The following is a 144,179-nucleotide window of genomic DNA, read 5'->3' as shown; positions in this document are numbered from 1 at the left end:
ATCAAACTTAGGCTCTAGCAAAATTTTAGTTTTTTCCTCTTAAGTAGACCTTAACTCTAGACTGTAGGCCCTATAAATAAGTGTGGTAGATTTATGTCACAAATGAGCTTATGGCCTACTGGTGGTGGCGTGACTTGGCTATTGTGAGAGCTTGGGGAAATTTGAAAATGGGAGGTTAGTAGGGTGTTGTGGCTGATTGGGACTCTAAGGGTTAGTGAAATTCGGCTAAGGGGAAGGGATGGAGCATTTTCGACACAAGGCAATTCTTTGTTCGGTTTTGAGAGGGTTGAAAGGAAGGTGTCAAATGTTCATTGGGATTTTTCTACCATTCGGGGTTCCTTTCAGTTTGCATTTTAACTATTGAAGTGATCAAAATTTCCACTACTTTTCTCCTTCCTACAATTGCCGAATAGGTAACCTTCTTTTTGGGTTCTTTTTCTTTCTTTTCTTTGCCGAAACTCTTTTCCTTTTGAATCCTTCTCCTCTTGGCCTCCCTTCTAAACCGAACCTACTCTCCATCTTCTTTTTCTCTGCTTCCCTCTCTCTTCCAATCATAGCCGAATTCTTCTAAGGCTTTTTGTGTACGTTCAGTTTATCATCTTTCCCTATTGTGTTTGGCCGAATATACCTAAACTATTCTAACCGATCCCATCATTATCAATTTTGTGTTCTAAAATCTCTAGAAGGGAAATGAAGGTTTCCAATAATATGTTGCATAAAGAGATATCAGTGGTGGCGAGTAGTAGCCATTCTGAGGGAGAATCAGGAATGGTGCCAGCTGAGAATGGGCACGTAGCCTTTGCCCCCAAATTTAAGCAGTGTAAAGTGTTAGTTGTTCGGGATTTTCCACCGGGGTGTGGCAAGGTGGCTGCACCAATCTCTTGATCAAGTGGGTAACCACAACTGACTGATCTAGTCAAGGGAGAGGTAATCTGTTGGACAAGTATTTTTTGGTAGAGGCTATTTCGATAAGTTGATTGAGATTTGATTAACCCGATTGACAAGTGATTAATGGATTGCCTTGATTGATTGTAGGTTGGAGTTCTCGTAGGTCATTCACACTTTTCTCAATTAGGTGTTATCTGTACACCGTAAATCATTACTGTCATAAAGCCAAAAGAGTGTGTGTATTCACAGTGTCTCTTCTGTGAATTGGCAAAAGTTGAAAAATTGAAAAGCCAGAAATACAACGATTGAGGCCACATAAGTGTGCGAACGCTCGTATGGTGGACTGAGCCCATGAAACATGGTGTTAGATTGTAGAGGCCACCACAAATGTTCTCATGCTCTTGGGCCGTTATGTGCCTCGTTGGGATGAAATGGGTCGTGTGGGCCCAATAGGCTCGTAAGCCCCACATGGATAAAATCCACGCTAAGTGAAAAATACTGGACTGTGCTATGTAGTTCGCATAGTTGTGACTGAATTTGGGCTAAATGGGCCACATGAGCGTGTGGGCCCACTTAGGCCGAATATGGGACTTGGGCCTATTTACGCTGTTATGACCTTTTAGGTAATCTGTTTCGCATGAGGCGACTGTAGACCTTCGGAAAGGTTGTTAAATGACCGTAATGCCCTAGAGGGTAAATGACTATTTTGCTCCTCGAGGGTAAATGACTATTTTGCTCCTCGAGGGTAAATGATTGATTTGCGCTATGGTTTGATTGACTTAACTGTGAACGATATGACTGATTCTGAGCACGGCATACTGCATACACGACATATTGCATGGGGTTGGGATCTTGTTTTGGAGGAAGTGATTGATAAGTGAGGGTCGCACGGGTTGTATGAGACGACTGTGGACCCACCGATGGCTTTTAGCCAATTATGTGATTAGCAGCTCTGCTGCAATATTGGTTAGTGCCGCAACCGGTGCTACATATGGAGTGTAGGGATGGGTGGGTTGATTTAATCCCTATAGGAGTGTAGGGTTGGACAGGAGATAGAGTGCAGGGTTGGTATGGGTATTTATGCATTGCATATACTGATTCTGATATTGAGATGGGCTTAGGCCCAGATATATGTGATATGTGCCATTTGATATGAGCTCAGGCCCAACCGAGGCTAATGGGGGCTAAGGCCATTTGCCACCATTACTGTAATAGGCTAAGGCCCACACTGAACTATTTTTGTTAAGGGCTCAGGCCTAGACTGATTTTGTTTCTTTAATAAGGGGATTACACACTAAGTTTTCGTAAACTCACCTAGTTTTTAACCTTTCAGGTAATCCCCAGCATTAGATGGTTCAGAGCTGTGAGGGACTCGGAGAGGGCCACACAACTGCACATGTTTTATTCTATTTTGCTCATTTACTTAAGCAATTGGATTTCGATTCGGGTTGTAATAAGGCCTCTATAATTTTTAGATTTTAAATTTGGGATTTGATGTGATTGTGATTTATATCTGCTAGAAGTAGAACACGGTTTTCCAAATCAATAACTGTTTTCTAACATTACGTTTCCGCACCTGAATTTTTAAATATCACGTTTTCGTAAATCATTTGCTTTAAATTAATCTTCCACAACAATAAGGTTTTGAAGGTAATAAATTTTTAATAAACCTCGATTGAAAATAAACAAACGCAAACTGAGGTTTTATACAAATTTTAAATGGCAAGAAGTTTGAAATTTTCAAGAAGGGTTTTAATGAAAACATGGTTTTCGAAAAACACTTCAATATGACATGCTAGATTTGGGCCTAACTTCTAGGCTGGGTTTGGGGTGTTACATTAATGGACAAGTTTAATTAAGAAATTGAAGAGAGAAGAGACCTTACCCAAGCTAGTTGAGAGAAATAGCAATGACACTTTCTTGACAATGTTTGGGATCGATCTTGGAGTTCATGATTTCAGATTTGGGCCTGATTTTAATGAGGAAAAAATAATAGAAATATGGTGGAGAATATATTAAAAAATATTTTGGCAAAAAGAAAAAGAAGAAAGAGATGGTAAAATTAGGTGTAGGCGACGACAACAATGGGAGAAAGAAATAAAATTGAAGAGAAAAGAGGATAGGAAAAGGGTGAACAGATTGGGTAGGTAAATTTTGAATTAAAGGCTGAAAAATACAATAAAAAGTTATATTTATACTTAGGGTTCAAGGGTATGGATGACACACACATTAGAAAAATAAGGGATTTTTCAAAAAAATAATTATTTCACAGGGGAAGGGATTTGAACTTCAGACCTCATTTATTTTCCATGCTTTCTCATATTTCTTTTAACCATTAGGCTTGTTCCTCATTCTTGAAATAATTTTGCAATGTTTATTTTAAAAATAAGGCATGTCACATACTAGGGTTTAAGGTAAGATTTGCAAAATAATAAAAATGGTGAGAGAGAAGAGATTTGAACTTGGGTTTCAAGGAACGTTTCACTAACATTTAAGCAACAAACCAATACCTCATTTATTTCCTAAATATGCATAGATAATTTAAAAATTAAAGCATGATCACTCTCTCTCAATTCACCAACCCAATTCTACTCACCTCCGATTTTTGGTATGTTACAATTCTCCCCTCCTTAAGGAAATTTCGTCCTCGAAATTTTCTTGGTCACAAAATCTATTACCCCTTCTCCTTCAAATTAGGCCACCAAGCTTTTGCTGCGCAACTCTGGTTCCAACACAATTCTAGACAATGTGTCTCCTTAAATATCCAACATATATTTTGCATATCTAATTAAGGAAACATTACTAACAGATTCCTCTACCCCAATTCCTAATTTTAACAGAAATTCTACTGGATTATGCTTACCACAATATCTACAAAATGGAAACCTTAGCTAATCTAATAGTTTCTCTAATAATAACTACTACAACATTTCCTTGAGTTTTGGCCCCCCTGACCCACTTTAATGGTCGCAGATTTGGACCAGCGGAAATAGACTTTTTTTTCCCTATTTCAAACTTTATTCTTTTCCTTTCTTTTGCACTCTAAGTGTTTAGTCTCTCCCTCCATATTAGTCCTTTCAACCATAATCTTGAAAACCTTTTCTAAAACTCCTAATATCGCTTGGGACAAACAATGCATCATCTCTAACCTCTTGGTTTTTGCCTTCAGAAGTAGGCACAATTACGATGTCAGTCTTCATAGGGTTAGGCACAATTCCTTGAGAAGCAAATGACTCAAATTGGGTAGCACGACGCTGAGCCCCATGGTTCCTCATTTTACAGTTGTTAATTATGTATCCTATGGTCTTAATTTGATCTACAGTTTCAGAAAAAATAATCACTAGCTAACTTTAGTCAAATTTCAGTTTCCTATCTTACAGTTTCAAAGAAAAATTAAATACTAACTATTTCAGTTCTATGTCTACAGTAATACACTTGAAGTGTTTACCTATAACTTAACAACATCATTTCTATGGCAACCGACATCAGAGTCTCAGATCTGATTTTCTTTGTAGAGTATCATTTCCAAAAATTTTTGTGGCTTCTTTTCCCCCAATTTCCCCTTTTTCATGTATGCATGCGTGCAAACTTAAGTAGATTTAAAAACTCAGTTTGAAGTTTTGAACCAAGACTCTGATACCACTAAATGTAACCTCTCAAACACGGCCTAGACATTTTTTCTAGATTTAGAAGGCTACATTAGCCACCGAAATGGCTAAGCTAACTTACGTTACTTTTTGAGACTTTAAATAAACTCATTTTAGAGAAATCCGTAATTGTACTTTGAGTTAGCTTAATAGCATTCATTTATTAGGTTGTGTATGCTTAGGATAAATTTTATTATTGATAGTGTTGTTTTAGAAAAAACTTTTTGCTTGTCGCTCTTCTTTAAAAAAAATCGAAGTTAAACAAATGCAGCGGAAAAATCATTTTTCAAGTCATTTTGGAAAATTAGTTGCCTTATCGATTTTTTTTTCAAAAATAGTTCCTTTGCAATATAGTGGAACTTAGGGAAAAATATCAAATTTTACTTAAGCCTGATATCATGCATTATCTGGTTCTTATGTTTGAGTAATTCATGCATGCAAAAATCCCCAAAAGAAAAGTTACCAAGCCACAGACCAAAAATAACTAAAAATTATAAGCCAAAATCAAAAAGACTTAATAATGATTAATTAAAAAATAATAATCTGAGGCCGAAGTTGATTCTCCAAATGTTGAGTCTGGTCCTAATTTTAAGATTTACCTGAAAAGTTAAGCACTATTGGGGGGTGAGCTTATGAAAAGCTCAGTGTGAGTCGAATAATTATTTAAATGGGAAAAAACATTAAATACAGTGAAATATATTAGCATTAACAGAAGAAAACAGAACCATCATAGGAATTTCATGTCATTACATTGCCATTATCAAATTGATGTTAAACGGTGTATGAGCATAGGTCATCATTCATTCGAGTAACAATCATTAATTTCTATACCATTCAATACAACAAAATACAATACGTAGCATAAATCAATAACATTCAAATATGTCATGCACATGATGCAATGCAAAAAGATTCCTACCCATACCATCCGCTACACACCACGAGTTCCCTAGAACTTGTTTGCCAAACTCCAAAACATTATGAGCATAGCTTGATGTGGTAAAACCACCGAATAATTAATAATGCAGAAAATCTACCAGATATCAAATAGTGCGATACAATCACCAATAACATATATGCGATAAAATCACCAATCCCCTTGGTACTCTAGGTGCAGTACACTAACTACGAATAATACGGACTTAATTTGGCTCGAAACATACCTGGTTCGACCACTCACAAAATCAATAATTTGGCTATTAAGACAATCCAATCAACAATCTAATTTACCATATATAACATGATATATAACATTTTCAAACAATTTTATGAGTTTAGGACCCACACCTTATTTTTTGCTTCCTCGTAGCACACTAGTGAATCTTTCAATTTTCCTTAATAATTCCCTAAATGAACCTAAACCAAAGTTCAGTATAAATTCGATCAATTTACCATTAAACCATCCCCCAAACACCCACTTATGAATTCAAACCAATCGTTGAAATTATAACTATTTTAAGAATCCAAACTAGTTAGATTCCTTACACTGTATCGATGCAAACCATACGTACAATCGTTGTAATGCCCCAAAATTTGGGCCTAGAAGTATTGGGCCTTGAGCAAGGGAACGGTTAGGAAACTGTGAACTAAAGTATGTCTACTTTGGTGGTTAACGGTCCTGAGAGGAGTTGGAAAAGTCTTGGGTTCAAACTTGAGCTTTAACCAAAATTTTGGTTTTAAGTGGATAAAACCTTGGATGCTTGGATATAGGCCTTTTAAATTATTGTGTTAAAAAAATGACATAAGGAAGCATGTGGTCTAGTGGTTGTGGCATCGTTAAGGTTGCAAGAGAGTCTGGGTTCAAGTCTTGGCTCTTGCAATTTATTTTGGTTTTCTTTTAAAGGAAACTGGACTTTGGCCTTTAGACCTTTTATTTAATTAAAGATAAAATGTGACAAAAAAGAGCTTGTGACAAGGAGGCAAGTGGTGTGAATTGAATGATGCAAGAGCTTGGGTTCAAATCTTTTGGTATGTAAAGAGTATTTATTTTATGTCCTTGTAGCTTGGGAAGTGGAGTTAGACTGAAACTTTGCAAGGTGAAGTTTAAATTGGTCTTGGGGGAGAGATTCAAGGGATATGTATGAAGGTTGGTGTTGGAGGAGTTTGAAAGTGATGTAAATTGGTAGGTTGAGAGATTGTAGGAGGGGATTATGGGAGGTTGAGGGGAGTGATAGTATTTGGTCAAAAAAAGGGATTCCCCATTATGCAAATTCGGTCATAGGCTTTTCGGTGTCGAATAGGTAAGTGAAGACACTTTTTCTTTTCTTGCATTTGGCTAGGGGATTGGTTTTTCCAGGAAATTGGTCTTGGTTGTGCCTATTGATCACGTTTTGGTCACTTTTCTTTGGGAGCCAAAATTATCTTTCTTCTCTTTTTCATCTAATCGGGTTTTGGCTTTTGTATTTTGGTTTTCTTACTGCTCTTCCTATCTCCCTTTTCTCACTGGCTTTTGTGAACTGATTCTTTTCCTTCTCCTATTTGGTTGCTTATGCGCTCTCTTCCTCTTTCCATCCTTTAGCCATTGTGATCGAATTCATCCTTCTTCCCTTCTTTATTCATTCTTTTCAATTACTCTATCACCATATTCCTTTTTAATACCTTGGCCGAATACCTTGTTGCTTGGTAAGTGATTATACTCTTCACTTCTAGTTAAATCTATTTTCTGTTCCCCTTTCAAACCCCTGACGGTTTAGTCTTGGTTTAAGGGATTCTCTGCTCCTACATTCCGTACTCTCTACATTCCTGTTTTTGATTTGGCAAGTAATCTCTGTTAATCAGTAAGTTTCTCGATTCCTTTCAGTTCTCTCTTTTACTGTTTAAGCCAAATGGTGTGAACCCTTATTACCGATTCTTCCCTTTTCTCCTATGCGTATGTTCTTTTGGGTTCTAGAACTTTCGATGGGTGAAGAGGGTGCTAGTAATAAAGTGATAACAAAGGTACCAGCTGAGTTTGAGCGTGTAGCCTCTACTCCCAAGTTTAAGCGGCGTAAGGTGTCAGCTCTTCAGGATTTTTTGCTAGGATACGGAAGGGTGGCTGCACCGAGCTCTGGATCAAGTAAGCAAATCACAGTCGACCGATCTATTCAAGGTTTTGGCACTTGTGGATTTCTAGTACTCTACGTAATCAGGTGTGTATCTGTACACCGTAAATCATTACTGTCGTAAAGCTGAAAAGTTGAAAATACGACGATTGAGGCCACATGGGCGTGCAAATACTCGTGTGGTGAACTTAGCCCACAAATATGTGTGTTAGACTGTAGAGGCCACCACGAGCATTCTCATGCTCTTGGGCCAGTATGGGCTACGAATAAAAGCTACGAAAAGTGGCAGGAACTAGATTGGGCTATGTTGTTCGCATAGCCATGATTGAATTTGGGCCAAATGGGCCACACGAGCGTGTGGGCCCACTTGGGCCGAATATTGGGCTTTGGGCCCATTTATACTATTTTGACCGTGTGGATTATTTGTGTCGCTCGAGGTGACTGTAGACCTTTGGGAAGGTCATTATTGGTATTGAAACCCTAAAATAGGTAAAATGACCGTAATGCCCCTCTAGGGTAGAAAGACCATAATGCCCCTGTTGGGTAAAATGACCGTAATACCCCTGTAGGGTAAAGTGACTGAAAAACCCTCATAGGGTAAAATGATCGTAATGCCCCTATAGGGTAAAATGATCGTAATACCCCCATAGGGTTAAATTACCGAAATATCCATGTAAGGTAAAATAACCATAATGCCCCTAGAGGGTAAATTACTATTTTGCCCCTCGAGTGTAAATGATTGATTTTTCCGTGATGTAAATGACTGATTTGTCTGTGATTTAAATGACTGATTTATCTGTGATTTGTATGACTGATTCTGAGCATGGCATTCTACAAAACGACGTACTACTTGGGGTTGGGATACTGTTATGGAGGAATGATTGTACTGGTGGCTCTGCCACAATCACTGTTGCTGGTGGCTTGGCCACATATACTATTATAGGTAGCTTTGCTGCGATACTATTACTGGCAGCTTTGTTGCGATGTTACTGATGGCTTTATGCCAATCATATTACCGTTACTAATGGCTTTGTGCCGGTCATATTACCGTTACTGATGGTTGTGTGCCGGTCATGCACTGCTACTGATGGCTTTGTGCCAATCATATTACTGTACTTATGGCTTGTAACCATTCTGTTTATAGCTTATAGATATCCTGTTTATGGCTCTTAGCCATTCTGGATACTAGCAGCTTTGCTGCAATACTGATTAGTGCCGCAATCGGTGTTGATATTAGTGTGTTGGTTGGGTGGGTCGATTTTATCCCCACATGTGCGTTGGTTGGTACGGGTTGGGTGTTGGCTGGATTGGGATGGGTTGCATGATTGCATTGTTGCATTTCTATTACTAATTCTGATTCTGTATTGGGCTTAGGCCCACAAGTATTCTGTTTCTGATTCTGATACTATAATGGGCTAAGACCCACACTACACTTTTATTGTTTTGGGCTAAAGCCCACATTGTTCTATTAATGAAAAGGGCTCAGGCCCAGAATGCTACTGCTTATATTATTGACTGAATGATAGGGGATTACACACTGAGTTTTTGTGAACTCACCTCATTGTTAACCTTTCAGGTAATCCCCAGCGTTAGACGATTCGGGGCTGCGAGGGACTCAGAGAGGGCCACAAAACTGCACAAGTTTTATTCTGTTTAGCTCATTTATTTAAGCAAGTTGATTTTGTTTTAGTTTGTAATAAGGCCTTTAAAATTTTTGGATGTTATATTCGGAATTTTACTAATTGATATTCTTATCTGCTAGAAGTAGAACCCAGTTTTCCAAAATAAATAACTATTTTCAAATGCTACGTTTTCACAAATCAATTTTTAAATATCACGTTTTTGTAAATCATTTGTTTTAAATTAAGCCTCCCCAACAATAAGGTTTTGAAGGTACAACTGTTCTTTCGATTGAAATTAAACAAATGCAAACTGAGGTTTTGTATAAGTTTTAAATGGCAAGAAGTTTGAAATTTCAAGAAGGGTTTTCAATGAAAACATGGTTTTCAAAAAACACTTCAATGTGAATGCCAGATTCGGCAATAACGTCTAGGCCGAGTTTAGGGTGTTACAATCGTTTTTCACCTTTACGAATGATTTGGGGTGTTTGGATCAGCACCTAATTCAATAATATATTGGAGAATAAGTATATAATTAATGATTAAATTCATTCATTTAATCAATTCATAACCTTTACCCAAGAACTATGTCGAAATAACAAACTAGTTACCCTAATTGCACTTACGCTTCATGATTTGTGGGATCTAAATGGCCAATCGATCAAGAACTTGTTTTCCTAATTGAAATGGATTTAAAATCTGATTACAAAGGATTAAGAGCTCAAATTAATGCTGGAAAAATATAAGGAAGAATCAAGAAACAAAACAACCCCCTTTCTTGCACATAGGTGCATGCACCACCACCCATGGTGGCCAAAATTGGGGCTGAATTTTAAAATGGTTTGAGATCCCATTAAAATCTTGAAAAATACCTTTGAAATAATTTAAAATCCCCATAATTCCAGATCTACAAACTTAGGTTTTTAATGGACAAGTTTAATTAAGAAATTGAAGAGAGAAGAGACCTTACCCAAGCTAGTCGAGAGAAATGGTAATGACACTTTCTTGGCAATGTTCGGGATCAATCTTGGAGTTCAAGATTATAGATTTAGGGCTGATTTTAATGAGAAAAAAATAACTGCAATATGATGGAGACTATGTTAACAAATCTTTTGGAAAAAAGAAAAAGAAGAAAGATATGGTAAAACTAGGCGACGACAACAATGGGAGAAATAAAGAAAATTGAAGAGAAAAGAGGATAGGAAGAGGGTGAACGAATTGGGTGGGTAAAAGTTGAATTAAAGGCTGAAAAATATAATAAAAAGTTATATTTATACTTAGGATTCAAGGGTATGGATGGCATACACATTAAAAAAAAGGGATTTTGCAAATTTTAATTATTTCGCAAGGGAAGGGATTCTAACTTGGGACCTCATTTAATTTCCATGCTTTCTCATATTTCTTTTAACCGTTAGGCCTTTTCCTCCTACTTGAAATAATTTTGCAATATTTATTTTAAAAACAAGGCATGTCGTATGCTATGGTTTAAGGCAAAATTTGCAAAATAATAAAAATGGTGAGAGAGAAGGGATTTGAACTTTGGTTTCAAGGCACGTTTCACTAACACTTAACCAACAAACCCCTAATTTTTGGGATGTTACAATTAGTTTCTCCCAAGTCCTTCATACTAAATTATTGAGATGACCACGGTTTAATCGATGACAATGTCTTTACAACATTTTAAATTAGTAGAATGTCATCGAGATATAGAATGAGAAAGACCACCTTTCCATCCCCAAACGTTTATAAACACAAGGTTCATCTATATTTTGCTCAAATCCAAAAATTTTGATCACTTAATCAAATCTTTGATTCCATGAGCGGGATGCTTGCTGAAGCCCATATATAGATCTAATCAGTTTGAAAACTTTATTATCATTTTCTTTAGCTATATATCAAGTAGGTTGCATCATATAGATGCTCTCTTCAAGATAGTCATTCAAAAATACTGCCTTGACATCCATTTTCAAGATTTTGTAATTGAAATCATCCGCAATGGATAATAATATGAGGATCGACTTGAGTATGGCAACTGAAAAGAAGGTTTCTTCATAATCAATACTTTTTTTAGGATAACATTTTGCTACAAGTTTAGCCTTGTAAGTTTCCACTTTTCCATTCATATTTCTTATCTCCTTATAGGTCCATTTACAACCTCTGAGTTTTATCTCTTCCGGTAAGTCTACGATTTCCCACATTGAGCTGGAATTTATATAATCCATCTCAACTTTGATATCTATTTCCTCGAGCTTGGAATCAACACTTGACATTGCTTCATCATATGTGAGTGGGTCATCATCTTCCTATTTAGTTGACTTAGTGGTTAAAACACTTCAACCATATTGGAAGAACTCAGGCCTGCGAGAGACGCTCACTGCGATGAAGCACTCTTTACTACTGACCATTTGCATGTATACTATTAGGAGTTGGTTTTGGAGCCGTTTCTATAGGTCTTTTTGTATTTCCCAAAATTCCACGAGTACTTCTTTACTCTGAGGTTTGAATTCATTTATGTAAATTTCCTTAAGGAAAGTAACATGACTTGACACTATTATTGCTTACTCTTTTGGGTTATAAAATAAACCACCCTTCGTTCCTTTTGACAATTCCGCCTATAAATCCAACTTCCTTGCATCTTTATCCAATATGTAGGCCGAGCATCCCCAAATCCTTAAATGATTTAGATTTGGCTTCCTGCCATGCCACAATTCCTATGGATTTTTAGATTCAGCCTTACTTGGTACACCAATCAGAATATAGCAAGTCATTTTCAATGCAAATACCTAAAAGGAGATTGGCAGCTTCGGATAACTTAACATCAAACGAACCATGTCTAACAACATTCAATTTTTTCCATGTCATTCTATCGTAGAGTGCCTGACACAGTTAACTAAGACAGAATCTCATTCTCTATGAGATACCCTAAGAATTCATCTTATAAATATTCCCCACCTTGATTAGACTGAAGTGTCTTTATGGGTAAACCTAGTTGTTTCTCCACTTTTGCAAGAAACTCTTTGAATTTATCAAAGGTTTCAGTCTTAAGGTGCATTAGATACACATACCCATATATGGAATAATCATCAAAAAGGTTATATGATACTCGTAACCAACTCTTGCACTAATGTTCAAGGGGCCACACATGTCAGTGTGCACAAGTTCTAAGGGTTTCACGACCCTCGTTTCTTTTGCATTAAAAAATCACTTAATCATCTTACCTTCTAATCAAGTTTCACATTGTGCAAGATCAACTTCTTTAAGCAAACTTAAAGTGTCATATTTCACAAGTCTAGTGATTATTTCTTGGTTAATATGACAAAGTCTCAAATTTCAAAGGTACGACTCATTAGAGTGAGAAATTTTAAGTCTTTTATTCGAAATTTCAGTTTCAAGCAGTATGTATATTTTTGGTTTGATAAAATTGAAATTATTTGACATCCATTCATTACAAATAAGTTTATGATTTCTAAATAATACAATATTATTATTAAAAGTCATGATCAAGTTGTCTTTATATAAACATGCAACAGAAATCAATTTTATTTTGAACCTTGGTACATAGAAAATGTCTTTGAAAATAATCTTCCTGAAATAATCAAAGTAAAGATATACATCTCCCACTACTTTAGTTGCCATAGTTTTCTCATTTCCACTCTGCAACGATAGAATCTTATCTCTAAGATCTTCCATTTCCATGAAACCCTATAAAGAAGCACAAGCATGATTAGTGGCTCCTGAATTAATGACCCAGTGGTCGATTGAATCTTCCACTAGGCAAGCTTCTACCATAAAGAGTTTCATACCATTGCCTTTAGTGACCAGGTAGTCCTTCCACTCTTTATAGTTTGCCTTGAAGTGTCATTTCTTACTGTAGAAGAAACACTTAGACTTATATAAGTCATTACAGTTCTTGGTTCTCATCCTTTCCACTTTAGGTGGCCTAGAGAACTTAGTCTTGTTTCTCTTAGCATACTTTTCTTTCCCTTTAGAGGAAGAAGCAACAACTAAGTTTGCTTCTGCTTTTCAAATGGATGACTGCCATTCAACATCAACTCATAGGATTGTAATTCCTTTAGGAGTTGTGTAAGCATTAGATTCTTGTTCCTAAGGTTATATGCGGCTCGAAAGCCTGTAAAATTCTTAGACGAGCTTTTAAACACCATCTCAATTTACGTGTTCAAATCTAGATTGGCTTCATTATCCCCAGCCTCGACAAAATATCCCATAAGTGTAATCATATGGTCTTTGACAGGAATGTCAGGCTTTTGCTGGACATTCATCACACTAGCTATAGCCGATTGTCGAGCCAACGCAGCTTGGCCTCCGAAGATGTCTTGTAGTTTGTCTAGAATCTCTTTGATAGTCTTACAACTCTTTAGTTACTTATAAAGTGTACTATTCATGCTTTCCAGCATATAGCAACGAGCTATCTCATCAAACTCCTTAACTGACACTCAAGATCTTCTAGCCTTAACTGATTGTTCTTATGTTTGCTGACTAACTAAGCTTTCTTCTTCTTTTCGGACCGACTGACCACAATTCAACATTACCTCATAGGATTGTAATTCCTTCATGAGTTGTGTAAGTGCCAAATTCTTGTTCCCAAGGTTATATGCGGCCTGAAAGCCTGTAAAATCTTGAGACAAGCTTTTGAACACCATCTCAATTTGAGTGTTCTAGTCCAGATTGGCTTTATTATCCTCAACTTCAGTAAAGTATCCCACAAGAGTACTCATATGGTTTTCGACTGGAATGCTGGGCTTTTGCTGGGCATTCATCACACTAGTAATAGCCGACTATTAAGCTAAGGTAGCTTGGCCTCCGAACATGTCTTCTAGTTTGTCTAGAATCTCTTTGGCAGCCTTACAGTTCTCTAGTTTCTTATAAAGGGTGCTAGCCACGCTTTCCAGCATATAGCAACAAGCAATCTCATCAAACTCCTCCTGATATTTTCTAGCCTTAGCTTGAGTGGCTGAAAGGCATTTATTATCAAGGACTATCTTTAGTTTCTCATAGCTTAGGACAATCATCAAGTTCCTTGTCCATTCCTTATATTCATTTCCGTTTAGCTTTTTTTCAATGAGTATGTTCAATAAGGGAGTTGGAGTCATTTTTTAACTGAAAATAAAACATTCATATATTAATATCATTATATTAAGCAAATGATCAAAATATATTTTGCAACATTATGATATGAATTAAGATAATTCATGCATCTTACATTAATCCTTGAAAAGATTTATAAGTCATTACAACGATAATTCTCACGCTTCTTGAATTAAGTCACCTTGGGGTGATCATGATCAACTAGTAAGAACGTGGATTTCCATCCAATTAGTACGTGAACCTAATTTCTTAGCCATTCACACGTACTAATAATCATTTAATGTTTGGTCATCAATCTAACTTAAGCATAGGTTCTTGGGAAGTTACTTAATTAGAAGATCTTAAGTGTATAACCATCAACTCAACACCCATCACATCATGTACCACAAATGAGTCATCTTGGGACAATCTCATCGAGTAACATGCTATAACTAGTTGTCCTTTTTAAAGATAATACCTATAATAGGGTCAGCCAACTATCATATGATTATAAGACAATTCTTCTTACTTTTAGGAAATCTCTTTAGTGATGTCCACATGACAATCCTACCTTGGGGTAGTTAAATTGTCATGCTATCACAAGAGACCATTGACGGAGGCTGTAAGTCCTGTTTAAGGACCTTCTCCAACTTAATCTTTTAAACATGCAAGATTTTTAATGTCTGATTTCAATCATGAAGGATAAAGATATGCATGACAAGTACATCTGACATTCTTTTCCTAAACTATATGACATGCTTATGATACATATGCATGAACTGTTGGGATACGAGATAGAGTTCGAATCTCATATGAACATAACATGGTGGAAAAAAATTGATATCCCATAAACTACCAAGGATATCATGCAATATGTACAAATAGAAAAGGGAATAACGAAAATTACCTTGTTTCGTTAAACTTCCAGATACTAACACTTGATTTGAATTGGATCTCCAAAGGTGCTGCCTTGTTGGAAGACAACCACCCTCTAAAAGTATCCACACTCGAACGAACGATGAACGGTCGAATGGAATGCTAGTTCCAACTTCGTTTTCTCAAAACGTTTTTCATTTATTCTCTCGAATGGCTGATAGCCAAAAACTTGTGTTACTAGAGAAGTGTCCATATATCACATATATATAGTGTTGGATAAAACTGGATTTGAGATTGCATATATATTTAAAACTCTTTTAAATAATTTAAAATCTCTTTCCTTATCTGATAAGGAATATAAGATTTTATCTTGAATTTTAAAACTCTTTTAAATAATAATTAAATTATATTTTAGTTATTATTTATCTAAAACTCTTTTAAATATTAATTAAATTATATTTCCTTATCTGATAAGGAATATATCAAATCCCCTTTTTATCTCATTTATTATTATTTCTGAATTTAATAGGAAATAATAACAAAATTACTATTTGTTATCATTTTGACTACGAATTTAAATTTCCAAAATTAAATTCAAATCGAAATAATAATTGATTATTAGTCATAATTTAAAATAATCTTATCATTTTAAATTACTTAAAAAGAGCTATAAACTTAACTATTCTTATTTATTCTTAATGTGCGACCCTATAGGTTCAATTAACGTTGGCAGTAGGCCCAAATCATATTTGGTCCTACAATTCATAAGTGGCCCCTAACAAGACATTACGACTACCCAAGTTAAATGAAAGCTCATGATCCGAGACAACCTAAATACAACTCATTACATAATCTTTTTGTCTCACGATAACTAGGTAGAGTATAAGGCATGGATAAAGTCAACCTTCCATCTTTAATTTCTCGATACCCGATTAAGGCTGAAAAAACAAATGACATTGATCTCCCATCAATTCATTCGAACACGACCATGCATTTTTCATTCTCAATTGTCGAGGGGCCTAGAGATATCTCTCTTATAATAAGAGGGACAAATTCCATCTTAATCACTCACATCGCACTACATGATTCTAATTATGTTCAAGTATAACTTTTATAGTTGTCCAGTTAAAGACAACGTTTGATTATGTCAAAACATAAATTTCCTCATGTTGAGAACTATAGTGATTTCAGGTCTAAGGATTTAATGACACAACTGTTTAGATATTTAACTTATGACTTTGATCCATGTATTAATCTCAAAATAGGTCGATCCAATATTCATTCTCAACAAATACATATGAATATGATTTGTTTCTCAAACACATATTCATCACATGAATATCTATCATATTCTATACTAATCTTAATTCATTGTTGTTCCCATAACATCAACCGATTAGGGACAATTAGAATAAAATTATTCAATGATTTGATCAAAATAAAGCGTCCATACAATAGGCCTAGGGAACTATTACTAACAATCAACCACTTGCACTAGGCACAATTATTAGTGTATCTCATACTTATGAACCTAGCATGACGATCATGCTTTGCTTGTGGCAATGGCTTAGTCAATGGATCAACAACATTGTCATCTGTTGGAACTTTGCATATCTTAACATCACCTCTCTCAATGATTTCTCGAATGAGATGATAATGCCTTAGAATGTGTTTGGATCGCTGATGTGATCTAGGTTTCTTATTTTATGCAATAGCACCATTATTGTCACAATAAACATCAACATGATTTGTGATGCTAGGAACCATTCCAAGGTCACTAATGAACTTCTTAATCCAAACTACTTCCTTTGCTGCATCAGATGTTGCTATGTATTTAGCTTCAGTTGTAGAATCAGCAACAATGCTTTGCTTTGAACTTTTCCAGTTGACAACACCACCATTTAAACAAAACACATATCCTAGTTACGATCATAAATCATCTTTTTCGGTTTGACAGCTTGCATCTGTGTAATCGCTTACAACTAGATCATCTTCCAAAACGTGTAACACCCTTAACCCGTATCCGTCACTGGAATAGGGTTACAGAGCATTACCATAAAAATGTAACTTATAATCATTCATTTGAAAGTATTTCATAAATCATAACATAATCCATTCAAAAACATGCATATCGTCCCTTATTTGAGCCCTCGAGGCCTTAGAAACACTTTAGAAACAATTCGGGACTCAATCAGAAACATGTAAAACTTTAAGAAAAATTTAAAAAAATTCAAACTGCAGGGGTCACATGGCCGTGTGGCCAGGCCGTGTGACTCACACGGCTGAGACATATGCCCATGTCTCAGGCCTTGTAACATTTGAAATAGGGACACACGGCCGTGTCCCAACCCGTGTTTGTGCCCGTGTAACTCTCTGACTTGGGTCACACGGCCAATCCACACGCTCGTGTGCCAAGCCGTGTGCTAGGCCGTGCAACTTTTGAAAAGCAACCATTAACAACCTATAAGGGACACACAACCATGTCACACACAGCTGAGACACACGCTCGTGTCTTAGGCCGTGTGGATAAGAAATAGGCCAAAACCAAGCCTTTTCTTTCACCCAATTTCAACAAGTACCTATAAGCCAAATGAACCTATGATCAAGGCACCAAAACATGCCAAACATGCATAATAAGACCATTTCAATATACCATAAATCCATTCAACCAATATGCCATTTAGGCACCTCAATCACAACCAAGCATTCATACTTACACTTGTATCAAAATGATCATGTTTCATCCAAACAACCTTAACTAAATTCCAAATCAACACATAACCTAATTGACCACATTTCAACCATACCAACACATATCACTTTGGCCATTTAAATCATGCAATTTGGCAATAAAAACACCAACCGTCAAGACATCAAATGCCAAAAGCACACCAACCATATTACCATATTTTACAAGCCAAACATAACAACTAGTTCACCAAACACAAGTCCACCTATACATGCCATTATAACCTTGATCAAGACATTAAAATCTATCGATATAATTGTTGGATAGTGTCATAGATCTCCGAAAATCTTCCAATCCAATCGAGCTTCCAATAATCTGTAAAGTAAGAGAAAGATGACTACGTAAACAGTGAATGCTTAGTAAGCTCGTATAAACTTTTAATCATAACATTCCATTTTAATAATGAATTTTATAAGGTAAATATAAAACTATACCCAAGTTACAAGATTTATCAAACCATAAACATTATCTCACAAATGAGTAAGTCCATCAACGCCACGTGTATTTATCATTCCTAGTATAGTAGAATTTTATAAGACATATTACATAGTCATTAACCTTTTTCATAATACTTTGAAACCTTTCATTTACTTACTTTCCATTCCATTTACTTACTTTAACCTAAATAATATTATCAACTCACAAATTTGTGTATTTATTCCCAACCTAGATAAATTTATCCATAGCTCAAGTAAATTTCTCACATATAAGTAAACCCTTTAACTCATCAATACATTTACATTAACACATAATATCCCAATTATGAACTTACTGTTTCATTACATTTCCTTACCTGTATCATTTGTATAATACAAGACATAAGCATAAACATCAACCAATCACACAAGCTTGACACAAGCCTATATATATCATTATCAATATACAAGTTAGTGCATCAACTCATAAATCCCTTGAAATAACATTAGGTAAGTCATATACATGAATATCATTTGAAATCATTAATTTCATGAACATAAATATACTTTCATTGAACATTAACTTTTCATTCCTTTTCTTACTTATCTCATCTGCATGGTACAAAGTATAAACATAAAATTAACCATCTATGTTCCTGTCATCCACAATCTCATCTGGTGAATTGTAACATTCAATTCAAACTCAAATATATACAATTCCATCAAAATCACTAAACAAGTTACCTTATCGAGATTTACAATCTGATGAATGACTTACGGATACAAGTACATCGATAATCCAACCATAACACACTAGATGCACATACAAGCCAATCCCTTCAAAACACACCAAGTACCCATAAAAGTTAGTCCAACCAAAACACGCCATTGCTCAAAAGAGCTAATCCAACCAAAACACACCAATGCTCAAAAGAGCTAATCCAACCGAAACACGCCAAATAGAGAGTATAACATGAGAGTTCGCAACAAATGCTAAACCTTGATTTAATCAGGAAAACATATATTGTAACAACCCGGTTTGACCCTAATCGGATATAGTGGTTTCGGGACCACAAGTCCGAGACAAAAAATATTTTAATATTATTTTGTGTGTTTACTTTGTGTGCATTTGATTGTGTGAAATTTTCATGTTTTAATTTTGTTGTTTGAGTGTCCGATTAAATAAAAGGATTAAATCGCAAAAAATGAAAATTTAGGGGTTAATTATAAAAGCACCTAATTGTTGTTGTCTTTTTAAATGGAAGGATTTATGATGCAATAAGTCCATAAAGTAGATAGTGGGTGATATATGACATAATTGACCTTAATATATATGTTATAAAAATTTATTATAATAAGGTTAATTTAGTCAAATGTTAAATTAAACATTAAAATTAAAATAATTGATGAAAAGATGAAAGTTTTCATCTTAACATAGCCGAATTCATGCAAAAGAAAAAAAGAAAGGAAGTCAAGTAATATTCGGCCATTTTAAAGCTTGATTAAGGTTAGTTCTTTGTTTGGTTTTTGATAATTTTTACGTTTTTGAGATCGTTGCTTCGAATACTATCCGACCCATGTTTAAATTTTTGATTTTGATGAATATTTTGAGTTGTTCCATTTATGAACATTTGTGTTATGTGATGTTTGATGATGAATAATGAAAGATATATTTTAGATTAATATGTTTTGTATTGGAATTTTTAGTGAAATTGAGTAAATAGGGCTAAATTGTGAAATTAAATTTTTGGGGGACTAAAGTGTGAAATAAATGCAATGTGTGGACTTCTATGAGAACCATGAATATTCGGCCCTTGTGTGGTATGGGCAAATTTTGTATAAATTGTGTTTTATGCAATAGGGACTAAATTGCAAAAAGTGTAAATATTAGGGGTAAATAGTAATTTGCCAAATTATGTGTTTTTGGATTAAACTGAATGTGTTAATAAATAAATTATCTTATTTTGAATATATTTAGATCGAGAACCAAAGAAATCGGAGTTAGATCGGGAAAAAGCCAAATTAGTCGAATAATCGTCCGACTTCGATTTTCCATCGTCCGAGGTAAGTCTATTAGCTATTTAATGTTATAAAATCAGTATATAAATAAGTATATGAGTTGTTTTTGCATGTATTATAATTAAAAATATGTAGGTTGAAATAATTAAAAGTATGAGTGAATTATATGTATTATTATAACAAGTTCGAATCATAGGTATATACTTATATAATGATTGGAATTTAGTTAAAGCATGAAGGTTTATAAGGAAATACAATTATAAATGTTATCGAATTTAGTTGGAGTATAAAATTTTATATTTTTTTATATATACTATATAAAGTATTGGCTTACTAAAAGGTGGATATATATGTGTATACCTAAGATTCAGAAATAAGCATAGGTTTATATTGGTATAAAATTTGTATTGGATATATATTATGCAAATCTACAGGTATATGTTCTAGTATTGAATTTAGGTATGTCATTTATACAAGTTTATATGGGGTTCAACTAAGCAATTATGCATGTTTATGTTTTTGTAATGAGTTTTAGTATGAAATTTGTATATGTATAAGGGAGGTTCGATTATGTATGTATGTTCATGTAAAAGTTCTTGAACGGAGTTGAAGATATGAAATTATTAGCTTTGATTATCATAAGGTGTTCGAAAGTATGATATTAGTAGTATGCTTCAATGTGTTAAGTTATATATATATTTGGATGTATAATTAAGATATTGAGCTGGATTTGATGACTGAACTTTATATACCTATGTGGTTTAAAGATATAGTTTATAAATTATTGAGCTGAATTTTTATGTGGATCCTATAGACCATTATGAGATACAACTCCTATGAATTGAGATTCTTTTGTTAAAGCTCAGTACTATTCGGATTTATTGTCAGTGACATAATTCAGACTTTACGTCTAGCAGGCTTAATGCCGGTGAAATTATTCAGACTATACGTCTAGCAGGCTTAATGCCGGTGATACATTTCGGACTATAAGTCTAGCAGGCTCAAGAGCTGGTGTACCGAATCAGGTTTTAAAACCTAGCAGGCTAAGTGCCGGTGAATCCATTTAAATTATGTGATAATATACAATTGATACCTCTATGATTTTGATTATATGAAATTGATGAATACATAAATGTTCAATCATATGATTTTAGTCATATTAACTTGATGAGCGTATACATATATACATATATTTGGTCTAAGCAATTGATAGATAAATATATATGTATGCATTCGGCATAGGTGGATATAAATATATGTATGCATTCGGCATAGGTGAATATAAGGGTATATATGTATGCATTCGGCATAGGTGAAAATAAGTGTATATATGTATGCATTCGGCATAAGTGGGTATAAGTGTATATGTGCATTCGGCATTTATGGTTGATGAGTATAAAAAAAATTATACTTTTGGTATATGTATTTGAACAATTGTATTTAAATGGATCCGATGAAGTGCGAACAATAAGTACTCTAGAAATCAGTATATGCCGTTAATGATTATGCTAGTAACTTGATTATATGCAGATAATGTATATACATTTGTCCGTTTATGTGTATTAGATAAATATACATCTTTTTAGATTTAAACAAAATAACTCAATATAGCAATGTTTGATTAGTAATCATATTTGATATTTGTGATTTCAATAAATTTACTTAAAGAATTATATGATTCTTTTATATGTATTTTAGATATGCTATAGACTTACTAAGCTATAAAAGCTTACTTTGATTGTTTTTGTCCATTTGTTTTTTTTTATATAGATTTTGGAGACGCGTTACGAGCTTGGGGATCATCAGCATAGTCTATCACACTATCGACTTATTTTGGTATTTTGTTAAATATTTGAACTCGATCTTATGGCATGTATAGGTTTGAGTACGATGTTGGTTAGATTTTGATCGTAAATTATAAATAGCTATGCCAAAAAAAAGAAGATTAAAATTTCATATTTGTGATCAGTTTGGTTTTAAAAATGGTTGTGTTTGTTCGGTAATGCCTCGTAACCCTACTTTGGCGACGGATACGGGTTAGGGGTGTTACATATATATATCACTCCACAACAATATCCACTCCAAATGCCCCCAACTTACCAAATCTCGATTGTACTCTATCCCATATTCAATTCGAATTAAACATCAATATTCAATCGCATTTCCTAAATTTCTTTCATCAACAACAATTAAACATATCATTTGTATCATCTAAATTATTCAACAATTCATATAAATGTTAAATTTCAAACCGTACGAACTTACCTAGCTAAATCGCAAAAATGTCAAAGTATAGGGGCTTTTTGGTAATTTTTCATTCTCATAAATTTTCCACTCGATCTTGATCTAAACTAAAAATTTCATTTAATTTATTAATTTAGATAGTAAAAAAATATTTTATGCAATTTAGTCATTTTTGACAATTTACAAAGTCACCCTTAACATTTTACTTTTATTCAATTTTGTCCCTGAGCCTAAAACATGCAAATTAACCATTTTTATTGCAAAATCATAATAGCAAAATATTGTTAGCTTCCATTTCAACTTATTGTTGCAATAATTTCACATCAAGTCCTTGTACTTTTATTATTTTAACAATTTAGTCCCTAATCGGCAAATTCATCAAAATACTTATAAATAACAAATAATACCTCAAATTCATCATTTAGCATCTAAAATCACAAGATTCATCAATGGAAAAATTCAAAATCTTTAACAGTTTCAAAAATGAAGGTACAACCTAGCTAGACCTAGTTGTAACGATCTCAAAAATATAAAAATTACTAAAAATAGAATCGATTATACTCATATGCAAAGGAATAAAGACAAAATCGAAACCTCCTCCCTAGCTATGGTTTTTGGTCGAGTGAAAAAGAAGAATTAAAGTTAAAATGTTTTAATTTCACTTTAATTTGTTTTAATTTCCATTTAATTACAAAATTGCCATTGAATTTATATTATTTAATTCATTTTCGACCATTATGCCGTCTAACCATGTTTAGAATGGTTAATTTACCATATTAATCCTTCCACTATATTCATTAAGCCATTTAATCATTCAAATCTAATAGTATCAAGTTTTACACCCTTTACAATTTAGTCTTTTTTAACTAATTAACTATCAAAACATTAAAATTTCTTAACGAAACTTTAATACAACCTTAATAACACTCTGTAAATATTCATAAAAATATTAACATCTCAGTTTATAGAAACGAGGTCCCAATACCTCATTTTCTAAAACCACTTGACTTTAGGATCTTACCAGTTGAACTTAATTAATCATTTACATAACATAAATTACCATATCAAAAACCTTTTTAAAACCATATTTGAATCATAAATATTAAATAATAATATTTACGAACTTATTCATCAGATTTGTGGTCTCGAAACTACTGTTTCTGACACCACAAAAAACGGGTTGTTATAAACCGCCATACACCAAGAACATATCCTTGGATCTTCTTAAGTACTTTAGTGTGTTCTTTATAGTTGTCCAGTGATTCTCACTGGGATCTGATTTGTATCTACTCGTTATGCTTAAAGTATAAAAGACATCTAGTCTAGCGCATAACATGGCATACCTGTAACACCCCGAACCCGAGGCCGTCGCCGGAGTCGAACACGAGGTGTTAACAGACTTCAAACCACTTAAAAAAAATTTCCCAGACAAGCTGCCAGTCTGCGTACTAGTCTCTTTAAAAATCATATCTTGAGTTCTGAAACTCGAAATCCAGTTCTGTAAATTTTCCCTGAAACTAGACTCATATTCCCATCTACATCTTTTTTTCTAGAATTTTTTGTCAGGCCAATTATTACATTTTATTAGTCAAAGTCTCCCATGTTACAGGGATCGACTACACTGACCTTTGCGCATTACGACTTGGATATCTCCCTGCACAGAGCTTCAATACTGATGCCGTTTGTTTATATAGAAACTAGACTCAGAGAGGAATCTATACATATATGGCATGACTCCTAATTATCTCTGGTTAATTTATAATGAATTTCCAAAGTCGGAACAGGGAATCCAGAAACCGTTCTGGCCCTGTCTCACGAGAACCTAAATATCTCTTAACATACTGTCCATATGATCGTTTCGTTACTTTCCTATGAAAATAGATTCATCAAGGTTCGTTTACATAATTTATTCATTATTTAATTCCAATCCTACTATTTTTAGTGATTTTCCCAAATCTACATCACTGCTGCTGCCAGCATCTGTCTTTAAGGTAGACTTTACCTATTTCATAGTTTCCATGATTCAACTAGCCCTTTTAGCATAAATAGCACAAATTATGATAGTGATTAACCATTCCATACCAAATGATTATAACATTATGCTCAAACATATTTAAGCCATTTTCGCATGGCTATATACATTAACCAAAATATTCTTCCGCCACTAGTCTATTTTATACATGCCATAAGATAATCCAAAACATAGCAGTACCAAACAGTGGATAGTGATAGTGTGACTAGTTGCTGACGATCCCCGAGCCTGTAGCTTCGCAATGAGATCTATAAAACAGAGGAAACAGAGTAAACGGAGTAAGCATTACAATGCTTAGTAAGTTTTAAGCAGTGTCAACAGATAACAATCAAATTATAACGTAGTTGTTCGTATTTTTATTTCACTCTTCCTTCGGGCATACCATCCCTTTACCGAATATGCACATCTCATCATATACAATAGGCAGATAAACTTTCACATAAAAGTGAGCTCATGTGACATAGATATATCGTATGATTTCACATCACCTCTCACACTGATCCGATGTCACATAATCATAGGAATAGTCTCATAGATTGCTCTCGTATGCATCACATAACTACCTTATGATTTAGTGCAAATCAAGCTCACATATAAACTTGGAGTACATACCTGTTTAACCTTTCGCATTGAATATATTTATAAGCAATTCTTATTACGAAGTCTTACCCGGACATAATCTCCACACGAAGTTATCGGGTCTTTAGAGCTAGGATATAGTACGAGCACGAAACTTACGGACATTAATCAGTGATAATATTCTCGCATAAAGCCTGCGGGGTTTTAACCCGGATATAGTACTGACACAAATGCCCTTCGGGACTTATCACATTTATGCACTTTCACATCCATCACGTTGGCCACTCGACCCCGTCACATATATACACTTTCACGTTCATCACATCGGCCATTAGGCCTTATCACATATATACACTTTCACATTCATCACATCGGCCATTAGGCCTTATCACATATATACACTTTCACATTCATCACATCGGCCATTAGGCCTTATTACATATATACACTTTCACATTCATCACATCAGCCATTAGGCTTTATCACATATATACACTTTCACATTCATCACATCGGCTATTAGGCCTTATCACACATATACACTTTCACATTCATCACATCGGCTATTAGGCCTTATCACATATATATACACTTTCATATTCATCACATCGGCTATTAGGCCTTATCACACATATACACTTTCACATTCATCACATCGGCCATTAGGCCTTACTATCATTTCATATTCGAATACTCATAAACTTACAATATCACGATTTAGAATTCAAGTATGGGTTTAATCAATAGCTTATGAGCAACTAAAACAAGTTTATCAAGGTTCACAACATAATCTCAAATTCAGCATAAGCTGTTTTTTCCTGAGCAATAGTCACTAAATTATTTATAACTGGAGCTACAAAACTCCAAATCACTTTCTGTTAATTTTTCCTGAATATAGACTCTCATATCTTCCATCCATAAAATTTCCAGAATTTTAGGTTTGGCCAATCAATACCAGATTTTTCTTAAAGTTTCCCCTGTTTCACTGTTTGACTAATCTGACCACTCTTCACTACGAATCAAATTTATCATTTTACTGAATTCAAAATGTGTTGTATTTGATTTCATTTGAAACTAGACTCATTAAGGAGTCTAAGCATATAAATTTTATCTTATAACCATTTTTGTACAATTTATAATGATTTTCTAAAAACAGAACAGAGGATTACAGTGTCATTCTGTGCTGTCTCACACAACTTTAAGTATCTCATTATCGGAAATTCCTTTGCTTACAGGGTTTCTTTTATAAGAAACTAGAATCATTAAGCTTTAATTTCATGTCTTATTCAGCCTCCAATTCAAATCCATAAATTTATGGTGATTTTCTAAAGTCACGTTACTGCTGCTGTCCTAAGCAGACTATTTCAAATTACCCTTGAATTCCCAAGCTCAAACACTTAAGAACTTACCATTTGAGCTTAGAACATATCATGGCCACATCATATCTTATTAAATCAACTCATCATGTCCTATTATAATTGAATTTACTCAACGTTTAATCACTTAAAACTTACCTCGGATGTGGTCGAACAATTTCGGCGGCTATTCGATCACTTTTTCCTTTCCCTTGTTGGACGCCTCTCCTTTAGAGTCTTGAGCTTAAACAAATAAATTAACTCATTTAACCGCTTTGCTACATATATTGGTATCCACATTTTAATGATTTTATGACATACGAAACGACATGGTAAAATTTTCATCTTGCTACTTTATGTTCTTAGCTATTCGGCTAATAACCTCATGCAATTACCATACTATCAATAATCTAATCACACATGCATATGCATACTTGGACATTCGGTAATCACCTTTGCTAATTTTAAACTCAACATCACATAAGCTCCCAAGTGATGGCCGAATGCTTCATTTGTTACCCAACTAACCATTCAACAACCTCAACCTCATTACCACCCTTTTATGCCTAATTATCTAAGTCCAGATAAGATCATCAACATGCCTAACTATAGCCGAATGTGCAACATTAATCTATCATTTCTATCTCATTTAACACTTAACATTTACCACATATCGATTCACCAAACTCTCCATCTATTCATGCTCTCATATTCGGTCACCCATACCCATACTAACCATATAACTAATTAATCCTAGGGTTAAACACAAGTGCAATATTGAAGCACCATGGCCGAACCTTCATGAAGTTGCTAAGACCCCTCATTTCTACTCCTCACACACTCTCACATCCAAACCTTTTATTAAACACTCAAGCTCAATCATCTTCATGCCTCATCACCACAACATCAAAACACCAACCAAGAAGGACAACACCCATGGCCGAATATCATCTCCATCACATAGCAAGATTTAGACCATGGGCTAGGTAGAACTCAAACTAACAACTAAAACATGCATGCATCTCATGGAACATCATCAAACATACCTTAGTCTAGTTACATGCATGGCCAAATCTCTTCAACCTTTCTTCTTCCTTCCTCCTTCAAATTTTCGGCCAAGGTGTTAAAGGATGAACACCCTTTCTTTTTTTTTTCTTTTCTTTGTCTAGTTACGGCAAAATGGAGGGGGGGGATGGATGAGACAACTTTGTTTTCATCACCCCTCCCTTTTCATTACTTAATTACTAACCCTTTATTTATTCTTTCTAACATAACACACTAAGCCAACATGTTCCCAACATGTTTCCACCCATAGCATGGCCGGCCACTAGCTCAAATTTTGGGTAATTTGACATGCAAACCCATCATTTTCATAACATGCATTAATAGGCCACTTCACATTTGCCTAGCACATTTCTAAATTTTCTCACATAAGTCCTATTTAATAAAATTCACTTACAATTAACAAAATTCAAACATGAAATTTTCACACATGCATATATACATATAATAGACATAAAATATTATATTCAATTATTTTTGCAACTCGGTTTAGCGGTCCCGAAACTACTTCCCGACTAGGGTCAAATTAGGGGTGTCACAATACCTACTTATGAGTCCCTACACATTTGTACAAATGTGAGATCCATATCCAGTATCTAATACCCAGGACCATAAAGGAGAAAAATTAACATGTATAACATAAATACCTGAAGAGCCGATCTCACCAGTATTCTTTTTTAGATCCTCCAAATATAGTTTGTAGTTTCTTTTCCAATGACCAGGTTCATTACAAAATAAATAAACACCCTCATTAGGGGGTTTAGCCTTGGGTTCAGGTTTGGGATTAGGGTGAGCATTGGACTTTCTAGCCTTTTCCCTTCCCTTGCCAATTCCTTTTCCTCTTTTCTTGAAGGCCTTTCCCTTTTGAACCATTAGAATGTGATTAGGCTTGGACTTGATATTCTTCTTAGTAGTTTTAAGAATCATATACAGCTTAGGAATTGAGTTGTCTGTCTCATTCATGTTGTAGTTCATGAAAAAATGGCCATAGCTTTCAGGTAGTGAATTCAGGATCAAAATAGTTGCCAACTCTTAGCTTAATGGAAATCCAAGTCTATTAAGGTGAACAATATAGCCTTTCATCTTTAGGACATGAGTGCTAATTGAAAAACCCTCAGTCATCTAACAAGAATGTAGTGCCTTGATAGTGTCATACATTTCTTGCCTTGCCTGTTACTGGAACATTTCCTGAATATTGTAAATCATATCATAAGCATCCATGTGTTCAAGATCCTTTTGAAGTTCAGAACTCCTGGTAGCTAGCATCAGGCATGCAACATGAATAGAGTCATTTTTATGCTTCTCAAAAGCATTCTTTTCAGCTCTAGTAGCATTCTCAGTTGGTTCCTTAGGGTGAGGTTCATCCAGGATATAAAAATTCCTTTCTTGCTTGAGAACAATTCTCAAATTTCAGTACCAATTAAGGAAGTTAGTCCTAGTAAATTTGACCTTCTCAAAGACCGATTGTAGTGACATAGTAGAATTATTATTGTTGGCCATCTACAATAAAATGCAAAGTTTAATAAGAATTTAATAAGAATTTTGATAAATGAAAAGCTTCCACTAAATCAGTAACCCTTAAGAATAATCATATCAATTTAGTGAGCCGAAGATCCATATTTCACTCAACTTTAATTCAGCTTTGGCATGGCATTAAAATTAAGTTATTTAGGTAAGTAACTCTTACAAATTACATTTCATGTTTCTCTTAGAAATCCTTGAGATTTTTGATATCATCTATCCCAGCATGTTTAAATCTCATTTTATGCTTTTAGGCCCAAAACCATTTTGATAGCCTTATTAAGTTAAACCACTTTAATCATATGAGTAGCACCATTACCCATCTTGTCTCACTAATATAACCTAATGTACTCCTAATTTGGTAGAACCCACATTAAAGTGATAAAAGCCTTGACAAGTATTCTAAGATGGATGGCATATAAACTTAAAATTTTATGTGAGGGATATTTGTTGATTTTTTATATTTAGTATATATATCTTAACAAAATATGAGTATCACATACTAATAGATATCATCCAAGCCATTCCATACTCATAGCATCACATATATGCGTTAAAACAAACGTGACATAGTATGGCCTTAATCTAAATTGATCTTCATAATAAAATATGAAAATCAAAAGTTAACCCAAGGTAATAAAGCATCTCCATGGCATTGCCTTAGACCACCAACTTGTGTCTAGTCATCTAGATCCACCATCATCATGGTCGGATGGCATGACTCCAAAGGGGCTTACAATGTATTATTGTTATATTACAATAAAATTTACTTCTACTAGAGAAATAAAATTACAATAAAACAAAATGACACACAGGTCGTACTTAAAAATTACAACCCCTTGTACAATAATAACAAAATAATATGCCTTCACATAAACCTAAAAGGCCATACTATGCATCATGCAATAGGCAATATTACATACAACATCATGCGATTCAAACATAGCGCAAGCATGATAAATACGTAAATAAAGATTTTCTAACACCACTGTTGGGATATGGGATAGAGTTCAAATCTCATACGAACATAACACAGTGGAAAAAAATTGATATCCCATAAACTACCAAGGATCTCATGCAATATGTACAAATCGAAAAGGGAATAACGAAAATTACCTTGTTTCGTTAAACTTCTAGATACTAACACTTGATTTGAATCGGATCTCCAAATGTGCTGCCTTGTTGGAAGACGACCACCCTTTAAAAGTATCCACACTCGAACGAACGACGAACGGTCGAATGGAATGCTAGTTCCAACTTCATTTTCTCAAAATGTTTTTTTGATTTATTCTCTCAAACGGCTGATAGCCAAAAACTTGTCTTGTTGGAGAAGTGTACATATATAACATATATATAGGGTTGGGTAAAATTGGATTTGAGGTTATATATATATTTAAAACTCTTTTAAATAATAATTTAAATTCTATTTGATTATCTTTTATTTAAAACGCTTTTAAATAATAATTAAATTATGTTTTAATTATTATTTATCTAAAACTCTTTTAAATAATAATTAAATTATTCCTTATTCGATATGGAATATATCAAATCTCCTTTTTATCTCGTTTATTGTTATGTCTGAATTTAACAAGAAATAGTAACCCAATTACTATTTATTATCATTTTGACTACGAATTTAAATTTTCAAAATTAAATTCAAATCAAAATAAGAATTGATTATTACTCGTAAATTAAAATAATATGATCATTTTAAATTACTTATAGAGAGCGATAAACTTAACCATTCTTGTTCGTTCTTAATGTGCGACCCTATAGGTTCAATTAACATTGGCAGTAGGCTCAAATCATATTTGGTCTTACAAGTCATAAGTGGCCTCTAGCAAGACATTACGACTACCCAAGTTAAATGAAAGCTCTTGATCTAAGACAACCTAAATTCAACTCATGACATAATCCTTTTGTCTCACGATATCTAGATAAAGTATAAGGCATGGATAAAGTCAACCTTATATCGTTCTATCTTTAATTTCTCGATACCCAATTAGACTTAAAAAATGAATGACATTGATCTCCATCAATTCATTCAAGCACAACCATGCATTTTTCAGTCTCAATCGTCGAGGGGCCTAGAGATATATCTCTTATAATAAGAGGGACAAATTCCATCTTAATCACTCACATCTCACTACATGATTCTAATTATGTTCAAGCATAACTTTTATATTTTTCCGGTTAAAGACAACGTTTGATTATGTCAAAACATAAAATTCCTCATGTTGAGAACTAGAGTGATTTTAGGTCTAAGGATTTAATGACACAACTATTTAGAGATTTAATTTATGACTTTGATCAATGTATTAATCTCAAAACGGGTCGGTCCAATATTCATTCTCAACAAATACATATGATTATGATTTGTTTCTCAAACACATGTTCATCACATGAATATCTTTCATATTCCATACTAATCTTAATTCATTGTTGTTCCTACAAAAACGACCAATTAGGGACATTTAGAATAAAATTATTCAAGGATATTATTATATTTTAAACGTGCAAATTGTAATAATAAATTCATTTAATCAAAATAAAGCGTCCATACAATAGGCCTAGGGTACTATTACTAACATGAACATACATTCGTAGTCCAATAAATATCATGATGCTATCTCATATAAAAGTATAAAATTTAAATGACTCTGACCAGCTAAAGTTTCCATGATTCCATTCTAGAAAAATAATAAAATTACAACATTCACCCAAAGCATACTTTGGGTTTTCTATTTTGCCACCACAAACTTTTGCTGCGGTACCAATTTACAATGCTGTCATCACCGTTTTTCTGCTGTCATTTCCATGCCATCGTCGAGCTACCATCAGCCATCGTTGAGCCACTATTGGGTCGCCATTGACCATTAGCAACCTCTGTTGCCGAACCACAATCGGTCTACTACTAGTTTGGCTAGGTCAGGTTTGCATCGTCTCGATTAGCCTGGATGTGTCTTGGAATAATATAGGTTTACATATATCCTACGTCCATTTTCAACTCACATGATTTATTCTAAAATAATAAAAATAAATCCTCCATGGAGATGATAGTCCACGATCTAATTATACATAGCCAAAAATTAATAATAATTACATTCAATTTTCTAGGAATCACAACTTTGGTGAAATTACTTTATCATATATAATAAAATACTAGCATACATTCATTCACATACATATCCATAAGTATGTTGATAATTACAAGAATGTCATATCTTACCAAAATTAACCATACATGAAGAAGAGAGAAAAATTATGGTATTAGTTTATACTATAAACATAGCACAACTTGACTTTGATACCAATTGCTGGAAAAAATTTGGTTCAAAAATGATTTTCATGTATAGCGAAAAATTAAAAATTTAAAAATTGAACCGATTTGTGATATTTACTTTCAGTGAATGAATTCGAATCAAGCACAAAACTATAAATTATTTACTTTACTTTCAGTGAGATCTACCTTTAATAGAAACCAGTGGAATTGTTATTTTGGAAAATAAAATGTATACTTAGAAAATAAATTTTCAATATTTTCGGCCAGAATAACAATATCTCACAGTTCTGTAAAATTTATTATTTTTTTAGCCCTACCGATGCCATCTATTTATAGGGAGAGGAAGTGAAACCTTAGTTGAATTAGTAGAGGTCCATTTAATAGAAAAGCAACTTCCTAGTTGAACTAGGAGAGAGAGAGGGGCTAATAGGGTGTGTTTTTTGAACTTTTAACCCAACACTTTATAATTAATACAACCTAGTACAAGTTTTTTTATTTCTCAAAATAAACATCATAAATTAATTAATTAATTTCTCAATTAAATAATTTACTCAACTCAATTATTATTCTGTTAAAGTCATTGCAACTTTATTGTAAAAGAATCTATGAAAAATATATTTAATTTTTCTATATTCAAGGGATTCACAATGACTAATTAATTTAATTCCAATTTTGAACTTCAATTAATTAATTAATTAATAATTTGAAAAACCATAAATTAATTCTCAGGTCATTTCCATACTTAATGAGAAAATCACATTCATTTCCAAATGTTTCTCATTTCTCTAACTTTATCATTTCTATCCATTTATGTTCATTTGATTCAACATGCAATTTAATTCTAGTTTCAACGAGCTAGCAAAGGGACTGATTAGACATATGCAATTGAGGTTCAAATTATATATAATAATGCTCCAGCTTTGCGCCTATTAATTATAAACTCATTTAGTCATGAAGTCATTTCACTATAGTACTGTGACTGAGCTCTCCCTAATGACATACTATTACAAAAGCTACTTGATCAATACTCGTTCAATGACCTTGTCATAAGTGTGTTACTCTCATAAGATATCCTTAATCTCTTTGGGATAAATCTGCACTCCCAATATGATCCTATTTTATCTCATAGTAATTATTACATCTTCTTTCATGAAAAGTCAATCACTATCAAATAGTGATAAAGTCATCCATCACAAAGATAAACCACTCGTAGCCACATTTACTTTTCATCAACCATGTAATGTCAATGAGAGGATATCATTTACCCATATCTTGGGCTATGAATTCCACTATTGTGAATGATGCTATATACTAAAAAAGTCATATACCTAATGCACCAGCTTTCAGTTCATTATCTATTTGAACTCAAGCTTTTACTTACGTCAAAGTATACGAGTCACACATACATAGTCCATCATCCACTCATGATTAAGGTATGTCACACTAGGAACATTACAAGTGAATAAATCCATAAACAGATTTGGGATCTATTCTACTTGGGTCCAGTTCGATATATTGTCAGTCTAATCAGTCACATCTATATCTTTATCTTCTCAGAGTCATCTGCTCCGATGCCCAAGACAAAGAATCTCTAACTAGATTAGATAGATGACATATTAGTCTTTCGATCGGTTTGCTCATTTCCAATTAGACTAAGGACATATTTAGGTTCTTCTACTAATATAAGTTGTCTTTCTGTATTACAATCTGACCACGTAATATCTCTTAGTATTAGTTAAACATTAGACAACCAGTGAGTTAATATTTGCTTCTATTTTGCTTAACATACAAAAACCATATAAGAACATCATACAAAGGATATTAATGTAATTCATGAATAATTTTATCAAACCAATCTCTTCGAAAAAGATATAATTTTACATAAATAAAAATACTACACTTTGTGTACCAGATCCAACAAATACTACTCTGAATGTTGAAGTTAATACCTTTGTTGGTACTGTTGATAAATCTGAGTTTGTGATGTGTGATTGAGAATATTCCTAATGTTGTGATTCTAGTGGAGATACTTGAAGATTTTATGGTAAAAAATATAGACTAAGTAAGTGACCACATCCTCTACCCCCTTGAGGAGAAGAATGAGATATGTGACAAATAGAGAACTAAAAGCTCTGGCTAAGAGTGTAATGGCCTAAATTCAAGGTTATCGGAACAGTAGTTTCGTAACCATAAATCCAATTTAAAGAGATATTTAGTTTAATATTTTTGCATGAATATTGATATGATAGGAAAATCGTATGAAAATATCGATAGAAAATTTTTTTCGAATTAGTGGTTAGTTAGAAAAAGAAATTATTGAAGAAATTGGATAAAAACAAGGTATCGAGACCTCAATCTCATAAAACCGAGTCAAAAATATTTTTATAAATATTTATGAAATGTTAGTAATATGGTATTAAAATTTCGTTAGAAAATTATAATGTTTGGGTAGTCAATTAAGTGAAAAGGACTAAATTGAAAAAGATGTAAAAGTTACTAGAATGATTAAATAGCTCAATTGTTAAATGAGGAGGGACACAAATTGCAAATAAGCCCAAAAGGAGATATTTTGGGCGGCATAAGCTGAGAAAAATCAGGAGAATTGGTGAAATAAGGGTAAAATGGGAAAATAACAAATTTTACTAACATAAAAATTGGACCAAATTGGAATATCTAGAATTCTCTTTATTTTTCTGCATTCTCATCAGCCAAAAACGTCCTAACGGTTTATTCAAGCTGGTTTTTCATAATTTTTGCACCAAGTGAGTTAATCCTTGCCTTTTTCTTGTAATTTTTGTGTTTCTAAGACTTTTACAACTAGGTCCTATTACTAAATTCATTAGTTTTTGATTTTATGAATGAAATTGAAAGTTGCTATGAATATGTGCTGGAATTTTATGATGAAATAGCATGAAATTGAAGCTTTAATTTGTTTATGAGATGATTTTATTAGGTAATTTTAATAGAAATTGATTTGTAGAACCTAATTGTGAAAAGGTTTGGAATTAAAGTCTAGTGCTAAAATTCTGATTTCCAAAGGTTATAAAGTAGTTTAAAATGATGGGATAAAGTGTTAATTGAGAAAAATCAGCTCAATTGAGACGTTAATTGAGCAGGGATGAAATTATCATTTATTGAAAGCTTAGGGAAAAATGGTAATTAACATCATGCACTAAAACAGTTTTGGACAGTAGCAGTAGTCTAAATTTGAAAAATCACCAAAAATTGTATAGATCAAATTAGAGAATGAAGAAAATATTAAATTCAATCTTGTTGAGTCTAGTTTCTTATAAAAGAAACGATGTAAGAAATGTAATTGTAAATCATGAGATATAATAGATTTTGTGAGACAAGGTCAGAATGAATTTGGGTTCCCCTGTTCTGAATTTGGAAAATCATTAAAAATTGGAGAAAAATAATTAGGGGCTTAAATTTATATGTTTAAAATCCTTAATGAGTATATTTTCAAAAGAAATAGGCAAGAACATCATCCAAATTCTGTACAATAAGATAATTAATTTTTAGTGAAGAGGGGTCGGAACTGTCAAACAGTGAAACAGGGGAAACTTTAAAGAATCAACTATATTTATTGGATAAACAAAAAATTCTGAAAATTTTATGGTAAGAAGATATGTGATTCTAGTTTTGGGGAAATTAGCGGATCTTAATTTTAAGTTTCTTAGCTCAAGATATAAATAATTTAGTTACTATGACGCAATGAGACAACTTTGAATGCACTATAAATAATAATGAAATTATAGAGAATGTTACATATGAACATGAAATGTATCAGATTAATGATTAAATTTATTTATTTAGATCCATAAAATTCAAATACGAAGCTAGATCGAGGAAAAGAAAAAGTTTGGGATTAGTAGATTTTTTTGTTTACGAACAAGTATCGAGGTAAGTTCGTGTAACTTGAATTATATTCTTAAATGCCTGAAATGTTTGTTATTGATGTGAATATGATTTGAATGTTCATTGTATGAAAATTGATGAAACATTTATATATTTGATAAAAAGGGGAAGAAATCCCGGTTGAATGGAAGGAAAATTCGATGGATCTCTGAAAAGGAATTGACGATAAAAAGGATCAACGGGTGATCCTATCCTGATATAGCTCTCCCGAAGAATATGAGGAAAATGGATTTAGCCCGGATGGGTAATCCGAATTAGGGTCTGAATTTACCCTGGACTAGTAATTTGGATCCAAGCTCATTAGAGTAATTGTCATTCCAGGGGATTTAGCCTGGACTGGTAATCTCGAAAATACTCTATGAGTTTATATTACAGGAGATTCAGTCTGGACTGGTAATCTCGCTGTAAGGATGAGGTTTGCGGGAGTGTGCTCTCTGAAATGGAAATGTGCACACATGAATATGAATTGACAGACCCGAATTTGTACACTAAAGTGTACCCCTAAAAATCCATCGAAATTCCAAGAAGTTCAACGGGATAAATATGGAAAAATAACAAGGGAATGAAAATCATGGTATTGATGAGCTCATCAATCGTGATATATATATTATTGATACATGGAATTATTGAACTAACTTAAATGTTGAGTTTGTGCATGTTAGGGGAATAATGTATTTAATGGATGTATGAATGTTTATTGCATTGTATTGAAAATATTAGGTAAGTATAATTCTTGTTACATGAGCTTACTAAGCACAAAGTGCTTACCCTATTTCCTTTTTCCCCTGTTTTGTAGTGTTAAGAGCTCGAAGGTCAGATTTGGTCGGAGACACATTACACTATCAACCTCAAGATCTCGGTATATAAAGAAACTTTATTTTGAAAATCAATGGCATGTATAAGCTAGTAAAGTAAATGTTAATGTGAAATGAATGTATGGTTAGCCATTGGTATGGCTAACAAATTTTGGTTTTGGTATGTGATGAGGTTATGTTATGAATACGCTAAATCTATCTTGAAAATATGTTGAAATGGATTGGTTGTGTTGGATTGGTTTCTGTTTAAAATTGCAGGGAAGATTAGATAATTATAAAAGGGTTATATTGAGTTCAAAAAAAAAACTTTGGGATTTTCTGAAAATTTTATTCGATAAAATCTAGTAATGCCTCATTCCCCATTTCGGCGACAAATACGGGTAAGGGGTATTACAAAGAGTAAGAAAGAGAAAGGGAAGGCTATTGTTGCCCAAAAAGCATCTTAGAAAAGAAAAAAATGAAGAGGAGAGCTCAAGTGAAAAGGATTATGACTCGTTTGATGAGTCATTCTTTGGTTCTAGTTTGAGTTTTGAGGAAAATGTTCCTCTAAAAGGGATGATATCATCCAAGGCTAAGTCTAAGAAGCCATTGAACAAATTCTTCCATCCAAAGAAACAAAAATTTAAAAAAGAGTGGTGTTTCATCAATGCTTGTGGATGTTGTGGAGAAGGCTAAAGCAATAGAAGACATGACGTTCTTGACGCCAAACTATTTTCGACGATATTTGGCCACGAGGACTAAGGGATTTATTGATGATCAAAACTTCGAGGATGCAAGTTTTGCTAAGCATGGAATCAACACCTTCTCGACTGATAGTGGTTTACTTGGCACTATTTCATTTGTGAAGAATTATGTAAGGGAGCTTGTGCTTGAGTTTTATGCCAATCTATTACTTTCTACCACTAATTTTAAAAGCAAATTGTACTAGAAGGTGTATGTTCGAGGCAATTGGTATGAGTTCAATCTTGTGTTAATCTATAAGGTGCTTAAATGTTACAATTGGAACATGGTTGAACTTGAAGAATCTTGGATGACACTATTGTTGCCATTACCAATATCTATCGATCATAGCCTAAGAAAAGAAACATTAAAGCTTATTTAGTGTCCACTGTATATGATGACTTGTTTTTAATTGCAACAATGAATTGGGTCCCAAACACACAGAGGGATTTAGTGACTCTAAGGGTTATGTATTGAGTAGAAAGGCAGAGGAAATGATTGAATTTGATGCGGCTAAATTGATATTTGATCAGGTAGTTAGTCATGGTAAGAAGGTACATGTTAAAAATATCTTACCATTTTTATATTTGATTTTTAAAGTTCTAACATTACAAAATCAGAAGATTGTGAAAATCACAAAAGATGTGAAATGATTGTTCTTGAGCTTAAGTTTTTTCTTAAGTGGTTGGAGGGTAAGCATGTTAGTGCAGAGCCAGTAGAGCAAACAGTTGAAGAAGATGATGATCAAATAGAACAAGCAGATCATGAAGCAACATCTATCGCAGGTGAGGCTGAAGTGCCTACACCCACTAGCACTAGAGCAATAGTGAATGATTCAATAGAAAGATGATTGATCATCTAACTTCCTGTATTGAGTCTCATAATTGTGTGATTTCCAGAATGTGTAATAAGATTACAATCATACAACAGAGTTCAAGATAGAGAGATTGCAATAAGGAAGGACATGTACTATTTATTAGATTGTATTGTTTAAATTCTTATATTCTTCAACATTTTTTTTACCTTACTTCGATCAAGAGTGTAAGGATCTTTGGCTTTCTGATTGGAAAGTTTGTTGAACAAAAAGGGGATTATAGTATATAGATGACGAGAGTAGAATGAATAGATATGAGAAGTTGTTGGTGTGGTTTTGTTTTGGTTGTGTTGTGATCGGTGCAGTCATGCTTATATGGGAAGTATATGCCCTTTTGCATTTAAAGCTTCTTACATTTGCTGAAGAAGATGTTGTTGATTGATGATGAAGCTAATTTTGTATGGGGATGATTTCTTTTCGTTTGATATGGTCTGTATAATTTTAAGATGATACTTATTTGATGAAATGATTATGCTAATGTGGTATTGTGGAACTGATATGGAACTATGACATTATGCTACGGTGGATGTTTACTTTGTTGCACTATGCCTTAGCTATTTTTTAGATATAATCTAGTATTTTGATTGTTATTTTCAATTCTAGACACAACATTGATAGTTAAAATTATCATGTTATGGTCTAAGTTGAGTTTAGTAGAGTGAGTTTTGTGCTAAGACAGAGCTATTGATGAATGTGATGTTTAGCTTCATATACTATTTGGTTTTGTTTAATAAATTGCCAAAGGGGGAGATTGTTGAGGTAAGATGTGTTGAATGGAGCTAAGTGACACTCAGCAGTGCTCATTCCACACGTTACTAAGGCAATTTATTACTTGTCTTATTTAGTTTAGCAATTTAATAAAGGAAATCTTTGAACCTATGTATGTGTTGTTATATTGAAGATATTATGATTCATCAATGGAAACCAATCCTTGGCTTTTGAAGATTGGATTGGATACAAGTGAATCAATTCAACCCTTGAAATGTGGAATTCGATCAAGATTACATAGCTAAATATGGAAAGTATATCTTTGATTGATTATGCTTTAAATGCGGTAATTGCAATAGTTATTTGCAATAAGTTACTTTATATTCTCTTAGATTCTATGTTAGCAAGTTGAGATTGATATATACTTTAAGGCTTGTTTAGGTTTTGTATGAGAATTTATGGTGTGCATTCTAATCTGTTCATTAAGGAACTTTCTCTTTGTGAGGAGGATTTGAAAGTGAGTGTTCTAATTTTTAAGTACAAATGTAATATCCCTATACTTGGGGAGTGATATATTGTGAATCACTTGTTGTATTGTGGATTAAAGGTAGTTGAATTACTCACTAAGTTAGGCTCCGCAAACATAGGAAAACCAAATTACGTACATAAATTCTTGGCATTATTTAGTTTTTGTTTGCGTAATTTTTCGTAGTGTCAAGCCGTAGTGAGCACTGCAGTCAAACACTTCCATTACAATTTTGTATTTAAGCAAACAAACAACTTAATGTAGTAACAATTATGATTTTTATATTAATTAAAGAAAAATCTATATAATGAATTACAACGAGAATAAAACATTCATTTAGCATGAATAATTATGAAATCAACTTTTTATTTATAGTAAAAAAAAAGTTAATTTGCGAAAGAAATTCAAAAATTAAAATTTGTCCCAAAATCTATTTAAAAAAAAACTTTACCAAATTTAATACCATTATACACCGTTAATAAAGTTAACTTCATTAAAAGATTTAGAATATATATTCGTTTTAACCTTTTACAATAAACATGTATACGTGTTGGTATTAACACTTAAAAGTTTTAAAACATTTTTTTAATTCATCAAATCAGGTAAAAATTAAACATTTTAATTTATTAACAACATCTTAAACTTTTAAATATGTTTATAAATTGTTAAATATATTAAAATATTTTTATTTTTAAATTATTATTTAAAGAATTTCGATTACTTTTTTAATATTTTAATTATTTATAATTTTTAAATTATATTTTTAAGAAGTTGCAAAAATTCTAAATATTTTAAAATTTTAAAATTATTATTGAAAGAATAATAATGACTTGTTTAATAATTAACATGATTTTAAAAATTATAGTCCTTATTGTTTTTTTCTTTGTTTTGTTAAAAATATTTTTGATTTCAATAGTGTATTTTTAAATTAGTAAAAGAAAATATTTTTTTTTAAATTTGAAATAAAATAGGTTAGTTATATTTTAAGTTTTAAGATAATTTTAATTTTAGATTCAAAATGTAATTTTTTTAAAATTTAAAATTTAAAAATATTAAATTTAACTATCAAAATTATCTTTTAAAAAATATATAAAGTAAATAAAAAAGAAAATGATGTGTCATATTGATACTTTATTGTATTATATATGATTATATTAAATTTAATTTTCGTTAAATTTTTTATTTTTATATCTTAAATTAAAATTATAATGATAATACTTTTAAATTTAATTATAAAAAATATTTAAGAAACTATCTATTTTTCTCCATTCAAACATTCACTTCATAGTGACTTCTTTAATTTACTAAATAAATGTGTTATAAATAAATGCTCGTTTATTTAATGATAAAAATATTTAAGAAAGTATCTATTTTTACCATCACTGTATACTAACTTCTTGAATCTCAAGCTTAATTAATACTCGACAAAAAGAATAGGCAATAACAATTTATAGAATTGTTAGTGGGTAATTAGTATTTAAAGATAATTATGACTTAAATATTAAAATATGATTTTAATACATAATTATGATAAAAATATTTATATTATATGAAATTTATGAATTTTGAAGGTATAAATAAGTGATATAATTAATGATAAATTTAGTCCATCACATTTACTTATTTTGACATTTTGATTTTTTTTTATCATTTTGACCCTCAACCTTTAAAGTTTAATTAACTACAGTTTAGATGAAAAAATTAACTAAAGTATTAAAATTTTAATAGTATTGATGTCACCACTAAAATGGGAAACGATGTCCACAAGGAATATGAGTTGAGCAGCGTTAAGTGATGAGCAGATTCGTCAATAATTGATACCGCTGCCTGCAACTTTGTTTTGGATCGTCATTTTCCACTCCTATTCTCCACCTAATATTCCCCTTCCAGCTAAATGCCATTACAACGCAATATCAAAATCATAATAACCTCTTCAGTCCACAGCAATTAACCTTTTCATATATGCTTAATGAGTGTGGAAAAGACAAATCATAAGAAGAAACATCGAATCCGAACATATGTGCAGAAAGATTTATTGTGACTTAACTTTCAAAGTCTATTACACAGAATCAAAGTGTACATAGTATAAATTATTAATGGGATAAAGAATGTAGGCTCAAAATCTAAACTTTTCAACTAATAGAACACTTTGTATGCCATGTACGCTCAAAGCAAAAGGGATCCACAATGAAATGTACTTGTTTGAAATAACTTAAGACCAAATGTTTTCTTTTTAAAAAATGGGATAAAAATGTAGAATTTTCTTGAATTTTCTTAAATGAATTATATAATTCAACCAAATATATATAATCGCTTCCAAGGACTAAACATGTACTTAAAAAAAATTTAAATATTTTAACTTAACCACTCAACCATTATAAATTTTATTTTAATGGTGTAGTTTCAACTATTTAATTTCAAAAGACTATAAGATTATTTAACATAAATATCTTTATTATAAAGTCTATTTTTTTAAATTTTTAAATTAAATTTGTAACATCCTCGACCCGGCCTAGGAGTTTCGGCTAAGTCGAAGACGTTACATTCGATCATCGAAGTGATCCCGCAAAGCCATTCTTTTTACTTGAGTCGATTGGATTGAAAATCGCTCTTTTGTTTTAGGAAAAACATTAGTAATTTAAGCCAAATTTATTTAGTAATTTAATTACAATAATATTAATGTGAGGATTTGAAAAATGGTTAAAGTTTTTAGGAAAAGACTTATCCAAAAATTTAAGTATTTTATAGAGAAGCAAAAAACAAATGATAGTTTTCTAAACCGAATGGCATGCAAATATTAGAGTAATATTTAAATGTCAAGCATAAAATAAATAAGCTAATAAATCCCAAACCTAAGATATAAAAAGGAGAAAAATACTAAATAATTACAAACCCAAAATAAACGATTAACGAAAATTTTAAATAAAACTTAATAGTAGAACTTAAAAAAGAAAAACGGCTTCCTAATCCGAGGGTCCTCCAATGCCATTCCAAGTCCTAGTTCTCTGCGCTGCCTGAGAAGTAAGGAAAACGGGGAATGAGCTTACAACGACTCGGTGTGAGACTAACCTTGAACCATCATATATAATTATTCAAATAGTAAAACATACAATTTATAGCATAATAGCAAAGTAAGCGTAATATAAGGAACATATAGTAAATCAATACATAGACAAACTATATTCACGATGTAAATGCAAATTTATGTTTTAATTTAATGTTTTAATTTCACACTCTTCCATCCAAACCGCCCTCGAGCATTGCTTGACACACCATCCCACATAACAAAAATTGACCATCCAGGATTTGATTTCCGATGACGGTGTTCGTTCACTAGTCACGTATGACGATGATTTTACTACCACCCCAGTTTGGTCTGGTTTTGATGGTGTTTTAAGTGACCATCTCGTCCTATCCGATTAAATGACTTTTCGCTAAAATAAACTATCATCTCGATCGACCCGGTTTGGTGGCTTTTTAGCCTACCATCCTGGCTTATCCATTTTGGATTACATTGCTGCCTACTTCATGTAATACTGAATTTCGGTGTGGACTTAAATTGCCACTGTCTCCTACGGAGGTCCTCTATCCTCCATTCTCGATTTCGTGTAATTATGCACATCAACTTAGCAAATGTACGCTATTTATCATCAAATGATGCAACATGCAATATCTAATGCTTTAGAATTAAAAGGCATGTGCTCATGTATTCATTGATCTCACATGTCTACACATATATTTTGTGCGCGAAAGAAAAATAACATCACATGTACAGTGGTTCACATATATCCTATATAAGGTTTTCATATAACATATATATACATATATATAATTCACATGTAACATATATATGGTTCGCATGTTTAATCTAAGGTTAGCATGAAACAAATTAGTTACTTCTAATTCAACAATTAATTATACATAATGACTTAAGTTTAGATCTCACGTTTGATTTAAAGACTTAAAAATCATAGCTTTGAAGAGATTGATGATCTTCTAGAGAAAAGAGGGATGATTTTGAAGATTTTGAATTCCTTTATTGAAAATCGATTTAACAATGGAAGAGAAAAAGAAAGAACTCAAGATTTGAAAGAATGTTGTAATAGGGGTTTTGAAGGAAAAATAGAGAATAAATAGAAGGAAGGGGATAAATTCTATTAGGATTTGTAAAGGAGTAATTTGAAATTCAAATTAGGATAAGAAGATAAAAAGATATGGAATTTTAATTCTATTTAAATTTTAAACAAGGATAAGATATGATTTCTAGTTGGGATTGGATTGGGTTGAATTTCTAAGGTTTGTTGAATTGAAAAGTAAAGGGAAGGGAAGAAGCATGAATCGATCTTAAGCAAGGAGAGTGGAATAAGTGATGCTCGGCCAATGGGATAATGCCCATTTTATGGTTATATTTCACCACTTTTAATATAAAAGCTATCCTTAAGTTTGCTATTTTAAATGCAGAAAAATTAAGGAAGAAAATTCAATGGTGGGGGTTTTGTAACAGGCGTTTTTAGTGGTGTCGGAAATAGTGGCTTCAGAACCATCATTCTGACTAGAGAATAAATATTTTAAATATTTATTTAAATTATATGAGACTATATTAGGGTCGTATTAAAGTTTCATCAAGAAATTTTAAAGTTTAAATGGTTAATTAGGTAAAAAGGACTAAATCGTAAAGAGTGCAAAAGTGGGTTTCTATTAATTAAAAGGGCTAAATGGCTATGGAAAGGAAATCTAATGAAATTATATAGTAATTATTCCATGCTATAAGTTAGTGGATGTTTATGGATAGGTTTTAATAAAATTTTAATAGTTTTAAAAGGTTAAATTGGTAATTTGATAATTATGTTAAAATATTAAGTAAATAAAAGATAAAAGAAAGATATTATCTTCTCCATATTTTTTTTCTAAAACTGAAAATAGCCATTAAAGAAGGAGGAAGTTTTGGCTAGCTTTGGTTCATTGCATGGCATGTATGCAAGCCTCGTTTTTAGTGATTTTTATGTTTTTAAGCTCGTATTAGCTTAATCTAGCTAGTTGGGGGGTTAATTTGCAAAACTATTAAAATTTGAAGAACTTACCATGAATGAAATTGATGTGTTTGTGATGTTAATTGATAGATTATCAATCTTAGTTGTTAAACAAACTTTTTTGTTAAGTGGTTTTTGATGAATTTGATATTAGGGATTAAATTGTTGAAAGTGTAAATCCATGGATTTTAATGTGAAATGTTGGTAATTATGGGCTGTTACAAGGACACTTGTAGAATTGGTTAACATTGGTTTAGATTAAAATAGCTAATTTCCAAGTTATGAGCTTAAAGACTAAATTGTGAAAAGTTAATATATTAGGGGCAATTTAGTAATTTTACAATAATATGAATTATTGATTGAAGTGAATACTTGAAGTTATTTGAAATACTTAATTGAATGAAATTATCTAATTAGATCAAGATAAGCAACAATCGAATTTAAATCGAGGAAAGGCAAAAGCTTCTAATTAGTTTCCAACTCTACTTCTACGACTATAGTTATTGAGGTAAGTTCGTATGAATTATAATTGTATTAATGATAGCTAAATTGATTATCTACTATATTGTGTTAATATAAACGGGCTTAAATATACATATATCAATGTTTTAAAAAATTGAGAGATAAATAGTCCTGTTTGAACCTTAAGAATTCTTAGGATACGAATGACATGTCATTAGGGATTTCATGTTTCGAGTGCTAGTCTTGAATGTCCTATCGATGGCTGAGGTCTTGTATTTGTTGTAGATTCATCACAGCTTGTGTGAATAGCATTGTGAAGCTAACATTCCAACCCACAGCTCGTGTGAGCAGGCCCATTTCACAGCTTGTGTGAGCACTATTAAAAAGGAAAGGTTACGGTTATATGGAAAGGCACATTATGTGTGAGCATTGCCTAGTATCCAATATGATTCTAGTTGGTTCAACGGGTATGCAAAGGTTAAAGTCAAGGTAGGTATACAATTGGACAATGATTTATGATCATATGAAAAGGTTAATGAGTTAAATGATGTGTACATGAAATCTACTTATGATATGATTGAATTTATATGTATTATGTATAAACTTACTAATTTGTGAGTTTGATGGTGCTTGTATAAGATTTTACTAAGCTTATGGTCTTAGTAATGATATTATGCTTATTTTATACTGTGTACTTAAGAAATGGTAAGTTATGTTTGAGTTTATACAAGCTTATTAAGCACTAGTTACTTACGTAGTTATTTTCTTTGTTTCGTAGATTATCGGAAGCTCAATCGGTTAGAAGCTTGTCGGAGATCTATCACACTATCCAGTAACCATTTCGATAGCTTTTGAGTTTTTGGCCAAGGTTATAAATGGCATGTATAGGACCTTTTATACTAATAGTTCTTGAATGTGTTAATGGTCAATTTGGTATGTGTATGCTTTTAGAGTTTATGTTTTGTTTGAAGGATTTTAATGCTTGGAAGAGCGAAGTCATTTTGGCCACTTTTAGGTATTTGTAATATATGATCCTTGTTGGTATGTTTGTGATGATATGTAAATGGTTATATGTGATGTCATTAGGTAGTTAAAGGAACTAGTTTTTGTGCAATCAATATGGCTATATTGATTTGTTTTGGTTAATGATGTTTGGTATAAATGTGGTGCCCTTGAATGGCATATTGGTTAGATGAAATAGGATGTTTGAAATGGTATGTTTATAAGTGTTTGAATGGTGTTTAGGTCATTTGAATGTATGCACAAATTAGATGGTTGATTAGGTGTGTTTTGGCCTTGAAATGTCTTGTTCTTAGGGCCAAATTATGGAGCACACGACCTGGGACACGGGCTGTCACATGGTCGTGTGATACACACGGCCTGGCTACACAGCCATGTGTCACTTGTTAGTTTTAGTGTATCAAGGCAATGTGTTACATGGCCTGCGACAAGGCCGTGTGACCCAACTCAATAAGTTACACGAGTTGAGACACGGGCTGGGACACGACCGTGTGTCCCTTTGTTCGATTGTTACACGGTCTAGGCTATGTCTCACGGCCGTGTGACCCCTGTTTTCAAATTTTGCAACTTTTTCCCAATTATTATAATTTTTTTTGATTTAGTATTAGATTGTTCCCAAACTAATTTTAGGGCCTTGAAGGCCCAATTTAAGTCCCAAATACACATGTATACTAGGGTGTTGATGTGTTTTAAATGATTGTTGTTAAATGACATTATTGATATGTTTTGACATTAAAGTGTTCGAATTTGCATGGTAATGCTTCATAATCCTAATCCGACAACGGAGACGGGTTAGGGGTGTTACATGTTTGTACCTTGGTTCTCTAGGGGTTTTACTAAGCTCTTAACCGCTAATGCTAGAACTTAATTTTTGATGATTTTATTAATTCTAATCGCCTAATTTTTTTTGGGTGTTACAAAATTAGTATTCAGTTAACTTATGACATCAACTTAGTAAAAAAATATAAATAATAAAAAATATTTAACAATAAAAAACAAAAAAGAGCATTTTCTTGAATAGTAATATTTCCAGTTCAAAATTACGAGATTAATAGTGTGTTTGATAAACTGAAAAATTAAATATTACATTATTAATAATAAATTTCATAAGTGCTGAATTTATATTAAAAATTTGTTTGGTAAATTAGTAAGTTTAAGTACCGAATATAATTTTTTTTTGATAAAAGTATTTACATATTTTTAAAATGTTAATTTGTCACACCTTGGAAAAAATGGGTTAGCTGAAATAATTAGACAATAAATAAGACATAGGCTGAATGGTTAAGTGATAATACAACGATATTAGAAGTCCTAAGTTCAAACCCCATTCCTCTTATTTCTGTTCTTTCTATTTTCAACAACCTAGGATAAAAATCACACTAAAATAAATATTGTTGGGTTTAAAAATTAATCAAGAAATAGGCTTAAGCCTAATGGTTAGCATGCTAGAACCCTTCCTAGTGGTCCTAGATTTGAGTCTCTCCTTCCCGTTTTGTTTTTATTTAATTTCAGTTGTAACATCCCAGAACATATGTACGGTTCAACGACAAAGTTAAGCAAGAAATGGGAAACAGTCTAATGGTTAAGCGTTAGTTTCTCCCCCTTGCTTACCCAATTTGAGCTCCCTTCTTCCCTTTTAATTTTGAGCTTTCAGCAAACACAAAATATATATTGTTGGGAATAGAAACTAGATAGGAATTAGGCAATATCCCAACAATTAATAGCTAGTTTTTCTCCATTGTGTTCTTAGGTTTGAAACACACCATTCCCTTCCATTTTCTTTTGAAATTTGGCCAGTTTTGGGGAACTTGTAAGTGATGCCCCTAGGGTTTACAAACCCTAGAAATTGACCTAATTATTTTCTAATTAGAATCCATATCTTGCCCTTCCTCAAAATTCCAATATAATTAGAATTTCACCATCTTTTTCTCTTCTTTTCCTAATTAAATTTTCATATTGCCCATTTACAAATCCCAATAGAATTTTCTCTCTATCTTTCTATTTATTCTCCTTTTATTTTATTTCCCTTTTCTTTACACCATATTTTCATCTTAATTTTTTATAATTATTTTGTTATCTTGAATCAAATAATCATCCATTCAATCGTTATTTCTATCGATTTTGTAATTGTCATCAATAACATCCCTTTTCTTGCCAATTATTGGTAAGTACATCTCATTCCTGAAGTTTAGATCCTAAATTTTCGTAGTATTTTTATTCAACGATAATCTTTTAATTCAATTACTCAATCTTTTACGATTCTTGCCAAATTTTTTGATAACCTTAACAAATCTTGAAATTAACCGTTAATTCATATGTAAATGTCATTTGAAGGACCAGATGTAGGTGAATCGAATCAGATTAGATCATGAGGAATGTCGATCGTCAATGTGGTGAAAGGTGTGTGTTCTTTTACAAGCGAATCGAGGCAAACCATAGTTAGGATTTGGGCCACACGATCTGCCACACGGGCGTGTGGACCACACAGCCCACCACACAATAATTTACCTCTGAAACCCTAGAATAGTTTGAATCTCACACAACCAGGAACCCTCCACACGGCCTGCCACACGATCATGTTTACCATGTAGGTTAATTTTTGTATTTGTCACACGGCGATAATCTATTACAAGGTCATGTGACCCCTAATTTATAGTTTTTCCTAGAATTTTGTAAATTGTTTAGTTTAGTCCCAAAATAGTCTATGAACTATTTTTAGTGCTTTATTTCATTCAATTGAGTCCCTAATAATATGAATAATATTGGAATCCATGATTTGATTGACTGGTTTATTACTGTATATGCATGATATGAAAATATTACATGTTTACTATCATTGTAATTCTAATGAACTGATAATACTTTCCATACCATTGTGTTACTGATTGCATGGCATACATGCCTACTATTGCCATTAAACCGAACTCCTGTTAAACAAGTTTATTGCTACTATAATGATCTCTTGTAAGCGTGGTAATTGTTACTATATCGATTTCCTATAAACATGTTATTTCTATCGTATTGAACTGTTGTAAGCTTGTCATGTTGCATTGCATGGGGTGGGACGATATAAATGGAAGAAGTGTGAGTAATTTATCTACACAATTGAGTGGTTTATCCACATCTTATTATCAAGTTTTATCTGCAACAATGAGTGGTGTATTCACCGTATTAGTAGCTTTTATATGCACCAATGAATGGTTTATCCACACCATACTAAGCAGCTTTAATCTACAAATATGTTTTACACCCACAACCTATTAGCAGCTTGTCTGCAAGAACTTTTTTATTAAAAAAATCAGTGGTTCATTCACCCTTTCTATTACTAGTGGTTTATTCACAATGATGAGTAGTTTATCCACAACGTGGAGTAAAGGTAGAGGAGTTCTGAGGAACTCCTACCGTGGTGTGTAGTGGTAGGGTAGGACCTTTTCTGATAAATTGAAATTGCATTGCATTGCATTCATAAGCATTTGCATAGATGTGAATACTGAAATATTATGGTGATGAGTTTATCTAAAATACCGATGTTCTGAATTGCTATTCAATTGTGATCATTCTATGAGCTAGCATTTTGTACGATTTGTTTACTGTTTGTACTGGTTTTCTTGTGATTTAACTCACATAAGCTTCATAAGCTCACTCCCCGTCTTATTTCCATTCTTATAAATAACCCACCAGGTTAGGACGTGGACTCAATGTAACCTCCCAAACTTGGCCTAGACGTTATTGCTAGATTGAGAAGGCTACATTAGCCACCAAAATGGCTAAGCTAACTTACGTTACTTTTTAAGACTTGAAATAAACTCATTTTAGAGAAAACTGTAGTTGTACTTTGAGTTAACTTAAAAGCATTCATTCATTAGGTCGTGTATTCTTAGGATTCATTTTATTATTGAGAGTGTTGTTTTAGAAAAACCGTTTGTTTGTCGCTCTTCTTTCAAAAAACAAAATTCGAAGTTAAACTAATGCAGCGGAAAAATCATTTTTCAAGTCATTTTTGGAAAATTAGTTTCCTTATCTATTTTTTTTTTCAAAAACAGTTCCTTTGCAATGTAGTGGAAACTAGGAAACAATATCAAATTTTACTTAAGCCCGATATCATGCATTATCCGGTTATTATGCTTAAGTAATTCATGCATGCAAAAATTCCCAAAAGAAAAGTTACCAAGCCACAGACTAGAAATAAGTAAAAATTATAGGCCAAAACCAATAAATACATAATAATACTTAATTAAAAATAATAATCCGAGGTCCAAGTTGATTCTCCGGATGCCGAGTCCGGTCCTAATTTTGAGGTTTACCTAAAAAGTTAAACACTATTGGGGGTGAGCTTATAAAAAGCTCAGTGTGAGTCGAATAATTATTTAAACAGGAAAAAATATTAAATACAGTGAAACATATTAGCATTAATAGAAGAAAACAGAACCATCATAGGAATTTCATGTCATTACATAAGCATTATCAAATTGATGTTAAACGGTGTATGAGCATAGATCATCATTCATTCGAGTAAGAATCATTAATTTCAATACCATTCAATACAACAAAATACAATGCGTAACATAAATCAATAACATTTGAATATATCGTGCACATGATGCAATGCAAAAAGGTTCCTACCCATACCATCTGCTACACACCACGAGTTCCCCAGAACTCGTCTGCCAAACTCCAAAACATTATGAGCATAGCTCGATGTGGTAAAACCACTGAATAATCAATAATGCAGAAAATCTGTCAGATATCAAATAGTGCGATACAATGGCCAATAACATATAGTATGCGATAGAATCGCCAATCCCCTCGGTACTCCAGGTGTAGTGCACTGACTACGAATAATGCAGACTTAATATGTCGCTAATACTCCACGGAGCTCCTCCGTCAACCACAATCCCAACCCAATGCATATGCAATATGTCACACAATCTCGTACATAATCATATCTCAATACTTTTCACATTCATTTGACATGCTCAGCATGTCCTCAATAATCACATACTTTCAATAAATGGAAATAGTGTTTCACTCTTTCAAATTACCATTGTGTTGGTAACAATCAATATCGTTCAATTTCACATACTTTACGGATTTTCATTGTGCATAAATAGCACCATTTTCAGTATGCAATGTAACAATATCTCATGCATTTAAATCATACATAAGCTTAATATCTCAGCACATTATATCATTCAGTCAAAAATTCTCATATCTCATAACTCAAATATGCAATTACAAACTCAATCAAACATCCATACTATCAAACTAGCAATTTTGCCAACATGTCAATCTTTTAAAGCTCGAAACATACTTGGTTCGGCCACTCACAAAATGAATAATTTGGCTATTAAGACAGTCCAATCAGCAAGCTAATTTATCATATATAACATGATATTTAACATTTTCAAACAATTTTATGAGTTTAGGATCCACACCTTATTTTTTGCTTCCTCGCAGCACACTAGCGAATCTTCAAACTTTCCTTAATAATTCAGTAAATGAACCTAAACCAAAATTAAGTATAAATTCAATCAATTTACCATTAAACCAACCCCCAAACAGCCACTTATGATTTCAAACCAATCGTTGGAATTATAACTATTTTATGAATCCAAACTAGTTAGATTTTTTACACTGTATCGATGCAAACCGTACGTACAATCGTTCTTCGCCTTTACGGATGATTTGGGGCGTTTGGGTCAGCACCTAATTCAATAATATACTGGAAAATCAGTAGCTAATTAATTATTAAATTCCTTCATTTAATCAATTCATAATCTTTACCCAACGACTATGTCGAAATAACAAACTAGTTACCCTTAATTGCACTTACACTTCACGATTTGTGGGATTCGAATGACTAATCGATCAAGAAAATTTTTCCCTGATTGAAATGGTTTCAAAAGCTTATTAGGAGGGTTAAAGAACTCAAATTAATTCTAGAAAAATATAGGCAAGAACCAAGAAACAAAACAGCCCCCTTTCTTGCACATAGGCGCATGCACCACCACCCATGGTGGCCAAAATTGGGGCTGAATTTTAAAACGGTTTGAGATCTCATTAAATTTTGGAAAAATACCTTTGAAATAATTTAAAATCCCCCAAATTTCAGATCATAAAATTTAGGTTTTGAATGGACAAGATTAATTAAGAAATTGAAGAGAGAAGAGACCTTACCCAAGCTGGTCGAGAGAAACGGCAATGGCATTTTCTTGGTAATGTTCAGGATCGATCTTGGAGTTCAAGATTTCAGATTTGGGGCTGATTTTAATGAGGAAAAATGAAAACAATATGGTGGAGAATATGTTAACAAATCTTGTGGCAAAAAGAAAAAGAAAAAAAAGAAAGAGATGGTAAAACTAGGTGTAGACGATGACAACAATGGAGGAAATGAAAAAAATTTAAAATCAAAGAGAAGGAGAGGAGGAGAGGAACGGCTAGGGCAATGAAAAGGAGGATTAAAGGCTAATTATTAGTAAAAATTAATATTTATACCTAGGTTAACTAGGCTTGAATGGCTCACACATTAAAATAAGAGGGTTTTGTCAAACAATTAAATTATTTGCATGGGAAGGGAATTGAAGTTAGGGCCTCAAGGATAAATCCACTAATGTTTAACCATCAAACCAATAACTCATTCTTAATATAATTTGAAATATTTATTTTAAAAAAACAAGGCATGTCACATACTAGGGTTGAAGGCAAAATTTGCAAAATAATAAAAATAATGCGAGAGAATGTATTTGAACTTGGGTTTCATGAAACGTTACTCTAACACTTAACCAACAAACCAATACCTTATTTATTTCCTAAAAATGCATAGATAATTTAAAAAATTAAGGCATGATCACTCTCTTTCGATTCATAAACCCGATTCTATTAACCCCCGATTTTTGGGATGTTACACTCAACATACGGGGGCTTGGCTCGGATTGACCTTTTTACTAAAAGTAGTTTAGATTTACTATTTGAGATTTCTGTTAATTTGGGAATTGTATCGCTTTATTTGAATAGTGACATGAGGCTTCTATTTTGGGTTTATTTAGCATGCATGCTTTTTAATTAGAGTTTAGGATAATGAAACATGGACATATAATTAAATATACATAAAATAATTTTGATTCTTCTTAATACTAAGTTGAATATCACTTTTCCGCTACTAGATTACAAATAAATTTAGAAGAATAAATAAATTGAAAATCAACTAAGTTTTTAAAAGTAGTCACCATTATAAGAAAAAAGTTTTACTTAATCGGTTTTTGTTAATTCGTGAGTTTTTTTTTAAAATAGGCTAATTTTTCTTCTAAAATAAATGGTCATTTTAAAATGACCATTTTATAAACTCCAATAGCTTACTAGGTCATTTTGGTAGCTAATGTAATCTTTCAAATTTAGGTCTAACGTCTAGGTCAGGTTGGGGAGAGTAAATAATTATTTTTGAATTTTAATCTTATTAATCTAATATTTTATATTATTTTGGATAATTTTGGATAAAATATAAATATGAAAATTAGAATATCTCAAAATTTTAAAAAAATTATTTTATTTCAATTTTTTAATAAAATAAAATCAACTTAATATTTTCTACATGATAAGTAGATACCTATTTATATTATTCAACATTTCTTAATTGAAGTTTCATATTAAGTAAAAAATTAAAATGATTATCAAACATATTTAAAATATTAAATATTGAAAATTTTAATTTTCAATAAAATAAGAAATTTAAATAATTTATCAAACACACCTCATTATTTAAAAACAATTTTTTAAAGAAAATAAAAATATACGAATATAACAAAATTGTCTCTTACTCAATACGTTTTTTAATCAATATTTTAAAGAGTTAAAAGTAAAAATTTGCCACTATGCTTTAGATAAAAATTGATCTGTCACTGTGTTGTAGTTTTGTCGATACTTGCGTTGTAATTTTAAATTAACGGTAAATTTATCGCTCTATTTAACTCTATATTGAAATTTTGTCACTTAATTTTTATTTGAATGAATTTTAAAATTAAAGTTTGATATTTGATTAAATTTTACTATTCAATTTTAATTTAAATTAATTTAAATTTAATTTAATAAAAATACTTTAAATATTTTATTTAAATAATTAAAAGTAATTAATTGAGTAACATAATACTAAATATTTATAAAAAAATATTTATAAAAAATATTCTTTTTATATTTTTAAAAAAACTTAAATCTTTTTACCATTAAATAAAATTTTTAAGTTATTTTATAATTTTTAATAATTTTATGTTTTGGTATTCATCATTTTTGTTTTACGGTCCATGTTTGAGGTTCATGGCTACCCTTCCCAATAATACTATCTCGAAGGTTGGAACATTGGTTCTCCCCTTGAGAATTTTTAATAATTTTATAAATTAACTTAATGTTGACTATTAAAATAAAAATATTTGAAATATTTTTTTCATTAAATGGTGTTTTCAAAAAATTAAAATCAATATCTAATGGTAATATTTTATTTAAAAAATTAAAATTGGTGGAAAAATTAATTAAAATTCGAAGTTTAGTAGTTAATTTCAACCACATAAAAGTTCAGTGATAAATTTATTCATATGTTTAAAATATACTGATTAACATCAATCAAAATATAATATAATGAGAAATTTCAATATCCACTTATAGTATGATGGAAAATTTACACTATAACCCTACTTTAAAAGTTGAATAAATTTTGTACATATTTATAGGATCACCAACTTTTAATTTAATCACATCAATCAATCTTTTTTTTTTGCTTAACATTCTTCTTAATATATTAAAAAACAAAAAAAAACAATTTAATGTTGGTTGAGCCAAGATAATTGAAAATTACAACTTAGTTGGGAATTTATGCTGTGATTTTCTCTTTAATTATTTATAGTTTATCATATGACTAAGATGCTCCTTCCATAACAACACTCATTCACAACCCTTTTTTTTAGTGGTTTAGAGAAGTTCACTAAAGGATAAAGGTTGCTTTATCAAAAACATCTTCTTTTTTCCTTTTGGGTGGAAAGGAAGAGATATAAAAAACAAATAAAATTAGGTAAAAGAATCTTAAAAGAAAATGGAAAGAGGAATGTGAAAATGGGTTTAATCCCATTGATTTATACATGCCTTATAATTGATTTTGGGATTCCATAACTATTTAGATGACATGAAAATATGGTACAAATTTTAATAAATTTTTATTTATTCCAAAATATATTCATATTCGATACTATTACAAGAGTGAAGTAGATGAAAAGAAGAGAAAGAATATATTTGGTTTGACTTATACTCCTCCTAGCCTTAGGCCTAATAAATCGAATGTCAAATAGGCGTGTCTTTCATTGATTCAACTCATTTAATCAAATCATCCAAATAAAAGTTTAAACCACATTTTGCATGTTGTGATTTTGTTTATTTATTTATGATAAGGAGAAAAGGTTTCTCTAATGCTTGGATTTGGGATGATATATTCACAGGATATTTGTAAGTTTTTTTATCCTTACACCAATAATTTAATTGATATGTGAAGTATAAGTAGATTAATTAGTTGATAAATATATATATTTGATTCAAGATGTTTAAGGTTAAAGGTGTAATTTGTATAACCTGCAAAAATTGTTTTAGCAAAAGGTAAAAATAAAATTGATAATATTTATTGGTGTAATTTTTTTTTTATTTTTTTCCTTTTTTTATCAAATGAACGGGTTAAACAATTGGTTCATTGATTTCCTGATTCATGGACAAGTACTAGACCCAAAATATAATAGAAGCAATAGATGATGAATGGAGGAATAAGAAGCCTTTTTTTTTATTTATCATGAGTTGTGTTATATTCTACCACTACACGAACATGTGTTAGCTTTTCAAATAGCATTGACCCATTATTAACCATGGCTTAAGAGGGTGAGTGCTTGACCCGACCACCCACCCCCTAGTGTCACGGGTAACAGTTCAAAGCCCGTGACCATTACACCAATGCATCCAATAGAGGTCTATTATTTAGATGGGGATCATTTAGCCCAGGAGAACTGGCCCGATTCAAAGAACTATTGGAGAAGCCTGTCAGATTGAAGCCTAGTTGGCCCGGTAATAAAGATATGGCAACTTAGGCTAATTTGGTTACTAATCTTAGAAGATTGAAGGAATCATATCTTGTAAAGATTAGATTAGATTTGATATGGCATATCTTGTAAATCCCTAAAATAAAGGGATATGGTTAATCTTGTCCATCGATATAAATGTATCTTGACTGTCGATTTTGAGGGAGCTTAACTATAAATAGAGAGCCTCCCCCTCATTTGTACTCACTCCATTCATTGTATCATTATTCTTTGTGAATAAGAGAATATTGATAGCATTTACTCAAACACTTTGTGTGCGTTCTTTCTGTTGTTCTTTGTAGCTTCTTTTGGCATAAATCGCTTCCGCTCTACAACTTGGTGCCTTGGAGGAGTTCTTAAGGAATCCTCACTTGAGTAAAGGCTGACTTAGGCGAGTTTGGACGAACAGATCGCCTAAGGCCGCACGGATCACGAGACAAAAGATTTGGCCCCGTAACAAGTGGGTATCCAAGCTATTGGTTCGAGCCAAGTGGTATTCAAGCTATTGGTTCGAACCAAGTGATATACAAGCTATTGGTTCGAATGCATCGTTGGGATGTTGAAAGAAGAGTTCGAACAAAGGTGGGCTAGAAAGTCTTTGAGGGAGATGTTGTCGGCTGTTGAGGAACGCGTGGGTAAACTTGAGGAGTCCATGAAGGACGCAAAAGAGTCAAACAATGAGCTTGGGGAAATCATTGAAGACTTAAGGGAGCAGTCCAGGGACTTTGTGACCATGAATCTCACTACCTAGAGGGATAGCATACAAGAGTTGCTAGATTCCCAAAGGAAGAAGCTGACGGAGAGGAACGATGCTCTTGAAGCCATGGTGAAGGCTTTGAAGGAGAAACAATGGCCACGATGATGGCTTTGATCACAAGAATAGAGGAGCTCGAGGTGGAGCTGGCCTTGTGCTGAGAAGTCGTGGGGAAAGGAGTGGCAAATACAGCACTCAATTATAAGGATGTCCCAAAGCCGAAAGAGTTTGTGGGGACAAGGTCTACATGTGATATGGACAATGTCTTGTTGAGGATGGAAAACTACTTCCGTGCCAAAGGCATCGTAGATGATGTGGTTAAGGTAAACACTGCTTCAATGTTTCTTACTGATATTGCGCTTTTATGGTGGCGAGGCAGGAAAACAGATAAAAGGTAAGGTGAGATTGGGACGTGTCAAGAGTTCCAATATGAGTTGAAGGGACAGTTTTACCCAGAATTTGTTGAGGAAGAAGCTCGGGCAAAGTTGCAAGGGATAACACAACGGGGCATAGTGGGGGAGTACGTTCGAGAGTTTAAGGAACTTATGCTCTAAGTTTCAGATGTGACCGAGAAAGTAGCATTGCTTGCTTTTCAGAATGGATTGAAGCCGTGGGTCAAACAAGAGGTGGAACAAAGGGGTGTCCAAAAGCTGTTGGAGGCCATGACGGTAGTAGAGTCCGTCGTCAAGCTTGGCCTAGGGAAAGACAAGCTTTGATCTTCCAAGTCCGAGGAAAGGGGCGTACGTGAAAAGGATCATAAGGAAGATGTTGATGGCAATGACAACGGTGACAATGGTGGTAATGGTAAACCATGAGTTGGGAAGAAAAAACCCAAGAGAAAAAGGGACAAGTTGAAATGTTTTCTCTGCGACGGTCCATACATGTTGAAGAAATGTTTGAAGAAATCCGCGCTTAAGAAAAATCTGGTGGGTAAGGCCTTCGTTCGTGGTTCGAGCGCAACGGGTGTTGAAGCTAAGAAGGCCAAAAGTGAGAAGAAGTCAGTGGAGTGCTTCTTGTGTCATGGTCCGTATAGGTTACGGAAGTGTCCAAGGAAGTCTTTCATCGAAGGGAACAATGGAGAAGACAAGAAGCCCAAGAAGCTTGGTTCGAGCAAGGGAAAAGTCAAAGCCAAGAGGGCAAAAAGGAGCAAAAAGAAGCGAGTAAAGTGCTTCTTGTGACGTGGTCCGCATGAGTTGCAGAACTGTCCAAAGCAAGTGAGACATCGGAGGGGCTTCCACCCAAGGAAGAGGTGAGTTTGTCATCGAACTTAGAAGAAAAATTTATGATGAAAATAGTGAAGCTAGGACCAATGAGACTCAAATTGAGTGAAACGTTGGAGTTGGCCGAGTCATCGACAAGGCTTCCACCTATGGGAGAGGTGGGTGGTGCATCGGAGTTCAAGGGAAAAGAAGTGATGCAACTGGGAAAGTTGACCCGAGTAAATGCAAAGGTACATTTCGAACACTTTGATAGTGTGTTGCATTCTAACTTGTTGACTTGGCAAGAACGTAAGGGCCCTTTCGAAGTTCTTGAGCAAAGAGGCTGAGAGACTATGGACAAAGCGAAGCCAAGTGTTGTGAAGCAAGAGGATTCTGTTCGAGTCAAGTTAGAATGTGGGAAAGAGAGTGACATAACTTCTTGTCATTGAGATGTACAAACGGGTAGGACGGTTCGAGTTAAGAAGCGACGTAAGCCGAGACAAAAGTCCTGAAAGAAAGGAAAAGTTAAGGCATCGAGACGAGACCAAGGCCAATCAAGTCAGTGCCATTCGAAAGTCGCAACGAGGGCATTGTGAGAATGGGTGGGGGAGAATTTCACGGGCCACAGTTCAAAGCCCGTGACCATCGCACCAAATGCATCCAATGGAGGTCTATTATTTAGATGGGGATCTTTTAGCCCACAAGAACTGGCCTGATTCAAAGAACTGTTGGAGAAGCCTGTCAGATTGAAGTCTAGTTGGCCCGATAATAAAGATATAGCAACTTAGGCTAATTTAATAACTAATCTTAGAAGATTGAGGGAATCATATCTTGTAAAAATTATATTAGATTTGATATGTCATATCTTGTAAATCCCTAAAATAAAGGGATATGATTAATCTCGTCCGTCGATGTAAATGTATCTTGACCATCAGTTTTGGGGGAGCTCAACTATAAATAGAGAGCCTCCCCCTCATTTGTACTCACTCCATTCATTGTATCATTATTCTTTGTGAATAAGATAATATTGAGAGCATTTACTCAAACACTTTGTGTGTGTTCTTTCTGTTGTTCTTTGTAGCTTCTTTTGGCATAAATCGCTTTCGCTCTTCAACTTGGTGCCTTGGAGAAGTTCTTAAGGAATATTCACTTGAGTGAAGGCTGACTTAGGCGAGTTTGGACGAACGGATCGCCTAAGGCTACACAAATCGCGAGACAAAAGATCTAGCCCTATGACACTAGAGCAGAGAAGCGAAATCCTTCTTTTATCAAGCCCATGTGTTGGGGGAAACACTCTTCACATATTATCACACTTTCAATGTGATAAGGATACTATTTAGGCATAACATTCACATACTAACAAATTCACCGTAATATACGCCCATGATTATCCTTTACACATTTAACAGACTAAATGTTTACCTTGCCACATTAGACTGATGAACAAGAGAACCTCTCCTATAAAAACCAGGTTAGCGAGGACGAAAGGATCGAGCCTTGAATATCCTAGATTTACCGAGCAACTCCCTATACATCCTCAGTCAGCAAGTCCTCTTGTTCTTGTCTGGCTCTTGGACTTTCCAGGAGAACCAACATCTATAAAACCACTATTATTTCCTCTTTGCCTCCTCCCCTATTGAACCTTATATCAACAAGTTTGTATTTGCAAATCAAAAAGGTAGGCATCAATTTTTTCCAAGGATGAACGTTGATCGTAACCTCAACTTTAGTTTTACAATTCATATAACATTTATAACTCTTCTTCTCCGCTCCAGCAAAGAGTAATTATCTTTTTCTTTTGCCACAAATGAATTTATCATTAAGGTTCTGCTTTGGATAGATCTAAGTAATTGAATGAAAGTGTAATTTTTAGGTTAGTAATTACACTCTCTTGTAATTACAAAGAATTTTTATTCCTTAGACGTGTTTGGCTAGCAAAGTGTAATTACATCGTTGAAACACCTCTTGCTTGACCTGATCACTGGGTCCGAGCTACAGGATGTCACATTTGTTACCGGAGTAACTATAATAAATTAAACAACAACTTAATCATTCAAGCATGCAAATAAGCGTTAAACACATTTACATCATGATACATAATCTATTCAAAATCTCAATCGATCTTACAAAAGCTCTTTTGTTAACCCAAGCACAAAATATGACAAAATTGTAAAGTTTTAAAATCTCAGGGCCAACGTCATGGTGTCACTTCTTCCACTTCGTGATGTCACCAAACAATTTTTCATGTTATGACCTCAAACCATTCGACGTCGTTACATGACTCATTGTCAGTCGACGTTGCGACGAAGAAGATTGCTCATTAGGACGTAGACTCTGTTGTTGGTAAAAATGACATTGTTTAACGTTAATATGGTTCACTAATCCTCTAATTACGGATCCAAATCACTTAAACTCCAATAATGGCTCCATTTTACATCTTAGTTTCCATTTTACTAAGTTAGACAAATTAATCTGGATTACCTCTCGATCTCATGGGTTAACTTAGGACTAACGAATTGGTGCCCAACAAGATCTCCTCTCGATATCACTTGCCTAAATGTTCCCTTAGGATGATCAATACTAAGTTTTTAGGTTCATTCAAATTAGTCCAATTTATTATAATTTGGCAATTCATCCAAAACATCAACTCACCATATCTCTATTAACCAACCCCCTTAAAGGTTTAGTTACTCATGTTTGAAATAAAACTAACAACCATAAAAATGAAAAGTAAAGAAGTTTGTTCTGATAACATGTGTGTGTTATTCTACAAGAAAATCGAGGAAAAATTGAGTCAAGAAAAGACCCCATCACACGGCCATGTTCCCCTGATAACCTAGGAAGTTCATTTTTCACACGGCCTGTCACACGACCTATCACATGAACGTGTCTCCCCTGTAGGTTGAATTTTCAAAACACCACACGGCCTAGCCGTACAGCCATGTACCCCTTTCCACATGGTCCAAGGCTTCCCACACAGTCCGATCACACGGCCTTATGTCCCCAGTAACTTAGAATTTAAAATTTTGTCCCAAAATTTTATGATTTATTCAAATTAGTCCCTAATTGATTCTTAAACTCTTTTTTCGGTTTAATTTATGAAATTAAGTCCCTAACGTTATGAATAATGCTTGCATCCATGACTAAGTTGACTAAGTTAGTGTGATATACATAAATATATATTACATGAACTATGAATAATTATGCCTATTGTATTTGTACTCGTGATTTTTGTGTAACATGCTTTAAGACACAACTACATGAAATCTTTGAAAAGCATATGTTTTGCTATTGTATGTTCTAGTTCAAAATATAATTACTACCACCGTATATGATATTTATAGTCATGATATTCGTTTATGCTATGACCTGTTTTAAACATACTTTAATTTGTTGCATAAGATGGGACGTTTTGGAATGGAGGAACTTCTGGCAGACTATAAATCTACAAATCTGGTGGTTCATCCACATATTATCTGGAAGCTATTATCTGCAATTATGTTGTGTATTCACAACCATCCGACAGTGTATTAACCTGCAACATTAGTGGTTCGCCCACCATTATCTGATAGATTTTATCTGTAATTATGTTGTGTAATTACAACCATCTGGCAGTGTATTAACCTGCAACTTTTGGTGGTTCATCAACAGCCCGGTGTGTAGGGATGGACAAGTTCTGGGGAACTCTTACGGTGTGTAGCGGTGGAGTAGGATTTTATTTGTTAAGTTAAATCCATTTGTATTTGTAAAGCATGTGCTTGAATTACTAAAATTTCTGATATAATATGGTATATGTGTAGCTATTTATACATTGTTAAACTGTTCTGTTATTCTGATATATTGAATTTGCTAAATGTGATTTAAGTTATGTGATTTGATTTATATGCTAATCGGTGGCACTGATCAGCTTGTGATGGAACTCACATTGAGCGTCATAGCTCACCCCCCATTAATTTTCATTCTTACAAATAACCTGCCAAGTTTGGACTCGGATTCAACATCTAGAAGGTATCGACCTGATTTTTCCTTTTTAATACAAATTAATTTAGGTTCATTATATGACTTAATTTATTATTCGAGGATTGTAAAGTTTTATTTTATACTATGGCATGAGACTTAAGGTTTTGATTTTATTTGGTATGACATTTAATTTTAATTAAACAAATGTTTTAAAATGTTGTTTTCAAAACATCGACTACTTCGTCACTTCAGTGGCTAATGTAATCTTTCAAATTCGAGTCTAATGTCTAGGCCAGGTTGGAGAGGTTGCACCCTCTTTAATTCAGAACGATTAATTTTCTTGCTCACCAAAGAATCAGTTTCAATAATCAGGTTCTCAAAATTATTCTTCATAGCCAATTCCAACCCTTTCTTTATGGCTAAGGCCTAAAAAAACAAACATTATTAGCTTTGAAGTTCCGCCCCTCTCTATCAACCACGCTCTCTTTACAATCTCTAGCAATCACCCATATCCCAGCTTTCCTTGCTTAAACATTCACAGCAACATCACAATTAATCTTTACCCAATTCTCCTCTAGTTTCATCTACTCATCACCAATATGAATCTTGGGCATCCTTTGAACTTTGCAAACTTCATCCTCCTTTGAGCACAAATCCACTCTTCACTAGCTTTCATAATTCTCAAAATAGCTCCCTCCATATCCAACTCCTATGTAGCCACAATCACCTTACAACGAATTTTCCTAATTTACCAACATATAAAAGAAATTCTAGCTTTCAATTGCCAATTTTCCCTATCATAAAAAAAATATATGACAACCATTAATAAAAAGTTATAATCCTTTCTCTCTGAACCCTTAACCCGTAAGAAAATTCAAACCTTATCCCTTTAGTCCATTCACACCCCAACAATAAATTTTCAACACTTTCATTATCCCCTCTACATAAACCAGACATAGGGGTAGGGCAACATTTCCTCTTCCAAAGGTTAATTCCAATAGAAAGGACAATAGAGCATGTTCTCCATAAAAAAAAACTTTCTGCTTATTTAAAACTTTAAGAGCCCATAATTCCTTCCAAAAGTCCTTTTCAATGCAATAAGAAGAAAAAAATACTCTTACCTATTGCCCACCTTATTTGATTTTAAGAAATCTATACCCAAACTTAATAGTATAACACACCTCTTCATGATATTTCCTTACCATCCTATCCTCATCATTAGTACCACTTATGTGGACTTCCTTAATTTCCCCAACCTCTTCCTCCTCCAACCAATCAACAATACTGGATAAGTTTCAAACCCTTTCCTCATTTACTATCAATTCAACCACTCTCCTAGGATAAGGAGTATTAATCTGACCAGGAAAACTCAAACATTCTTTCCCAATTTCCAACACCTATTTTTCCCTTTAAATATCCACTAATTCCCCATTCATAATATGCCATTAGAGTCCATTAACCAAGAAAATTTTCCCTTCAATCAGACTAATCCAACTCTACAAAGCATGACCTCGTTTTTTTGCCTCCATCAATCCATTATTTGGAAAATATATAGCTTTTAAAACCTTTACCCATATTGCATTAAGCTCTTGCATTATTCTCTATATTTGCTTAGCTAACATAGCCAAATTGAAAATCTCCAAATCCTTTAATCTAATTCTTCTTTCCAATTTAGATAAAGTCATATTTTTCTAACTTTTCCAATGAATGGAACCCTTCTCTTATTGACTTCCCCACCAATAATGACTAATGTTGAATTCATTTCGCCACACAACTTTTTGTGGAACTTAAAACAGAACATAAGATAGGTTGGTACAACATTTACAACAGCTTTAATAAAAGTTTCCTTCCCTCCAGTAGATAAAGTCATTTGCTACCAATTCTTCATCTTTGCTATCATTTTATCTTTAATCACACCAAACACCTAACTTTTAGGCCTCCCCATAAAGTTGGTACTCCCAAATATGTCCCAGAATTATTGATAACTTTAATCTTTATCTTATTCCCTAACTGGTTTTTGAACACCGCCAAAGCATTGGAGTAAACAACAAACTAGATTTATCAAAATTAAACTCTACCCTGGAACTGCACAAAACTCCTCCAACAACTCCATTAACCCAACTAATGAAATTTTCTTTGTTTGCTTCCAAAAAGAACACTGAATCATATACAAAAAACAAATGAGACAAAATAGAACACTACTACTAAGTTTGATCCCAACAATTTGATTAGACTGGACTTTACTAATAAGATTTCTAGAAAGGACATCAACCACAAAAGTGAAAAGATAAGAACATTTAGGATCTCCTTGTCTTAGTCGTATAGTTAGGTGAATTTTACTACTTTGCTTTCCATGTATAAGCAAAGTGTAAGGAACTAAACTTACACATTCCATAATCTAATTAGTTCATACTTTTTCAAATCCCATTTTGTTTAAAACAAATTCCAAAAATTTCCACTCAACCCTATCATATGTTTTTTCTAAAATCAACTTCACCATCATTTTGCTCTTCTACCTCTCTTTTTTAATCTCAAATGGTGAAAAACTTCTTGAGCAACCAACACATTATCATGGATTTGATGTCCAACTATAAAAGCACTCTGGTTCTCAATGATTATTCCTCCCAAGTAAACATTCAATCTATTCACCAAAATTTTGGAAATTATCTTATAACATACATCACATAGACTAATTGGTCTATATTGTGTAACATTCTCAGCTCCTTTCACTTTAGGAATTAATACCACTTATGTTTCATATTCCTATCCATTTTCCCTGATTGAAAAAATCCCTTCACCTCATTTATTGCATCAACTTTTATAATGCTCAGAAAAGATTGTAAATACTCCACTAAATTGATCAAGACTAAGGGCTTTGTAAGGGCCAATTTGGAAAACAGCTTTAGTAATTTCCTCCTTAGAAACCTCGTTTATCAGTTGCTCATTCATATATCTCGTCACCAAATTTGGAACCCCTTCTAACACCTTTTCAACATTATAACATCCTTTAGATGCAAACAGTTTTTGGTAAAAGTCCACAAACTTATTAATAATAAACCTCTAATCCTCAATCCAACCAGATTTTCTTTTTACTCTCCAAATTTTATTGTGTTGCCTCATCTATTTAGTAATTTGGTGAAAAAATATAGTATTTTTATCTTCAAATTTTAGCCCATCTCTCCTAGCCCTTTGGAACCAATAAACATTTTCTCTTTCACTAGCCTATTTAATTTTTTTATTTAGCTCAGAAAGCTTCTCCTTTTCATCTGTATCACAACAATATCCCTAGTACACTCATTAATCATATCTATAAACACTTTCTGCCTACTCCATTCCCTTAATGTATTCCTACATTTCCTAAATTTTTTCACTAAACTAGATTGCCATCTATTACTTGGATTGCCATTCCAGCTTTCTTCCACCACCTTCTCACAATCTCCAAAACTTAGCCCATTGCTTTAAATATAAATATTCTTGGAGCCTTCATATCCTTGTAGTTAGAATTCACCACCAAAGGAGAATGATCTGATTTAAATCTGGGAGGACAAAAGTTACAACATTTAGAAATAAAAGTTTTCAATCCACATTCACTAAAATTCTGTCCAATCTTTCTTTCACAACACCATTTTCTCTAGTCCTAAGCCAAGTAAACCTCTACCCTTTAAAAAGAATCTACTCCAACTAATAAGAACTTATCATCTTCCTAAAACATTCAACTTTTTTTCTCTCCTTCCTTGCCCCAACTTCCTTCTCATGATAGTTAGCCACATCATTAAAATCCCCTATACAAGCCTATGCCCCTTGTATTCCCTTACTCTTCTCCTTTAAAAATTCCCATACCATATTACTATCCTAAAAAATTGGCGCTCCATAACCCAACAAATACTGCTACATTCTCTAGTGGTTCTATTACAAACTGTAGTATCAATTACATTCTTATTGTTATGTCAAATATGCACATCTCAATCCATTTTCCACCAAAAGTACTAAACCTCCTTCAATTCTTATGGTATCCACAATCCATACCACATCCATTCTAACTACCCTCTTAACTCTCTCTAACTTTTCTTTATTATTTTTTGTCTCAATAAAAAAAATAAAATCTAAATCATACTTTCTTTTCAACCTCCTCAAAACTTGAATTGTCAAGGATAACCCAAGACCTTGACAATTCTAACTTATTATAATCATGATTGTTGGGTGGTTGTTTGACGCCATCCACCACCATCTTCCCATTTTTTTTCCACCAGAGACACATATAAGCTTCATCCAAATTCTCATCATTTTCAACTTTTTTTCCAAACTCCATTTCCTACCTCCCATTCACCTTCTTCCCATTTTAGCCCATCTCTTTCCCCTTCTTTTAACAACAACATTCCCTAAATTGGATTGCACTACCTCATTAGTACTACTCAGCATCTCATTTTGGTTTAAATCACAAAACCTACCTTCTTATTACTTTTTGAATTCTTATCACTTGATTCAATCACCTCCAAATTACTCTATTTTAAATTCAACCTATGAAATTATCTTGGCAATACAATCTCCTCCAACACAGTCTTAACCACCAACTCCCTTTTACTCTCTTCTTTATCTTTATCAGCATCTTCACCTGAAAGCTTCAAAAAATAAGGACATTTACTCCCATTTCCATATTTTTCTTCAAAATCAAACTAACAAACTTCAAACTTTTCTCCTTGCCTATTCCATTCATCCTTAGATTGCAACTAATTGATCAAAAGCTCATTACCAGGCCTTCTCTCTTTATTTCTACATCCTCATCAAATTCTCCTTGATAAAAACTAACGTCAACCATTACACTCACTCCATAGCTACAACTACTACTACCCTTATCATTATTACTAAAAAACTACATATCAAATTTTGAACCCTTCCCATCTACTTTAGACCTAAAATCTTGCATTTATCTTAACATATTACCTTAATCTTGAAAAATCTCATCACCATTCTTATGACCCTTTATAGCATCTAATTCCTTCCCCCCCTCCACATCAATTATATTGTTTCCTTTACCCTAGCTCTTATCTATCCTAGTTTCTTCACCATTCCTTTCCCAGCTTGCTCCCTTTGACCCTTTCCTCTATTTAAAGCACCCTTTACCCTCTCCTCCTTCCAATCCAAACCTAAAGAATCACCACTAACCCCATCCTTATTCCTTTCTTATCCTTTTTTTCACTTTTGAACCCCCAACACGTTGCATAGAAGCCCTTGAAAACCAAAAATTATCTTCCCTTCAAATTCATCATTTCCTTGATCCTTACAAAAAGAGTAATTGTACAAGTCAAATACTTGTAATTTTAGAAAAAAAATTAAATTTAAATCTAAATTTGTAATTCATTTAATATTTTCGTTAAATCTAAATATTATTATCCGAATATAAATATGAATTAATTAAATTATCTATTGAATATTCAAATCCATTAGTGTTCACATTTGATAAATATAAAAATATTTTTAAATAAAAATTTAAAAACTAAAACGGATAATGAATTCATATATTTGAATTTAAAATCCACTATGTGCAAAAAATAAAATAAATTCAGGTATACATCTCTTTTGAAATCTCTTTCTAATAATAATTAAAATATCTAAATTTAAATATTATTTAAATTCAGATTACATGTATTTTCAAAAGTCAAATTGAATATTTGTCAATTAATCTTATTATAAATTATTACCATATCTATTTTTTTATATAATACCTAGAACTACTCATAGCCCTTCTCTAACACTTAAATAGGAAGATAATGCATTTCAGTACACTCAAACCCACATCCTCCTATACTGAATTCATATATTTGAATTTAAAATCCACTATGTGCAAAAAATAAAATAAATTCAGGTATACATCTCTTTTGAAATCTCTTTCTAATAATAATTAAAATATCTAAATTTAAATATTATTTAAATTCAGATTACATGTATTTTCAAAAGTCAAATTGAATATTTGTCAATTAATCTTATTATAAATTATTACCATATCTATTTTTTTATATAATACCTAGAACTACTCATAGCCTTTCTCTAACACTTAAATAGGAAGATAATGCATTTCAGTACACTCAAACCCACATCTTCCTATACTGGCAACAATACTAATAACAGTCAAACTAAACATCAATCAATAATATTTATCAATATTTAAATCATATTCTAGAATCGACTTTGATGCCAAATGTGAGGGTCCAGGTAAAATATTACCTGTTGTAGCACATCAGACATGACTATTTGATGTGCTAGATGATGTTCATAAGCAGAAGATGAGTTGAAAAATTATATTCAACGTAAAAGAATTGAGATGCTCACTTCTATCAGCCGCAAGTGATTTTGTCAGGCATCTCCTTGTTTTTTCGCCTTATTTTTGTATTCTTGTGTCAGCCGCCGGTATAATTGCACGATGAAAAGGTATAATTTGAAGAAATTAATGTCTGATCCATTCTTTTTTTTCTTCTTTTTTTCCCGGATACAAATTATTAATGTATTAATATATGAAATAATCCACCATAGGACAACGGGAAATACAAATGGTCAAGTTAATAATTAAATATTTAAAAATTAAAAATTACGATATACTCGAAGTTTTTGTATTCTTTGTATATTTAAAAATTAATATTTAATTTTTTAGTTTCATTATTTTTTGAATTTAAAAATTTAAATGTAATTGTTAACACAATTAGATTTTTCTATTAAATTTTCTAATTTTTTTTAAAAAAATACTCACTCGATAATTATATCACAAAAAATAGCAAGATTAACGATGTTAACAATTTTTTAAATTTATTTCAACATTTTAATTAAAATAAAATAATTAAATTAATTAATGAGAAGTGCGGGATAATGTAACCATAATTTTAATTAGAAGCCTGGTCATAAAATCATTTCCAGAAAAATAACGGCACTTTAGACTAATTATATGGGATGAGATATTCTATAGCTTTTATCTTCAAGTAAAAGATATATAAATATGATACGATACAAGTCATATTTAAGTTTATTAAATAATAATTTATTGTACAGCTCATTATATTAACATTTTATCAATATTATATTTTATACTCTTTTCAATATTTATTAAAATTATTTATATTTTAAGTTTATCTTGAATTTATAGATTCAATTTTATAATTATTTTTATTGATAAAAATGTACGGGGACGCATGGGATATTAATAAATATTTAATGAAAAAAAATGAGAGAGTGTGTATATATAATTTAAGTATAAACATCAAATTTCAATCTGATCAAAATCAAATTTTAAGTATTTTTATATAATTAAAAATAAAATTAAATCATGCCTTGTAAACGTAGTATAGATATGGTAAGGTTGAAGTGTAATCAGCAATTTAGTGGCCGATTGCTTTGAGCTCTTTGGTGCCTATGACGAGTTTTGACCATGGGCTATGCTTGCATGTCCTCCAATCTTCTAAATACTAGAAATATATAAAGCAAAATAGGCAGCTTTCAATTCTAAGATGATTCATAAACCGTTATCTGTCATTAATTAGGTGTTAACATATGCAAATTTCTCACTTTTAAGTAAATGTATTCTTCATATTTGGTAATAAATAAGAAATACCCATTCCCATTCTATTGCACTATAATATGCAATTTTAATGTTTCTTAAAGTAAAGTAAAATACCTGTTAAAATTTGAAGGGGTGAGTAAAACTCGATTTAATTCAAAAAGAAATTGAAAATATTTTCAAATTTTGAGTTGATCAAATTGAGTTATTCAATTTTTTTAAGTCAAATCGAATAAGTAATTCAAGTTTTGAGTTGGAACCAAATTGAATTCTATAATTTGAATAACTCAAATAACATATTAGAGTAAGACCTAGTTTAGTAATGCTTCTTAAAAGTACTTTTGAAAAAAAAAATTGGAGAGAAGCTAAAATTTCAACTTCTAAAAAAATTGCTTTTGGACCAATTTTTAAGTTGGGAGAAGCACTTTTTTTTTCTTTTCTGAAAAAGCAACTTGTTTAAGAATGTTTTTGTTCCAAAAGTATTTTTTTGTCTAAAAGTGCTTCTTAAAAGCAATACTCAACAGAGTCTAAATACACATTCAGTTCCTAACAATTTTGGAAATGAGAAAATCCATCTCTTTTAACAAAAAATACAAAATAATTATAAATTTTCAAATTTTATATTTTAAAAAATAGATAAATTTTAAAAAATTTATTAAAAATTCTAAAAAGTTCTCAAGAATATATAAAAAAGTTAAGAAAAGAATTCTAAAATAATAGTGATCTAAATAAGTAAAATAATGATTCAAGTTTATTGTACTAAAGTATATTATTTTCTCTTATTTTGCAATATGGTTTCAAATTTATGTACTCTAACATGAAATTAGTGATATTATAACAAAATTTTAATTTGACATGTTTAATTTTTTAATTGAACTCGAATAATTTCATCCGATTCTATTCGACTCAACTTGAATTTTATTTTACTCAATTCGATTAAAAAAATTCAAATCGAATTAGGATGATAAAATAAGACTCGTCAACTCGATTAAGTCAAAAAAATTTCACTCAATTTGATCGAACGCTCATCCTTAAAAGTTGGATGTATATCTAGCTGTACAAAAGACATTAAAAATGTTAGTAATTTTTCCCAAATAAATTAAATTGCAAATTCATTGATCATAATTGAATTGCTGCCAAAATTTTTCAAAGAAAGAAACAGATTTGATGCCAAAACTTTAAAACTTTGAGCTAGAAATTTTAGGAACAAAAATAATAAAAACTAATTTATTGTTGCTGAGATTTCTTAATATGCAGGTTTTTTTCACCTATAAATTTGTCTTTATAATCAATTAGAGGGTCATAAAAAGTCTTTCAAATCTTTATCATTTTTCGACTTCCACCGGAGAGACGGACAACAATGCGTTTTCCGGCGGACAATTAAACCGTGAAAATAAAAAGAATTAAAAAGACAGAAAAAAAAAAGGTGAAATGATAATCTTTTTTTGGAGTAAAAATATGTCTTTTTTTCCTGGAAACATCCTACCAAGAAGAAAAAACAGGGAATAATTAGGCTTAAATAATAAACATAAATTGGATTAATTAATTGCAAGTGCTTCCGTGTTTTCGCTTTTAAATTGGATTAATTAATTACATTCATCTTGCAATTTTAATTCAAGTTTAGAAGTTATACTTTCAATTTTGAGATATTTGCATAGAGGAAGTTGACTTTCCCTATAGAGAAATCTCGGCTTTCATCATGTGTTTAGTTTTTTGAGTTAGAGCCATCCTCTAAGCATTTAAAAATAGCAAAAAAGATCATCTGGTAGAAAGTTGGGCTCTCTAGATATTCAAGAATAATAAAGAAGATGATTTAATAGAAAACTTGAAGACTTTGGACTATAATTCGAATCGATCGAAAAATCCAAGCACTTCCCAAAACTTATTGCAATTTGGACATCTCCCCGAGTCCCATAACACAAGTACTTAATTTGATTAAATTTATTACTTTAAATATCACGACAAAGGTTCGTTTTAAATCTTTTTAAAATTCCGCTATGTCAACTTTGACTAATTTTCTAAATGATTTCCCAACACCAAGTCCATTTACTCTTCTTACATTTAGAATTTAGTCCCCCTTATTTTTATTTTTAGGAATTTAGTTCCTTTACATTTTGAATTTAACAACTTGAGTTCAATTGTTAATACCATCAAAAATTTTAAATTGATTTGGTAGTCATATAATAAAAAATATATATTATAATAAATCTTAATTTAATAGAAAAATTTAAATAATATTAATGATTCAACTTGCATTGTAAAAAGATTAAGGAATTCTTAAAATGAAAGTTGAAAAATTAAATTAGAGAATATTTAACGTAAAAAGACATGAAAGAGATGCTTTAAGAGGAATACATATGTTTCAGGACATCGAATATTTCTTTAATTTACAGAATCAGTTTCTTAGGCATCGAATATTTGGCTCTTCATTTATTTATTTATTTATTTTCCCATTTTTTTCTTTCTTCAAGTTTAAGAATTATTATATTTTTATCAAAATGTTTTTGACGAACTTTAGAATATATTCTAAACACACATCTAGCCGTCAAAATTTAAGATTTCAATTTATTACTAAAACAAAAATGTGTGAGATGGGTGATTAATGAGTATTAACTCAATTGGTATGGATATTGTTATCAATATATGAGGACATGAATAGTTCTAGACATTACGTCAAAAAGAACATGTGTGAGATGAATGAAGTCTCTTTTGTTATCATTTAACGGGTTTTTATGATAAACTATTATTTTAATATTTTTATAAAATTAAAGGGTGAAATAAATTAAATATTTTAATAGAGAAAGATTGTTCATATTACCTAAAAATATAATCATTCTAGATTATGAAAATACGAGGTATATATAGTAGCAAAACAATAAATTCCATGGAGCTGTATATAAAGACGTTCCCTAACATCCCAAAAATCCAACCCAAAGTCACTTCCTTCCATCGAGCTACAACCAAAAGAAAAAGAATGGGAAATAAAGCCTCCACTGCCAAAATCATTGAAATGCAGTCGGCGAGTCAGTGGAGAGCCCAGCTAGAGGCCTCCAAGCAAAGTAACAAGTTGGTAAATAAAACTACTTCCCACTTTCTGTATTTTATATGTACTAAATTGATGGTGATGTTAATGTTGGTATAATTGTGGTGATGAAAGCTGGTGATAGATTTCTCGGCGACCTGGTGCGGACCCTGCAAATGGATGGAACCGGTGATTGAAGAATATGCCAACTTATATGATGATGTTGAGTTCATCAAGATCGATGTTGATACCTTGGAGGTTATTGTTTATCTTGTTACATTTCTAAAATGATTGATTTGTGAGGTTGAAAACACATAGCTAACAAAAGAAATGAAATGAACAGGATGTGGCTCGTCAATTCAAAGTTGAAGCAATGCCGACCTTCGTTCTTGTTAAGAAAGGCAAAGAAATATGCAGGCTGGTGGGTGCTAAAAAGACTGAACTCCAGAAGCTCATTGAGAAACACAGGTTTGATAATTAGCTTGTTTTTGGGGGGGCAAACTATAAATATGGGTGACGAATAAGCTTTATTGTAAGGTTTTCACTTTCTTTTTTTTTGTATCCAAGTGTGTTAATAAAGTACAACTTTCTATTTTACTAGGATTCACCAATTACTTCTTCGCCACAAACTTTATCATTCATGTCATGAATTTTTGGTTTCTATTTCTATTTTTTATTTTTTTTAAAAAAATTATTTTCAATAATAAAAACAACTATTTTCTACAGTAAAAAATAGTTTTTTTATATTTATATGATTAGGTCCAATTCATTTAAACTTTTTATTATTTTCTAATTTTTCACATATTTTCATTTTACAAATTTTCAAATAAACTTATTTTCTTTTTTGCTCAAAACCTAAAACCAAATAGAGCCTTAGTTCTTTACAAATAACAATGTATCATTTTGAATTTATCTTATTTTTAAACATTTTTCATATATAAATATATATTTATAATCTAATTTCTAATTTTTTTTAATAACATATATTAAATATACATGTAAATATAAAAATATAAAATATAAAATTATTAATTATGCTCATTAAGTGATAATATTTAATTTACAAAATCCTAAAATTTAATTTAAGGTACTAGACAAGCAAATATAGAAATAAATTGACACACACCAAAATTAGGTTGCTTGGTACCGATTTAGAGTCAAAATGTTGAAATGCATTATGTTCCATATGAAAGCTAAAGAAGGAAGTTGGCCCCCAAAAAACAAATAATCTTTCATTACAACAGTATTTTTAACAGGGTTGTCTCTGTTCGCAGCACACATTCTCCAAAGACATTGAAAAAACTTGGGAAAAATTGACAGTACTCTCATCTAATACTCAGCTGAATTCATGTAACATTGGTACAGAATAAGAAAATTGTAAATATTCTCAATATTCATTTCCACAAAATATTGAAAAATAAACCTGGGTTCAACCAGTGCATATGATCCAATGAATTAATTCTAGATATTACAATGGACAGCAATATAAGAGTACAAGGATCTCAAAGGCCATACCTTTGATCTCTTATCTTTCTGAAAATAAATTCATGATCATTTGGTGCATATCTCATGACGCTTATTGCCTTTGGAGTGGACAAGTTTCAACTGAAGCCCTCTTGAATTGAATTCATTACAACACACATTCAGCACCGGAAGTAGTACCCTAAGCTCTAAATGTCTGAGTAGGAAGATAAGTCTTATTGTTGTCTCAGAGTAGGGGCTATCAAGCTCAGAAATTCTAGTACCGCAGAAATGTATCCAGAATTAGCGTTTTATTAAATCATAGCTATAAGCATTACACCATTTTTCAGCACTTACATAAGAAGGCTCTTGAATCAAACCAAGTTGGTGGTAATTCATATAGTCGATTCCACTTAACCGTAGACAACATAATATCTGTTCTGGCAACTCTTCAGGTCTATTCCCCTGCTTTTGAAGGCAAATATCGTGAGTAAATTTCATTGATAAAACTGAAAATCAAACAATCTTGTTCAGAGAAAGGGGGAGGGGGAAGTTGAAGTTTTGAATGAGATATCGGAACTTTCCTGTATCGTTAGGCCTACGTCTAAGATGCAAAGCTTTAGCCTATCTAGGAATGCATCAAAACCTTTCCTAGAGATGTAACTGAATCTGTGCATATCTATATCTATCTCCAAATAATTTTCTCCCTGCAAAAATTCAGAGTAATTGGTGAGCCTAAGAAAGAACCATAGTGACACAATGTATCTACACAATTCTATTGCTACCTGATCTTACTCCCAATCAAGCACATCGCTCAAACATTAGAAGATTGTTGGAGCTTATGATTCTAGTTACAAACTAAAATTAATAAAAACCGTGTCAGCCACAAATCTACATCTAACACTTATACCCAAGTCCAAGTAAGATAGGCATCAACCACTTTTGACACTACCTCCATAGGTATCATTCTATCTGCTTAAGCTAAAAATATTGCCTATAAATATGCTGTGTTAATTCCGTTATAATACATACAAGCTTCCTACATTTCTAATTTAATAGCTTCTTCAACCTTCTTGCTCATTTCTGGTCTTTTTTTGTTATATCTAAATCCGAAAAACTACTTTTAAACCCGAATACAAATCTGAATTAAATAACATTATCCACCGAATATTTTAAAAAAATCTGAATTTTGTAAGTCATTTCTTAAAAATAAACACTTCAGAACTGAAGTGGATAATGGATTAGATATCCAAATCCAAATCCGTTATGTATAGAAGCAAAGCGAACTTGAACGTCCAAATCCTTTACCAAAAAGTCAAAACAGATTTGAATAATAAACGTCCGAATGTTAATATCCTACATCCACTACATATAGTAATTATAATATCTAAATAAATAAATAAATAAAATGAAGGAAAATGGATTAGATATATGTAAATATTGAAATCTATAATATCTATTGCCATCCCTAAGACATACAAGCATACGTGCCAAGTAGAACTCATGCTGTGGACGTGAAAGAAAAGGCTTTTCATTGTATGCCTGCATAAGCTTCCTCTCTGCCGCACCCATGTGAAGATCTTCCACATTTGCAATACGACCTAATATTTTCAACCGTTCACGAAATGGCGCAATTGTATCCACAGGGAATCCCTTAACCTTTTCAACTTCGTCGTCAATTAACCTCTGCTTTGAGAAAGAAATAAGGATTCAGTAAACTTGGTCGTAGATCAAATAATGTAGCAAGGAATGAATGTAAGAAGATATTACCTAAATGTAAAAACATAAAGGAGTACAGACAATCAAACAGAAAATTATGATTTGGGGCTATTATTGCATTGATACTTAGAGGTGATAACCGTTCAATTCGGATCGGAAAAAAAATTGAGGTTAATGTGCAGTATTCTGGTTTCTTAAAAACCAAATTGAATACCACAGATAGAGTTTTCATACGTATTTTTTATGTAATTTTCACTGGTTTTAAAATAAAATATTTTATTTTTATACTATTAAAAAAATAAAAAAAAACTTATCACAATTAAATAAAAAATTTGGTTCAGTTCGAATAATTACATTTCTTTAACTTATAAACCAAAAACTGAACCAAACCAAATGCAAATAATATCTGAACCGGACCAATTCAGTAAAAATTGAACTGAAATCAAACCAAACACTATGTTTCGAATCAGGTTTGGTATTCTCAATTTTTTTTGCTACCATATATCTACTTGGATTATGGATTGGTGTAGTAGCAGCAAAATTACCTAACGAAATTTCTGAGTCCTAGAAAAGAAGATATAGACATTAAAATTTAGCTTTGATGCATGAGTATGGATAGCATGGAATCAGCAGAAGCCAGGGGCGCAAACCACATGCAGGCAGGATTGGCCCTGGATGCATGGCAGGGCCCTGAACTAGGTTGGTTTTGGCACATCTTATATTTCAGACATGCCAATGCCATTTTTTAAGGCTTCTAAATAACATATTATGGTCTCATAAGCTTTCACGTGAAGTTTCATGGTTAAAACAACCCATTTTCTAATTTTCAAGATTTTTGGCAATGGATGATGTTAACCATAGCTATGTAATGAATGATGTTATTCGGATTTCCAGTCAATAAAGGTTCGTATATTACTATAAAAGAAGAAGAAAAAAGACTTTTGGTATCAATCATACCCTAAAGTTTTCTTGAAAGTGGAGCGGAAGCTCCTTTGAGTAACTGTCAGAAAGCTTAAAGTAAAGAACGAAACTCATCCCTTCTCCATCAGTTTCACTCTGAAAAAGTGCAGCAGGATACAAGGGAATCTGCATTGTCACAACATGTAAGCATTAAACTAGATGGAAATTTGAAAAAAAGTTAAACATACCTAAGTTTAACAATTCCCATGTCTGACACTTACATCAAGTCAGAGTAGCATAGCCAAGAAGGACCATTACATCATGCTTACTTCCATCACAAGGGAAGTATAACAAAAAAAGAAAACAACATTCTTTCAAAACAAGAAGCTTTATACCTGAACATTTACGACAAGGATAGATGGTAGTTTCTCAGAATGACTAATAACAGGGAGTTCGACAAATCTAGCTATGTGATCTATTTTTCGTGGGGATAGGAATACATCAACTCCGAAAGGATAATATGCAGCATGGTTAGGTGCATAATCCTTCTTCTTATCCCTGCTAAACAAACAAATAATGTGGGGAACTGTCATGGTAATAACAGATCAAAAGTTTCTAAATGTCCCATACATGGTTTTCAATAATTTTGCACGAAAAAAAAAAAAGAGAATATATGGGCATACATTAAATAAATGAATTAGGGACCAAGTTTTATAGTCATACCTAAAATAATTTTCTCCTCGAACCTTGAAAGTACCAGGATCAATATGAGACCAACAATCAAACATTTTCTTTTCTATAGGGCAAAACGGCACCTGAGAACCTGCTTTCGGTCGCTGAAGCAGCATCTTTGAAGAAACTGAATAAAAGAAGAAAAGGAGTAAATTTAAAAAATCCATTCGTATACTACACTGCTTGTTTCTAAGAGACTCAAAAGGTTAACATGCATCAATAACTATGGGGGGAAAACTCTTCTAATAATATCTTTGCAATGAAAACCATTTCACATGCATCTTGAAGTCTCACAATAAGACAGTTCATGATGAACACAAATGACTAAAAATTAGAGAGTTCAACAGATAATGTAGATACTCACGTAAAGTGGCATTGGCATTCTCTTCTTTCCATTTAAATGAAAGTTTTAAGGCAGGCTTTTTTCTCGCACTCGGCGGGCTAGAGCTAAGTGATCTCTTTTCAATTGATGGAACAGTAGATGCAAGACAAGGTAAACAATTACTTGGAAGAATACCACAATCATCCAACAACTCATCCTCCTTGCCAGGACCTTCATCCACGGAAGAGGCAATATCATCAAGGAATACAGGTTCTTTTGCTTCATTTGAAGGTCCATCAGATTTTGTTCTGGAATTAACATCCCCCGGTTTCTGTGTATGATAGACTAAAGAAGAATGGTCTCTGCAATTAGCATCTGTTAAAGATGAAATACTGGATACAGATACACCCTCAAGACCATTTAATGATAACACATCTGCACATGGAGATGCATATATAGTGAATGGTAACCATTTCCAATAATCTCCAAGTAAAACAAAAGTTAGTCTAAATGAGAGGTCCGAGTAATATTTCAAAACACCATACCCTCCTGAACACTTTCAAAATCCTCATCATAGTCAGATTCAAATACTGCAACTGGATCGAACCACAATTCCTCAGTCCCTGCCAAGGTCACATCATAAATCAACAGCTTAACAAACACTGATTTCGAAAACTAATGCATAGAAACAAGAACTAGGAGAAAGTTGAAAAGAGATTGAAAGTAAGTATCTAAATTGCAGAAATTATCAATATTAAGAAACAAAAGATAAAAAGAAAATCAGCAGAAAAAGAAATAAGAAATGACAAATAGCAGAAAGTGAACAATGAAGAACCGCAGTCGTATATCTATTATCGAAAAGGAAACATCCTTTAAACTTTTACCAACTTAATAAGTAATTCACAAATTCCTGAATGTAATCTTAATATATAGAGATTAATTTACACCCTTTTTCCAAAAACTTAAAAGCAACAAATCAAGGAAAAATGCATCAATATCCATCAAGCTCTTCCCAGTTTCTACCTCTTCAAGTAATATATAGCAGATTATGTATCAAGCTGCTAAAAGTAAAATGCAAGTCTTACATAACAAACTACAATCCATAAGATGGATGCGTTTAACTAGAAAGGTCAACAGAAATTATAAATAAAGGCACTACGATCTTGATAAGCTGTAAAGTTTGTCCAAAGGCCTGTTATTTACTCTGGTTCAATGGACATCAAATTCTTCACCAAATCTCCATACAAACTTTGATCATAAGAAAAAACTGTTCAAAGAAATCTTACTGCTTATATGAGTCTTAGAAACAACAATGGTAGTTCTGAAACCACCAATGAGAGCAGTGCAGCAGCTAATTCCAACTTAATGAAACTCCAACCAGTTCGCACCTGCTACTGGTTTAAACCCTGATTTGATAAAGCTTAATAGAATAGACACAAATAAATAACTATAATGGATCAAACTACTGCCATTGTCAAGAAAAATTAAAACTGAAAGTTCCAAATGCTGCAATTCTGTTGCTATATTTTTACAATTTTATATTATAGTCAAATTTCAACCGCATCAGTCTACATTTCCTCTGATAATCAACAAACACAAAAAACATCAATTTGTATAAAAAAATCCCAGTGTTAGGAATAAGTTCAAATTATATGCTTTGAAGAAAATTCAGATGCCATTTGACCAAATAAAGAGTAGGATCTACCAACAACATTTCTTTTTTAACCTATAATTCAGGCATGCATTTCCTGGCCCACACTCTTAAAGACCCAAAACCCACCCAGCAAATCAACCAGAAGATTAAAATCCATAAACACGTTACAATCACAAGGCCAAATAAATCACACATAAAGACCCAGTTTTCATAACAGGGAGAGAAGGAAGGAAAGACCTTGAAAAGTTTGGTTTGAGAAAGAAGTGATGATCAAGTGGAGCATCAATTTATATCAAAATCCCAGTTTAGGGGATATGCTCAAACTATATGCTTTGAAGAAAAATCATATGACAATTGATCATCTAAAGAGCAGGCCTCAATTATCAGAATTTAGACAACAGTACTATCATTAAGTCTTAAACCTATAATTCAGGCATGCATTTCCTGGTAACAAAAAAACCAGAATCAGGCTCTTATACACCCGGAACTCTCCATGCAACCTAAAGCATCTCAACCTCCAAAACCCACCAAGCAAATCAACCAGAAAAAGAAAATCCATAAACACATTACAAACAAAAAGCTAAATAAAAAGGAAAAAAAGAAAACAGGTTTGATAACAGATGAAGGAGAGACCTTGAAAAGTTGGGTTTGAGAAGGAAGAGTGATGATCAGGTGGAGCATCCCAGCTCCAAAACTCATCGGAGAATGGGTCAGTCAGCCCATTAGACACCCTTTTCTCGAAGCTTTTCCTCCTTTTCCGATTCTGCTTCTTCTTCTTCTTATTCTTCATGGAAGACCTTAACTTTGGGCCAGCAGAGCCTTCAGGTCTTGACACACAAGAACCCATCTCTCTCTTTCTCTTCCTTGGATCAAATTTAACTCTCCATCATATCAGCATGTTAAAAAAGGCAACAAACAGCAACAACAATAATGAGAAAGGGAGAAAATGAAAGTTCAACACAGAGGAACAGCAACAGCATTAACAACTGCAAACAAAAACTACTATTGTTTTGTTTTTTTTTTGGTGGGAGAGTTTTATTAAATATTTCATGGGGTTTGGTTACAACTTCAAACTTGTGAAAGGTTAAATAGAAATATTTTCTTTTGGCAAGTAATAGAGAAATATTATTTAAAGAAATAGTTATATAATTAAATTTAGTATGAATAATATATTAAAATAAGTAACTATTTTTTTAATTTATTATCTCATTCATAATTTTTAAATTTTATGAGATTATGGTATTATATATCATTTAGGTGTCTATACTACTGTCCAAGGTTTTTTTTTAATTATTATAAATAAAAATATTATATTTTAATTTTAGTTCTTATATTACAATCTTCATATTTTATATTTTTTATATAATTTGGTATTTCAATATTTATTTTTTTATTAATTATTTATATAAAAAGAAACCCATAAGCGATCTGTTGTCATTCTAATTTTTTTTCTATAAGATAATGGTAAAATTTTAATATTGGTTCTTCTACTCTGTTAAAGTTTAGAATTTAATTTATATTAATTATTTTAATAATAATTATAATTAAAATTAAGAAAGTTGAAGCGGAGCAAGAGGGGGCAAAACATTCTAGTATTTAAAAAATAATACTTGCCGGTATTTAAAAATAAACTTTTTAATGAATAATTTTTTTTATTTTTTTATTTTTATTCTCAGAATTAATTTAATCAAATAATATTTACTTTTCAAATTAAAAAAAAAACTATAATAGACTAAATCAACAATAAAATAATATAAAATTAAGACGATTACTAACTTAACTAGAAATTACTTTAAAAATAATAATTAATAAAAATAAGATTACTAATTTTGTATTTAGATGATTTTAAAATATTTGTTTTACTAAAATTTGATTTTAAAATAGATTGATTTTTCTAAAATGTTAATATTTTTTTTTGTTTAGATGATTTTGTGTAAAATATTTTTTGTTGTTTAAAATATTTTTCAAAAATTATTTTTTTAAACTTGTTATAAGTGAAACAAACACAATATAATATTTTCTAATAAATAATATATTAGGTCTTAGCTCGATGAAGCATATCGAAAATGCCAAGGGAGGGGGTGAATTGGCCTTTTAAAAAATTTGGTGAAAGCAAAGGCAAGAATGAAACAATGAACACAAAGAATGTAGAGTGATTCGGCTCCAATTGCCTACTCCACTACCTTAGCTTTCCGCCACTAAAGATTTTCTCAAATTCACTAATTTGTTCAACATTTGAGGACAAGGTTTAACCTTACAACGCCTTAAAATTTCTACCACAAATCTTAAGTTTCAAACACTCTCAAAGAGAAACAAATGAGAACAATACGATGAGATACACTTGAGCAAAAGAATAGAGATAAAGCTCGCAAGTGTATGTAAGAAGAATATGAAAATTTAAGCTTGTTTGATTGATGATTTTTGCTTGAAAGTGTTTTTCTTGGATGTTGTAGGACTTTGAAAGATAGTATTTATACCTCTAATAGATTTCCAACCATTGAGGTTGTTAGTGAAGTTAATATGGCCGTTAGGGATGTAAAACCAGAGCATTTATTTCACCTACAACTGCGAGTATCGATACCTCCGAAAAGAGTATCGATATTTTTTATCATAAATACTAATTTAGTGACCGTTGGAATGAAATAATCGATACTTAAAAAATATTTTAACGATATTTCCTGAAAGAGGTATCGATACCGAATCAATACTTTGTAAGGTTTATGTAAAACAAAATCTTATTTTGATATCATTTTTAAGAAAGGTATCAATTATTTTTAAAAAAGTATTGATACCAGAAACATGGTATCGATAATTTTTAGGGTTTCTTTAAACAGAATGTCTTTTTTGTCTCGATTTTTCTAAGGGTATCGATATTTCCAAAATTATCGATACATATCCTTAAGGTATCGATACCTTTTGTCCTAGAGCAAATTTGACTTGTTTGAAAATCATTTTAAAATGATTAAGGTAAAACTCATTAAGGTACACCATTTTTAGAGAATTTAATCAAAGTAAATTTGTGGCTCAGATTAAATTAAAACTTCTTTTCTTTTTCTAATTTTCAAACCAATAGGTTTTTCTCTTCATCTTTCCTTGTCTCTTTTACTATTTAGGTATTTAGATACAAAGGTCAGTTTTTTTAAATTAATTAGGGATTTAAATCATTTCTCCCCAAATTTTTTTTTGTGTTGGGTGTTGAAAATTTAGGGAGAAAAATTTATTTGTGTTTGTGTTTAAAGGAAACATTGTGGTAGTTTCAAGGTATGTTTGAGTTCATGGTGATGCGATGGCGATTGGAGACCCACAAATTTCATTTTCCATGTGGGGATGAAACCATCACCTTAAAAGATGTCGCATTGTAACTCGGGCTCCCAATTCACGGTGGTTATATGGTCACCAGTTCAAGTATAACTAGGGCTCCCAGTTAATGGTGATTATGCAGTTACGAGTTCAAGTATAACTTGGGCCCTAGTTGGCGGTGGTTATGCGATCATGGGTTCAACTTTCATGCCAGCAAAAGAGGATGTTTTATAAACCCCATACAAAAGTTTGAGATCATAACCATAGGGGAAAAAAGGGTTTTTCGGTATAATCAACTCTTTTTTTCTCCAACCCCACCAAAGTAGTATCATTAGCCTCATTGTCTAAAACTTCTGAAAAAGTTGGGGGTAAGAAGACTTTCAGGGGGGAATAACTATGACGGTAGAGAAAAATTTGAAAATTTTAACTTTCAACAGAATAACCTTCTCCGCTATTCTCATACCATAAATTGGTTCAAGTGTAGGCTCGAACAATTTAAATCAAATACAGAACCAAAATATTTTTTTTCTTTTAGTGTGAAAACGAGAATCTGAAATGTCTTTAGATTTTTTTGGGTGGTCTCCTCCTCGCGACTCAAGATTGAATATTGTAGTGCCGACAAAAGTTATGGGGATCCTACATAAAAAAAAAATACAACTACATTCTACCTAATAAATTAAAAATATCTATTCCTAAAAATTAAAATTGTCCAACCAAACAAAATAAAATATCCATGTCTTAAAACAAATTGTAATACATAAGTTTGAAAATAAAAAAATAAAAAATTGTTTCGATTTAGATGGAGATTGTGTTTGTATCCTCATTTTCCTCCTCTAGATCCTCTTTTTCTTTGGGGTCTTCATCCTCTTCTTTCGGATCCTCATCTTCCTCATTCTTGCTCATTTCAATCTTGCCATGGTAATGGTGGAAAAATCTTAGTTTGAAAAACTGGTGGAAAAATCTTAGTTTGAAAATAGTTTTCTTGCACAACAGAATATTAAAATATTGAAAACCAATTGGTTTGTGATATTTATAGCAATAAACCTTAACTGAATTTGTATCTACGTTTTTGGCTTAGCGGATGCTTATTGTTTCGTCTTTCAACCAAATGTTCTTCTTCACTATTCTCATACTACGAACTACTTCTAGTGTGGAATCGAACCAATTGAATCAAAACAGAGAACTAGAAAGCTTTCTCTTTTTTTGGGTGAAAATGAAAATTCTCTCTTCTTAATAGAAACTAGTAGAATGGTTATTCTGAAAAAATATATGTAATAGTTGAGAATAAATTCTCTTTATTTTTCGGTAGAATAACAATATATCAAATTTGTGTTCATAGCTCTACCGGTGTCATATTTTTATAGGAAAAATTTGTGTTCAAATTTGTTTTCTAACACAATCATTGATTTCCTTGAGAATGATCTTCCCAACATTGATAGACCTTTCTATCATAATTGTATACAACAAAAGAATTCGCTCCATCGAGATGGTGGAATTGTGTGAGATAGGCATGGATTTATATTGAACCAAGTAAAGTCATACCTTAGCCAACGAATTTAGATATTCCCTTCGACAAGAATGACTACCATACTTCATTATTATCCATTAGGATCCTGGATTTGTCACAACATTAAGCACTTGTTGAAGAAAATCTCAATTTATGTTTGTCATCATGGCAAAATATTCATCTTCTTCAACATCAGGTAGGTTAAACAAATCATTAATGGGCTTAGAAGTTAAGGGTACCTTTTTTCTTGCGGACAAGAACTTATGTAGCATCTGGCTTAGTCAAATTAGCATAAAACTCTCGAACTAACTCCTCTTCAGGCAATGATTGTGCTTCACAAAAATTATTCCAATTGAGGGCATCAATTATCTTTCGAATTGGCAAATGCACAACCATCTTATCATTGATTTCCAAGTTGAAACATTTTTCCGGTATCCTAGGTTGATTCAAACCTCTCTCTCACTTCTTCATCTTGAATCACAATGGGATTTTTGACAGAGGTTTTGGAAGATCTAGTTCTTTTGCAAGATGTAGACGTTTTTCCTGTAACCTCCCAAACTTGGCCTAGACATTATGACTCGATTGAGAAGGCTACATTAGCCACCAAAATGGCTAAGCTAACTTACGCTACTTTTGAAGACCTTAAATAAACTCATTTTAGAGAAAACCATAGTTGTACTTTGAGTTTGCTTAAAAGCATTCATTCATTCATTAGGTCGTGTATACTTAGGATTCATTTTATTGTTGATAGTTTTGTTTTAGAAAAATGGTTTGCTTGTCGCTCTTCTTTAAAAAAAACTCGATGTTAAACTAATGCAGCAGAAAAACCATTTTTCAAGTCGTTTTGGAAACCTAGTTGCCTTATCGATTTGTTTTTCAAAAATAGTTCCTTTGTAATACAACAAAAACTAGGGAAATATCAAATTTTACTTAAGCCTAATATCATGCATTATCCAGTTATTATGCTTGAGTAATCCATGCATGCAAAAAAATCCCAAAAGAACAGTTACCAAGCCACAAACCAGAAATAATTAAAATTACAAACCAAAATCAATAGAGATTGATTAATACTTATTAAAAATAGTCCGAGGTCCAAGGTGATTCTCCAAATGCTGAGTCCGATCCTAATTGCGACATTTACCTGAAAAGTTAAACACTATTGGGGGTGAGCTTATGAAAAGCTTAGTGTGAGTTAAACAAACAGATGAAAACATCAAATACAGTGAAACATATTAGCTTTAATAGAAGAAAACAGAACCACCACGGGAATTTCATGTCATTACATAGCCATTATCAAATTGATGTCAAATGGTGTATGAGCATAGGTCATCATTCATTCGTGTAACAATCATTCATTTTGATACCATTCAATACAACAAAATACAATGCGTAGCGTAAATAAATAACATTTGAATATGTCGTGCACATGATGCAATGCAAAAAGGTTCTTATCCATACCATCCGCTACACACCACGAGTTCCCCAGAACCTGTTTGCCAAACTCCAAAACATTATGAGCATAGCTCGATGTGGTAAAACCACCGAATAATCAATAATGCAAAAAATTCTGCCAATAAAAATGTAGACAAGCTTCCAGTAAAAATGCGATAAATTGCCAATCCCCTCGGTACTCCAGGTGCAGTGCACTGACTACGAATAATGTAAACTTAATATGCCACCGGTACTCCATGGAACTCCTCTATCAAGCACAAAATCCCAGCCCAATGCATATGCAATATGTCACACAATCTCATACATAATCATAACTCAATACTTTTCACATTAATTTTACATGCTCAGCATGTCCTCAATAATCACATACTTTTAGTAAATGGAAACAATGTTCCAAGCTTTCAAATTACCATTGTGTTGGTATCAATCAATATTGTTCAATTTCACATACTTTACGGATCATTATGCATAAATAACACCCTTTTCAGTACACAATATAACAAATATCTCATGTGTTTAAATCATACATAAGCTTAATATCTCAACACATTATATCATTCAATCAAACATTCTCATATCTCATAACTCAAATATACAATTACAAACTCAATCAAACATCTATACTATCAAACTAGCAATTTTGCCAACATGTCAATTTTTTAAGGCTCGAAACATACCTGGTTCGGCCACTCACAAATTCAATAATTTGGTTATTAAGAAAATCCAATCATAAAGCTAATTTATCATATATAACATTTTATTTAATATTTTCAAACAATTTTATGAGTTTAGGACTCACACCTTATTTTTTGCTTCCTTGCAGCACAGTAGCGAATCTTCCAATTTTCCATAATAATTCCTTAAACGAACCTAAACCAAAATTCAGTATAAATTCAATCAATTTACCATTACCAGCCCCCAAACACCCACTTATGAGTTCAAACCAATCGTTGAAATTATAACTATTTTATGAATCCAAACTAGTTAGATTCCTTACACTGTATCGATGCGAACTATACGTGCAATCGTTCTTTGCCTTTACGGATGATTTAGGGCGTTTGGGTAAGCACCTAATCCAATAAAATACTGGAAAATAAATAGCTAATTAATGATTAAATTCCTTCGTTCAATCAATTCATAACCTTTACCCAACAACTATGTCGAAATAACAAACTAGTTATCCTTGATTGCACTTACGCTTCACGATTTGTGGGATCCGATTGGCTAATTGATCAAGAACATCTCTCCCTAATTAAAATGTGGTTAAAGGATGATTAGGAGGATTCAAGAACACAATTTAATGCTGGAAAAATATTGGCAAGACCCAAGAAGCAAAACAACCCCCTTTCTTGCACATAGGCGCACGACCACCACCCGCGGTGGCCAAAATTGGGGCTGAATTTTAAAACTGTTTGAGATCTCTTTAAAATCTGGAAAAAATACCTTTGAAATCATTTAAAGTCCCCAAAATTTTAGATCTAAAAATTTTGGTTTTTAATTGACAAGATTAATGAGGAAATTGAACAGAAAAGAGACCTTACCTAAGCTAGTTGAGTGAAACGGCAATGACACTTTCTTGGCAATGTTTGGGATCAATCTTACGGTTCACGATTTCAAATTTGGGGCTGATTTTAATGAGAAAAAATGATAGCAATATGGTGGATAATATGTTAAAAAATCTGTGGTAAAAAGAAAAAAAAAGAAAAGAATGGTAAAACTAGGTGTAGGCGACGACAATAATGGAGGAAGGGGAAAAAATTAAAATCAAAGAGAAGGAGAGGAGGAAAGGAACGGCTAGGGCAATGAGGATGAGGATTAAAGGCTGATTATTAGTGAAAAATTAATATTTTTACCTAGGTTAACTAGGCTTAGATGGCCTACACATTAAAAAAGGGATTTTTGTCAAAAAATTAAATTATTTGCATGGGAATGGAATTGAAGTTACGACCTCAAGGATAAATTTACTAATGTTTAACCATCAATCCAATAACTCATTCTTGATATAATTTTTAAATATTTATTTTAAAAAATGAGACATGTCACAAAATAGGGTTTAAGGCAAAAATTACAAAATAATAAAAATGGTGAAAGAGAAGGGATTTGAACTTGGGTTTCAAGGAATGTTTCACTAACACTTCTCCAACAAACCAATACCTCATTTATGTCCTAAAAATGCATAGATAATCTTAAAAAGCAAGGCATGATCACTCTCTCTTGATTCACAAACCCGATTCTACTAACCCCCGATTTTTGGGATGTTACATTTCCCGAAAATTAAGCAAAATTTCGACAAAAAAATGAAAAACAAATCGAAAAAGGTTGAGAGCAAGGTTTTGCGGTGGCGATTGCTTTGCAGCAGCAACGAGCTTGCGGTGGCGTGAAGCTTGCGATGATGATAAGGATGCAACGACGAAAGGGTTGCTCCAGTAAAAGTCGTGCGACAGCAGTACTAGGGGCTTGCGACAAGGAAGAATTTTGGAGAGAAATTTTAGGATTTAGGCCAACAGAGGGAAAAGAATGAGTGGTTTAGGGTTTAAGCCAATAGCTTGAAGGGTTGTGAAAATTATGAAGGTACAGAGGGGTTTATATAGTGATAGGGAAATTTTGTAACTAAATTTTAGCTAATTCAAGTGACTTGGACGGCAAGGTAGTTTTGTGGCTAAAATTTGGTTAATTTTTAGTTGCTTGGGCGGCAGGTAAGATGGAGGGAAAATATGATGGAAAAATTTAGGGTTTTAGAGAACCCTTATGGACGGCAACAATGGATTAAATTTCTCCTCTTTTTTGTTCAGGCCTTAAGCCCAAACTGTATTTATAAACTAAGCTGCTTAAAAATAAATACACTGATTAGTACTTGGGCCTTGGGCCTTGACCCCCTTTATTAAACATAAACAAATTAAAGTAAATTAAATTAAAATTAAAGGCTAAGATAAAAATGGAAAATAAAAATAAAACTAGAAATAAAATTTTAAAATTAATAAGAAATTTTCTTCTAAAAAAATTACATTAAATTAATCCCCAAGAAAGGTTGGAGGGGTTACAACGGTCCCCCTTAAGTTCCAATCTTCTTAGACTGATTTAATTAAATATACTAATTTAATAAAATAGTTTCTAACTTTTTATTAAAATGTAGGTTTATGAAAAATTAAATGTCTCTTAATTTGAACGAGGTTTTAATTCGTTCAATTTCACCATCCTAATAGTGCTTGAGACATTGACCATTAACTTTAAACTTACCTCCATGGTTGTCGTACAACTCTACAACTCCATATGGATAAACTTTGTGGATGGTATAAGGTCCTTTCCATCGGGACTTGAGCTTTTTAGGAAATAACCTTAGCCTTGAATTAAACAACAACATGTTTTGACCTTTTTTGAACTCACAAGGTTAAATATGATTATCATGCCATCTCTTATATTTTTCTTTACACATCTTGGCATTCTTGTATGAAAATAACCTCAATTCCTCCAACTCATTGAGCTGTAACATCCTTCTCTCACCAGCTTGCTTAAGATCAAAATTCAATTGCTTCAAAGCCTAGTGAGCTTTATTATCCAATTTGAGCGGCAAATGACACTCCTTTCCAGAAACTAATCGATAGGGAGTCATTCCTAACGGTGTCTTAAAAGCAGTTTGATAGGCCTATAGTGTATCATCGAGCTTTCGAGACCAATCTATCATGTTAGGGCGCACTACTCGATAGGCCTATAATGTATCATCGAGGCTTCAAGCCTTCAAGTATACCTTTAATTTCACGATTCACCTTTTCATCTTGCCCATTCGATTATGGGTGATAGGCCGTAGCAATTTTATATTTCACATCATACTTGTCAAGCAACCACTTGAGCCACTTATTTACAAAATGAGATCCTTCATTGCTAATTATACCTCTAGGAGTCCCAAACCATGTAAACACGTGCTTATGTAGGAACCGCATGACTACCTTAGCATCATTAATTGGGTATGCCTCGGCTTCAACCCACTTGGACACATAGTCCATAGCTACCAAGATATACTTGTTCCTATAGGAAGAAGGAAACGAGCCTAAGAAATTAATGCCCTATACATTGAAAAGTTCTAAATCTAAAATATTTGCCAAGGGCATATAGTTCCTTCTTGATATGTTTCCGGTTCTTTGGCATCGATCGTAGTTTTTCACATACACATATGCATCTTTGAACAATGTAAGCCAAAAGAACCCAGCTTGTAAAATCTTTGCTACTATACGTGAACCACCAAAGTGTCCCCCACTTGGAGATGAATGGCAATGGTACAGAATCTCATCAATCTCACTTTCGGCTATGGCATTTCCTGATTATGTTATCTTCACATTGTTTAAACAAAAATGGGTCCTCCTAGAAATAGTATCGACTATCATGAAGGAATTTCTTCCTTTGTTGGTACATCATTTCTTGCTGAATTATTCCACATGCTAAGTAATTGGAAAAATTAGCAAACCAAGGTGTTTTATAGATTTGTCTTACCTCAAAGATATGCTCATCAGGAAAATTATCATAAATTGGAATAAATCAAGAAGTTACCTCATTTTGTTCCAACCTTGACAGATGATCGGCTACTTGATTTTCAACACCTTTTCTGTCTTGGATCTCAAGGTCAAATTCTTGGAGCAAGAGTATCTATCAAATTAGTCTCAATTTAACATCTTTCTTCATGAGTAAGTACTTAATGACAACATTATCGGTAAACACTATAATTTTGGTACCTATAAGATATGAACAGAACTTGCCATAAGTAAAAACTATAGCAAAGAGTTCTTTTTCAGTTACCGTATAATTGATGTGGGCTCCTGTCAAAGTTCTACTTGCATAGTAGATAGCATGAAAGACTTTGTTCCTTCTTTGACCCATCACAGCTCCCACAGCGAAATCACATCAATTCAGAAAGTGAGTTCCAATCAGGTGTAACAATTACTGAGGTTAAAATTAACTGATTTTTCAATTCTTCAAAAGCTTCTAAACATGTTTTGTTAAAATAAAAAAATAATATCTTTCTCTAAAAGCATACATAAAGGTTTAGAAATTTTTGAAAAATCCTTAATAAATCTACGATAAAAACCAACATGGCCTAAGAAACTTCTAACTCCTTTCACACTAACTGGAGGTGGTAATCTTTCAATTACATCCACTTAAATTCTATACTTGGAAATCTTATGTCCTAAAAAAATTCCATCCTTAACTATAGGCATTTCTCCTAGTTAAGGACAAGATTCGTCTCCGCACATCTTTTAAGTATCTTCACCAAATTATTTAAACAAATATAATAAGTGTTACAAAAAATAGAGAAATCATCCATGAAAATCTCAATAGAATTCTCAACTATATCAGTGAAAATTGCCATCATACATCGCTAAAATATGGCAGGTGCATTACATAAGTCGAAAGGCATTCGCCTAAAAGTAAATGTATCGTATGGATAGGTAAAAGTAGTTTTATGTTGGTCTTTCGGGGCTACAACTATTTGGTTGCATCCCGAATATCCATCTAAAAAGTAATAAAATTTGTTACTTACCAGTCGATCTAACATTTGATCCATAAAAGGTAAAGGAAAATTATCCTTACGACTGGATTTTTTCAGCTTTCTGTAGTCAATACAGATTCTCCAACCTGTGACAGTTCTCATAGGGATTAACTCGTTTTGTTCATTTTCGATGATTATGATTCCACCTTTCTTCGATACACATTGTATCAGACTTACCCAAGAGCTATCTGAGATAGAATAAATAATTCTCGCATCTAAGCACTTAATTACCTCCTTTCGAACCACTTCTTTCATGATAAGGTTAAGTCCCTTTTGCCCATGAATCTTACCTTTTTCACCTTCCTCTAAAATAATTTGATGCATACAAAAGGAAGGGCTTATACCTTGTATGTCAGCTATTTTCCAACCAATTGCCTTTTTAAATTTCTTTAAAATAGCAATCAATTGCTCCTCTTGATGTTATGTCAAGTCCGCTAAAATAATTATAGGTAAAGTAGAACCATTAAATAGATAAACGTATTTTCAGTGAGACGGGTGTACATTTAGTTCGAGTTTAGGTGTTTCCTCGATTGACAATTTAGTTTGTGTAAATTCCCAAACTTCCAACTCTAGCAGTTTGAACCACGATGGTTGAATATAACTCCTCGGATTGGCTTCCATCAAAGCCAAACCTTGATTACCTTTTTCATTTTCGAATGGTTTAGACTCTAAAGTGTTCTCCAATGGATCTTCTTCAAAATTACTACTAATAGAAACTAAGTTTTCTAATTCCTCCATTATTAAATGTTCTTTCATTGAGTCAAGAAATTTCATGGACTTTAAAATGTCAAACATTCCTTCATGAACTCGCATGGTGAGTTTGCCTTTTTGCACATCTATCAATGTTCTTCCCATGGCTAGGAAAGGTCTCTTGGTCAGCTATTTAATGTCATAGCACTAATGTGCAAGCATACACTGTCGATGGAAGTATAGTAGATAGATATGAGTCTATCAGATATCGATCCCACGAGGACGAGTGTCTTTTGTCTATCAATTTCAGTGTAATTAATAGATAAAATGAGATAAATTGTGAGAGTAGTTGTCGAAGAAACAACTTGAAAATAATAAGACAAAATATAATAGTGAGAAAGTGGGATCCCCAACGTGAATATGAACAGAATACTAAGTGTTCACAAGGTAAAAAAGATAGGTGATTGTCGATGCATTAAACTAAAATGAATATCTTACCAAGCTTAATTTCTTTATTTAATCTAAGACTTAACATGCACATTAACCACACCTTTCGATGTTGGCAATAGAACACTATTAAGAACAAGTGGATTAAATTCCTCTAATCCTTAAGCAACTCCCGTTGTCATGCTTGTTAGCTTAAACTGTCGCTGCACTTTCCAGTGTCAGTGATCGTAATAACATTTCCGTGCTAAAAACATTCAAACTCAAAGATTAAACAATAGAAACAAGATTGAATATATGAACATTTAACCTAGAAATCATGTGCACTTCCATACAAACATGAAGTAGAAAGTAATAACCATCGTTTAGAAAAGAAGTAGAAAAGAGACAAGTGGAGAGCATTATTCCTAGAAAATCTCAACTTAATCTCTCAACTCCCTCTTATGTCGCACTCAGGGCTCCTCGTCAAGAGCTAACTTGCATCTCGCTCAAGTTAGTTCACCCGTAGGAAATTTAACGTGCCATAGCTAAAAAGCTTCGAAAGAAAATTTCAAGAAGATGATCCTCACTCCTTTCTCTTCATGTAAATATATTGATATTTATCCAAATAGCACAGGTGTCCTTTCATCAGACTCATACTGCCTCTGTATGTACAAGTTAATTGTACCAGACTAGACAACTCACACTTCTTTGTTGTTATCCGAACAGTTGTCAGGTGCGACGACAATTCTGGGCGCAATCTAAAAACACATGCAGAGACATCAATACCAAAACATGAAAAAATTAAAGATAAATAGGCTAAGATCCACTGAGATATAAAAAGCAATTTACTGAACTAAAAATACTAAAATATGTGCTAAAGATAACTAAATGGGTACAAATTAACCAATAAGTAGGGAGAAAACATATGTTCTTTCTACTACTATCACACCCCAAACTTGAGTTTTTACTTGTCCTTAAGGAAAACAGAAACTAGCAAGGCTACATAAGAATTCACTAAGGCAAATGATCATTCTAGCAACTTGAATCACCTAAAATTCCAATGAATAAGTCACATTCAAATGATAAAATATTGCATTGACAATACATAAGTATGAATGAATAAGATTACAACTTTATCAAAACCAATATCATACTTTAAATCATGACTTCTATCTACCAATACATCATTTATTGTACAAATATGTTCTTGAGAAGTAATGATGGACTGCAACAAACCCCTAGGGAGTACGTAATTGCGCCGACACACACTCATTCAACGACAGCCTTTGGCCAGATTCATTTTTTCTAATGCTTGCATTGGAGTTCCCCCTTTAACATTTCACAATACACCCACTTTGGACTGTCTCATATTCATAACTATATATACATTTGAGTAGCTGTAAAAGAAAGATTCATTCAATATTCGATGAATGCTACTAGTCATCCATTACTAATGCAACCTAAATCATTCATTAAAGAATTGAAGATACAACATTCAGTCAAATTTATCCAACTCATTCAATGATAGTTCACATGATTCAAGAATTAAGCATTGAATGTAACAAAAATTTTCAAACACGTTTGCATTAACTACGAATAAACCTTGCATGTTTCAAATAAAATTGAAATGTGGGTGTATTGGAAAAACCCATATGCATTCCCCCAAACTTGAAGTTTGCATTGTCCCCAATGCACTAACATTAACATGCAATAACAATAAAAATGAAATGACAATGTACAGTAAAAAATGAAAATTGCAGCTACATGCAATGTATGAATACTACAACTAAAACTTAAAATAAAGTAACTCAGTTTTCCTTGACCATCAATGTGGCTACATGATGTTTCTTCTTCCTCCTCTTTTTCTCCTCTTTTTTGCACTTTTTGTCTTTGGAGCACTTTCTTTTCTTTTTTTGGGCTTCGTACGATCCTCAGATTGCTCCTCAATTTTTGAAATTGCCCTAGCATCATTGGTTGCTTTTTGTGTAGGAGGGGTCACCTTGAGTGGTCCGGTATAGACCACTATCGCCAATGAGTTGTGGTGCTCCTCACTGGTTACCTTTGTAGCTTCCATCGGTCTATCTCTATCTCACTCTAGATTATCAGTAGTTACACCCACAAACTCGGATGCATTGACAATATCCTCAACAAGTATTTTTTCAGCAGCTTTTGCCTCAATATTTTCTTCCTTTTCCTTCTCGTTCACAATGTCAACACGGACGTCCTCCTCGTCCACAGTAATTTCCTTCTCAACAGCAGGTGCTTCTTGACTAGCAATGAAGTCACCCTCGACCAGGTTATCAATCCATCGCATGCACTCCTCAACATCCCTTGAGTCTTCTTCTTTCTCAACATTAGAGACGTACACAATGGGAGGGGATTCCACCGGTTTGTCTCAGTGCCCTAGGTTATCTTCTTCAGAATAGGGTTCATACTCTAAGATAATCGGTGGGAACACTAGAAATTCTGGGAGTGGGGTTGGGCTTAACTAACATAATGTGGCAACAATAGAGTTGTTATAGGCCCTAGTATAACCGTAGAACAAATTTTGTGATATGTCCATATCCTATATTGTAGCGACAAGCCTGATCTGCTTATTGCTGATGGAATTGGCAAACTTCTGGATATCCTTCATTTTGCACAACAATGATGTCTCTGTAGTCAAGTTTGTTCCCTTGCTTTCTGCTTTGGTTTTGTTGTCTTGCTGGTCTCAGCCTCCTTCATTGTCGGCGTATCTTTCCTACGAGTCATTGCATATCTTTTCCACAAGTCATTCTTTCAATGGATTCTTCATTGGTCGAGCCCTTATTTTCCAAGATCTCTTCATCATCACAGGGCATGATCCCTTTCTACTGGCACAGTAGCATCACCAACGACGGGAAAACCAAAATTTCATTTTGCCTCGTGACACAGTCAGCAATTTCCTAGTGGAGTATTGCACCGACATCAATCTTTCTACCCTTGACAATAGAATGTATAAGGCACATTCTATCGAGGTTGACCGTGATACTGTGAGTGGATGGTAGTAACCTACAGTTGACAAAATGAAACCAGACTTTGCTTTCAGTGTTAGGAAGTGGCGGTGCATCGTATAATTCTTTTGATGTGAACCCGTCCAAATTGCTCCTTTGGCACATAAATCCCTAACCAACAGGTCTCTTTTGTCATTTGTGATATCCTCAATAAACTTGGAGTGTTTGTCGACATCCATCTTAGTGATGTATAGCTCATTGATTTTTGTAGCATCCCATGGGATTAAACCTTCTCGAACAAAGATAAACTCCAACTCATGGTCACAAAGGTTAGCGTAAAACTCACGTACCAATGAAGGATAATAGCTTTCAAGATGTGTGTAGAAAGTTTCCCATTTCAACTTAGAGATGGTTCTATAAACTTGTTTACCCAAGTCTTGCTGTTGCGAGAGGAGAATGCCCTATTCTGGGTGGAAGTTTCGGTTTAAGATGTTGCTTTGAAACTGGTCCTTGGCCACTTTTGTTAAAAAGATCACTGGCTCCTTTGTCTCTGTTGGCATGGAGGATTCTAAACTCGAACTACAGTTGCAAAGGATGAGTGTTCTTCAACAAGCTTGGTGGCTTTCTTGATCGATCCTCTCTTTCTTGTCATATTTTGTTTGTTTTGTGGAGTGAAGATGATTTAAAATTGTAAAGGTACGAACATGGGGAAGAGAAAGTGAATAAAAATGGTTATTTGGGTGTTTCAAAGATAGCACAGTAAAGAGGGGTTTATAGTAGTGAAAGAAGAAGATGGAAAGACGTGATTTTCTAAAAGGAAATAAAGCTGGTGGGAATAGTTACCTCCAATGAGGATTGCGCCCTCTCAGATAGATCAAACAGCTAGGTGACTTTTGATCAAATGATGGGATCTTAAATTTTTTATCCGCCCTTATTCTTGCTAAGTCAGAAGTGACAGTACAATAGTATGAACTACGTTGACAATAAAGCCCAAGTACGTCGACAATGGTACTTAATTAATCTACAAAAATAAAAATAAAAATAATAAAACAATCTTGAACAGAAGAAAAAATAAAATAAAATTACTTAGTAATAAATTACAGAAAAAATTAAAATTGTTCGACCAATTTAATGGTCTTTGCCTTCTTTAGATCAATATTCCCAAGATAATGTTTCAATTGTTGACCATTCACTTTGAATTGGTGTCCATCATGTAAATCTCTGATTGTGACCACACCATGAGGAAATACTTCGACAACTTCGAAAGGTCTAGACCAATGAGAGCACAATTTACTCGAGTGTAGTTTCAGTCTAGAATTGAATAATAAAACTTGCTGACCCGCTATAAATTGTCACGGCAAAATAATTCCGTCATGCTATCGTTTGGTCTTTTCCTTATAAATTGTAGCGTTTTCATAAGCATTTCGCTTAATCTTCCCCGGTTCAGTGATATCCAATAGCATTTTCTTTCCAACAGCTTCATAGACCATGTTCACTTACTTAATTACCCACATTGTTTTGTGTTCCATTTCAACTGGCAATTGACATGCTTTCCCAAAAACCAATTGATACAGCAACATCCCTAATGGAGTTTTGTATGTTGTTGGCAATACCCATAAACTGTCATTTAGTTTGGAAGACCAATCTTTCCTCGAAGGGTTCACAACCTTCTCAAGTATGATTTTAATTTGTCGATTTGACACTTCGTCTTGCCCATTAGTTTACGGATGATAAGTAGTAGCCATTCTATGATTAACTCTATATCTCTTTAGTTCGGTTGCCACTTGGTTGCAATGAAAGTACGTACCCTAATCACTAATCAATACTTTCAAAGTGCCAAAGCGGGTGAGTATATACTTGTCAAAAAAATTTAAGCACTGTCTTTGCATCATCCTTTGGGACTGTAATAGCTTCAACCCACTTCGAGACGTAGTCAATAGCTTCTAATATATAAAAATTTCCAAATGAACTTGGAAATGGTCCTATAAAATCCATACCCCAAACATCAAATAATTCAACCTGCATAATTGGCTGCTGTAACATTTCATTGCGCCGGGATATAGAACACGTGCACTAACATCTATCGCATTGATTCACAAAATTATGGGCGTATTTGAATAATGAAGGCCAGTAGAATCCTGATTGGATAATTTTAGCAGTAGTTCGCATGCCACCAAAATGACCGCCATAAGGAGCATCATGATAGTGCTTCAAGATTGAAAGCATCTCCTCTTCTAGAACACAACACCGAATAATGTTGTCATTGCATACCTTGAATAAATACGGCTCATTCCAATGATACTTCACTACTTCACGAAGAAATCTTTCTTTTTTATGGCCTATGACACCCAATGGAAAATTTTCAAACACTAGATAATTAACAATATCCGCATACCAAGATTTTGCAGCTACAACAAATAACTTTTCATCTGGGAATGCGTCGACAATTTGAAGTATGCTTCCATCTTCGCTACCAATTTCCAATCGGGATAGATGGTCTGCAACTTGATGTTCTAAACCCTTGTGGTATTTTATCTCGATGTTGAATTCTTGCAACAGTAAGATCCAACATATCAATCTTGGTTTTGCATCCTTCTTCTCAAAAAGATATCTCAATGCCGAGTGATCAGTAAATACGGTAACATTTGCACCGATAAGATAAGAACAAAACTTGTCGAAAGCAAAGACTACAACCAATTATTCTTTCTCTGTAGTGGTATAATTGATTTGAGCCTCTGTAAGAGTTTTGCTAGCATAATAGATGACGTAAAATATTTTTCTCTTGCGTTGTCTTAGAACAGAACCCATAGTAAAGTCACTTGCATCGCACTTAACTTCAAAAGGTTGTGACTAATCGGGTGTAACAACAATGGGTGCATTTACTAGCTATTTCTTTAATTGAATGAATGCATCCAGACATACATCGTCAAAGAAGAATTTTTGATTCTGTTCTAGCAATAAGCATAAGGGATTTGCAATTTTTGAGAAATATCTAATAAATCTTCTGCAAAACCCTGCATGCCCAAGAAAATTGCGAATACCTTTAACATTTTTCGGTGGAGGTAATTTCTCAATGATTTCCACTTCAGCTTTGCCTACTTCAATGCCTTGACGAGAGATACGATGGCCTAACACAATGCCTTCAATTGCCATGAAATGACATTTTTCCCAATTCAAAACAAGATGTCTGTCTTCACATCGCTGCAATACTTTATCCAAATTGTCAGCACAATGATCAAAATCATTCCTATAAACTAAGAAATTATCCATAAAAACCTCTAAATAATCTTTAATCATTTCCGAGAATATTTCCATCATGCACCTTTGAAATGTGGCTAGTGCATTGCTAAGACCAAAAGGCATACGGCGAAAGGCAAAAGTACCAAAGGGACAGGTGAAAGTTGTTTTCTTTTGATCCTCCGGTTCAATTGCAATTTGATTGTATCAAGAATAGTCATCTAAGAAACAGTAATAGGCTTTTCCAGCAAGCTTATCCAACATTTGGTCAATGAAAGGAAGTGGGAAATGGTCCTTCCTTATGGCAGCATTAAGTTTGCAATAATCCATACAGACTCGCCATCTCGTAGGAATGCGTGCAGGAAATAATTCACCTTTGTAATTGCTAACCACAGTGATGCCACTTTTTTTAGGAACACATTGCACTGGACTTACCCAATTGCTATCAGAAATAGGATAAATAATTCCAGCATCAAGCCACTAATTTCTTTCTTAACAACTTCCTTCATCTTCTTATTTAATATTCTTTGTTGCTCAATAAATTGCTTGCCTTCATCTTCCAACTTGATCTTGTATATGCAAAAAGATGGACTAATGCCTCGAATATCGACAATACTTCAAGCGATAGCTCGTTTATGTTGCTTAAGAATATCGACCAATTTCTTTTCTTGAGTGACATCAAGTGTTGTGGAGACAATAACTGGGAGAGTATTGTTATCACCAAGAAAGACGTATTTAAGATGAGTAGGTAACGATTTCAATTCCAGAGTAGGAGCTTGGTCAATAGATGGCTTGAAAATTAGAGCTAATCTATTGGTTAAGTCTAAGGATTTAATCTGCCATCCACGCCTAAGTTCAATATTATTAGTTTCAACCATGCTGTCACAATCATCTACAAATTCATCATCAGATGTTACTGCAAACTCCTCAGAAAGTATTGTGTTTTGGTCATTAAATTCTTATCAATTAAATCATCTAGCACATCAATAATATGGCATTCTTCTTTGTCCTTACATTGAATAGATTCAAAAACACTGAAGGTAACGTGCTCATCATTAAGTCGAATGGTTAGTTCACCTTTGTAAACATCAATAAGAGTTTGTTTAGTGGCTAAAAATGGTTGTCCCAAGATTATGAGAACCTCCTTGTTCAGGTCAAGTATGATAATTCAGCCAGAAAAATGAATTTATCCACACGAACTAAGACATCTTTAATTTGCCCTTCAGATTGAGCCGAAGATCAATCAGCTAGTTGCAATGTCACTGCAGTAGGCTTCATGTGACCAATTCCCAACTTTCGGAAAGTAGATTGTGGCATTAAGTTGATGCTAGCTCCCAAGTCAAATAAGGCCTTGCCCAAATAATGGTTGCCAATGGAACATAGGATAGTAAAGCTCCCAGGATCTTTCATTTTGGGGGGCAACTTATTTGTCAAAACAGCACTATAGACCTCTATGAGTGCAATAGTTTCCATATCACTGAGTTTTTTTTTCTTGGACAAGAGCTCATTCATAAATTTCCCATAATTCAGAATTGGCACAAGAGCGTATACTAAAGGAATACTGACCTAAAGTTGCTTCAGTATGCTCAGGAACTATTGGTACTGCTTATCATGTTCATTCTCCCTAAATCTTTGTGGGAAAGGTAAAGGTAGAGTTACATCTGATTGCGCCGACACCCGTGATTGCGTCAACAGTTTCGAGGGTCGAACATGAGGCATATGAGTGATAGTTTATGGAACTTCTTTGTCTGGTACATTGACAAGCTCTTCAGATTCTCTTCAGATTCAACCTTCTTACCAAGGATCACTTCACCAGTATCTTGAAGTGCTACAACACAGTCTGTAGTCGGCTCACCAGTTTGTTTACCACTCTTAAAAGTGATAGCCTTACAGTGTCCTTTCCCTCTTAAACTGGGATTTTCCGTGTCACTGGGTAGTGTGTCCAGTGTCGAGTATTCAGATTCAAATCAAGTTGTCCTAATTGTGCCTTCAACGCCCAAATAGAATATGAATTCTCTTGCACAATAGCTTCTGTACGAGTCATATGCTCCTACATTAAAGCTTCAAGAGCTACTAACGGGTCAGACAGAGAAGCATGTATGTACTATTGTCGTCAATGTTTTTGACCATGCTGATTTGGCATTGAAGAGTGTTGTGGTGGCGTCTAATTCTGGTGTGGATTCATCTGGCCTTATTGTGGATGCATCGGAGAATGCTGATTGTAATTCTGTTGTTGTTGATTGTAACTCCCTTGCCTTGGATTATAACTACCCTGAGTAGATATACTCCCATATCAAAATGGCGCAGCATTTTGTCCAGCATTTTGAGTTCCCCAAGATTGTTGATTGCATGCAGAATTGTTCTAAGAGGTGCCATAAGAATTGTTACAGATGTTACTGACATAAAAGACATTTTATGCATGTTGTGGGCAATCTTCATAGTTATGGTTGTCACTGTAAATCTCACAAAAAAAGGTTGGAATATCAACTTGTTGAGCGACTTGTATAGGTGCAAAGTCACTAGTCCCTTGCATATTTTTTTATCATATTTGTAAGAGAAGAAACTTGAGCACTAAGTGCAGATATTGTGACTAATTCAATAACTCCTGAAGTAGCTTTTGCTTGTGCAGCTCTACGGATAGGATATTGATAATCATTCTAAGCAATTCTCTCAAGAATTCCAATAACATCATTATAAGTACAATCCAGCAAAGGACCATTGGCTGATGCATCGACAATATTCCTCGTGTGTGAATTTAGCCCATTATAGAAAATATCAATTTGTATTTCCTATTGAATGTCGTGCATGGGACAACGTTGAAGCAAGGATTTATGATGTTCCCACGTGGTGTGAAGATTTTCATCATCAAGCTGATGATAAGCTGTAATATTATTTCGGAGATGAGCATTCATTGTTGGTGGGTTAAATCACAAAAAAAACTGTGTTGCTAGTGCATTCCAAGAAGTAATAGATTTGGCAGGTAACCCAAGGAACCAAGTACGAGCTTTTCCTTACAAAGAATAAGTAAATAACTGCATCTTCAAAGCATCATCAGGAACTCCTTGTTGACTAAAGGAAGCACAAATCAATAAAATTTATTTTAGATGTTTTCGTGCATCTTCATGCAGCAATCCAGCATATTGCCTATTAGAATTCAATTTTTGTCGCGTTGTTCACTGATTTTTTAGGATTAGAGTTACACACCTGGCAATTTTGAAAAATGACATTACGACATGCTTCCAAACCCTAAAATCAACACTAAGAACGAACTAATTAACGACGATATACTAAATCATATCACTAATTCGGCCACAAGTGATTAGATATTCGACCTTAACACAAAGAATCAGCCCCTGCAAGGCATTTGTCACTTACCCCAATCGAAACAAGAATTCCTAGGCTCACTATTCATTGGAGGAGTAATCGTCACACGATCTTCACCTACAAAATTCCCAAAAAGATTACAATAGAAGTTATATACCTCAATAAAACCACTCATCCTTTATGTGAAAGAACGATTCATAAGAAGCAATCGGGAAGAAAATGAGTATACGATACTCACAACCAAATGTGAAATACTCACTACTTAATTGATACCCGGCATAGAAGATGGCACAATAGCAACGAAGGCACCATCTAAAAATAAGACGTCAATGAATCCTTGCAAGGGATGACAACAAATGATGAATCAAAGTAAGGAAAAGGCTATACGTTAAGGTTCACCAAAGGGGAAAAAATGAAAACGTGTATAAAAGAGAAAGAAAAACAGAAGAAATGGTGTTAGAGAGGAAAGAGGGGAAGTAGGAGAGTGTGGGACGTGAGAGTGGAAGGTGGGAGAGAGGGACGAAAGTTTTGAGAGTATTTTGGGGAGACATTTTCTAAAAAAATTAAAAAAAATAAAATCAACTATATCCCAACCTATCAGATTTTCTAATATCTAAATCTAATGGCTCAGAATTTGAAGTCAACCCAACTTCTATAAGCACTAGGTAGCTCAACAGATTAGAATAAAAAAATGATCCTGCTTTGCACACACACAGGATTCAAAGACAAACCCTTAGGCAAGCTAAAGTCTTACCACTGAACCAATATGCTCATTCTTACTAACAACTCACAGAAAATAAAAGATAAGTCAGATAAGCAAAATAGGGATTGAAACAAAAATAGTAAAATTTCGAGGGAAGGGATTTGAACACAGGACCTCAGGTAGACATAAGTAACACTTAGCCACTCCAACAGATTAATTTACTTGACATGATTTAACAATTTTAAAATGAAAAATTTTGGGGCATTACAACTCTCCCTTAAAGAAGTTTCAGCCTCAAAATTTACCTGACTTAAACAGATATGAATATTGCTATCGAATCAAGTCTTCCAATTTCCAAGTGGCTTCCTCAGTACCATGATTCCACCACAAAGCCATAACCAAAGGAATATTTTTCCTTCTCAAGACTTTACGTCTCGATCCAGAATCTACACTGGCTCCTCCTCAAAAGTCAAATTTGGCCTCACCTCAATCTCTTCAATAGGCATAATGTGATATGGATCAGATTAATACTGCCTTAACAAGGAGACGTGGAAAACATCATGTATGCGGTCTAACTCTAGAGGAAACTACAACAGATAGGCAATTGGCCCCACTCACCTCAAAATCTAATAAGGCTCAATGATCCTAAGGCTCAACTTGCCCCTACGTCCAAACTTAAGAACCCTTTTCCACGAAGATACCTTTAAGAAATCTTGATCTTCCTCAGCAAACTAAATACCATTTCTTTTAAGAACTCAATAAGATTTTTGTCTGTTAGAAGTTGCCTTAAGTCAATCTCGAATTAATATAACCTTATCTCCATTCTCATTAACAAAATTCAGACCCATAATATTTCTTTCCCCCAACTCGGACCAACACAATGGAGTGCGATACTTACGACCATATAGAGCCTTAAAAGGTGTCATTTGAATACTAGCTTGGAAGTTATTATTAGAATTGAACTTGGCTAGAGGCAAAAACTCTTCCCAACTAGTACAAAACCCTATCACAAAACTCCGAAGCATATCCTCCAGAACCTGAATTACCCTCTCGGGCTATCCATCATTCTGTGGATGGAATGTTGTATTGAAGTCCAACCTAGTACCTAAAGATTCATGTAGTTTTTTCCAAAACTAAGATCTAAAACAAAAGTCCTGATTTGAGAAAACTGATACAGGAACCCTATAGAGTCTAACTATCTAAGAGATGTTTAACTTGGCTAACTTCTGCAGTAAATAGTCAGTCTGAACCGGAAGAAAGTGAGCGGACATGGTCAATCAATCCACAATGACCCAAACAGAATTCTTCTTAATTGGTGTCAAGTTCAACCAACTAACGAAATCCATGGTTACCCGTTCCTATTTCCACTGCAGAATCTTAACCAGTTGCAGCAAACCAGAAGGAAGTTTATGAACAACCATTACCTGTTAGCACGTCAAACATCGAGATACAAAATTAGTTACCTCTCACATCAAATTAGGCCACCAATACAACTTTTGGAGATCACAATACATCTTGTACCCACCAGGGTGCGTAGCATAAGGGCTACTATACACTTCTCACAGAATAGACTGCCTCAAATCAAAATCATTCAGCTCACAAACCCGACCTCAGAAGCAAAAAATACCCTTATTGTTAAACCCAAAATTCGAAGTCTTACCCTCTTTGATCTACTAAACTTGATTAACCAAAGACTCATCCAAAAGCTACTTATCTCAAATCTCGTCAACCCAAGTGGGCTTAACTTGCAACTCAACTAATAAACCACCATCCTCAAATAGACTTAAGCGAGCAAACATCGACTTTTGACTAAGAGCATTAGCTACCACATTGGCCTTACCAGGATGATACCTTATAGTGCAACTGTAATCCTTAAGCAACTCAATCTATCTATGTTGCCTAAGATTCAACCCTTCTTAGTGAATAGATACTTTAGGTTTTTCTTATCAGTGTAGATAATACACCTTTCACAATACGAACAATGCCTCCAGATTTTAAAGCAAAGACAACTGCAACTAACTCAAGATCATGCATCGAATAGTCTCCTTCATTTGGCTTAAGCTGTCTAGAAGTGTAAGCCACCACTTTACCCTCTTGCATTAATACACAACCCAAATTGGAGTGAGATTCATTATTATACACAACAAACTCTTTCCCATATTTAGGTTATATCAGAACATGTGCATGAGTCAAAAATGACTTAGCTTCTCAAAGCTCGACTGTTGATCATCAATTGACACGAAAGGAGTATTCTTACATAACAGTTTAGTCAAAAGAGCTATGATCAACAAAAACCCCTCTACAAAGCTCTGATAATACCCCGTCAAACCAAGGAAACTTTGAATTTCTAAGACACTATTAGGTTGTTTCCACTCAAGAAAAGCCTCAATCTTTTTTGGGTCAACATGGATACCCTCTGTAGAGACTACATGTCCTAGAAACATGACTTCCTTCAACCAGAATTCACACCTGCTCAACTTAATGTGGAGCTTCTTCTCTTGGAGAATCTACAGAACCACTTTAAAATGCTCATCATGCTCAACTTTGGTCTTAAAGTATACCAAAATATCGTCAATAAACACTACGATGAACTGATCCAGATACGATTGAAATGCCCTATTCATGAGATCCATGAATGCAGTTAGAGTATTAATTAGACCAAAATGCATAACTAGGAACTCATAATGATCATAACGAGTCCTCAAGGCGGTCTTATGCACATTGGATTCTTTTACCTTCAACTAATGGTAGCCAAATATTATATCAATCTTGGAGAACATAGATGCTCCCCAGAACTGATTGAAAAGATCATCAATCAATGGTTGTGGATATTTATTCTTTACTGTTAACTTATTCAGTTGCATGTAATGCACACACATCCTCATAGTACTATCCTTCTTCTTGACAAAGAATATCGGTGCTCCAATGGAGACACATTGGGTCTAATAAACCCTCTATCAAGAAGTTCCTAAATCTGCACTTTCAGTTTCTTAAGCTCATTCGGTGGCATACGGTAAGGAGTAATAAACATCAAAGCTATCTTTAGTAGTACCTCAACTCCAAACTCAACTTCTCTATTCGGTGGTAACCCTAGCAATTCCTCAAGAAAGACATCTGAAAAGTCTTTAACCGTGCGAATTCCTTCCACAGCAAAACGCACAACACTTGTTCATGCATGTAGCTAAATATGCCACACACCCTTTTCGAACCAATTTCTAGGCCACTATAGTAGAGATCACATTAGAAATGTAATCTTCATGCTCACCTACCATAACAATTTCCTCACCATCCCTGATCTTTAGAGTTACCCACTTAGAAGCACAATCCAGATTGGCATGATGTTCCATAAGCCAGTCCATGCCCAAAATCATATCAAATTCTCCAAATGGTAACTCCATCAAATCAGCCAAAAACATATACCCTTGAATCTCAAGTGGACATCTTTTGTATACCTTATTGGCTCGCACTAATTACCTCAACGGACTAACCATAGACATATCACTAATAGTATCCTCAACAAAACTCTTTAGATTAACAGACACACTACTAGCAATGTATGAATGCGTGGAACTGATATCAATTAAAGTAAAGTATAGGTGAGAATAAATAATGAATGTACCGGCTATCACATCGGCCGCGTCTCTATCCTCGTGATGCCACGCCTCATAAACCAAATTAGGTTACCTCGCATCAGTCTGATTAGCACCTCGACCCGGTGCCCTCTGTCCATAACCTATACAATTACCAACCCTAACCTAACAACAACCCCTCATAGATTACTGAATTACCCTCTGAGGTTGAACCCAATCCTGAACTGGTGCTTGCATCTACTCAACTTGATGAGGACAATGCTTAATTTAGTGTTTCATAAACTCACACCACATACATGCTCCTATCCTCCTCCAACATTCACCCGGATGGCACCTACCACAATTAGTACAAACCTGAGCCCCACCAACATAATTGTCACCTTAAATTTCTAAGGTCTGTCAATCCTAGCTTGTTTCTTAGGCTGTGAAGCTGAATTAGGACTCGAATCCCTCTTATTCTTATTATGATTCTTTTCCTAGTCCATCCTCTTGCGCTCCAAGCGCTTAATCTCCTTTACTATTTTAGCCTTCTCCACTAACATTTCGAAGACTCGTTCCTGATGCGGAGATACTAGAACATTTAGATCATAATGAAGCTCATCCTTAAACTAGACACTCTTATCATACTCAGTGGCTATCGAACTTTGAACGTACCTGCTCAACCTTAGGAACTCGACCACAAACATCTTACTTTTCGACCACAAACATCTCACTTTCCTTAATCCCAATAAACTTCAAAATATGAGTCTCAATATACCTCACCCTCACATACTTCTTCTAGAAGGCACTTTGAAAAAACACCCAGGCCACACGCTCAGCCTATATGCCTCGCACCACCCACTGCCACCATTGATATGCCTCGTCACAAATCAATGATACCGTACCCTTTAATTTCTGCTCTAGGGTGCAGTCCAAGTCATCCATAATTCTCTCAGTGACCTCTAACCAATAATCGGCCAAAGTTGAGGTAATCTCAACGACACCCCAAAATAGATCAGCACCATTAGACTGAAGTCATTTGATTACCGACCCTCGACCCCCAGATCCAAATTGGGTCCCAGTACCCCTCTATAAAACTCTTGACATAACTTGGGATAGTGTGTCATCCCCTACATTCTAAGTTATCTCTGCAGTAAGCATATCTACAGTCTCACTAGTCTTTAAATTGGGCATGCTGCCCAAAGAAGAGGGCTCAACTCGAGCCCCTCGACGGGGTCTAACACGCCCTCGAGTACCATGACCTCGTACGTCACATGTACTCATTTTAATTATCTACAAATTTAGAAATTTTATAGATTAGCTTAGGTTATTAAAAATCCTAAACCTATAGTTTTAATAGAGTTATTTCAGTCTTTAGCTAAAGTAGAGTATTCTTAATTCTACAATTTTACTAGTTTGTCAAGTATAACTAAAGTAGAACTTACTAGATTGACGCTAGAGTCTTGGATTCTCTTTTTACAAACTCAAACATTAAAAATAGCCAAAATTTGAATATTTACATATATTTTTAAAATAGTTTTTCATGAAATTTAAACTCAAAACCACAGCCTGAGTTTTGAACCTAGACTCTGATACAATCAAATGTAACACCCCACACCCAACCTAGATGTTATGGCCAAATCTTGAGGGGTTACACAAACTCGTTTTAAAACCCCAGATTTTAAACTTGAAAAGTGTGTTTCAAAAATATTAATTTTGGCAAATCTCTTTACATTTTTTCCAGGAAAATACGTATTAAACTTATTTATCTAATAGAAAAACACTTAATTTGTCACTTAGTTTTGCAACAGAAGTTTCAGAGTTGTTAATTTTGTAAAGCATTATTTTAATATGTGAAAACGTATAGTTTTGCAAATTATAGAAAGCATAATCCAACAGAAAATCTAAACACTGAAAATAAAGTCTAAAATGTTTAAGTAGTTCAAAAAGTCTAGAATTAAGTTTAAAATTATAAATTATCCTTTATTTAGCTAAAATCCAATTCGAGCTCCCACACGTCGCCCGATTTTAAGTTCGTTGATTACCTGAGAAGATAAATCATTGGGTGAGCTAACAAAGCTCAGTGTGTAACTCAACCCAAATACTAAACAGAAAACTGATAGTCATACAAAAATTCAGTAACCGAACAAACATAAATGGCAAGACATATAATGTGATGCAACATAGCAATAGATCAGATACAGATGGCATGGCAAGGCATTAGTGATTAATAGCCAACACACCATCTCCATCTCACCCAACACACCAAATAGGGTAATTAATAGCCATCCAACCCCACACACCAAATTAGTGATCGTATGTCACTGTACAAAAATATATAGTCAAGCAGTCAAACATAGTGCGGTAAACCATCAGAATCAAAAATATGCAATGTTTAACTGTCAGATACAGAAATACGCAGAACGTGTCTGCCAAAACTTCCTCCGTAACATATCATAAATCATCCCAATGCACAGGCAACAACGACTTAGCTAGATATTCAATAAACACAGATCAAACATGCTTACATATCAGAAACATGCTAATGATATACGTAGAAATTCATATTAGATATAGAATTTATAGTATTAGCAAGCTTTCAAAAATTACACATACAATAACAAAACCATAGATTTCATTTATCAAAATCATGCATATCAGTTAACAGACCCTACAATTTAGCTAATCTCAAAACGCTTTTCAAAACATGGCCCTAACAACAATTTACTCAAAATGGGCCCACACGGCCGTGTGGCATCGACAGTAAGGTTTTCGACTTCGTATCGTTCGCTAGTTTTTCAAGATTAGAGTTACACACCTGATGATTCTAAAAAATGACGCTACGACACACTTCCAAACCCTAAAATCAACATTAAGAATGAACTAATTAACAATGATATACTAAATCATATCACTAATTCAGCCACAAGTGATTAGATATTCGATCTTAACACAAAGAACCAGCCCTTACAAGGAATTTAGTCACTTACCACGATCAAAGCAACAGTTCCTACGACTCACTATTCATCAGAGGAGTAATCGTTACACGATCTTCACCTACAAAAATCCCAAAAATGATTACAATGGAACCTATAGACTTAAATAAAACCACCCATCTTTCACGTGAAAGAATGATTCATAACAAACAATAGGGAAGAAAAATAGTATACGATACTCACACCCAGATGTGAAATACTCACTACTTGATCGATACCTGACACAAAAGATGGCAAAATAGCAATGATGGCACCACATAAAAATAAGGTGTCAATAAACCGTAGCAAGGGGCAGCAACAAATGATGAATCAAAGTAAGGAAAAGGTTATACACTAAGGTTCACCAATGGGGAAAAATGAAAATGTGCGTAAAAGAGAAAGAAAAACAAATTAAATGGTGTCAGAGAGGAAAAACTCAGTAAATAGAAAATTGAAAACAAAATGAAGGAAAAAGGGGAAGTGGGAGAGTGAGGGATGTGAGAGTGGAAGGTAGGAGAGAGGGATGGAAGTTTTGAGAGTATTCTAGGGAGAGATTTTCTCAAAAAAAATTAGAAAGATAAAACCAACAAAATCTTAACCTATCAGATTTTCTGATATCCAAATCTAGTGACTCAGAATTTAAATTCAACCCAACTTCTACAAGCACTGGGAGGCTTAATAGATTAGAAGCAAAAAAATAATCTTGCTTTGCACACACAAAGGATTCAAACACGGGACCCTTGGGTAAGCTAAAGCCTTACCACTGAACCAATAGGCTCATTCTTACTAACAACTCACGAAAAATAAAAGATAATCTAGATAAGCAAAATAATGATTGAAACAAAATTAATAAAATTTCAAGGGAAATGATTTGAACATAAGACTTCAAGCACAAATAAGTAACACTTAACCAATCCAACAACTGAATTTACTTAACACGATTTAACAATTTCAAAATAAAAAATTTGGGGGCGTTATAGTACTGTACCGGTCAGCGTACTATTTTTGTCTTGGTATTGGTACATACCAGTACAGACATTTTTCAGTGTACTGTTTCAGGTTTGTCAATGTTTTAACTTTTTTTAAAAAATTTACATATTTATAGTTTAATTTTTACTTTTTTGATAAATTATATATACAGTTAAATATTTTTTACATATATATTTATAGTCTAATTTTTAGTTTCTTCGTAAATTATATGTTATTTTGGTAAAAATAAATAAATTATATATTATATACTAGAAATTCTATCCACGTGAATGAGTGTAGAAATCATGTATTTAGAACACATATGTAAAAAATATATATAAAAAGAGAAAACACCCACATAATCATATAATTTACTTTGCAAATATAATGGGTTTTGGGTACTAAATTGAGACTCAGTTGATGACTGACACAAACTCAGTAAAAGGCTTAATAAAAAAGTATACCATGGTAGTCGATACCATAGTGGCACCAACTGTACCGACTGATATGTATCATTGTAGTCCTAAATTGGTACCAAGAAGTTTATGTTCCATTCCAATCAAAATTTCTTTGCAGTTTGGTGTATTTTGACCCGTTTCATTCAATACTAGCTTTATCGGTCCATACTAATTGATACAAAATTTTGGCATTATAGAGTAATTTTTAATTTTTTTTATCTTAACCATTTTAAAATTTTCACAATTATATTTAAAATTAAAAGTTATTAATAATTTTAAAATTGTTATAAAATAAAAGACAAAAAAGATGGGAAAGCAAAAGAGAGAACGTATTTTAGGATCAATCAGAATATTTACAAAGCTTCTCCAAAGTCTTTATTTATAGGCATAAGAAGTATAAATGAAGTACAAATCTACTTTTTATTACTATAAGAATTTAAAGTACATTAAAACTGATCTTGATCTTGATGAACATCCACTTAATAAGATATTCATAAAACTCCCCATTGGATGTCCATTAGTAGATAATGTGTCTTGTTAAAACCTTACTAAGATAAAAAACCTGTGGGAAAAAAAATCCTAGTGAAGGAAAAAGAGACACATATCTATCATAAGCATAATATGTTGTCTCATTAAAAACCTTACCAGGAAAACCCAATAGGACAAAACCTCAGTTAAGGGAAAAATAATACAGCACGTAGTTACTCCCCCTCATGAAAACATCACATAATATCTCATATTCTATGTATTCAATCTTGAATACTAGCTTTTCAAATGACCATTTGAACGTATTTACTAAGCATTTATATCAACATTCTTTTGAAAGTCATGAGTGAGGAGAAATTTTGGGGGAAACATATTTTGATCTCTTCAAGAGTTTCAACAATAATCATAACTAACTTTAATCATGATCCCTTTATAAAAATACAAATAATTATTTTGGATCATTTTATAATCCTCTTTTAACTACTGTTGACTAAGTTAATTTTACCACATATGTTTAATTATTTCAATACATATAAGTGAATAATTTCCTGATAATTTCCATATGCTTCTGGCATTCTTAATCCTTCAAGGATTTTAATATAATCTTTACTATATAGTGATTCAAAAAAGGTTGTAACAACAACTATTAGATGCAAGTTCAATCTTTTATGAACTGTTAGTTTAATAATATATCTAAATGTTATTGCATCCACACCAAAAGAACAATATATCTTTTCATAATCAATGCCATGACTTGGCAAAAACTTCATATTTTATTCTGTTTTGCAAAACTACTTCATTTGCATCCTCACTGGCTTTATACCTTTAGATATTTGGACTACTAGTCCAAAAACTCCACAAATTTAATTTTACTTAAGTTGCGTCTTCCTATTTTGGCCAATTTATTCTATATCTATATTTCTTAATCGATTTATTTAAGATCCTCCTTTTATTTCATTATTTCAACAATAATATTGCATGCAAAACTATTGTTGACCACTTTTATTATCGATTTGACATTTTTTCAAATTGACATAACTTGTCGAGATCTCTTATTTTCACTATTTTAATCTTCAGCTTTAGGTACCTAAATCTCTTTTGGAGTTTTACATACTAGTTATGTCTTAGTTCTCTTATGGACCACTAAGCACTCACCATCTAGATTTATTATTTTCTTTTAAGAGAATTTTCATAAATGGAACTTGTAATGAGTTATCCTTGTTGAACTTCTGGTTCAAATTACTCTCCCCCTAACTCATTACAAGTTATTATTCATCTCCTACTAATGTCGGGAAAACTATCAAATGAAAATAGTAATCACAAATCATATCATAATTGAATCTCCAATACATTTAAAGCATATAATAATACAAGGAGACTTGTAATTAATATATATTCTCAATTTTTTTAGAATATTCACTCATCATTGTTGTGGTAGAGCAATTGGAACATATACACACATACAAAAATTCAAAGATGAGAAATATTTAGCTCTTAACCAAAAATCAATTATAATGGGGACTATTTATAACTTATTGACTTGATGCATACAACACGTGTATCAACATAAACTCATGTTGAAATAGGAAGTTTAGTTATCATAAGTAATGGTTTAGATGATAACCAAAGGTGTTCAATCAATAATTTTTCTAAACCATTATGTGCATAAATAACCAACTTTTACAAAAAAATTTCAAAATCAATAAAAGACTGAGATATAAACTCATCAGTATTAGCAAGATGAACTGTCTTAATTACATGATCTGAAATTAATTATTTAAACAAGTAATCTTACAAACGACAGGTTGTAAGTTGATAACACATTCATGATTATTTTGTAAATGCATCTACCAAAATCATATAATATCAAAATCATTCACATGGTGGATGAATGGGAACATATTCATTTAAGAAATGTAAGATATTAAATCTTAACTTTAGCTAGTGAGTTTCTAATAAGCAATTTTCATTGAGAACAAACAACAAATGAGAATTCTTTAAATTAAAGAATCTTCTGGTTCTTTAATAAATGTCTATATGAATTCTCAATTCATTTTTGCATCATATTCGATCCAGGATAGTCTAACTGGTCATGCCAAGTAGTAAATGCATTTGTATTAGTAAACTTCTAGTTTACTTTAACATACATTTCAATTGTACTAATAATGTCAATATAAATAGTGACAATTTGATAATCTTACTATCATTCATTTTACTTTGTATCCACATATAAGTGCTATTGTGACATTTACTACTGGAAATGTCTAAACCAATGTGAAGTCTAAATCACTATTTTCCAGGTGTACAACAGGTACATAACCAATGACTTTTCATACATAAGTTTTCTCTCTTGCAAGTTCTCATCAGTAATATTTTTCCACATAATTTTAATTGATAACTTAATTTGAATACTGTAGAGTTATACTCACAGTTTAACAAAAAAAACTTGCAACTTTAGGTGTATCCAACCATAATGAGTTTTAGATAGAATTATCATATTCTATTGCTCATAAGTAAATCTTTCACAAACAAATATTTTGTTTCCAATCCGTTAATGAGGATGATGATAAAAGAAGATCACAAAGATAGTCACAGTCAATTCAATTTAATAACAAGAGTAATCAATAACTCAATCCCCTTTTTTTTCATCCTTTTAAAATAGATATTTTTAGCAATAGTTATTCATATGAAATATAATCTTTTCTTCATTTACAATCTCAATATGCTATCCATAATAATGTATATCTTTTAAAAACCAATGCAGTAACCATCACAAATTTTGTGCTTTTCAGATATTGGTATATTAGCTCTTCTAAAGCTTTCAACTAATTTTGTACTATCAAATATTGGAATAATATTTATTTGTTTCAGTACCAAATAAGATAAATATTTTCTATCTGTAATGATAGAATTCATTACTACATTCTCATTTCCTTCCTCAAAGAATATTAACATAAACAAAATATTTGGCCATACGTCACATATGTGGCCAATAATCTTTCATATCAAATTAATAACATAAGTTATCTTTATCCTTTGAAAAGTTATCTTGAGAACTCTCATTGTTCCTTTATTTATTACTATGTTCGCACTTTTAGTAGTCCATGGTTATATCTTTTATTTTCTTTATGTTTGCATTCACTTTGGGGAATGCAACAAATCTAGTAGGACAGACTTTTAAACACCTCCATTGATTCTTTATTTCATAATCACCATCGCAAACATATGTAGATTTGAAATCTAAATCTCTCTATTCATGTTGTCATGATTAGTCTTCAATTATAATGAACATGTATAATAAACAAATCATAGTAAAATATACTTGAGGATTTGAGCCCATAGTGCGCAGGCCTCAATTGTAGACTAAAATTGCAATAGCTCTAGAAGGTAATCAACAAAAACTTGAGCAGCAAATTTGGAGTAACCGTCTTATAAAATAAAATAGAATCATGCTGATAATTTGTCATAAAATAAAAGACAGAGAATAAAGAGCAAAGAAGATGGGAGAACAAAAGAGAGAGCGTATTTCATTGATCAATCTGAATATTTACAAAGCTTCTCCAAAGTCTCAATTTATAAGCATAAGAAGTATAAATGAAGTAGAGATGTAACACCCCAAACCTGACCTAGAAGTTATGACCAGATATTGAGGAATTACGTTAACTTGTTTAAAAGCCTTTGCTTCAATCAAACTAAAAACACGTTTCAGAAATATAAAATTTGCTAAAAACTTTCTCAAATGTCAAAAAAAAACTTAATTTTCGAAACACTTAACTTAATACCAAAATTTGAGTTCAAAATCGTGTTTGAAAATAAGTATTTTGACAAATCATTTCTAGTTTTAAGGAAAATACTTGTTGAAGCCGTTTGTTTATTTACAGAAAAACTATTTAGGGGTTACTTAATTTACAACAGAAAACTTTCAGAGTTTTAATTTTAAAAACTAAATTTTAAATTTAACTTGTGAGGTTTTGCAGTATGACATTCGTAAATATCAATATCAACGAATTAAACGGAAACCAAAAGAAAGCCCAAAAACAAATTACAGTTCCCAAAAGACCAAAATAAATAATTATGAAAATCACCATTTCTTTAATTTAATTGATTAAACCATCCGAGCTCCCGCACGTCGTCTGATTCTAATTTATCGATTACTTGAAACGTCAAAAATAAAACAAAAGGGGTGATATATAAAACTTAGTGTATAACTAAACCTAAACAGAGATCATACATAACACAATATACAAGTAAGAGTTTCACAGGGAATTTCGTGACGCACAAGCAAACAGAACTGAGAATGTATTGTAACTCCCCAAAACCCGGCCTAAAAGTTTAGGCCGAATTTCGGAGGTCACATTGATCACCGAAGTGATCGTGGGAAATTTAGTTTAACAAACCAAAAAAAACATTATAGCATTTAAGTGTAAAAACGCTTAGAAATAAAGTACCGTTACTAAAAAAAATCTGTCCAAAGAAAACCATTTACAAAAAGCCCAAATTAAAACCGTACCATAGTTCTTATAACTGTTTACATTTGAAAACCATTTACCCAAATAGCAATCGGAAAGAAGACTCTTAAACATGTTTCCTTATCATGACTGTCTGACACCTCCGGCATGCCGAGTCCAAGCTTCAGAAAGCAATAAAGTACCTGAAAGGGGAAACACTAAGGGGGTGAGCAACACGAGCTCAGTGTAAGTCCAAAAGGTGACAAACAACAGAATTATAGAACAGAAATCCAAATAGCAGTTCAATGGCATAGTGTATTTATAGAGATACACAGAAATAGAGGGTAAACTCGGAACTTACGTCCCAACCATATGCAACAATCAACACACTTGGACTATCTACAGAATCACAACAGCCAAACCCATCAACGGGTTGATACCAAAACACTTTCATCACAAACACAATGATAAGAAAATCAAAATTACGCTTACACCTTAATACTCACAATTAGAACAGTCACGATTGTTAACACAAGATGCTAGAATACAAACTTACACCTAGTCACTCAATCAGATGCGTATGAATGCAGTCAAGTAGTAAAAACCCGCCATCCAACCAACACACCTCTCCATCCCCCGATCACACCCCAAAAGAGTTGTTTAAGCTCACCAACCAAACACACCACAAAGGACCTCGAAAGGCCCATCCAACCCCACACACCAAGTATGTGGACTAAGCCACTCAGATAATAATACGCAGCAAAGCTCGCGTATATACAGTACAGTGTATTCCGGTAAACCATTATACAGACAAATTATAGTTAAACTGCCAAATCAGATCAGAATTAGTCTTCTTTCTATTCACAACCAACCTAAAAATCACTTTATGCAAGTTTATGTATGCTTACAACCTCACAAAAAAAATGAACACATCGACAGACAGTCAGAATAAAACAGACATGCACACACCCAGCTAATCGGGTACAGAATAAGATATATCACGCAAACATCACAAATAACACATAAACTGAAGCCCAGATCAGAGTCTTAACTACCCTCACTAAAGCCTAGCCAAGGGTCGGAACACACAAAGACATTTCCAAATCAAAAACATACACAAAACTAAAATTGGTGACTTAAGGCCACACGACCATGTACTCTAGCCGTGTGGAAATGCCTAGGCCGTGTGGGGTCAACACACCCGTGTGGGAGGAGGCACACGGCCTTGTGGCTGAGGCACATGCCCATGTGAGCCAGGGACATGGCCTTGTGAACAGGCGGTGTAACTCTCTGTCCATTTGTGCTAAAATAGAGTACAAGGTAGACACGATCGTGTGAGGGTCTCACATGCCCGTATGCCCACTAGACATGGCCGTGTGTCCAAAACACACGCCATGTAGGATCCCTAAATCTCCAAAATAGCCACACGGCCGTGTGGCCAGGCCATGTAGCACCTAATCACTAAAACCCTAATTCCCAAATGCACACGCCTGTGTGTGTCCAAGGGACACGATCGTGTGGAAATCAACTAAAATTCCCAAATCAACCACACGACTGTGTGGCCAGGCTGTGTGACATCAAAATTAGCCCAGAACCCTAACTCCAAATTCAACACAGCGGTGTGGATCGCTCGTGTGGGGGCACAAGCCCATCTGGCCACCTGTGCGGTCACGAAACCACCCTAAAATAGCCTAAAAATCGTGCTTTTGCACTCGAAACACTTCCCATCCCTTGATAACTCAAAATCATACCAAATTGAACAAGTTTTAAGCATAAAATAGCAATGTAGCATCACAAATAATTACGAATACAAACACGTAAAATGTTGACTTTCACGAAATTGGCTTAAGAATTCGCAAACAAAATAGAAAACATTCGAAACCCACACTTGATTTTCGATCAATAACGTACAGACACTGACTCGACAACAAAGGAACGAAGCTCTTCAAAATCCGCAAGCAAAACTGTTTCCTAAAAGAAGGAAAAAGGAAAAGAAAAATAAAAGCAAACAAAAGAGAGGGAGAGGGAGAACGTGAAAAGAAAAGAGCAGTAAAAATTAGAAAATAAAAATAATAAAATAACACTAAATAAAGGAAATAATTATCCAAACTTTTAAACCCAAAAAGAAATCCCTCAAAACACTCTTGATGATCGAACCCAAGACCCCAAGTTAAACTAACACACAACCAACCACCAGACCGGCAAGCCTATTCTTACACTAAAAAGCACAACTAAACACAATAGTACTACCTATTCACTGACCTTAACCACAAAACTCAAAACTTCTAACCCTAAAATTCAAGATGTTACATGCATAATTATGCCAATTCGAGAGATTTAAAAAACCAAAATGCAATTTGTTTTTCAATAAACTTCCTACCCAACTTCGCTACACACCAAAATAGAGTTCCCCAGAACTCGTCCAACCAAATCACACCAATAGATAATTGTGGACATTACCACCAGAGTTGCAGTTAAAACTGCCAGATCAAAATATATGTGGTCGAGCCACTATATTGTAGCCAAGCTGCCAGAACAAAAATGTGGATAAAATACCAGATGAGACAAATCATTAAACTACCAAAACTTCCTCCCTATAATATCATCCAAACCCCATGTATGTGATATGACACACATAATAGAATCAAAACAATTGCATGTTTAACATGCAATCAAATATGGCATTTTCAAAAATTTATCTCTTATTAAGAGATCAAATTAACAAAAACAAATTTGTGTCATAATACATGAATGTTAGAATACAACATATTCCATTATCACACAACCGATCAAACAATCACAAAATACAAGTTAGAGCAGTTACCTTAGTTTCAGAATTGGTAAGCATATTAGTACTTCTCAATCGTCATTTAATCACGATTCAAAACATATATTAATCATAATTGATTAACATTTAAACATAAATAATTAATGCACAGTTTTTACTTGTTAAAAACCCACACTACTTAAAGTATCATACTTAACAAATATCTTATTAACATGCGAACATAATTTATATTTTATGCTAACAAGATATCAGAAATCGTGATTTATGGCCTAATTTTTATCATACGGACCCTACAGAAAGCCCACATTCAACTCATACATGGAATACAGAAATTCTAGTTTTTGAGTCCACAAACCTACATGGCCAGCTCGTGTAGCCCACACGGCCCAATTGGCCAAGACCGAGTGACTCACACAGTCTGGCACATGACCGTATGGCACTGACAATCCCAATTTTTTACTTTCGTTGTTCGTTGTTTTCTCGGGTTTTCATTACACACTTGGTCATTTTTCAATGCTGATTTAACAAATGTAATTCTAGCACCCTAAAATGTCACCCAAAACAAATCAATGAACAATAATATACCAAATTCAAACTCTAAATTTAGCCTTAACACCAAATATAATAGTCCATTCAAAGCATTTGATTGCTTACCACGCTTGCAGCAGTATTTCCTAAAGCCCACTATACGTTGAATAAGTAAGTGCTAAAACAATCATTACCTACAAGAGGCCATTAACGATCAAAACAAAACTAAAGACGCACTAGAACCATCCATCTTACACAAAACCAGAAAAATAAATAACATAGGGAAAAATAAAAAGAAAAGAACTTGAATGACACTTACACAATGATGAACCTGCTAGCTCTCGTCCAAAACGCATAGCACAAGGGTTAGCAGAAAAATAGAGTCTCCATAATATGAATTGGAAACAAAATATAGAAGAGAGGGGATTTTTACAGAGATCAAAATAGAAAAAAGAAGAAGGAATATTTTGGGAAAATAAAATGTCAGATTAATTTAAACAACACCAAAAAACTAACGTGAAAAACAAAATTTGGGAAAAAGTGTGGACGGTTGCAAAAGAAGAATTTTGTAGGGAAAATAATTTTAATAATAATTTTTTAAAGCCACCCATATCCCCACTAAATCTAATTAGTCATCCTTATCAAATTTTTCCCATAGTTTAAAACAAAAATAATTTTCACTTACGCACAACAAGATTTGAACTTGAAACCCTTGAGTAAGCTAAAGCCTTACCACTGACCTAGCAAACTCATTCTTGACATCACTTGAGAAAAAATAGTATATAAGCTACAAGTTCAAAGATAAGGGTTTAGGCAAAAATTCAAGGGAAAGGATTAGAACCCAAAACCTCACACACACTACTCACATCTCTCAACCACTGAACCAAATTAATTCACTTAATAAAATTTTCACAATCTTAACTCAAAAATCAGGACGTGACCAATCTTAGTATCACAAACTCAATTTCTTCTAACCCAATTTTTTGGATGTGAAAAGAGATCTACTTCTAATGACTACTAGAATTTAAAGTACATCAAAACTTATCTTGATCTTGATGGATATCCATAATAAGATATTTATAACAAAAACTTATATTTAGATATAAATATATTTATATGGATATATTTGAGATATATTTGCATGTATATATAATATATAATTATTTTTTTACCAAAATAACATATAATTTACGAAGAAACTAAAAAATAGACTATAAATATATATGTGAAAAATATTTAAGTTTATATATAAAAAATGTATATGCGAAAAAAATATTTAAAAACATTGATAAACTCGAAATGGTGCACCGGAACATGTCAGTACCAGTACATATTAGTGCCAAGAAAAAAATAGTACACTCACTAATACGATACTAACTACCTTGATAGATAGATAAATATATAAAAATTTAGAACACAAATATAACGTATTAAAGTTTCAAATAAAAACTAAAAGTTGCTTTAGTTGAAATGGTACATGAAAAAGTTTTATATGCATGGTGTCCTTGGTTTATAAAAATATAAAAAGACAAAAACACCCGCATAATCATATAACTTGGAAAATAAAATAGGTTTTTGGTAATTCCCTAACTAAGTTGGTTGATGGATGACACCAACTCAATAAAATGTTTCATAAATGGGAAGTATAGATACACAAATATAAAAATAAAATAAAACACAAATATAACCTATTAAAATTTCAAAAAAAAATTGAAAATTTATTTAGTTATTGTAAGTGAAAGAAGTTATATATGTATGGTGTCATTGGTTCAAATCTCATTTTAGATTTTTTTATTGGTTTATAAAAATATAAAAATATAAAAATATGAAAGCACCCACATAATCATATAACTTACTTTGCAAATAAAATGAGTTTTTGGTAATTTCCTAATTGAGTTGAGACCTGGTTGATAGGTGACATAAGTTCAGTAAAAAGCTTAATGAATAGTATAAATACATGCAAATATCCATATAAATATATTTATATCTAAATATAAATTTTAAAATTATTAACTAGGTTGCATAATTCAATCTAATAACTTTTAATTTTAAATGAAATTGTGAAAAAAAAATTAAAATGATTAAGATAAAAAAAATTAAAAATTGCTTTAAAAAGCCAAAATTTTATACCAACCGATACGAGATAGTACACAATGGTACAAGCCAGTATTGACTAAAACGGGCTGAAATACACCAAAAGGATTGAAACGCAACAAAATTTTGACCAAAACAGAACATAGACTACTTGGTACCGGTTTAGGACCAAAATGGTATGTATCAGCCAGTACAATGCTGACAACCATGCTATACTTATTTATTAAGCATATTTCTGAGTTTGTGTTATCCATCAACAGAGTCTCAACTCAGTTAGGGAATTACCAAAAACTCATTTTATTTCTAAAGTAAATTATATAATTATGTCGGTGATTTTTTTTTCTTTTTATATTTTTATACATTTGTGTTCTAAATACATGGTTTTCACGCTCACACGTGTGTGATAGAATTTCTAGTATTAATAATGCTATTGATTAAGAGGGTATCACAATTTTTTTTCTTCCATTTTAATGTCATACATATTTTAGATGTTATTAATTAGTTTCAATTCATACGTTTTATTATTTATATTGTATGCTATTTTCAAACACACATCTATGTTCTAAATACATTGTTTCCACATAAATATGTGTGTGATGGAATGTCTAGTATTGATAATGTTGTTGATTAAGTTAGTGTCACAAGTGAACTTTGCACAAAGATTGATGACAGCACTATTATAAATAATTGTAATGCATTTAGTATTCTTAATATGATGTATTTGCGTCTTTAAATTTCATTTTACTTACAATTTAATATTTTTTTCATTTTAATATCGTATACATTCCATGTGTTATTAATTAGTTTCAAACATTATGTTTCATTATTTATTTTATTTTATTTTTAAACTAACATTTGTATTTTAAGCATGTAATTTTCACATGCATATGCATGTGATAAAATTTCTAATAATAATTATGGTCTTTGATTCTATATTTCAAGTGTGTGTGGTTGCCATATTTCCACATTCATTTCCAATTATTATTGTTTTAAATTAAAGGCATAATTCTAAATTTAGTCTTTAACGTTTATATCTTTTGTTGATTTGGTTTTTATGTTTTTTAGTTAAGTTTGGCCCTTAGTCTTTTAAAAAGTGTTGAATTTGACCATCAACCTTTCGAAAAAAGTCAAGTTATTTTTTAACAGAATTATTATCTAAAACGTTAAAATTTTAAACAAGATAGTCCCCATGATAACCCACATGTACTTCATATTATTTTTTTATTTTGAATTTTGAATTTTTTAAATTATTTATTGGTGTGACATATAAGACAAATAATGTCATGTTAGCATGAATTACAAGTGATTGGCATGCGGCTTGCCATGCCAACACCGTTAAAAAACTAATGTTTTAGTTAGTATTTTCATTAAAAAATTAACTTGACTCTTTTGAAAAGTTAATGGCCAAATTTAACTAAAAAATAAGGAACTTGGTCTTTTTGAAAGGTTAATGGTCATCTCATGTGTATGTGTGTGTATATTTATTCTAATTTCGAATAAGCATAATGATAAATTTAGGTATCAACGTTTATAGCTTCTGTCAATTTAGCCCATATTCATTTTTTAACTAAATTTGACCATTAACTTTTCAAAAGAGTTAAATATTTTTTTAAACGAAAATGTTGGCTAAAATATTAATTTTTTAGTGATGCTAGTGTGGCAACCTGTGTGGCAATCCACATATACTGTTTGTCTTATATGTTATGCCAGCAAGTAATTTAAAATATTAAAATTATAAAAAATTCAAAAAAATTCAAAAAAAAAAGCATGAAGTAGATAGCTTAAATTAAAGAAATGTGCTATTTTTTTAATATTTAAGTAAGTATGTTATTTTTTTATATTTACTAGGATATGCTATTTTTTTAGAGAGAATGTGAAAATGCATCCTACAGAACGCGTTTTCACTATCGTGTCAGTGAAAATGCATCTTACAAGGCACACTTTCAACCACGTTAGCTAAAAACATGTTCTACAGAATGCGTTTTCACTGAAAATTGACGGTTAAATGTTAGTATTTTTGTCCTTGAGTCCTAAGTTCAATTTCTCTCCTACTCACATTTTTATTTTTTATTTCATGTTGTTGTAAGTTTTTTTTAATTAATATTTCTAATACATTAACTCTTTTGGTTAGATAATTGCAATTTTATTTATGAGTCTCAAGTTCAATTCCTCTTATAAGCATTTTAATATGTATTTTTTATTTCATATTGTTTCAAGCTTTTTCTTTATTTTAAATTAATGTTTATAATTAATAAATATATTGTTTTCGATTTTTTTAATTCATATTTTTAATCAATAACTCTTTTATTTATAAAATCAAATAATCATTGTAAATATTATTATTTTTAGTAAATATAATTTTTATATGTGTAATATTTATTTTTCAATCCATATCATGAGTGTAGTAAATAGACATATGATATATTTTTGTAAGTGTATCTGAAATATTTCACATATAAAAATATTTGAAATATCATACACACAATGCAGATGAAAAAACAATGATATTTAAAATATTTTACATATTTAAAATAATAATGATATTTGAAATAATTATTTAATTTTGTACTATTAGAAATCACCATACCTACAATATAGGTGGAGAAAATAAATATTTAACATATAAATATTATATATAAAGAAAAATATATCTAAAGAATTAGTTGATGTTTTTAAAAAATAATTACATATTTATTATTTGATTTTATAAATAAAATAACTTGGAAACAATATATTTATTAATTATAAAAATTAATTTAAAAATACTTGAAACAACATGAAATAAAAAATACATATTAAGATATGTTTATAAGAGGAATTGAACTTGGGACTCAAAGATAAAATTAAAATTATCTAACCATCTAACCAAAAGAACTAATGTACTAAAAATATTAATTAAAAAAAAGCTTAAAACAACATGAAATACAAAAATACAAATGTGAGTAGGAGAGAAATTGAACCTGGAACTCAAGGATAAAAGCACTAATATTTAACCATTTGACCAAAGAAGCGAAGTTATTAATTTCCAGTGAACGCGTTTTCAGTTTCTCTCTCCAAAAATAGTGTATCTTAGTGAATATAAAAAAATGACGTACTTAAATATTAAAAAACAAAATATTTCTTTAATTTAACCAAGCATATGTGGATTACAATGTGGGTTGGTATGCTTAAATTTTAATATTTTAGTCAATATTGCTATAAAATAGTAACAATAATGCAAAGAACACCAGAATAATAGATGAGAATAAGAGGGATTTTTATTGCATTTCTCTTCTTTTCTATCATCATTACAAGTAGTATACTCCTCTATATATATAGGGAGATTAGACTCCTCATTTTCTAATACATAAATAAGAAAGAGGTTATATGAAGATCAAAAGTTGAAAGGTTGAGGAAGATGAAAGATGAAAGATTGAACATCCACTTAATAGCATTCATAACACTCCCCTTTGGATGTTCATTATATAAAGGGTATGCCTCATTAAAAACCTTAATAGGAAAAACCCTATGAGACAAAAACCTAATGAAGGAAAAAAGAGTACATAATCCTTTGATAATGTCACAACTTTAAAAGAAAAATGTAGTGTTAATTTACTCCCCCTCATGTAAGCATCACTTAAGATCTTTGAAACGAAGCAATCTAATGGTGAAAATTAACTTCTCAAATGTAACGGTAGGGAGTGTCTAATTGAATTCTCGATTATTCTTTGTATCTGGTGAGGGGTGTTACAACAATCCATATTTTGCTCCCCTTATTTGAATATAATTTTATAACTCAATATTGAGTCATTCAATATAATTTATCCATAATAAATCATCAATATATACAAAAAAAATTTGTTGATGCATATCAATATAGCAATAAATGTAATTCACCAAAATTTTTAATTTCGTTATTGTGAAAATATGACACAAATATCTGTCAACTTTAGTGGTTATGTGTTTTAGGAGTGTTTGGGAGGTCCCAAGTTCAAGCTTTTGCTTGGGAAAATTTTGGTATTTTGAATGAATTAGGCCTTACTCTTGTTTAGTAGGATTTTATTTGATTGTTGGGTAAATTACATCAGAATGAGCTTGTTGGTCTGATGGTTAAATGGTGTATTATTATGGTGGAGGTCTTGTGTTTGAATCCCTATGCAGGCAAGGGTATTATTTTTTTTTGCTCAGATTTCGGGATAGAGTTGTGGAAAAAATTATGTCGTCTATTCTTCTCCCTCTCCTCTTGTCGAAATTCTCTGAGTTTTTCCATCTTTCTCTTCTTTTTATTATTCTTGATTTTTTTCCCTAATCCATTTATTTTCCTTCGTTTTCGCACGCTGTTAGTGCTGGCTTAGTTTCAGGGGAGGCTCGGACTGGTGAATTCAGTGTTCTCATCTTAACAATAGTTAAACGGAGGGTTATCATTAGTGGTAAGTTGGGTTTCGATTCGTTCTTTGTTTTCAATTCGCTTGTAAATCCATTAAATTGATGTTGAGTGTCTTGATATAGGCTTTGGAGTGCTGAGGGACTATTTTAGCATCAAACAAAACCAGGTGTGCACCTGAAACGCAAAAAAAAAAAAAGGGATTCGGCGAAACGCCAAAATTGCTTGCTGTTGGATAGCAACAGTAGGCTAACTTCGAAAAATCGCCATAAATTGTGGAAATCTAATTAGAGGATGAAAAAATATGAAATTAAAGCTTATTTAGTCTAGTTTCTCATAGAAGAAACGGTGTATGTAACAACCCAAATTTTGGGCCTAGAATAAATAGGTTTTGAACAAGGGAACAGTTAGGAGACTGCACATAAATATTTAGTTGTACAAGGAAGTGACATAAGTGAATGTCTTCTTCAGTGGTTAAGTGATTTAGGAGTGTTTGGAAGTGTATGAGAAGTTAAGGGTTCTAGCCTTGGCTTATGCAAAATTTTTATTTTAAGTGAATAAAATCCTTGGATCTAGATAGTAGGTTCTTAAATTATTGTGGTTAAAATATGATAAAAAGGATTTGTTGGTCTAGTGGTAAGAGGCGTGTGGAGTGTACATGGGGTCTAAGGTTCGAGTGGTGGTGCATCAAAAAAGGAGTATTTATTTTGCTGCCTAATTCGTGTGGGTGGTAGAGTTGGATTGAAATACATTTAAATGGAGTTTGAACTGGTCATAGAGAGAATTGAGGAGAGAATATTGGGATTTGGGGAGGTTGTTGTTGTGGAGAGCTATATATCCATCTCATTTGTTCCTTGTTCTTGATGGGAGATCGACGAGGTTTTTAAGGTTTTCATCGCTTTCTCCAACCTGCATTGCTTCCATTCCTAATTGGTGGTGGTCGAGGTTGATTGGCACATTTCTTGGAAACCAAGGGTGCGATGATCATTGATTTTCGGAATAAGAGTGTCTGGAACAAAGGGAATCTGCAAATCGCATCAGGTGTGTAACCACCCCACTATAACTGTAGAACAGCAAAAGCTGAAAAGTCGAAATACAATGTTGAGACCACATGAGTGTGCGATTTCTCATGTGGAAAGCCAAACCTGCGAATCATGGGCGATAAACTGTAGAGGCCTCCATAAGCATTTTCATGGGCTTAGGCTGTAATGGCCACGTTGGGCCGAAATGGGCCGTGTGGACTCAATGGGAATGAAATCCACTATTTGTGGCAAATTCTAGACTGGGTTGTGCAGATCTCATAACCGTGGCGAAAATTGGGCTGAACGGGCCGCACGAGTGTACAAGTGGCCGAGTAATGGGCCTTGGGCCCATTTTCACTGTTATGACCTTTTAGGTTACCTGAGCCGCTCGAGGCGATTGCTGACCTTTCGAGAGGTCGATATCTGCACTGAGACCCCGAATTAACCCCCACAGGGTAAAATGATCGAAATACCCCCGTAAGGTAGAATGACCGAAATACCCCCATAGTGTAAAATGACTGTTATACCCTTAAGAGATGAAATGACTGTTATGGCCTTATGTTATGACTGATTTGTTCTATGATATGTATGACTGTGATTGAGCATGACATTTTGCATACACATACAATATTATGTCACGACATATTGTATGGGGATGGGTTATTATATTTGGAGGAAGTGTACCGTACTGATAAGGTTGCACGAGTCACCCAAGACGACTGTGGACCTACTGATGGCTATATGCCATTTATTTTCCCAGAAGCTTTGCTGTAATATTGGTGTGTTGACTAGGTGGGTCGATTTTATCCCCACATGGTGTGTTGGTGGCACTGAGTGGTATGTTGGCTGGATTGGGATGGGTTGCATTATTGCACTGTACCGATACTGTATTGGGCTAAGGCCCACACTATTACTGTATTGGGCTAAGGCCCACACTGTTACTGTATCAGGCTAAGGCCCATACTGTACTGTTACTAAACAGGGCTCAGACCCAGACTGTTACTGCATGTTATAGGCTGACTGTTTGGTAGGGGATTACACACTGAGTTTCGTAAACTCACCCTCTCCTTTTAACTGTGCAGGCAATCCTCAACAATAGGCGATTCGGTGCTGCGAGGGACTTGGAGGTGGCCACACAACTGCTATTATTTACACTTGTTTTTATTTTATTTTAATTTATATGTTGGGTTTTGTTTTTGTAATAAGGCCTTTAAGTTAGTTTAAATTTTTAATTGGGCTTTTGCTTACTTACTTTAAACTGCTAGTTTAGGAGAAGATGAATTTTTAAAATAATTACTGTTTTCAAATACACGAGTTTTAAACAATGGAATTTAAAAAGCTTCCACGATTTTAGACCAACTTATTAAAACAAGATCCGATAACAAGACAAACGTTTTGACTAGTTGATTTGTTAAATAATAATAAAAGGCGTTTATTTTAAACTTAGAAACAATTTTTTTTCCAACGAGTCCAATTTTTGAAAGACATTTCAATGTGACACACCAGATCTGACCATAACGTCTAGGCCGGGTTTGGGGTGTTACAGTGTAAGTAATGGAACTGTAAATCGCGATGCATAATAAACTTTATGAGACAAGGTCAGATTGAGTTCGGGTTCCTCTATTTTGACTTTGGAAAATCATCAAAAATTAGAGAAAAATAATTAGGGGTTAAAATTTACATGTTTAAATTATTAATGAGTCTATTTTCAATGGAAACAAATGGAAACATCATCCATTTTTTGTACTAAGAGATAATTAATTTTTAGCAAAGAAGTGACAAAGCTGTCAGATAGCAAAACAGGGGTAAGTTTGAAGATTTTACTGTACTTATTGGCTAAACCAAAAATTTTGAAAATTTTATGGTAGAAAGATATTTGAGTATAGTTTCAAGGACATCAAACGGATCTTAATTTGGAATTTTGCAGCTCAAGATATAAATAATTTAGTAATAGTGACTCAAGTAGACAGCTTTGAAGGAGCATATAAGTAAATAGTGAAAACATATATGAATAACTAACTAGCACAGGTTACATTAAAAATGGATCACATGGCCAAGGACAATTTGAGTCGTGTGGGCCACATGGGCGTGTGAGCCCATTTTTTTGAAAACTTCTGTAAGGTTGCACGGGTCACCTAAGTCAACTGTGGACCTACTTTAGGGTCGGTAAGCTTTACTTAGACCCCTATATGTGTTATATGTCTGACTGATTTCTATACCGAGCATGACTTATGATATCTGAATGTATGTACAATAAATTTCATAATAGCATGACATATTTTGTATGTTGCATGGCATCGGGGTGGGTTGATGATATTTAGATGAAGTGTCTGAAACGCTATTAAACCTGTTATCTCGCAGGTTAGCTGCAACCTTCTGATTATGTGCCGCATTTCAGTACAACATGGTGTGTAGGGATAGGTGGGTTGATTTAATCCCCACATGGTGTGTAGGGTTGGATGGAGATGGTGTGTAGAGGTTGGTGGGTAGGATTCTAATTTACTGTATCTGCATTCTGTATCGGATATGGGCTAAGGCCCTAATGTATTTCTGAGACTGTATCTGAATGGGCTAAGGCCCAAACTAACTCTATGATGGACACAGGCCCCAGATTGTGTCTAACTGAACTTTTGATTATTTGTATGCATGTTTTCTATGGAGATTACACATTGAGTTTACGAAAACTCACCATTTCTCTGTTTAATCTGTACAGGTAATTCACAAACTTGATAGGTCGGTGCAGCAGAGGACTTGACAGTGGCCACACGTAAATTTTAGACTATTTTTTGTTAATGCCTAGAATTTATTACTTATTTAGGGTTTTTGATGTATCTTTTGGACTATGGACTGGTTGGCTTAAAAATTGGGACTTTATACTGTTTTTATGGATTTTTTTAAAACTACAACTCCACAAAATACGATTTTTTTTCTAAAAAAACTAAGGTTTTTCGTAAATAGAAATGATTTTCCCTAAATTAATTGGTACACAAGCTTTCGCTAAGAGACAAGTTTTAAAGCAAATCAACTAATTTCAAATTAAATAAAAGCTAACTTACTGTAACGGTCTTTAAACTCGACAATCTTATCTTCAAATCTCTTTCCATGTGACATCGCCGTATTCGGCCATAATGTCTAAGCCGAGTTTGGGGTGTTACAATATGATGGTTTTCGATTCCACCAGTATAATCCTACACTTAATTTGCAAATTTGAGCAGTATAGGGAGTAGGATCGATCCTTCAGAGACTGAGTTTACTAAAAATTGTTTCTCTCTCGACCAGATTTATATCTGTGTAGTTGTCATGCCCAAGAAGTTTCGGGGGATAAAATATGAAACCTGAAATAAACAGAGAAAAAAAGTGTAAAAAGTAAAAGCTGAAGACAATTAAATAAGAAAAAAAGTAAAGTAAATTTGAAGGAAAATCAATTAAATTTAGCTCAGCTTCAGGCACGGGGTTTTTCGTCTTTGATCTGATCCTCAAAATTAGATGAAATCCTTTTTTTCCAATAAGCTAGTTATAGCTACCAAGGACGCCTCAGAAACCAACTCTTCCTTATGTAAATTAGTTATGGGACGTCCTATAACTAACCCTTGCCAATCGAACAACCTACGAAACGTTCGTGATTTAGAACTCCGGCAACTTTGCGTTCTAGAAGAACCTAGCTCAAACCAATGCCCTCAACCGCGTGGGACATTTAAATCTGGTTACTACTTCCCTTGACGAAACCAAACAGTAATCCCCACTTGGCACGCTAATGTGTTCATGAAAAACCGATTAGACAATCAATCCTTTCAGAATTCCAACTGTACGTCTAACCACACTAACTCAAACGACGTCTTTTTTGACTTAGTGTTGATTTGACTTTGAGAGTTGACGAAGTCATACTCTTAACCCGGAGAAATAATAAACACTAGAATTTAGGAGTTAAATTACTCAGGTTCGTAACTTACAGGTCTTGACGAAGTTAACACTGACCTAAAGCTGAAATGGGTTTAGTTAACTATGTTGGAATTTGAGATATCTGGAGTGTGTTGGATAAATGAAATAAGGTTGAAATGGGTAAAAGAATGGGTGGCGTGATTTAGCCTACTGGAAATGAAAAGGGTTTGAAAAAGAAAATGTAAGTGGGGGTGAAGGTTGGTGACAAGCTGGACATTGAAAAAAAATGAAAGTATAAAGAACCAAAGACAACAAATAATTTTGTGAGAAAGAAGGAGAGATTATATTCAAAAGATGAAAGCTTGATGAAAAAACTTGATTCTCAAATGAACATAATAGCACCTATTTATACTAGTGGCTTGAACAAAATTTTCCAAATTAAAAGCCACTAGCCATAGAAAATCAAGGAAAAAATATTCTCATGATCCTAAATATCAAAATAAATCCGTACATAATCTCCTACTAAGTCAATCCAAAATTTCTGCCAATTACAACTTTGCAAAATTTCGTTTTGGCCTGCCTTCTTTGCTCCTTTCTTCAATCTAGCCGAATTGCTTCTCCTTTTTTACTTTTAACCCCTAATTGCACCCCTGTATAAAATTCAATATAAACATGGAGAAAATTAGTGGTGCATTCTCTTAAATTGACCAATTAAATTGCATAAAATATGTAATTTCAGCATTTAATTAAATCCTCCTACTTAGCTTATGCTAGTCCTCAAGTATTTTGTATGTATCTGCAAAAGGAAAAATTTCCTCCATAATAGGACTTGACCCCCATGGTTTGCACAATTCAACAATTTAGTCTTTACATATTACCATCTCAAATAACCTAGCCTATGAAATAAGGACCTACCCCTCATTTTATTATTTTTATTTATTTTTGTACTTAAGACATTTTTAAATTTTTTTTACGCGAGACATGATGACAGCCCAAGCACCATGTTCCGGTTACTTGATTCGGATGTCTCAAAACGGGTTATTTCGGCCTACTCGTTATAGCTTGTTAGCGATATGAGTGCAAAGAAATTGGATAGCCACACGAACCTTTTTACGCGAGATGTGATGACAACCCAAGCACCATATTTCGGTTACTCGGTTCGGTGTACAACCCCAATTTTCACTCTTAACATTCGTATCGGAGGAGTATTATTATTATTTTGTATTAAGTCAAGGCTATTGAAAATTTTATATGTAAAGAACTAAATAGCTAAATAGGTCAAACCACAAGTGTACCATCCTAATTTATCAAGGAAATTGTTTACCTTCTGTGAGAAACATGCAAAAAGCGACAACGGATAAACATATTAGAATCAATTTATGTTCCTCCCTCCTTATTTTACATTGTCCCAATGTAATTAAAAAGTAAAGATAAGTAGGAAAAAGAGAGAAGAAGAAACTCCCCATTTATTTCAACATCGTGGTGGCTGGCCTCGTAGGTGTGCTAGAACATCTGTTACTAAGGTGCATAAAAAGTCGAGTCCTTCCTCGATTCAGGTTTATCGAGTTTCGATAGATGTGGGAGGCTCTGTTCCATGCTACTGTCTTCGTCGGAACACTCTATGTGGCCGATCCGTCCTTGTACTTGGAGGGACAAAGTAAAAAGAAGAAGGGGTACCGGCAAGTAACCCCATAGAATCCAAGCAGTACGAATCTAAAGAGTCTGTTTTGTATGCCAATTTCAAAGAACTAAAATTGATAGTTGATGGATTCAAATTAGAGGCTAAACATGTGATGTAAGTACCCAAAATTAGTGGCCAATTCGACCGTAAAATATGCTGAAACTGAATAGCAAACCAATAACTTAAATTCACCTTCCTACCCGAATGCATGCACCATAGAAAAATTAATTTAGTCCTAGTTAAAGAGGCAGATGCATCATTACGTCTGAAAAAATTGAAAGCAAGGAATCGATGTTTGTATCAAAGTGCAGGACTATGAATTCCTATGTCTTTGCAATGTTTCAGACCATCCGAAATCTGTCTCATTTCAGTTAACAATGTCAAAGCTTCATTAGCGTCAAAGTCAGGTGGTATGTCGAGATATGATTCGTGATAGTCATCAATTGCTAAATAGTCCTCACTAATAAACCCCAAAGTAATATTAAACTCAGAAATTGAAAAATTATAATGCACACCAAGCAAGCAAAAAGAGACAGCGTGAGGTGCGTCGACGGTATTAGCAGAGCGGTTAAAATGAAATGTAGAATAAAATTCAAAAACTAACTCATAATATGCAGATTCATCAATCGCAGCAAAATCAGTCCATCCAATAGCTTGAAAATATTGATTAACAGATTCTTCAATGTCTAAACAGTATAATGAGAATGGGTGTACGTGCTTACATATCGGAAGATGGCGATGTTGGATTTGTTCAAATTGTGCTTAGTTTGTCGGGTTCGAGAACATTGATTTCCACATAATCTATTCTTCGGGGGCATGAATCCTCTTCCTTGTTGAAATTAGCCGCGCTCACATGGGCGAAAGTCAGTGTCATGGTGGTCGGAGGCTCGACTTCTGTCATTATCCGTTTCACTTTCGCTATTTTTGGCATCGTCTGTCGTCAGAGTTGACGAACCGGCCAACGGTGGCTGTTGGCGAGCACGTGTTTGTGAATGTTGCGTCGAACATGGTTCAACACCATCGCTTGAGGGTTGCGAAGTTCTTCTTAAAGGCCTCGGTCATTTAGGTTGCTATGCATGCAAGTTCTCTCGGGAGGAAAGGTGATCGTGGCTGTCGGATGAGTTCGGCGGTTCGTTTGGGTTGTTTGGATGATGGTGGTCCAAAATAGGTGGCTCATGGGGTGGGTAAAAAATGGCAATCAGAGTTGGGCTTTGATTTCTCCTAGTATGACGCGGTTGCGGCGACAGAGAGGGAGGAGACTCGTCGGAGTCGATGGTGACAAAGGGTGGGGTGAAGAAACGGTTCTGTCGTTGATTTACCGCGGAGGGCGATTCTTGTGTCGTGTGTTCGCGTGTGCGAACCATGGTGGGGCGGTGGAGTTCTTGAAATGGAGAGGTGGTGTTGAAGGTGAAAAGGGAAGGGATTTATGAAAAAGAAAGAAAGAAAAGTTTAAAAGAAAAGTTTTAGTTTGTTTTTTTAGAAAAATTCAACTGGTCAAAATGGGTAGTGGGTTGGGTTTTCCTAGGTGAAAAATTGGTAGATGGCTATGATTTGATAGTTGAAAGGTTAGGTTTTTATTTGAAAAGGGTAGACGGTTAGGGAGAGAGAGGTGGGTTAAAATGGGGGTAGTGGAGTTGTAGTTTTCTAGGTGAGAAGATGGCTAGGATTTGATTGGTGAAAGGTTAGATTTTTTTATTTATTTTAGATAGGTGGACGGTTGGAGGGTTTATTGGGCTTAGGGTGATTTTTTATTTTAGGTCTGATGGGTTAAGGGTGGTTTGTAGTTAATGGGTTAGCTTGGATAATGGTAGGTAGGTAGATTAGGACATGGCTAAAATTAGAGGAATTTTGTGGGCTGACATGGGAGCTTAAATTTTGTCTTAGAAGGTCTACCTGTAAAATAAAATAGAAGGAAGAAAAATAAAAATAAAATAAAATGTGTAATTTTTATTTCTCGAATTTATAGCTCAGCTAATGTTATGCTTAAATATTCAAGAAATAAATTATTAGAAACCAAGATTATGGAATTTAGTAAAATAGTCGTGATAAATGCACCAAGTAAGTTCCCAGGAAAGAGAGGTGAGTCAAAATGGACATTCTTAAGTACGATGTTTATCCTTAGAAAGAATCGATCCCCGACATGCATTTTCACTTTCCGTTTTACCTTCTAAAAATTTTATTTGCATAAAAGGAAAATTTTGGGTTGCCTCCCAACAGCGCTTTGTTTAACGTCGTTAGCTCGATGACTTGTTATTCAAATTCTGGGCTCCTCGAGAATAATCTCTTCAACTGTGTACGTTTGAAAATTCTCGTAAAAGGGTTTCAGTCGTTGACCATTCACCTTAAAGCACTTTCGGGTTTCTTAGCTTTGAGATTTCCACTACACCATTTGAGAATAAATTAGTAATAGTAAATGGACCTATCCATTTTAATCGAAGCTTACCAGCGAAAATTTTTAAGGTATAGTCGTATAGGAGAACTTTTTGTCCTATTGAAAACTGTTTCCTAGTGATTAACTTATCATGAAATGCCTTCGTCTTTTCTTTATAAACTCAAGCATTTTCATATACATCGTTTCTAATTTCCTCGAGTTCCTGGATGTCCAACTTCCGAGACCTTCCTGCAGACTCCATCTCCATATTACACTGCTTAACTGCTCAAAATGCCTTGTGCTCTAATTCGACTGGGAGATGGCATGGTTTACCGAAGACGAGTCGGTAAGGTGACATGCCTATTGGTCCCTTGTAAGCTGTCCTATAAGCCCAAAGTGCGTCATTTAGTCTCAAACTCCAATACTTTTTGTTAGGTTTAACTGTCTTTTCCAAAATAGACTTGATTTCTCGATTTGACACTTCGGCTTGCTCGTTTGTTTGTGGATGGTAAGTAGTGGCAATTTGTTGAGTCACTCTATATTTTTCCATAAGTGCACTTACGAGCTTATTGCAAAAATGAGTTCCTCTGTCACTAATTAATGCTCGTGGAGTGTCATACCTGGAAAAAATAGACCTTTTAAGAAAGTCAACTACGGTCTTAGCACTATCATTGCAACTGGCCTTCGCCTCTATCCACTTAGAGACGTAATCAACAGCTAAGAGTATATAAAAATTACCGAAGGAAGAAACAAAAGGACCCATAAAATCGATGCCCCACACATCAAAAATTTCGCAAATATGAATAGGAGTAAGGGGCATCCCATTTCGACGACTAAGGTTGCCAACTTTTTGGCACCTTTTATAGGTTTTGCAGAATAAAAAGGCATCACGAAATATGTTTTTCAAAAATAGTCCACATTCAAGATTTTATGTGCGGTGCGTTTAGGTCCAAAGTGTCCTCCACATGCATAAGAATGACAAAAAGTTAAAATGGATTGTACCTCTGTTTATGCTACACACCGTCGAATTATCTGATCAAAGCAATGCTTCCAAAGGTAAGGATCGTCCCAAATGTAATACCGAGCATCCTTTTTTATCTTATCTTTTTTAGACCTTGGTAATTCTGAAGGAACAGTACCTGTAATGAGGTAATTTACTATGTCTGCGTACCAAGGATGAACTGCATTTGCTGAAAACAGGTTTTCATCTAGGAAGTTGTCTTTTAATGATGTGTCGTCTACTAGAATCTGTAATCGACTCAGATGATCAACTACTAAGTTTTTGCATCGCTTTTTATCTCGAATTTCAAAATCAAACTCTTGTAGGAGCAGAATCCACCTAATCAGTCGAGGTTTTGCCTCCTTCTTCCCTATTAAATATTTCAAAGCTGAATGATCAGAAAAGATAATCACTTTAGTTCCCAATAGGTAAGATCTAAATTTATCTAAAGCAAACACAACAACTAATAATTCTTTCTCAGTGGTTGTGTAATTGCTTTGGGCAGCATCCAAAGTCTTCGAAGCACAGTAGACAACATGAGGCTCTTTCCCTATTCTTTGGCCAAGAATAGCTCCCACACTTCGGTCACTTGCATCACACATGATTTCGAATGGGAAGTTCCAATTTGGTGGTTGCACTATGGGAGCGGAGACCAATTTCTACTTCAGCACGTCAAATGCATCTTTACAAGTCTGGTCAAATTCAAATTCTTTATCCTTTTGTAAAAGACTGCAAAACGGTTGCGCGATTTTTGAGAAGTCTTTCATGAATCGTCTGTAAAATCCTGCATAGCCAAGAAACGAACGAACTTCCCCATGGATGTGGGGTAAGGTAACGAGTTAATAATATATGTTTTTTCCTTATCAACCTTAATTCCTTCTGAGGAAACTATATGACTCAAAATTAATCCTTTGTCAACCATGAAGTGACATTTCTCACAATTTAAAACAAGATTAAATTCTAGGCATCTTTGTAATATCTTAGCAAGATTATCGAGACATTCGTTAAAAGAGTTACTGTATACCGTGAAGTCAACCATAAAGACTTCAATGATTTTCTCGACATAATCAGAGAATATGCTCACCATGCATCTTTGGAAAGTGGCCGGAGCATTACAGAGCCCAAACGGCTTTTGTCTATACGCAAACATTTGGAAGGGGCATGTGAAAGTTTTTTGTCTTGATCTTTTAGCGCCACTGGAATTTGGAAAAATCTCTAGTACCCATCGAGACAACAATAATGGGTCTTACCAGCTAATCGCTCGAGCATTTGATCGATGAAGGGAAGTGGAAAATGGCCTTTCCGGGTAGCTGCATTCAACTTCTTGTAGTTGATGCAAACCCTCCATCCATTCTGGACTCGGGTAGGGACCATCTCTTCTGACGAGTTTTTCACCACTGCATGCCAGTTTTCTTGGGCACGACATGAACCGGGCTAACCCAATCACTATCGAAGATCAGGTATATCATTCCAGCATCCAACAATTTCTGGATCCCCTTCTTTACTACCTCCATCATGGGTGGATTAAGGCGCCTTTGAGCATATTTCTTTGGTTTCGTGTTATCTTCGATGGAAATTTTGTGCATACAAGTGGATGGACTTAACCCTTTTATGTCGACTATTGTCCAACCAATAGCTTCCTTATAATCCCTCAGAACTTGAACTAGACTTTCCTCTTCATCTTTGGTTAGTTTGTTTAATACTATCACCGGTAAGGTGTCTTTTTCTCCCAAAAAGACGTACTTAAGGTGGTTCGGTAATGCTTTAAGCTCCAAAGTTGGTGGCTGCAAAACCGAAGGCAACATTTTAGTTTGGGAATGTAATAGTTCAAATTGGTTACCTCGATTCTTAAACGATGGTTGCGTCTCTAAGTGATTGACAATTTCTCGCAACAGATCTTCTATAATTACTAATTCCTCGAGATGATTTATCCATGTCAATGCTTCTGTAAAGGATAGTTTCCAACTCATCAAAGTCATGATATTTGAAATAAGATTGAGTTAAACAATCTATACTGTCGATACTAGAAATATTTAATAATGAGTTAGGATGACTTAAAGCTTCGTAGACATTGAATTTCACGATTTTGCCATCAAACTCCATTGTCAGTGTTCCACTCCGAACATCAATTTTTGCGCTTGCGGTACTTAGGAACGGCCTTCCAAGAAAAATGTCAAAAAAATTAGTTGAGTTATCGTCCTCCATATTAATAATGTAGAAATCTAAAAGGAAAACTAATTCGTTAACTTTAACAAGGACATCTTCAAGCAACCTTCGGGATAGACGACTGACCTGTCCGCCAACTAGATTATTACTCCTGTCTCGTTTAAAGGACCCATGTTAATCAACTTATAAATAGAATAAGGCATAACATTAATGGAAGCCCCTAAATCACACATGGCTTTCTTAATGCCTACATTACCTATCTCACAGGAAATAGCAAACATACCTTGGTCCTTGTATTTGGGCGAAACTTTCTTTTGCAGTACTGCGAAGACATTTTCTCCTACATTTACTCTTTCCTTACCTATTAACCTCCTCTTACTAGTACACAATTTCTTGAGGAATTTTGCATAAGGAGGGATTTGTTTAATAGAGTCGAGTAAAGGGATATTTACCTCCACCTTCCTGAATGTTTCAAGGATTTCTTTTTCCTCCTTCTCTTTCTTATCCTTTGCGAGCCTCCCTGGAAAAGGAGGTGGCATCACGACTAGTTTTTGAATTTCTGATTCTGGTCTGGCTTTTGGATCAGAGATCTACTTTTACCGTTCATTGTCTTGCCCATGACTTTTGTATGGAACTGTTTCCAAAACTTTTCCGTTATGAAGAGTTATTGCACTTGCATTCTGCCGAGGCCTTGAGACTCCAAACAATTAACTACCATCGAGAGTTTACTAACTTGATTAGTTAACTCTTGTATTGTTGCGTCTGTCCTCTGTTGATATTTTTCAATATCGACGGTAAGTTTTTCCACAACAGCTTCTAGAGATGTGCTCAGCGTGGATTGTTGTTGTGGTGGTTGCAAAGGTCTCGGTTGGTATGATGGATTATATCAGGGATTAGCTCCGTAATTCAAGTTGGGATAATCCTTCCACCCGAGATTGTAAGTGTTGGAGAAATGATTATAGCGTCTTTATGGAGGTCCCGGAAAACCTCCTACAGCATCAACATGTGCCATTGAATTGTCGTTAAGGATTGGGCACAAATCCATCGGATGTTCAGACGTAGTACAAATTCCACACAGTTGGGTCAAATTCTTCTTTTCTGTAAGCAAAGATTGAACAATATTAGTAAGCTTATCCAATTTATCTTCTAAGGATGAAACATTTACCCCATTAACCAGTCTTGTGAGTTCTAAATTCAGCCAATACTGCTGAGAATTTGCCGCCATGGTGGATATCAGTTCTCTTGCCCTTTGAGGAGTCATATTGACAAGCGCCCCTCTACTAGCATCTTCAATCATCTTCATTTCCATAGGGCGCAAACCCTCGTAGAAATATTTAAGAAGTGATTGTTTGGTCAAACCGTGTTGAGGACAACTTGCACACAGTTTTTTGTACCACTCCCAATAATCGTAGAGTGATTCATTCTCCAATTGATGAATTCCCACTATGTCTCTCCTAAGTTCAGTTGCTCGTAATGCTGGAAAAAATCTATCAAGAAATACACGAGATAAGTCATCCCACGTTGTAATAGAACCGGGGGGTAAGTAAAATAACCATTCTCTTGCTGTATCAACTAAAGAAAAACGAAAGGCCCGAAGTTTGATTTCATCTTCAGTTACTCCCTGAAGTTTCATGCTTGAGCAGGCCATGTGGAATTCTCTTAAGTGAGTGTGTGGATCTTGGTTCTTCAAGCCTCGATACGTGGGCAAAAGGTGAATCAGACCTGATTTCAACTCGAATGGGGTTTCTCCGGTTGGATAGTTGATGTATAACAGTGTTTGCTCATTGGGAGCAGCGGCTAGTTGACGAATGGTTTGGTTTGTCATCCTTTCTGGTTCACCAAGGTTCTCTTTTGCTTCTTTCGTTTCAGGAAGTCGTTCGGTCTCAGGTTTAACCACTTTTACTTATTTCACACGTCGAATTGCCTCTCTACAAATTGCTTTGCTCGACTTCTCGACGTCGAATTCTATGATCCTTTGTCCTAGCTCAACTTCTACTTTACCTGCACGTTTAAGAGCTTCCGTCTCTTTTCATCGTGCTCGTGCCGATTTCTTGATCTCTGGGTCGTATTCGAGATCTCCGAATGAAGATCTTGTCATAAGGACAATTTAAACAATTGTAAGTGTTGCCAGTCTCCGACAACAGTGCAAAAACTGATGGTTGTCAATATAATCCTACACCTAATTTGTAAATTTGAGCAGTATAGGGAGTAGGCTCAATCCCTCAGAGACTGGGTTTACTGAAAATTGTTTCTCTCTCAACCAAATTTATGTCTGGGCAGTTGTCGTGCCCAAGAAGTTTGGGGGGATAAAATATGAAACCTGAAATAAACAAAGAAAAAAAGTGTAAAAAGTAAAAACTGAAGACAATTAAATAAGAAAAAAAGTTAAGTAAATTTGAAGGAAAATCAATTAAATTTAGCTCAGCTTCAGGCACGGGGTTTTCCATCTTTTAACCGATCCTCAAAATTAGATGAACTCTTTTTTTTCCAATAAGCTAGTTATAGCTACCAAGGACGCCTCGAACATCAACTCTTCCCTGTGTAAATTAGTTATGGAACGTCCTATAACTAACCCGTGCCGTTCAAGCAACCTACGAAACTTTCGTGATTTAGAACTCCGGCAGCTTTGTGTTCTAGAAGAACCTAGCTCGAACCAATACTCTCAACCGCGTGGGACATTTAAATCCGATTACTATTTCCTTTGACAGAACCAAACAGCAATCCCCACTTGGCATGCAAATGTGTTCATAGAAAACCGATCAGACAATCGATCCTTTCGAAATTCCAACTGTACGTCTAACCACACTAACTCAAACGACGTATTTTTTGACTTAGTGTTGATTTGACTTTGTGAGTTGACGAAGTCATACTCTTAATCCGGAGAAATAATAAATACTAGAATTTAGGAGTTAAATTGCTCAAGTTCGTAACTCACGGGTCTTGACGAAGTTAACACCGACCTAAAGCTAAAATGGGTTTAGTTGACTATGTTGGAGTTTGACATATCTTGAGTGGGTTGGATAAATGAAATAAGGTTGAAATGGGTAAAAGAATGGGTGGCGTGGTTTAGCCTACTGGAAATGAAAAGGGTTTGAAAAAAAAATGTAACTGGGGGTGAAGGTTGGTGACAAGCTGCAAATTGAAAAAAAAATGAAAGTATAAAGAACCAAAGACAACAAATAATTTCGTGAGAAAGGAGAGATTATATTCAAAAGATGAAAGCTTGATGAAAAAACTTTATTCTCAAATGAACATAATAGCACCTATTTATACTAGTGGCTTGAACAAAATTTTCCTAATTAAAAGTCACTAGCCATAGAAAATCAAGGAAAAAATATTCCCATGATCCTTAATATCAAAATAAATCCCTTCATAATCTTCTACTAAGTCAATCCAAAATTTCAGCCAATTACAGCTATGCAAAATTCCGTTTTGGCCCACCTTCTTTGCTCATTTCTTCAATCTAGCCCAATTGCTTCTCCTTTTTTTACTTTTAACCCCAAATTGTGCCCCTGTATAAAATTCAATATAACATGAAGAAAATCAATGGTGCATTCTCATAAATTGACCAATTAAATTACATAAAATATGTAATTTCAGCATTTAATCACAATAAAATCCAATTGCTTTCTCATGCTTTAGATGTAACACCCCTAACCCATATATGCCGAAACAGGGTTACGAAGCATTACCGGACTTATAACTCAATTAAACCAACATCTCATGTACAATTAACATTTAAAATAATAATCATTAAAATTCATTCATATAGTCCATAATACGAGCCCTCGAGGTCCAAAAATAAACATTAAAAATAGTTCGAGACTAAACCGAGTACTTCAGGAATTTTTAGGAAAACATGAAAAATTTTCAAAGGTACAAGGGACACATGCCCATGTGGCCAGGCCGTGTGGGCATTCAAAATGGGGTCACACGCCCATGTCCTTGCCTGTGTCCTAGCTCGTGTCCAAACTAGTGAGCATATTGACTTGGGTCACACGGCCAGACCACATGCCCGTGTGACAAGCCATGTGCTAGGCCGTGTGAAAACTGGAGGGTATACTGACTTGTACCACATGGCCAAGTCACACGCCCGTGTGCTAGGCCGTGTGAAGCTACTAACTTGTTTTCTAAAGAAGTATCAGAGGACACACTCCCGTGTCTCTACCTGTGTGGACAAAAATAGGTACCAGCCTAAACATATCATTTTGCATACAACCATGGCATAATTAGACATTCAAAACCAGCCAATATCAAGCTTATAACTTGTTAAAACATCACATACAATTATGATACCAATAGACACCTCAAATAGCCAATTTAAAACTTGTCAATTATGCCTCCAATGTATACCTAAATGGTCAAAAACATATATGCATCAATGTGTCTAAACTTATCATGCATGCCACTTATCAAATTCAACCATTTGGTACCCAAAATACCAATTCACAAACAAGGTATTCACATGGCAACCATACACCACATATACAAAGGCTATTTACATATTTACATAACAAAAATATGTTCACAAAACAAGTCAACATAAATGGCTAAAGCACAACAAAACATATAGGCTACCATTATCCCAAAATAACCTATACATGCCATTTAACCTAAAATATAAAGTCCAAAGTACCAAAATAGTGTTTGATAGTGTGATGAGATCCCTAACGACTTCCAAACCGAACGAGCTTTCGAATCACTAAAAAACATAGAAAAATAAGCAAATTAAACTATTAAGCTTAGTAAGTTCGTATAGCACAAAATTAAGCTTACCATTTAACCATAATTTAGGTAAGTAACTCAAAGCATAACACAATTCAATTTGGCCAAAGCCTATCACATAATCAATAACCAAGTTAGCCTTGTATTCATATAAAAACTGAGAATCATGTATGAATTTAACAATTATTAAAATTCCATGTACATGTAACATCTATACTATGTATCCGTATATCATATATAAACCATTTCCATGTAAATACCTGTAATAGTTCATATCGAACTTCTAAAATCTCGTAATAACACTATGCCCGTTGAACCACTCAGAACATCGTTAGATATGCGGGTGGTACACACGAGGTGTACTGAACTGTAATCCGTCAATTCTTGTATATGTATGCTCATACGAGCGATAAATGGTAAGCTCTTTGAGTTGAATAACGGTACACTCATACGAACTAAGCATCGAAAAGCTCATAAGAGTTGGAATCGGTAACCCTAATGACATGTCATTTGTATCCTACGAATTCCTAAGGTTCAAACGGGGCTCGACATTCTTCGTACATCATCGATTATGCACTCGATAATTATACATAATAATCAAACCATTTACATACATATATTTTAATTAAAGCATATAAATACACAATTTAATTACACGAACTTACCTTAAACTCGTACGGAGAAATACGATTTTTTAGTCCACGACTTTATCCTTTCCCTGATTTAATTTCGAAAGTTGCTTTTCTTGATAACTTACCTTAAACTCGTACGGAGAAATACGATCGTTTAGTCCACGACTTCATCATTTCCCCGATTTAATTTTGAATGTTGCTTTTCTTGATCTATATAATCAAATTTAACTAATTTAAGCATCATTCTATTCAAATTAATCCAAAATTCATGTTATGGAAAAATTACCATTTTACCCCTATACTTTTGACTTCTTTACAATTTAATCCCTAGGCTCGTAAAATGAAATTCATTCAATTTCATCCGCACCTAAGCCTAGCCAAATTTTATATGTGCTTATAGCAGCCCATATATTCCACAAATTCATACATTTACCACACAATTTTCATATTTCATAAATTAACCCTAATTGACAATTTCAACAAAACTCACTTAACAAAAGTTGTTTATTTAACAACCAAGATTCATTTTCTTCCATTAAACTTCAAAACCCTAACAAGTTTATCAATGGAAAACGGGACAAAGGATCACTTACATGCAAGGGATTTTGTGGTTGAAAAATTCAAGTTGTCCAAGGCTTATTTTTGCTGAAATTTTTGGTGGAAGAAAGATGAACTAATGGCTTTTTGTTTTATTTAATTTTTCATTTATTACCTAATTACCATTTTACCCTTGCCTAACTTTAAAAATTACTCAATTACTAAGCCGCGGACATCCACTATCACCTTAAATGGTCTAATTACCATACAAGGACCTCCACTTTAATGTTCAATAGCTATTTAACACTTTTAGCTAATAGAACACAACTTTCGTACTTTAAGCGATTTCGTCTTTTTTCATAAATTGAGCATACAAATGGTAAAATTTCTTAACGAAATTTTTATACTATCATATTATCATGATGTAAATATTAAAATAATATTAAAATAAATTTTTTGAGTTCGGATTTGTGGTCCTGA

The 144,179-nt window shown here is 33.3% G+C and overlaps 3 protein-coding genes, 1 long non-coding RNA gene and 1 pseudogene across 7 annotated transcripts; 1 reads left to right on the top strand and 4 right to left on the bottom strand.

The window, feature by feature from the left end:
* Positions 1-13,994: 13,994 nt before the first annotated feature.
* On the bottom strand, positions 13,995-14,306 carry LOC107902345 (uncharacterized). Its single transcript, XM_016828545.1, has one exon. The coding sequence runs from the start codon at positions 14,304-14,306 to the stop codon at positions 13,995-13,997; it is 312 nt and encodes a 103-aa protein (XP_016684034.1).
* Positions 14,307-72,895: 58,589 nt separating this feature from the next.
* LOC107903863 (thioredoxin H2) lies at positions 72,896-73,667 on the top strand. Its single transcript, XM_016830039.2, has 3 exons — positions 72,896-73,118; positions 73,206-73,328; positions 73,414-73,667. Exons 1-3 carry the CDS (start codon positions 72,933-72,935, stop codon positions 73,549-73,551), a joined length of 447 nt encoding a protein of 148 aa, XP_016685528.1. The 5' UTR covers positions 72,896-72,932; the 3' UTR covers positions 73,552-73,667.
* Positions 73,668-74,395: 728 nt separating this feature from the next.
* LOC107903862 (uncharacterized) lies at positions 74,396-80,926 on the bottom strand. Of its 4 annotated transcripts, none has more exons than XM_016830035.2 (10): positions 80,492-80,926; positions 78,750-78,827; positions 78,247-78,639; positions 77,874-78,009; positions 77,546-77,711; positions 77,208-77,336; positions 76,011-76,217; positions 75,116-75,238; positions 74,889-74,996; positions 74,396-74,808 (listed from the first exon to the last, which is right to left on the bottom strand). In XM_016830035.2, exons 1-10 carry the CDS (start codon positions 80,703-80,705, stop codon positions 74,800-74,802), a joined length of 1,563 nt encoding a protein of 520 aa, XP_016685524.1. In that variant the 5' UTR covers positions 80,706-80,926; the 3' UTR covers positions 74,396-74,799. The 4 variants fall into 4 exon arrangements, with proteins under 4 accessions (XP_016685524.1, XP_016685525.1, XP_016685526.1 ...); XM_016830036.2 differs by having other exon boundaries at positions 77,546-77,708; positions 80,492-80,925; XM_016830037.2 differs by lacking the exon at positions 75,116-75,238.
* A 9,832-nt stretch (positions 80,927-90,758) lies between these two features.
* Positions 90,759-136,241, bottom strand: LOC121217191 (uncharacterized; annotated as a pseudogene).
* Positions 131,055-133,872, bottom strand: LOC121217354 (uncharacterized). Its single transcript, XR_005913446.1, has 2 exons — positions 132,991-133,872; positions 131,055-132,309 (listed from the first exon to the last, which is right to left on the bottom strand). It is a non-coding gene; the product is annotated as an uncharacterized lncRNA (long non-coding RNA).
* Positions 136,242-144,179: the final 7,938 nt, after the last annotated feature.

The sequence above is a fragment of the Gossypium hirsutum genome, chromosome D05 (genome assembly GCF_007990345.1).
Source record: "Gossypium hirsutum isolate 1008001.06 chromosome D05, Gossypium_hirsutum_v2.1, whole genome shotgun sequence".
NCBI classification, from domain to species: Eukaryota; Viridiplantae; Streptophyta; class Magnoliopsida; order Malvales; family Malvaceae; genus Gossypium; species Gossypium hirsutum.
This window is presented reverse-complemented; position numbering and strand designations above follow the sequence as displayed.

Excerpts from the sequence above, each read along its gene's own strand:
- LOC107902345 (XM_016828545.1), bottom strand. The coding sequence starts at position 14,306 with ATGACTCCAACTCCCTTATTGAACATACTCATTGAAAAAAAGCTAAAC.
- LOC107903863 (XM_016830039.2), top strand. The coding sequence starts at position 72,933 with ATGGAGCTGTATATAAAGACGTTCCCTAACATCCCAAAAATCCAACCC. Across the intron at positions 73,119-73,205 it reads CCAAGCAAAGTAACAAGTTG|CTGGTGATAGATTTCTCGGC; the intron begins GTAAATAAAACT and ends TGGTGATGAAAG. Across the intron at positions 73,329-73,413 it reads TCGATGTTGATACCTTGGAG|GATGTGGCTCGTCAATTCAA; the intron begins GTTATTGTTTAT and ends TGAAATGAACAG.
- LOC107903862 (XM_016830035.2), bottom strand. The coding sequence starts at position 80,705 with ATGGGTTCTTGTGTGTCAAGACCTGAAGGCTCTGCTGGCCCAAAGTTA. Across the intron at positions 77,337-77,545 it reads TCCTTGTCGTAAATGTTCAG|ATTCCCTTGTATCCTGCTGC; the intron begins GTATAAAGCTTC and ends GTGACAATGCAG. Across the intron at positions 74,997-75,115 it reads ACGTAGGCCTAACGATACAG|GGGAATAGACCTGAAGAGTT; the intron begins GAAAGTTCCGAT and ends CTTCAAAAGCAG.